Source organism: Pantherophis guttatus, chromosome 1 (genome assembly GCF_059756535.1).
Source record: "Pantherophis guttatus breed Tessera chromosome 1, ASM5975653v1, whole genome shotgun sequence".
Lineage (NCBI taxonomy): Eukaryota > Metazoa > Chordata > Lepidosauria > Squamata > Colubridae > Pantherophis > Pantherophis guttatus.
Genome location: NC_142063.1, coordinates 61,197,359 through 61,341,537, shown reverse-complemented (window position 1 = coordinate 61,341,537; position 144,179 = coordinate 61,197,359). Strand labels below are relative to the sequence as shown.

Genomic DNA, 144,179 nt, shown 5'->3' with positions numbered 1-144,179 from the left:
GGAAATGAAGCTCTTACCTTACAGAACATTTAGAGAAATTTAACTTTCTTCTACCAGTAGAAGCTTCTCTCACAGTATTATTTTGTGACGTTAATGTACCAGCAACCATCAGCACAGCAGTATGAAAGAGGCACTGGTGCTTGCTGTTTATGCCTTTATTTTTCTGATCCCCTTAATACTCTCTGCACTGCCAAACAGAGCCATTTGCTTTATGCCATTTCATTTGTTTTTGTTTGTGGCATATCTCCAAAAATCTCTTCTTGCAGATGCAGAAGATATGCATGTGCAACATGATATAGCATGAGGCACAAAATATGATTGCAACAGAATTAAAAGGGCAAGGAGATTAGAAGAACAAGGGGATGTACAGAACAAGAGTACGTATTAATGACACATGGTAAACTACTTCATAAAGATTCAGACCATTGTATTTTCTTTACACTGAATGGAATTTAGATATCCAGTAGGTTTCTTCCAAATCCTTGGAAATGAAGTTGGGATCTTCTCCAAAGAAAGTATCCACCATTAAGACCCATGTATTAATAAATGAATGGATGAAATATGTAAACATCCATTTCAGATTTCCTCCTCTTTATTAAACATTACCCTAACCGAAACTCTTATTCATTCTTTTAGTGTATTGACTCCTTTTATGTTTCCTGATTGTCCTCTGACAAAATACGTACTTCATGGGATAGCAAAAGTACTCTCAAGCTATTTATTTTGAACAGTTGCCATGGTAGGTTTGTTTTATTTGACATCCATGTATCTGATTATGGTGTACTGATTTATAAATTTCACTTAAAATATAAACAGCAATATTACTGGTAATGATATTTTCCCCGTTCATTTATTCAGAGACATTTGTATGGAATGTTCTCATTCTCGCTGCTCATTCTTTACTTTACGGAGACTTAGATAATGCAATTGCTGCATATTAAGAATTCCAGAATTTTGTTTCCATTTTTTAGGCTTCATTTCTAATTGAAATTAAAGCACTAATTGCTTTAATTAGGAATCCCGTTTACAATCCACAAGACCTTTCAAGAAAGAAATAAGCCTCTGAGGTAAGCCTTGCTCCAGATGTGATATCTATATTTCAGTCTCTTCTACTATGCAAACTATGCTACTATACTATGTATGCAGTGGAAAAGACCACTGCATACAAAGCTGAATACTCAGAGACCACCAAGCAATATGAGGAGCTCTGAGTCCATCAGGTTCTTCTCCCATGGAGCGGTGTGTGTCAGTTGTATGTAAAGATGCCTAGATGAACACATGTTTTGGAGAAGACTTGGCCTTACAGCTTCTGCTTCTCAGCTTGTATGTTCACCAAGCCATGGATCCATAACTTTCATTATTTTGAGATCTGTACCAGGCATTTTAAATCACATCAAAGGTCATCCTCCAAAAGCATACAAGGCCAGGCTTCCCCCCACCCTGTTCTTGGGAATAGAGGTGGGCATTTCAGGGCCCAGAAAGGTTGAACATTCTGAGCTTGCCCATCCAGAAAAGTGGTCTTGGAGATCAGCAAGGGGATGTTGTTAGGATGTAGTAGACTTTTAAGACACCAACTTTTTTCACCATTGTCATATATAAAATGTCTGCCTACGAGCATAGAGCTTGTATGGCTGGGAGGAAGCAATGTGCTATTCATTCATCTGAAGGAGGAGCATTCTAAGAAATCTTTATAAGGGTACTCATCTCCCTACAAAACCTTGACTTGTAATTTTAAAATAAAATTAGGTATTCTTTTCTTTGATGTTCTTGTTGTAAAATGCAGAACATGAAGGTGTTTGTAGATAAAAGAGAAGGGAGGGAGAGATTAAGAGGCATCCTTTACTCTTCCCAATAAAGCCAAGACAATCTGCTACTCTCTGTATGGAAGCATAGACTTGGGCAGTATCTTGAAGGACATGTAGTGCAACTGCTGCCTGGTGCATGAGTACTCAGACCATCCCAGAAAATAGTTGTCTACCCTCTTTGGAAACCCTCCAGTGGTGGAGCAGGCTGTTCCCCTGCTCAATAACTCTAATGGTCAGGAGAATCCTCTTTAGTTCAACTTTGCAACTTTCACAATAAAGTTTTCACCCATTAGTTCTTGTCTTACCCTTAGGTGCTATGCAGAAGGAATCCATACCAGTGGTGAAATCCAGCAGGATCTATCCAGCTCGCGTGAGCCAGTAGGGCCGGCGGTGGGAGGCTCCGCCCACCCACCAGGACATCATTATGTCCCATTTTTGACCCTCTGTGCATGCGCAGAGGGCTCTGCGCATATGCAGAAGTGGTGCGCACATTCACATTTCCGAACCGGTAGCGAAGGTAAATGCATTTCACCACTGATCCACACCTTCAGCCCTATGATTTCCTTTGGAAGATTGCTATTATGCTTTCCCTTAGCCATCTCTTTTTTTAAGCTAAACTCAACATCCCCCCCCCTGCTTTTTTTTTTTTTTTTTTTTTTTTGCATTGTGGTGATCAGAACTGGATACAATACTCTAGATTCAGTCTGACCTGGTGCAGCATAAAGGCAATATCATTTTCCATGATCTTGGCACTATAGGTCTGTTGAGGAAGCCCCCAACTATATTAGCCATTTTGGCAGCTGAAGCATAACTGATGGCTTATTTAATTCTGTGGTCTCCTCAAACTCTCTGATCCTTCTCACAAGTACTATTGCAAAGCCAGGAACCACCTAACTTGTATCAGTACATCTGTCTTTTCTCCCTAAATGCAGAAATGCACCACTCTCCATCTTTTAAACTTATCCTTTTTTGTTTCTCAATTGATTAGATAGATCTTGGTGCAATCACACCAGTCTCATCATGTTCCTAAAAGGCATCTTCCACCATTTCCTTGCTGCCATCAGCACCGTTGATCTCCTGATTACATACTTGCTCCTTCCAGTTTGATCCAACAGCATTCCTAAATCAGTGAAGGGAGCAGATGCATCAGATTGATATAAAGAAGGGACTTGAGTATGGTGGCATAAAAGCATTAAGTAGAATGAGGAGTGCTGCCACTTCCTCCTGAGGCTATAAAGAACTGTCCGAGTACAGCAGTGGAAGATCTTGCTAATGCGATGGGAATGGAATTGTACTTTGCCTGCTTAAAATATTTGGCTTCAACCTTCTCTTCTACTTCATTGTTCTAAAACCCAGCTTAAGGATGGGGCTAATTTAAGAAAACAATAACAAACACAGCTTCAATTTTGTTAGTGCAGTGATTAAGGGGGTAAAAAACAGTCAGGTGGAAAGTGTTGCCATACAAAGCTAAGTTTTGAGGGAGTCAGGCTAATTGAATGAAATGTCACTTATTTTCAATAAATACTACTAGGCTATTCCAGTAAGGCTGAATCCTAGCTTTAACAATATCACATACTTTCCCCTCTGTTGGAAGGATGGGAATTGCAAGAAGTTAATTAAGATAGCCATATGGATCCACAATTATAATTGCTGTTCCCCTGATAGTGGAAAAGCAATGCCTTCCCAGTAGTTATAGCCCTAGATATTGCCAGGCATATTCATATACATATGCGGTCTCACATGTGTGCCCATGTACAGATGGAAGCCAGAACAAAGGATCCTTTAGAGAGGTGCAGCGTGGACACCTCACAGTTATGCAGTACATTTAGTCCCTGGCAAAAAAAATGACTTCTAACTGGAGAATCACAGACTCAAGCAATCATCTGAAGTAATGAAAAGGGAAGGAAAAGAAGAAGAAGAGCTGGCTTGATTTTTACCATGCTAACATACCCAGTATTCTCATCTCCAAAGAGACAACTTTAAATCTACCCATCGGTTCATGGAACACTATACTACGATATCAAGAGAAAATGATGGGGGTTGGGAAGGTTAGTATTTTGCTAAGTAAGGAACGGTAGAAGGCCACACCAAATCCTCAAGAACGCAAAGTCAGTAAAATCAACTCTCTCCTCAGCCCATCTATCAATGTCTCAGGAATATGTGCCAGCTCAGCCCCTTGTCCACAATCAAGTCATGGAGGACTCTTGATTTATTATAGAATGACTTGGCATTTAAGCACAGCATCAGCAGACTGGAGGGCAGGCTGATAAGGCTAACCTACATTTTGAGTGAAGGGTAAATGTGAAAGCACTATCATTAGTAAAGCATATTGGAGCCTCTAACAGATTTCTGTACTAGCCATAAAAAAAAACACCACCCAGATATATATAATGAGTTGTCTTATGTTATGTGATTAGGTCTAGAGTAATTAAGTATAGAAAGAGCCCGAGATGCTGTAATAATTAATGTTGGACTAAGATTCCAATTTCCTTCAAACTTGCTGAGCAATCTTTGGCCGCTTGCTGTTTCTTAGCCTGACCTACAGAATTGCAGCGAGAGTGGAGTGATGTGGAAGAGCATCATCTAAGTCATCATCATTATTTAGCATCATCATTATTTAGCAGCCAGGCTGTCCCAAGATATCTGCTGCCTAAGACCAAGTATGCCTATTTCCAGAGAGAGAAGAAAAACTGGACTGGGGATTAAATGTTACCGTCAATCATTTTTGTCGTACACCACCCAGAGTCACTTGTTTGATGAGATAGGGCAGCTATATAAAATGTACAGATAAGTAAGTAAATAAATAAATAAATCATCCATCCTAGCATTAACCATTGCACCAGTTACCTTAAGGAAAACACCAGCTGCAAAAGCCAATGGTGTGATACGTGGGGGACCTGATGTTGGATTCCTCCTCCAAGAGTAGAACCTTCCTTCTGACCTCCAAGGGAAAAAATTGGTCAATCCCAAATTCTTGGGATGGCATCCCAGGAATCATTGCTCTGAATCCAAAGTTTTAAAGCAGTTACAAGAGAGTTTATTATTAAATCAAAGTCAGCATATATGGAAAAAATACAATCCATTTATCACATGTAAGGCACACTGTAGTATGAAGTCCCACAATTCATCAAGATGTCTCAGAGTGCAAGATTTAACCTTTGGATCTTTGATTTAGCTGACAGCTCTCTAAAAATTCATGCAGTGAGATAGTTCCCATTCTACAGAGCTGTTCAAAATTTATGCCAGAATTCACTGAGCTGAAGAACAGCAGCAGCTACTATGAGCTAAATTGCCTCAGTTTTTCCTACGGTCAATGGGATTTGTTTTTTAAGATCCAGTTTTAAATTCAGTTTTCTCTCTGTTGAACAAGTGTCTGGGATGGCCATATTTAAAGAGCAGTAGTTTCAGATGAAATATTTTCCTCCCCTCAAATTATTTGTCTGCATCTAGCTGTACCAATCTGCTCTTGTCAGTAGATAGTGTATGTTCAAAAAAGCAGTTGAAAAAGATCAGATGAGCCAGAGGCCATGCTGGCTGGGAATTTTGGACATGGTAGTCTCAATGTAACTAGACAGACACATGTTCAGAAAGATTAGCTCAGAATCTATTTAACATGTATGCAAAGCAGTGGTGAAATCCAATTTTTTTTTACTACCAATTCTGTGGGCGTGGCTTGGTGGGTGTGATGTGGCTTGGTGGGCGTGCCTTGGTGGGTGTGGTGGGGGAAGAATACTGCAAAATCTCCATTCCCACCCCACTCCTGGAGTCAGCTAGAGATGGTATTTGCCGGTTCTCTGAACTACTCAAAATTTCTGCTACCAGTTCTCTGAACTGCTCAAAATTTCCGCTACTGGTTCTCCAGAACCTGTCAGAACCTGCTGGATTTCATCCCTGATGCAAGGGTTGGCTTGTATATCATCAATCATAATTCTTTGTATACTTCCCAGAATCATTGCTATGAGGTAAGCAACTATATAGAATGTATAAACACAGCAACAAACAATAATTATGTCAATGCAAGATTAATTCATAACAAATTCACACTAAAGATTATCACAGTGACTTTTTGACAATCAGAACAATAAGGCTTTTCTCTCCTAAATATCATTGTTTGCAAACAAAAATGGCATCCTAAATTTTGAGATGCCGTTAAAAATGCATCTTCCCTATGAAATACATGCTTATATTTCTTGAAAATGCTGCTCCCTCTGAAGAAAAAAAATCAATGTCACTCAAGAATAATTTCAGTTAGCCATTTCACATCCAAAGCTTGTTCTGGCCATATTAATTTCAACTGGATTTAAAACTGTATTACCTTACCTCTAGCTGAAAGTCAGTTTCTGATGCAAAAAAAAAAAAAAAGGTAGAATAATTTCAGTGTTTGTTAAATTGATGCCGTTCGTAAGCATGTTATATATAATTATGGAGAATAAGTGTGATTAAGGGATGTTTTTCTTCCCCCAGAGCCCAAACTGATCTAGGTCTGAAAAATATATATATTGGCACTGACAAGACCATCAAAACAAGAAAGGTGAGAAGTTAAGAGCATGAATCAATGAATGAAACGCTATGCAGATGTGATGGAAACAAGGCTGCTTGTCAATAATTGAAAAATATGGAGAAATAGTGCATTGCATAGTTGTAACACAATTTTAACTGTTTCTCTTAATATGTTTTTAAAAGCTGTGAAAAGGCTCCTGCCCATCAGCTTTGACTGGTGCTTCCTATATGTTCCAACTCATCACCAGACTTCAAATGAGATACCATGATGATGTCCAGGCGGGTAGGCGGAGCCTCCCACCACCACCGCTACCGGTCACCTAAACCGGGTAGAACCGGTAGAATCCCACTACTAGTGTGAATCCGGGGTGGGTTCTACTTACCTCCGCTACCCTTCTCAACTCTGAACCTAAAGTTAAGTGCTGACCTAATTAGAATAATAACTATTTTTTGTTCCCTGTTAGCTGTAAATGTCTCTAGATCATACTCAAACAGGGGAACTGTTCTCTACATGATGTGACTCCTTAGCTCTAGTCTACTTTTCTCTTATCCAGTCCTCTCCTATGCTTGTTTTTTTTTTCTGTGTCTCAGGGCAGCATAAGTCATTAAGTGAAGGGATGCACACATGCCTATCTATCCATTCAGACACACTGCTTACACACCAGTGATGGGTTTCAAAATTTTTTACTACCGGTTCTGTGGATGTGGTTTAGTGGGTATGGCATGGCTTGGTGGGCGTGGCTTGGTGGGCATGGCAGGGGAAGGTTACTGTAAAATCTCCATTCCCTCCCCAAGCCACGGGAAGGTTACTGCAAAATCCCCATTTCCTCCCAATCAGCCGGGACTTGGGAGGCAGAGAATAGATGGGGGCGAGGCCAGTCAGAATTTTTACTACCGGTTCTCCGAACTACTCAAAAGTTCAACTACCGGTTCTCCAGAACTGGTCAGAATCTGCCGAAACCTACCTCTATCACACACTCAGAATCCTTGCTTCTTCCAAGCTACTGCAAGTCACTATTTCATAGTAATGAAAAATCCATGATCTTCCTTCAAGCCAGCTGGTCAACTACATGACTGGAACCAAATCATTTGATTTCCTTCCCTTGATGGAACAATAGTATCAAAAGAGATTGGACAGCTATTTGTCTGGAATGATATAAGCTCTCCTGCCCGAACAAGGGCTTGAACTAGAAGGACTCCAAGGTCCCTTCTGACCTTTTGGTTCTGTAACACCACAAAATTCACATTTCAGTTCTTTTTGGCTACCCTATCAGTGAACCATTGGATCCTTTTCACTATATTTTTTGAGTGAGCAACTACAACCAGGTGACCACTGATATTATGTTGCCCATTCATGTTATAAGGCTACATGTAATACACGACCTAGTAGATTGAAGGATTCTAGGCAGTCCAGTTGCCTAAAAGGGTTTAAAATGGGACAGGAAGCTCTGAAAAGACAAGAGACGTAGTGGCCGAGAAAGGAAAACTTTCAGGGACAGAAACTGTAGGAAAATGTCTCTGTTATCCCCTCACTTCTACAGGCAGTCTGGTTGTTTTTTATGTCCATAGCTTTATATTCTTTTCCTTGCGTTTGTAAAAGAGTGAATGCCATCTTTTTCGGGTGGCTATAAAGAAAGAGATGGGCTTGAAGTGTTTGCTGAGATGACAGATTTACAATAGAAAGAATTAATGTCGCTTCTTTCGTCCATCCGTCTGTCTGTTCATTTATTTGTTCTTTCATTCTTTTGTTTTAGATAATGGTGAGGGGGGGGGGGAAATCTGCATTTTTATTAGTCACAGTGAATGTCAAAAACATGAAAGGTTTTTTGGTTTTGGCAGTTTTGTTTTGCTTTCTTTGCTCAAGGAGAAAAGATGGGAAGAGAATATGCTAACTGATGAAATTAGTGTATTACAATTGGACTGTTTTATTGACTCGGTGGTTTATTTCTATACCGGGTGCATTTAAGATTTCAGTTGTGAGTTATGTGTACAGAGTTAATAAAGAAACATATCGCCATCTTGTGGCTGTTTAGAAGGTTACAAGATAGTCTGCAATCTGGTAGCACCTTTTTCAACAAACAAAATCGTATTAAGAGGCATAAACATAGGCTTCTGCTAGCAAGGATGTTTATCTTTCTGAGTTTATGGACATTGAAGCACGAAACCTTTGCAAATGATCTGATCTTGTTGCCTATGGTAGCTTCATTTTTTTTTTTTTAAAGCATTGTGATCCCCTGTTCCCCACACTTGTATGTGTATCAAATTTCTGGCTCCATTTGAACTCTGTGTCATTATCCACTGCAACAATTGTATGATAATTCTGTGAAGCAACCCAATATGTATCTGATTTTTCAGGGTGCCTGTTTTGATCGCGTACTCCTAGTTTGGCACAAAACCTGAACACAATGAGAGGCACAGCACAGTGAATCTTAACCCAAACCAATGCGCAAATCGAGGCTGATCTGCTTTAACTAAACTCCTTGGAGAAGCTAGTGGTGCATTTAATGAGCCACCTCCCTCAGGCACAGTTGCCCAAGCTGGCACAAGAGCTGCAACATGCCGGCAGGGATGAATCAAGCCCATAATGTATTTTCAAGCATCCTGTAATCTTACTTTGTGTTGCGATGAAGTGGAACCAGCTTGTTTTCTAAAGGAAATTATGCGAAACAGTCTGAGAACAAGAAGCAATATTGTGATGATCACTTATCTGAAGCAACAAAGCACAACCAATAGACTCCAGCTTCTGTGCAAGGTATCCAACCTGTTCATGACTCGCCCCAAAACTGCCATGGCGCTCTTGCTACTGCTTATTTGAGGGCAGTCACCGGGGAAAGTGCTGGCTGTCTCTGAGGATGTAGGAGAAAATAAGAGGCAAGAGAATTTGACCAGGCATTCAACACTTAGGATGCGAAATTAAATAAATTTGTTTGAAGGCTTCAAAACCTCAAACTTTGCAACTTTAAGATATGTGGACTCAGGGGTGGGCTTCAAAAATTTTAGCAATGAGTTCTCTGCCTGATTGCTGGGTGGGCGTGGCCATGGTGGGCATAGCCTACTTGGCCTCCTGCACTGCTGGGGGGTGTTTTTGCTTTCCTTGAGCCTCCGAGAGGGCAAAAACAGCCTCCCCAGGCTCCAGAGGCCCTCTGGAGGCTGGAAACTGGCCCGTTTCTGGCCTTCCCGAACTTCCAGTAGGCCCGTTTTTCGCCCACCCCAAGCCTCTGCCCGCACTCTGCACTTACCTACATCCAAAACGGGCTGCGTGGGGACTCCTGGGGGGGCGGGGCCAGCCAGGAGTGGGATTTGGGAGTTTTTCGAACTGCACAGAATCTTAGTTAGATGTTTTCCTGAACCCCTGCAAATCCCCAGCAGCCAACCCCTGTGTGGACTTGAACTCAAAGTCTATTCTATTCTTTTTTAAAAAAGAATAAAAAAATCTTTTGAAGTGGCATTCAAAATGTACTTTAGGTTCACAAATGACACTAAACCATGGTGTTTGAAACCATTTATATGGTTGAATTCTGAATTTGCACCTGTTGGTAAGCTATAAACCATGTTTTATCACATATTATGGCTGTTATAGCTAGGTCAAAATCCAACAAGCCACATTGTGGCAATGTGTGAACCCAGCCAAAATGCCTACACTTTTATTTAATGTGTATGTGTATGTGTGGGGGGGAAGAGAATAGAGGTTGAAGGAAGATATTCCTATCACTTACAAAAACATTGATTATAGCAATAGCAATAGCACTTAGACTTATATACAGCTTTAAAGTGCTTTACAGCCATCTCTAAGCAGTTTACAGAGTCAGCATATTGTCCCAACAATTTGGGTCCTCATTTTACCCATCTTGAAGGATGGAAGGCTGAGTCAACCTTGAGCCGGTGAGATTTGAACTGCTGAACTGCAGCTAGCAGTCAGCTAAAGTAGCCTGCAGTACTGCACTCTAACCACTTCGCCACCGTGGCTCATTATTGTTGTTGTTGTTGTTGTTGTTGTTGTTGTTGTTGTTGTTGTTATCTCTTTTATTCATTAAACATGAAACTCAGTCAACTGAACGTTTAAAAATGTATCACAAATATCATTGACAGGTGCTGATGGTTGATATGGGTTGCTGTCAGCATCCTAGGTATCAACCAAGTATCTTCTTAAAATATATGATGCTTCGAGTAGAGCATTTTTTTGCAGTTCCACTGGGTGTTAAAGGAAGAATGGAAGCTGCAATTTCTTGATGTATTTTCTAAAATTCTTGGACATGGTACCCAGTCCCCCGATGACAATGGGTATCACTGTTACATGTTTCATCCATAATCGTGTAGTTTTGATGGCCATTTTGCTTAGTTGAATTCCAAATTTAATGGGATTTTTGACTTTTCCACCAAGCACCAGGAGATTAGATGATTGCACATTAGAACTGAGTGGTACCAGGCTGTTTTTAATGCTTCAATAGGTTGACTTTTATAGTTTTAAAATGATTTTATATGTCTTTTCCTTTTTTGATTTTCCAGCTGCCCAGAGTTGGTTGAAAGATGAGCAACTGTATAAATACTTTAAATAAAATGAATGAATAAATGCAGTAGGGTTTATAGGAGCTATTGTCCCTTAATATGGTGGTAATACGGGACACGTGGAGAAAAAAAAGAAACATAACTGATGTTGGCGTCATTTATGTGTAGCTTTTACTGGATACATTTGTTAGAGTGGTGCAAAAGGTCTGGCCTGGAGCATGTGAAGCTTGCCTCTTAAGGTAGTTCATCAAGTCATTATTTTGCTTAATAACATTGCAGATAATGCCAGGAGCATCACTGTGACAGGAACAGGACTTTGTTCTTGGAATCTTATCTCATAAGGAAAGCCTGAAGTTTGTTCTTGCTATTTTCATAAACCAATAATGTTTATGGAACGCCGCAATATTTGGACAAAAAGGATTTACACTTCTGTTGTGCTGATTACAAAACAATTGCATTTGTATGAACATTACCCATCATGTTCAGATGACTCACACATCTGTCAGGTGTGCTGCATTAGTCCAAAGAAACCTCTAGCATATGCTAGGTCCTAGGAAGAATTATGTTGTCTCTGTGATGTCAATCACTTTGATGGATGGCCTTGAGGTGTTAATGAGGACGCTTCACAAATATTTGTATTCTGCCAAAATCTCTGTCTCTCACATCAAATAGGTGCAGAGATTTAAGCGAGGCATTTGGAAAGAAAAGAGTGTTCTAAAGGGGCAGTTCTGAGTAAAATAAGCTCATGGATACACTCTCTCTCACACACACACACACATCTACATACACAGAGCGATGGAAAGAAAGAGATTTTTTTTTTTGTTTTAAAGCCATTGACAGTGAATTGCTCCTTGCAAGCATTCAAGGTTCAATAAGTCTTCTGAATCTCTGTTTTTATTCTTTGAGTTGGTTTTTATATACTGATCGACATATTTTTATTAAGCTTATTTATTTAATCACCCAGAAAAATACGGCATCCTTCACTTAATCCTCCAGGGAAAAATTGAAGGCAAACAAGACCCAGGCAGAAGAAGAACATCATGGCTTCAAAACCTAAGGGACTGGTTTGGACAAAACTCAGCAGCACTTTTTCATACGGCTGTTGACAAAATAAGATTGCCAACATGATCGCCAACATCCGATGATGGACATGGCACAAGAAGATTTATTTAATCGTCTTTTTTAAATTACTCATATTCCCGTAGGAAATTCATTTTCTTCACAGGTATCATGATACTGTAAGGTTGGTTCTTTTACTTTTGTCCAGTTGTATCCAAGACTGCCTGGAGAAGTCCCTGCAGTTTTCTTGGCAAAGTTTAACAGAAGTGGTTTGCCATTGCATGTTTCCTAGGGCTGAGAGAAACCGATTGGCCCAAGATCACTCAGCTGGCTTCAGGTTCCTATTCGTTCCAATCACCCATCTCCTCCCACTTATGACTGTAACCTTGTTGCTGTTAGCCTTATGATTTATATTGACTGTTTCCTAATATGATTTGATTGCTTATTTGTTCCCTATGACTATCGTTAAGTGTTGTACCTTATGATTCTTGATGAATGTATCTTTTCTTTTATGTACACTGAGAGCGTATGCACCAAGACAAATTCCTGGTGTGTCCAATTACACTCGGCCAATAAAGAATTCTATTCTATTCTATTCTATGTTTAAGGTATGTCTGGAACTCATAATCTCCCGATTTTAGCCTGATGTATGAACTATTACACCAACCTGGCTATTTAAAGCTGATAGGATTTTGAATTTAGGTTTCTTTTATTTGAAGGTAACTCTAATGCCACTCTGTATCTTATGCTGCTTTATTTTGTACCTTCAAGTCAGTGTTGACTCCTGGCAACAAATTACATTACACTAAATTGATTACACCGTATCAAATTGGCTTATAGGTTTATTTTGGTTTATAAATACCCATATGTTGCAATAGGTCATAACACAGCACTGCCATGCCAGGAGTATTTACTTAAGAGTAAGCTCCATTAAATTCAAGTTCCATCGACCCAAGAAGTAAAATGTTATGAGATTGACTAGCAAATGCATGCCAAGACAATGCTTTCAATATGAGTTGGATGTTGTTATGAATTTCTTTTACTACTGTCTTACATAATTGTTTGCATGGTCACTTGATAAGGGGTTTTTTTCCCCTAATCTGCCCACAATTTCTGCTTCAGTTAATAGCAATAGCATTTTGACTTATATAGTGCTTTAGAGTGCTTTACAGCTCTCTCTAAATGGTTTACAGAGTCAGCATATTGCCCCCAACAATTTGGATCCTCATTTTACCAGCCTTGGAAGGATGGAAGGCTGAGTCAACCTTAAGCCTGGTGAGATTTGAACTGCCAAATTGCAGGCAGCCGGCAGTCAGCAGAAGTAGCTTGCAGTACTGCACTCTATCCACTGCGTCACCGTAGCTCATGGAATGGAAGATAGAAGAGATTAGAAAGCTTCCTTGCTGCTTTACTTTAGAATGATTTTTCATTCTACTTACTTGGAATCAACTTCTTGTACAAAACTGAATTAGAACTTAAATTAAATTAAGTCCATTCTGTCTCTTGATTACATGTCACAGATTGAACTTGACCTTTCTGGAATTCAGAAGCATATCACTTATTTCTGAAGCTCTGAACTTTCAAGAAAGCAAGAGCCTTCTTCTTAGATTTAGCTGATTTGGCTGCATGAAGCGTGAGAGAAAAAGAATAAGGTGTTCAAATCAAAGGTGCACAGCTGGATTTCCATCATTAGCATGGAAACCTCCTGGGTGAAAATGGATCGCTTGTGTGATCTGAGTCTTGGGCGAGTGATAATGAAGTGCAGGAGAGCAACCATAAGCAAAACAGCAAGTTACAGTGAAGCAACAACCTGAACCCTTGGAAGACATTTTGGAAGCTGATGTAAGATTTCGTGTACCATCCATTATTGATTTTCAGCCATGGGACTTTTTAAGAATGTCAGCTTTCTTCAAAATGCAGTTTTCCAGCTGCTAAATGAATGCCTTATCTTGAGCTATTTCTGTAATATGGGTGATGGCATTCTGGATTGCTTGGAATTAATCAGATGACTGCTTCTGGGTAATGCACCCTGTGATCTCTCATCTACTATTAATTAGAAGCAAGTTCCTGCTGATTTAAGGTCAAACATGCTTCTTGGAGGATAACAGAGTTGGTTCCTAGATTACTAATGATTCAAGCAACTGTAATGTAAACAACTAGCTGCAGGCTTTTCCATTATCAGTCAAGAGAGTTGTCTGCTCTCTGGTGCATGATAAAGAAATGAGGAAAAAAGTCAGAGGATCTCTATCCTAAAATACACCGCAATAGCTACCCGTATATTGGTTCTAAATTGAAGTGTTCCCTTGGTAGAATTCTTATACAGTACTGTTGCCCTTTGATCTTGCCAAAGAGTATTCTATGAGAATATGGCTTAAAAAAAATATTCACTTTTAGTTCAGGCACTTGTCCACAATCTGGGGAAAAAAGGCCATCTTCATGCAGTACACTTGACACAAGAGCTATATCTAAAAAGTCATAGAAACAGAATAGGAACTTTTCCAGCTCTTTTGTTTGTCATAAACCATGTCCTTTTGAAGATAATCTTTGGGCAGGGAAGGAGAAGCTGAGGCTAACTGATGAGAAGGCCAAAACAGATCCTGAATGGCGTGACCTTCCCTCTCTCATTTGATGGTGCTATCCAGGGGTGGGCTGCTGGGGTTTGGGAGAACCTCTAGCTAAGATTCTGTGCAGTTCGGAGAACCCCCAAATCCCACTCCTGGCTGGCCCCACCCACCCTGCCCCCTCCCCCTCCCAGGAGTCCCCACGCAGCCCATTTTAGATGCAGGTAAGTGTAGGGCACGCGCAGAAGCTTGGGGATGGCGAAAAACAGGCCTACCGGAAGTTCGTGAAGGGTCTCCGGAGCCTGAGGAGGCCATTTTCACCCTCCTGAAGGCTCAAGGAAAGCCTCTGGAGCTTGGTGCAGGAGGCCAACTAGGCCACGCTCATCATGGCCATGCCCACCCAGCAACTGGGCAGAGAACTCATTGCTAAAATTTTTGAAGCCCACTCCTGGTGCTATCATTGATCACTTTCTATCCTTCCTTCTTTCTTTCTTCTCCCTCAGCAGGTTGTTGTGGACGAACCTGATTCTTCTTGCCAAGGTCTGAAGCGATCACCTGCAAAGCACTTTTAAAATAAGCCGAGAACTCCTTATCTTTGCTCTAAGCGATCAGGTTGCTTATCCCTGGGCTAAGGCTAATTCCTAAACTTGCAATTCCTTCAGATTATATGAATATAATTAAATCTTGAGAGAGATGCAGCAATGTACGAAGCTTTCCTCCATTACTGAGCTCAGTAAAACAATAAAGAATTGTTATTATTGCCATTATGCTTACAGAAGCTAACTATGTATAACACTGAAATTACCTCTTTTTTTGCCATCCCTCACTGTACTGAAACTGTTATTTTCTTCTTGAACATTTCAGTGTATGTGACACTTGTTGAAAATTAATTAAATAAACACAACAGGTAAGATACTGACTCTGCCTAGAAACTATACAGAGAACAATGGTTTAGTGGAGAGAGAAAAAAGGAAAATTAATTATTATAATTTTAAATAGTTCCTCAGACCCAGTGCTTGTTCTTGACCACTGCTTTGTTTATCTTAAGAATCCCACTGGTCCTTATTGTTTGCAATGAAACACTGCCTACCATATACTGAAAGAACCTAAATGAGAGAAATGAAGATAAAACTTCTTTATTTTCACATCTCGAGCCAAAACATACTAATTCTCCAATGTGACTAAGTTCTGTTTATTTATGATCTGAAATAAATGAAGCTTACTCATGAAAAAAAAATCTCAAGTATCATAGGTTTTTTAAATATTTTTATTTATGCATAATGAAAAGTGCTTCCAAAACAAAGCAGAAAAAACATGAAAACATATTTTTAAAAAATCAGTTTATAAACCAGCATTTAATCCTAACTACATCAATTAATATTGACCAGTTTTTTAATTAAATTAGTAAAAAGCCAATTCATAAGCACAGCACAAACATATTTCAATCCAAGATTTTACATAAGGGTGGCATTGTCTTTTCATTGTGAAAGTATTAGTTTTTGCTATTGTAGAAAGTTAGGACCCACCCTTCTCCTAGAAGAATGAAATATTCTAGGAAATATCAAAAAGGCAGAATCTTATACCTCCCTGGATGAGAAAAGGAGAAACATGCTCTTGGAAAGCAGCCCCCACCTTTGTTAATAGCCCCAGAAAGACTGGTGCCAACCTATCTACAAGACAAAAGGCTGAGCCAGCTTATCTACAAAACAAAAAAACCTTCACCCTCAGGAAATAATAGGACTAGCCCTCTACCCATCTCACCACATGGCACCTGGGAAGATTCCATCACCCAGCAAGGTTCAACCAAGCTTGGGACTCAAGACAGCCTACAAAGTTACCCATGCATGGCCCCATGGGAGCCTGACAACCAATCAAAATACACGCTCTTGCCACAGGAACAGGAAGCAAGTTCAAAGCCCAAGAGAGGGTATAAATCTCTCTTACACCCATGTGCTCAATTGCCCAGGACCTCAAACCATGTGGTTCTGTCTACCATTAAACCATCTTTCCAAACAGCCTCCATGTCTCCAGTGTCTTTCTCCCCACTGGGAACTGAACCCAGATGGACATGTCTTCCAACATTATGACTCATGCTTAATAAATCCATAGTACATTCTACAGGAATGAATTTCAAAAAGTAGACATATTATTCAAAATCATATTCGTGTCTTTAAATGCTATTATTATTCCTCAAATCATATTGATAAACTCATGGGTATTAAAACAGTATGAAAATGATATAATCGCATAGCTTATGTGTAAACACCCTCACCATAATTTTACATTTCCAGCATAATGAATTGATAGCCAATTTTTAACATTCTCTGAAGTATCCAGTAAATATGAAAAAACTGTTTTTGTTGAATTTTTATCTAAAGAAATGTTCTTAAATTTCTTTACATTTTGTTTATATGCTAATACGGGGTATTCCCAATCATAATCATCATAATCATAGGTTTATTTGTCAGGCATATATAAGATAACAGATAAAAGTATAAGCATAATTTGAATACATGAAAAGAGTAAGAATAAAAAAAGAATATTAGGACAGGGACGGTAGGCACACTGGTGCGCTTATGCACGTCCCTTACAGACTGCTTAGGAATGGGGTGAGGTCAATAGTAGACAGTTCAAGGTTAAAGTTTTGGGGGTTTGGGGAAGAAACTACAGAGTCAGGTAGTGCATTCTAGGCATTGACCACTCTGTTACTGAACTCATATTTTCTGCAATCAAGTTTGGAGCTGTTTACCTTGAGTTTGTATCTATTATTTGCTCATGTATTGTTGTGGTTGAAGCTGAAGTAGTCATTGACAGGAAGGACACTGCGGAAGATAATTTTATGTACTATGCTTAGGTCAGACTGAAGTCAGCATAGTCTAAGTTGTCTAAGCCCAAATTTTGGAGTCTGGTGACATAAGGTATTTTATTGCGGTTAGAGGAATGGAGGACTCTTTTCATAAAATATCTCTGGACTCTTTCGATTGTATTTCTGTCCGATATGCAGTGTGGGTTCCGGACAGATGAGCTGTATTCAAGAATTGTCTAGCAAATGTTTTGTATGCTGTAGTTAGTAGTACAATATTACCAGAGAAGAAGCTACGTAAAATTAGGTTAACAACTCTTAAAACCTTTTTGGCAATGTTGTTACAGTGGGCTCTGGCACTTAGATCTTTAGAAATGAGTACCCCAAGGTCCTTGATAGAGTGAGGGTCATCTACAAGGTCATGTCCATCTAATTTGTATTTTATGTTTTGATTTTTGATTTTTTTTTTTTTTTTTTGCTAATGTGCAAGACAGAGCATTTGTTGTTTGAGATTTGAAGTTGCCACTTGTTAGACCAATCTGACACATAGTCAAGGTCTTTTTGAAAGATAGTTGCATTGTCGGTGGTGTTGAATGGTTTAACATCATCAGCGAAGAGAACAAAATAACTGAACTGAATAAAATAAAATAAATAAATATTTATTTATTTATTTTAAATAAATAAAAGAAAAGAAAAGAACTGAATAAAGTTCTTGCAAATAACGTATACCCACCATAGCAATACTCTTTTATTCTTGATTTACCAACTCTGCAGATTTGGAATTTGCTGTTTGAGTGTAGCCCATCCCCACCTCTCTTTGCTTCAGGGGAAATGTCTAAGTATATATATATGCTTTGATCAGTGATGTAAAGCCAAGGAGTACGGAAAGTATTCCTAGAACAGGCAAGTGGTTCTTATAGCAATATTTCTGCCCTGACAGCTGAAAAAGCTTGGTAAATGCTCTGTAATATCATAAACTATATAGGTAAGCATATGTAAGATTCGCCTCACCATGTTTGGACTACCCCTACAGCAATGGAAGTCTATGCTTATCTATATAAATTCTTTTTCCTTTTATTTCATACTTGGGCACAGCTTTTCACAACAGCAATGATAATCTTCTGATGGCTGTTTCAGCTATAGTAATACTGCATTCACTATAATGAGTTTGAATATTGCCTATTATGATCTTATTACTGCCAGCACAGCACAATGACTTCTGAACTCATGCTGGAGTCACATGAAGAGTAGCTTTTTTTTCTTTTAAAAAGAAAGAGAGAGGGGGGGAGAGAGAGAGAGAGAGAGAGAAGGAGAGAGAGAAAGAAGGAGAGAGTGAGAGAAGGAGAGAGAGAGAAGGAGAGAAGGAGAAAGAGAGAGAAGGAGAGAGAAGGAGAAAGAGAGAAGGAGAGAGAGAGAAGGAGAGAGAGAGAAGGAGAGAAAGAGGTAGAGAAAGAGAGAGAGAGAGAAGGAGAGAGAGAGAGAAGAAGAAGAAGAAGAAGAGAGAGAGAGAAGGGGAGAAAGAGAGAGAGAATATGAGAATTTGGCTGAGATATAATATTGTATTTGATTACATTTCATTGACCTGAATTTCTTCCATTAGCAAAAATGTACAGGAAGGCAGCATTTTTATTAAGCCATCTCAGAATCATAAAATACTATGTAAAACATCCCTACCAAGGAACACCAAGATGGTCTCTTTTTCTGAATGAAGCTGATCCTGACATTCCAGGTATTGTCTGATAGTTCTATTCAGCATTACTATACTGTGTCCAGGTATGATCAGCTTTCCATACAATTACTTTTCAGTTTTTCAAAACTCTTTATAAGGCAAGATAATAAGCAAAAAAAAAAAAAAAAGTGAGGAGCATGACTGATGCTCAAATCACAAATTTGTATCTAGTTATAGGCTATTGCAAGAACTAGCCTGCACCTAACCAGAATTAAACTATAGCAGAAACATAGATTTATAGTAAATCCCAATTTCAGTGCTCATATGCACCCATGGTTCTAAATCTTCATAATGGTTCTGTAAAGTGTGCTATTACAGTTTTGTCCTTCAACAGCTCCAAGGCAAATAGATCCCAATCAAACATTAGTAGAGAGTAATTATAGTTCAGCCATGTTCTAGACCCAGTCCAGGAGTTAGGAGAAATAATTTAGTATTATAATTTATCAAGATTCAAAGAGCTGAGCAGCAAGACATTGTCAGTTCAGAGTTTCCAGAAAGTTAAAATTAAGGTACAAGGTCAGACAGAAGATAGAAGATATCTACAATTTAACTGTTATTTCATTATAAAAGACTCCAATTCCAGAATATAAGAAGTTCTATGAAAATGTTTACATCACAGCCCAATGTTTCTTATTTTAAAAAGTCATCGCTAAAGAATGCACTGCAGTATTAAATTCAGGTAAGCAGTACACTTATTGAAAATATTTAAACAGAAGCTGGATAGCCATTTGTTAGGAATACTATTGTGGTGGATTTTTGTATTGGGCAGGGGTTTAGCTGGATCCCTATGGTACCTTCCTGCCTTACATTCTGTGATTAATTCAGATAACCCCCTGCAGTAAACCCTTGCCATCATTATAATGCAGATAATCCTAAAGGACATAAATGGCCAGGTGGAAAACACACTTACAGAGCCATTACATTTGCTTCCAGATTTGATAATAGAAGCTTCAGTTACCTAAATAGAAATTATTGAAAAAGAGAGATACTCCAAAGCAACAACTTACTTCAGAGTCAATTGTTACTCCCAAGATATTCTTCCAAACAATTCCATACTCCATTTTCCAGCCTTTTGGCTCACAGTTGGCATCACAGATGTCTTTTTAGGATGGTCCCAAGATCAAAGTCCAGAGCTGGAGAATTGGGGGACATGGGAAAGGTTCCAAAACATCTGATGGCATAATCACCACACTCTATACTCAGCCCCTTACAGAACATCCTTGAATTAAAATCTTCATAAGGCTGGATTCCCAATCAGGAGATCTTTATAAGTATCAATCAACTGCAGGAAGCCCCCCTCCCCTGATTAAAATGTTCTCTATCCTTAATATTAAAAAGAGGCAGGATAGAATATTTCCCCGAAGGAGAAATGGAGAAAAAACTTAACACAGGCAGAAAGCAACCCTACTCTTTCTGGCTTAGGAAAACAGCTTCAAACTAAGAAACTTGAAGAGGCTGACCGTTAGGAATGCATATGTTGTAACCATTCAAGAAAACAGGGCCAATTTATTCATAAACAGAAGACTGGATCTGATGAGATTAAGAAATTGCATTCCTCCACCCAAATTCTAAGGACAGGACATGACCTTTAGGACATAATAGGATCAACCCACCACCATTGAAATAGTAAAAGGCACAAGACTCACTACATTGCACAACCTCCTGGAGCATTTCAATCACCCTATAAAAATCCAGCCACTCACTCAGCCATTTTGTCAGCCACCCCAGAAACCTGCTGCTGCCACTGATATTTCTAGAAACCAAATAAACAGAGAACTTCTTTCCTTGTAGCCAGCTTCCATTAATTTTTTTTTCCACGCCTGGCTTGGAACCGGACTGGATTTTTCTTCCAACACAACCAACATATTACCAGATCTCTTTGCAGATCTTCATATTGACCATCCAAAACTCTTGGTAACAATTAATTGTATAAGAACTTTAGTATGCAGCAATTATATAGATCCGCATTCCAGTTTTATTTCTATAGATGTGATTGCTTGCGAAAGCTTGCAGTCATACTGAAATATGAGAATTGGTTGCAGACAAATTAAGCTCGCTCTGGAACTGAGATGGGCTCTACTTGCACCTAGGACTGTCCTAAGGGCTGCTTGGAAGAAGAAATAAATAATGGTTCCTTTTCCACTTATGAAAGTGGAAAATACAATGGTTACTTGTACTGCTCTTTCCCTGGAGAGAAAACATGCATTCCATGGTAGAAGAAAAACAGAAACAGATATAAACTAGAGAGTTATAATATTGATAAAACTGGAGATTATTTCAGGTAGTGTTCCAGCAAGAAAAATCTCGACTTGCCCAACTAAATATATTGCCCTACTATGGATTTTTTGCATTTTTCTTATGTCCAGTAAAACCACTTTAGTGTTTCCAGTTTAGTTTGTCTCATACATTTATTTGGGAAAAGGAAGAATATGTTTACTCTTGGGTTAAGGAAATTCACTCCGCAAGAATTGCAGGTTAGTTCATTTACTGTCCATCTAGGTTCTTCTTCCTAAGATTGAATTTTCAAGTTTAACATTGCATTACCTTATTTAGAGACATGAATTGGGTAATATTCAGAATCAGTGGACCTTGTAATCTGATTAAAAGAGCTTATCAGATCAGTCTGCTATGCAAGGCAATCAGAAGAAGCAAAGGGAAAGCTATTTCAAATAAGCTTTCCAGAGATTTATGATCCTCAGATGAAAATATTCAGTTCTATTCAAAAAAAAAAAAAATAGAAAAAGAAGCTGTGAGAATTATCTAACTGACTGTGTCTGAAAACAAATATTAAATGGCCTATCTGATGAGTATGAAGAAATGTTCATTGTGGAAAAGCATATTGAGTAGACTTAAAATGAGAGCTTTACTCAACAAAATGGCCTATCCAGCTGCTCGAGTACAGGAGCTCTGATGCACTCGGTGATTTAATTTCAAAGTAGAGAAAGCTGCATAGACACAATTGGCTTCAGAAGATTTGTCTTCAGTGTTGAAATGATTGGGATGATTAGAACTTTCAACCTGAGCAATTCTACACAACTTCTTCTTTCTCACCCACTGAAGGGAGAAAATAAACAGTACTGGGGATATAAGTTGTCTTTCTGTCAAGTATCCACCGTCCCACAATGCAAATTGTTTTGGAATTAAAAATAAATAAATAAGTGAGGACCAGATTTTTGTTTTCACTTGCCTCAAATCTTCCAGCATTTTTCACCATTTCTCTATCATTTTTCATTAAACTTCTACTACTACTGTATTTCCTTTCACTGTATGCAAATTAGAATAGTCCTGCCTGTTGTCACAGGGCATATGGTGTTTTATATTTCGCTGTTCTTCTAAATGTACCCAAAGAAACCATACAGTGTAATCATAAACTGCACAATGTAATCATAAAACTAAACCCCAACTAATAATCAGTTTCCAAAAGATATAATGAAGAACATATATAACCAAGAGTTTAAATAGTACAAGGTTAAAATACATTAAAGTTCGTGTAATAAAACAAAGTGCTTTGCATTTAAATTCCTTCAATTTTCATTTTCAAATGAAATGTCTTCAGTTTCTTGCAAAACAAAAACCCAAACCAGAATGAGAGTCTATTGGATTTTGATTGGAAAAATCACACAATTGTCACAGAAAAGGATCTGAGTTTTTTTTTTTCCTTCTTTTTCTCTTATCCTGAAATCAATATTTTCATCCTATGAATATATATAAGCATATCGCAGGGGTGAAATTTACTTCCCTTCCCTTCCGGTTTGCCAATGTGCACGCACCATCGTCTGCGCATGCATTGTGACTTAAAATGTCACAAAAAAGTGATGTCATGACGTCCGCGTGAGTGGGCGGAGCCTCCCACAGCCACTGCTACCGGTTCGCCCAAGCCAGATAGAACTGGCTGGATTTCACCCCTGGGTATATGGATATTGCACAAAGTGGATGTATGGGGAAAGGGAACCTACCATTGCCTTTTAACCCAAATATGTTTCTAGAACAATTTATTTCTGAAATGGTAGCACAGCTGTGAGAATAGTAAAATGGAAGGCACCCTCCACGTGTTTATCTATTTTGTTCTTAAAAGTAGTACACTGGATATCAGAGCTTAACTAAAATACTTTAAGCACAATTAAAAAGGCAGGGGTGGCATTTTAAGGCCATTTTTGGTGAGGATTCAGTTAGGCTTTAAGGCTTAAAGCATCCGTTTCTTTTCATTAAAAAGGGAAAACCTAGACAATTGAACCAATAGTTTCGTAAAGATGACCCAACGACAAATTTTGGAAAGGCAAAATATGTTTATTTATTTTCTGTTTGTTCATTCAGTTTCACACTGCTTGACTTGCAAGTGAGTAGTTTGCAATATAACAATGCAATGCCGCCAAAAAAAAAAGTGTCTTAATGTTTTACAAGGCCTAAAATATATGTTGCAGTCTTTTATACTTTCTTAAAACCCTCCCCAAACAAAAGAACATAGAAAAATATCTCTGCCCATGCCAATGATATCATAAACTGCCAGAATAGAGCTGGAAGGGACCCCGGAGGTCCTTTAGTCCAACCTCCTGCTCAAGCAGGAGATCCTATACCCATGATGGCAAACCTATGGCACGAGCCATATCTGTGGGCACACGAGCGTTGTCATAGCTCAGCACCAGTGAGCATGTGCACTCCTGCCAGCTGATTTTTGGGCCTTCCAAGCCAAACGGAAATCAGGAAATGCGCCATTTCTGACCTCCGGAGGACCTCCTTGGGGGTGGGGAAGGCCGTTTTTGCCCTCCCCAGGCTCCAAGAAAGCCTCTGGAGCCTGGGGAGGGCGAAAAATGGGCCTACCAGGCCCACCGTGCCATCGCATGCCAAAAGCGGGGGTTGCATGGGGGGTTCGCATACGTGGGGGGCAGGGGGCATTGAATTATGAGTGTGGGCAAGCACACACACAACCCCCCTGCACTCTCCCCACTTTTGGCATGCGACGGCAAAAAGGTTAGCCATCACTGCCCTATACCATTTTAGACAAATGGCTGTCCAGTCTCTTCTTCAAAACATCCAGTGATGAAGCACCCACAACTTCTGAAGGCAAGCTGTTTCACTGGTTAAATGTTCTCACTGTTAGGAACCTGAATAGGCACAATTATTCGTCCTCCTCCTCTTCCTCTTCCTCCTTGTTCTGTAAAGGTGTCAGCTAACTACGAAATTTTGCTCCTTCTTTATGCTTCTGAATAATTGAATCTAAATTGATTAGAATCAGAATAGAGCTGGAAGGGACCTTGGAGATCTTCTAGTCCAGCTCCTGCTGAAGCAGAAGATCCTATCCATTTCAGACAAATGACTGTCCAGTCGCTTCTTAAAACCCTCCAGTGATGAAGCACTCACAGCGTCTGAAGGCAAGCTGGTTAATTGTCCTCACTGTTAGGAAGTCTCTCCTTAATTCCAGGTTGCTTCTCTCCTTGATAAGTTTCCAACCACTGTTTTCTTGTCTTGCCCTCTGGTGCTTTGGAAAATAAGTTGAACCCCTCCTCTTTGTGGCAACCTCTCAAATACTGGAATACTGCTAACATGTGCCTCTAGTCCTTCTTTTATTTAGACTAACCAAACCCAAATCCTGCAACTGTTCTTATGTTTTAGTTTCAAGGCCTTTAATTATCTAAGTTGCCCTTCTTTGCACTTTTTCCAAAGTCTCAACATCTTTTTTGTAATGTGGTGACCAAAACTGGATGCAGGATCCCAGGTGTAGTCTTACTAAGGCTTTATAAAGCAGTAATAATACATCATGTGATTTTGATTCTATGCCTCTGTTTATAGAATCTTTTTTATAAAATCTTAAAGAATCTGTTTATAGAAACTTTGGAGGTCTTTTAGTCCAAGCCCTTGCTCAGGCAGGAAGCCCTATACTATTTCAGGCAAATGGTTGCCCAATCTCTTCTTAAAAACTTAAAAACTGCAGCTTTGGAAAATAAGTTGACCCTCTCTTCTTTATGGCAACCCCTCAAATATTGGAACACTGCTATCATGTCACCCATAGTCCTTCTTTTCATTAAAGTAGGCATACCCAATCCCAACAACGGTTCTCTTTGGATCTATCAACATTTACTAAAAAAGTGATTCTAGCCAAGCCCTCCAAAAAACAAGGAAAATTGTTTTTTAAGTGAAAAGAGAAGGAACAATCTCTTCCCTTCTTCCTTTTCCATCCAATCAGCTGGCACAATATTGGAGGCACTACTATTGCTTTCCATTGGTTCTTGCAGATATGAAAAACTGAGCAAAATACATTTTGGAATCTATGGACAGTTAATCTCCATTTCCCCTTTGTTTGTTTGTTTTTTCCTCCAATGTTGTTTGATTTCCTTCCACTCTTTCTGTTCTTTTCCGTCTTTTCTCCTTATAAGCTACCATTTTTCTTTTCTTATTTTAAAATAACTTGGCTGCTTTTTAAAGTAAAACTCACATTATGTATAGGACTTCTGTTGTTGTTTGGGGTTTCCCCCCCCAAAAAAAAAGACCTTAGGAAAGAGGGAAAGGACCCAGAAAAATTTCGCTTCCCCAGGAAAAAATACATATATCAATATATATATATAATGCATATTTAGCAGTATTGTTGGGGATTCCTCTGGGCTGAAGAGTCCATAACTGCACTCATAGGTCAGGCTAACAGTACCATAATTGATCAACTTTAGACACCAAAGGATGAGGATATCCCTGCAATGGGTAGCAGCTGTTGGTGAGGAAAGTAGAGGGAAGAGAATGAGAAGATAATACAGCAGAGACTAAAACAGCCAAAAAAGAAGTGAGAATTGATGTCCCAATTTAGCATGAATCTTGAGATCCATGCAGTGGTGGGTTGCTACCGGTTCACCCCGGTTCAGGCAAACTGGTAGTGGCAGGAGGCTCCGCCCACCCACCCAGACGTCATCAAATACGCTCTGTGCATGCACAGAAGTAATGCATGCACGAGCAAAGCGAACAAGTGCGTGCGCGTGAGCGAACCAGCAACAAAGGTAAATGAAACCCACCACTGGATCCATGGCACAGAGAACAGGTTCTAATACTTGCGGGATCTGGAAATCTGAACTTCTTTTCTTGTGAAAACAAAGCCATTTCCTGATTAGAATTCAAAACATGTAATACGGTAGCTTCCTTGGCACATCATATTACTACTATTTCAGAGTATGTTAAGCTGCTATGTATCAAATATAGCTATTCAATTAGAAATAAAATTACCAGTGCAGGGAATGGCTTTCCAGCTTCATTATCATAAAGTTATTATCTTCCCTACAAGAAAGGTCATTCTGTACAGCTGGTTTGGAAGAACCATGGTGATAAGCTGTATTTTTCAAGAAGTGCCTCCAAGACCTTTCCCTCCCCTCTAACAAGAGGGGATCTTTTCAGACTTTTATTGCATCAAACCTTCCACTAAGTGCCAATGAATGGGCTTCGGGGCCAGGCAAAGGTTTTTCAACAGCCAGGTAATGACATTATATAGGCAGTTGTCAGTGAACAAGTTCTATAAGCAGGGACGATCTAAGAGAAAAGCTATCCTGAATAGCAACCACAGTCCCCATGCAACCACACCACACCATTTTGAAGTGCTCATCATCAGTCAGTTGCCTTGTGATTTGTCTGAGTCATTATAGTAATGCCTGTCAATGCAGTACCAGCATGAATAATAATGGCCATCATTTCTGACTATGCTCTGCAATTTGATATCTACATCAGGGGGAAATGTGAACTTGGAGCATTTAATAAAAAAAAATGAATCCTCTCTTTAACACTCGGAGTAGAGAGGAAAAGAAAGCTTTTGGAAGTTAGCTTGCAAGATGTAATGCAAGGGGGAACAGTCTTCTAATGACTAAGGGCCACATTCAACATTTCAGCGGGGACTGAAGTGAGAGCATAAATAATGGGAAATGGGTGAAGTTAAGATTTTCAGAAATAAAATGATGGGGAAAGCATGAGGATTTTATTTATTTATTTATTGACAATTACATAAAGCCTATCCTGGGACTTACATGATGGTTTATGAATGGTGGGGAACCTTGTCACCAATTTTCAGGAAGTATGATCAGTGGTAGTTCCAAAGTCTGCAGAAAAGAGGGGTTCGGGGGGCTGCACACTATGATGCCTATGCTTGCTGCAAAGCAACATCTCAGAAGCAATAAAAAAAGAGATGTATTTCTTGTATTGGAGTTGGAACCTAAGCCTCCAATTCTGTCACACTATTACAGTAACTAAGATAATTAAATTTTACAGGATCCAATCAGAGGGGGTATTCAACCGGTTCAGGTGAACCTGTAGCAGAAATCATGAGTGGGCCCACCCATCCGCCCCAGCTGTATGCCATCCTATTTAGGCACTTTTTGAGGCTAGGCACATGTGCAGAAGGCATGCATGTGAGCAAAGCATGTGTGAAAGGCCGGGTGCATGCAGGGAAGGCAGGTGCACATAGTGAACCGGTAGTAACAAAATGTGAAACCCACAGTTGGATCCAATCTGGGTTGGTCACCAGGGCCAGCTTGATGAGCACTTATCAGATTCTATATCATCATGTTAAGTAAAATTAATACTAAATGGAGGTACATGTTAGTTGAATTAATTGGGCTTAGTTCAGAATTTAAATAAGTAGGCACTGACTACTGCAAGGCAAGTTGACGGAAAAGTAATTCACCTACAACCATTGATGAAACCCAACAGTGTGGGTATTGCTCAGTAATTAGATATTTGTCTCTTCTCTATCCACTTTTAAGAAGTTCCAAGAAATGCATTTGGTGTTGGCAATTTGCTTGTTATAATGCTCATTCAACATGGGAAATGTTTAGACACTCTTGCAAAATGATTTGCATGGTGGGAAGCCCATCAGACTGCCAACTGATAATTCCACCTCTTTATAGTATTCCCTCTTCCAGTATACTTTGGCCTTTTCTCAGCCGTGAAATCCCCTTGGTTCTATCCGGCTCACCGAACTGGTAGCGCCGGTGGCAGGAGGCTCTGCCCACCCAACGGGATGTTATTACATCCCAGTTTTTTTACTATCTGCACATGCACAGAAGGTTCTGCGCATGTGCAGAAGAGGCGTATGCATGTGAATAGCACATGCGCCGTCCCGCGCGCTCCCATTCCCGAACCAGTAGCAAAGATAAGTGGATTTCACCGCTGCTTTTTCTGATAAGATGGCATAACTTCCACAATGAGTAACTATGGTTTTGAGATCTAGTTATCTGTCCATGGAGATTCTGAGTCATCCAAGTCATGATTGTCCCAAAGGTGCTTTTTCAAAAGGCAACTCGACTTTCTTTGTTTTTGCTTGAAGACATTTTGTTTCTCATCCAAGAAGCTTATTCAGTTCTGAAGCTTCTTGGATGAGAAGTAAAACTTGTTCAAGCAGAAACAAAGAAAGTCCTGTTGTCTTTTGAAAAAGCACCTTTGGGGATCTAGCTATCCACTTCTTTCATTTCCTAAGCATGCCTGTGCTAGACATTTGTGGGGTAAGGTAAAGGTAAAGGTTCCCCTCGCACATATGTGCTAGTCGTTCCCGACTCTAGGGGTCGGTGCTCATCTCCGTTTCAAAGCCAAAGAGCCAGCACTGTCCGAAGACGTCTTTGTTGTCATGTGGCCGGCATGACTAAATGTCAAAGGTGCATGGAATGCTGTTACCTTCCTACCAAAGGTGGTTCCTATTTTTCTACTTGCATTTTTTATGTGCTTTCAAACTGCTACATTGACAGAAGCTGGAACAAGTAACGGGAGCCCACCGCTGAACTGCCAACCTTTTGATCAACAAGCTCAATGTCTTAGCCGTTGAGCCACCGTGTCCCTTATATGTGGGGTAGAGACATTTTTTTAAACAAAAGCTGATCCTAAAACCAGGCAAGGTGCTTAAGGGAGAGTTGGTTGACTATCCCTGGCATATCATTTGGAGGTTATTTTTTTTACTTCAAGTATAATTCAAGTATAATTTTCCCCATTCCTTCTCACATATGTACATGTGTCAGTAGGCGCACAAGTTTGTATAGCTATTTTGATAATAATGTTACTATTCAGTTGTATTGGAAAGAGAGATAACCCCTAGTACATCTTTGTATCAAAGCTGCTGAGATACCTGAAATATCTGAGAACCAACTTTTCTCTATTTTACATTGGCTTCTTTTCTGACTAACTGAATAGCTGCAATGCAGTCATATGGCATTATATTAAAAGTTTAGAAATATAAACAGTTTCCAATTCCCAAATCATGAATAACAACACAGCAGCTTGTTTAATAAGTGTCAGGGTATGAGAGCAGCAGCCAGGAAAAGACTCCCAAGCTATAAATACATTAATATTTGAAATTGAAAAATGTAGGAAACCATTCAATGTTTGGGGAATGAATTTCAGCCAAAGCTACATTAAAGATAAAACCCATGTATTTCAATACACTGAAGAATGCTAAGCTTTGTCTTGAATTGTGTCCTAAGTGTTTACAATGCAACTATCTTCAGTAAAACAAAGATCAGATTTTATATCTTAAAGATAAAGACACTATCTAAGCAAAATAAAAATAAACCAAATCAAAACATTGTAATCGGAGCTCCATCAGCAATTAACTCTCTGAGTCACATTGAGGATCTATATAGCCCAACAGAACTGGCATGAATTATATCTTAAGCTACCTCTATTTTCCTTCTCGGTGGTCTAAAGTGAGTGTCTCACATTCGATTTCTCATCATACTTTAAATGGATGATTGTTGAGAAAACAGACAACTATAGGATACCTATGTGAAATTGGATTATCTAGACCACGGCTGTCAAACTCCCGGCCCATAGGCCAGATGCGTCACATGTTGGCCATGCCCATGCCCAGTTTAGTGAAAGGGAAAAAGTCCTGATACATCATGTGATGCCGCTGTGATGACATGAGTTTGACACCCCTGATCTAGACCATGTTAAGTCAGGGTTCAACCCTGGACATGGGACAGAATTGTGCTGGTTGTATAAGCAGATGACCCTTTGTTAGGACCCAAATTGGAAGTGCACTTCTTATGGTCTTATTAGGCCTATTGGTGGGCTTTGAAACCATTAATCACAATATCTATCTGGAACCACCCACAGGGTTTGGAAACACTATGCTTCAGTAGCTCCACTCTTTTCTCAGTGGATGGGTTCAGTCAGCGGTTTTATTTATTTACCTAACCAAATTCCAATAGAAGAGAATCCGTTTCATTAATGAAATTCATTATGAGAATCCAATCCAGAAAACTCTGGGTGGTTTACAGAATTAAATAAACAATTGCAAACCATTTAAAAACACATGAAACAAACATGACAGCCCAAACCAGAAACAAAAATGAAAATAAAATCACAATAGAAAATATGATAGGAGCTTCACACAAACTTTACTCTCAGATCTGGGAACAGAGAAGAAAATATTGGGTCGGTGACCTCTGATGTTGTTCCTCTCCCCATTCCTTTTCAGCATCTACATAAAATCTTTGGGTGCAGACCCTCCTGTTGTCTTCAAGAATGCAATATCATCAATATGCTGATGAAACACAATTATATATCATCTGGTTGCACAATACAAAGCAGTCAAAGATATGGATTAGAAGAAATAGGCCAAAGTTAAACTCAAGCAAGATAGAGTTCCTATTTGTACATCAAGGTTCTCTGGTGGCTCTTGGGTGACCTCTTGGAGGTAATGCTTCGCCTGAGACAGCAACTCTGTGACTTGAGATCACTGGAAAAAAAAGTGAACAAAACAATAACAAAGATGGTGAGGGACTTAGAACCCAAATCCTATGAAGAACATTTAGAAGAACTACGTATGCTTAACTTAAAGAAGACAGGGTTACAAGCAAACCTAATAACAGTTCTGTCAGAATATTCATGAACCAGAATGGAGACATGGTAACAAGGTCAGCCAATGAATAGGCATAGCAAGTGAGTCAGCCAATAGGAGCTGAGACAGGAAGGAGCCTGGGCATGGCTCTGTAGTTCCGAGTGCTGAGCTGAGAATTGAAACTGAAACTTGACTGCTGAACTGAAACTGCTTCTCTCCTCTGCCTGTGTTTGCCTGTTAGTCTCTACCACGTTGGAAGAATCTGCTGTTGATATTGTATGTGTTATTATGTATATAAAGAGAAGTTAATGAATCCTGCTGAATCAGTTATCTGTGTGTGCTTTCTGGATGTGATTTCTGCAATAAAGTCTGATAAATTCCAATACCTGAAAGATTATCGCAGAGAAGAGGAATTCCATGTATTCTCTCTGGGGTTTGGGGTATAACAAAAATCAATGTGCGGCAAAATTACAGAGAGAAATCCAAATTTGAAATAAAGAGAAATTATTTTACAATTAAAATTTATATTTTAATTATTATGAGAACTATTCGGCAGTAGAACAGTCTGCCTCCTAGAACGTTGGAGCTGCATCACTGGAGGGTTACAAACAAAGATTAGATAGCCATTTATCTGGGATGGGCTGAAGACTTCTGATCTGGCTGAGAATGATCACCAGGTTCCTTGCAATCCTATCAAACAGCATTCCTCCTGGAAGGGCAAGTAGAAATTGTGGTCAGGAGGACCACAGCTATGCACCAGATATGGTCCCACCTGTTGTGGTCCACCAGCAGCCTGCGGACCTGGCAACGGAGTCAGACATTGAGGAGGCTAGGGAGGATAATGGGCCAGGAATAAGGAAGAAGATTGAGCAATAATAATTCCCATAAACACCTAGTTAGATTACTTCACAATATTCTGTAGGGCACTGCCTTTAAAAATCTGCAACAGTAAAAAAAAAATGGAGCATTTGTGGTTAGAATAGAATAGAATAGAATAGAATAGAATAGAATAGAATAGAATAGAATAGAATAGAATAGAATAGAATAGAATAGAATAGAATAGAATAGAATAGAATAGAATAGAATTTTTTTATTGGCCAAGTGTGATTGGACACACAAGGAATTTGTCTTGGTGCATATGCTCTCAGTGTACATAACATAAAAGATACGTTCATCAAGAATCATAAGGTACAACACTTAATGATAGTCATAGGGTACAAATAAGCAATCAGAAAACAATATCAATATAAATCATAAGGATACCAGCAACAAGGTTATAGTCATACAGTCATAAGTGGGAAGAGATGGGTGATGGGAACAATGAGAAGATGAGAAGATCAATAGTAGTGCAGGTTAATAGCAAAAGACACCATGATCGTATTGCACCTGTGCTGTGTACCTTGGCATGCCTGTATTGGATGAAATTTAAAGTGCTCGTTTTAACCTATAAAACTCTATGTGACTTGACCACTGAACATTAGGAGAACTTCTTCATTAAATCCGAATTAATCTATCCAATATGAGTGATTCAAGAAAAATAGTTGAAATTTCCCCACTATCAGGAAATCAGGGTGGTCAAGGAAAAAGAAGTTTCTCCATTATGACCCTATTGTGGTACTTTCAGCACCAGCGAATTGTCATGTTGGCTTTTTTAATTAGCCAAGAGAATGCCATAAAAAGTAAAGGTAAAGATTCCCCTCGTGCATATGTTAAATAAATTATTTATCCAGTTTTAAAGTAATTTAATACTATAATTGTCCCATGATTGTATGATTCTATTATGTTTTTCTTTGTAGGCCATTGGAATTCACATGATTATGCTGGTTTTAGGGGGGAAAATTGAAGGAAGAAATTAAAAAAAATAAATCATCCATTGCTACTTCAGCCAAATATCACTTTAGGAACATTTTTTAATATAATACCGATGGTCCTCAACTTATGACCACAACGGAGGCCAAAATTTATGTTGCTAAGTGAGACAGTTGTTAAATGAGTGTTGCCCCATTTTACTACCTTTCTTGCCACAGTTGTTAAGTGAATCACTGCAGTGGTTAAGTTAGTAACACGGTTGTTAAGTGAGTCTGGCTTCCCCATTGATTTGGCTTGTCAGAAAGTCGCATAAGGTGATCACATGACCCTGGGACACTGCAACAGTGATAAATATAAACCAGTTGCCAAGTGTTTGAATTTTGATCACGTGATCATGGGGATGTTGCAATGGTTGTCAGTGTGAAAAATGGCTATAAGTCACTTTTTTCAGTGCCATTGCAACTTCAAATGGTCACTAAACAAATGGTTGTAAATCGAGGACTACATGTAGTAGAGAATTGTTCTTTCCCAGACACTGACTGCCCAGGAGCCTGTAATGAAGAACTATTCCCTTGTGAATATCCATTTCAAAACTATAATTTCTTATCACTCCCTTTTTGGTGAAACAGAAAAGTTCATAACACAATCAAAGTTAACGTTACATACCATTCCTAGCATTAGATAACAGTGTCTTAACTGCAAATGTTTGAACTATTTCCTTGCTTTTTTTTACTTCTGTTTTGAGGAAACTGATTGAATGGTGAAGAACCAGTTGGAATTAAGGCAAGGAGGTGAACCTTTGGCCCTCAAGTCATTGTTAAACTACAATCCCTAGCATTACTTATGATAACCATTACAGTTAGGTGTACTACGAGTTATAATACAGCATTATCTGGCAGATACAGATTCCGTATACCTGGATTAAGACAATTTATCATCTCCTTATGAGCTGAATTTGAAATTAGAAGTGTTTGGATTGTAATTCAAGTGCAGTTTTCCAGGCAGAGTGTATAATGTTTGTAACTTTCTAAATTCCACATCTGGCTTGTGTTAGATTTCTCTAACACCAATAACATGACTAAAGGTGTTTTATCTTTTTCTCTAGCATTAGGTCAGAGAAGGGAGGGAGGGAGGGAGGGAGGGAGGGAGGGAGGGAGGGAGGGAAGAAAGGAAGGAATTACAGGTTTATTTTATTTTATTTATTTATTTTATTTATACATGAAATGGATACAAATAAATGGGGACAGTAGGACAGGGACAGTAGGCATGTTGGTGCACTTATGCACGCACCTTACAGACCTCTTAGGAATGGGGTGAGGTCGACAGTAGACAGTCTAAGGTTAAAGTTTTGAGGGTTTGGGGAGGAAACCACAGAGTCAGGTAGTGCATTCCAGGCATTAACAACTCTGTTACTGAAGTCATATTTTCTACAATCAAATTTGGCGCGGTTTACCATAAGTTTATATCTATTATGTGCTTGTGTATTGTTGTGGTTAAAGCTGAAGTATTCATTGACAGGTAGGACATTGCAGCAGATAATTTTATGTACTACACTTAGGTCAGAACGAAGACTGCCAAGTTCCAAGTTGTTTAAGCCCAAAATTTCAAGTCTGGTGGCATAAAGTATTCTGTTGCGAGCAGCAGAGTGGAGGACTCTTCTTGTGAAATAGCTCTGGACTCATTCGATTGTATTAATGTCCAATATGCAGTGCGGGTTCCAGACAGTTGAGCTGTATTCAAGAATTGGTCTAGCAAAAATTTTGTATACCCTAGTTTGCAGTTCCAATGTTACCAGAGAAGAAGCTATGCAAGATTAGGTTAACAACTTTTAATGCTTTTTTGGCAATGCTGTTACAGTGAGCTCTGACACTTAGATTGTTTGAGATGAGTAATGATCGTTTGAGGTTAAAGAATTTAGATTACATGGACATTGAATCAGTGGTGGGTTGCCCCTGGTTCGGACCGGTTCACAAGAACTGGTAGTAAAACTGGCAGGAGGCTCCACCCACTGACCCAGACATCATCATAGGTGATCTCCACATGTGAACCGATAGTAAAGGTAAATAGAACCCACCCCTGCACTGAATGGAGTGCATGTATTCCAGAATTGCAAGGAGTCCTGGTTCAAACTATGAACTGGAATCAAAAAGTAATCATAGAGATTACAATATATAACTTTGTTCTTCATTCCATGAAATCTCTTGAAGTTTGGTTACACAAAGCCACATACAATATTTATGCCATAGAGACCATGTATAACATAACAGCCTTCCAATAAAATGTACAGCAGGAGGAGATGCATATTTTTACCACTCATTGTTCCCATGAAAATTTGTTGCTCTAAATTGTTTCCACTCCTAATACAGTTAAATAAAGGAATACATGAGTAGACATACTCAGAATAGGGGGAACTCTTTCTAGAAGCATAGGAACTAATTGTAAAAAATAAGTTAAATATATACGCTGTATTTTCTATGATCTAAATCATCTCTCTCAGAAGCCTTCTTTCAAATGCCCTTTCGTGAGCTCATGAAACTGAGTGCACATACATATAAGGGGATACATTGAAAAATTCACTAAAGTATCTTGAACAATGCCCTATTTGCTAGAGCAGTATGATTGTAATCCTACTTTTAAAATTGACATCATTTAATTCAGTGATATTTATACCTCTACCTCGATACGTTCAACTTGTAAAACACTTTGAGCCTTAACAAAAGATCTTTAGCCAGCTGAAATGCTACCTTTACCGTTTAATGAAAAAAAGAAATAAAACTTGCAAAGAAGAATTATCATTTAAATTGCATGAGTCAGGTAGGAAAGAAAAGGAATGAAATATTTACTGCATTTAATTATCTTCTTCGTTTTTCTGCTTTCCAGTATGTTATACTCTCAGAATCACTGCTAAAACATGGAAATTCACTGAAGGTTTTGTGCACTACCAATGGAAAGGGATCCCATCCTTTATCCAGCCAGTCTGACATGTAGTAGGCCTGGAGACAAAAACATACGAAGAACGGTTGCAGGAATTGGGTATGACCAGTCTAGAGAAAAGAAGGACCAGGGGTGACATGATAGTAGTATTCCAGTATTTGAGGGGCTGCCACAAAGAAGTGGGGGTCAATTTATTTTCGGAAGCACAAGAGGGCAAGACAAGAAACAATGGATGGAAATTAATCAAGGAGAGAAGCAACCTGGAATTAAGGAGAAACTTTCTAACAGTGAGCACAATTAACCAGTGGAACAGCTTGCCTTCAGAAGTTGTAGGGATTTCATCACTGGAGGCTTTTAAGAAAAGATTGTCTGAAATGGTATAGGGCAGTGGTGGGTTGCTCCTGGTTCGCACCGGTTCCCGCAGTGATGATATGATGTCACCGAACCAGTTCTCCCCCCCACCCACCACCCCACCCCTCCCGCATTATTCTTACCTTTTATTTGGCTCCACCCCCAATCTTTTGCTGCCTCCTGAGTCCCAGCTGATGGCTAGAGGGGAAAAAAAACTGTTTAAACTCTTGCCACGGGGCTTCAAAGGGCCGCCCTACAGCTGATCAGTGTTAAAAGAAAACAAATGAGTAGATCGGTGTCTGCAAAAATAAATGGGTAGAGCCAGTGGTGGGATTTTACTTCAGTAGAACCAGTTGTTAAGTAGTCAAGCCAGTGGTTCCCAAAGTGGGTGGTACTATGCCTTAGGGGGGCGCTAGAGGCAAAAGGGGGCGACAGTGGGATGCTAAATGGCAAGGAGGGTGGCCCCCACCCTTTGGCCTGTGCCTCACAGCAGTTACCTCCTTGCAAGCAAACAGCAAGAAAAAACAACTCCTTTCAGCTTCAGCATAGGCTAATTAGCCCGTTGATTAGATCTGCCTCCCGATTCTCAGCTGATTTACTCTCAGCTGTTTTGCCTGGGTTCTGCTGCTAGTTAAAAAGAGTGCTGGAGCAGATTTTTTTTCCCCTAGCTATGCTAGGGAAAAAATGAAACTGAAAGTAAAGCAGGCTCTGCTGCAACGTGATAAAATGAGGCAGGGAGAGATTTCTTTTTCTTTTTGCTCACCAAAAAAGGTAGGTGCAAACAATGGGAAATTTAGGGCAAAAGAGGATAGTTTAAGATTTTAAAACACAAAAGAAAAAAAGCTCTATTTAACTAGGGAATTGTAATAATTGAGATACTATTAACTGTATATTGTGTTGAAAGCAGAAATGGTTAAGTTGTGGTTTGGAGGAATATATGGGGGAAATTATTTGGTTTATTATTATTGGTAAATATAATTAATTGATTTGTAAGAAATTGGATGGCATGGAAATAATTGGAATATTCATGTTCATATTGATTAATGTACAAAAAAGATAGTCATATAACTAATTGATTTATATTAAAATGTTGAATTTGTATTAAACAACTAATATTACATAATTAACCAATGTGAAGATGGATATAAAAATAGATGACAATGGGAAGGGGTATGATATAGAATAGAAGGGAAAATTGAATTTGATTAAGATTAGAGATGAGGATGAAGGGTAATATTGGTTTTTTACTAAAATAGATAAGGAATAAATATGGCAAAAAGGAAATATAGAAATTGTAAATTTAATTGAAATGACTAAACACTGTTTAAATTTGTGAATCAGCCAAATACTCTGTTCAAAGAAAATACATTGTATGTTTGTATGTGTGTTTCTAATTATTGCTATTTATTCATATTTGTTCTCTTTTATTTTTAAAAATTTAACAATTCATTCTTTATCTTAATATCTTTATATTTGTTTGGGGTTGCCTTTCTTCCCTTTCATCTTTTTTATTGTACAGCAATCTTTCTCCTCAAACCTACCACCTCTCTCTTTGCTTTCCTTCTTACTTTCTCTTTCCCCCCTCTTCTTCTCCTCCCTACTTCCTCTTCCTTTCTCCTTCTCCTCCTCTCTTCCTCCCTCTCTTACCCTCACTCCTACTCTAATTTCCCTTCCCTTCCTTCCTCCCTTCTCTTCCTTCCCTCTCTTCTCCTTCCTTCATCCCTCTCTATTGCAGTATCTTTTTGTGCATATGGATTACTCAGAGGGCTGAAAAAGTTATTTTTGACTGGTCCTCACACTTTTGACCAGTCCTCAAACTTACGACTGTCCTCACATTTTACATTTTTCGCCCTATCTTGTCACCATGGTGAAGAGAAGCAGTTGTGAAATGAATGACATGGTTGTTACGAATGCTACAATGGGCATAAATGATGACCAGTCATAAGTGCGAGGATCGGTCAAAAGTGCGAAGACCTGTCAGAAATCACTTTTTTCACCCCTCTGGGTAGTCCTTTTGTGCATATGGACTACTCAGAGGGCTGAAAATATTATTTCTGACTGGTCCTTGCACTTTTGACCAGTCCTCGAACTTACAACTGTCCTCACATTTTACATTTTTTGCCCTATCTTGTCACCATGGTGAAGAGAAGCAGTTGTGAAATGAGTGACATGGTTGTTAAGAATGCTGCATGGGCATAAATGTGAGGATGGTCATAAGTGTGAGGACCAATCAAAAGTGCGAGGACCTGACAGAAATGACTTTTTTCAGCCCTCTGTGTAGTCCCTATACACATAGCCATAGCCACCCGGTCACATGACCACTAAGCCACGCCTATCCAGTCACATGACCACCAAGCCACGCCCACAAAATAAGCCACGCCCACAGAACCGGTAGTAAAACAAATTAGAACTCACCCCTGGTATAGGGTCTCCTGTTTGAGCAGGGGGTTGGACTAGAAGACCTCCAAAGTCCCTTCCAGCTCTATTCTGATTGAAGTATCACTTCTGTTGGCCTGTGGAGAAAAAAAAAGATTCAGAGTTGAACCATGTCCTATTTTCCTGTATTACATCACTGCAATTACAGTATACAGATAGTCCTCAACTTATGGCCACAACTGAGCCCCAAATTTTTGTTGCTAAGTGAGACGTTTGTTAAGTGAATTTTGTCCCATTTTATGACCTTATGATCTGGGAAAGCCAGATTGACTTAACGACCAGGTGATTCACTTAACTATTACAGTGATTCACTTAATGACTGTGGCAAAAAGGTCATAAAATTGAACAACTCCACTTAACCTTGTTTAGCAACAGAAATTCTGGTCCGAACTGGAATTGTAAGTTGAGGATACCTTTACTTGTGATCTCTTTTACGAAAATCATCTAGGCTACCCATCATTACGAGTTATACAATAATCTGAAGACTCTTTCTTAATGTGAACATCTGTTCAGTCATAGTATCAGCTGGGGGACAAATTAGAAATTTGCTGTCTCTCACCTACTTTAGCTATTTAATTTTCCCCTTCTAAAATAAGAAACTTCTTTCGTGTAACTGAATCAATTATCTACTACAATGTAAGCAAAAATGCACTGAACATTCCAGGAGTGATGAATATTCACATAAATTTGTGTTCTTTTAAAATCTTTTTTTATATATACAAGTATTTAAAAAAAAAAAAAGCAACACAATGAGCTTTAAAAGTGGCTTGAATGTATATTTACCATGAAATGTATCTTAATAACTGAAGGTTTTCCTGAATGTTTGGCCCAGGTGAATTTATTGAACAAAAAAAAAGATAGCTCAGACCCGAATTAGTCAAGCCTATCACCTCCTTCTCAGCAAAACACAGGCCTTCAGTTGCTGAAGCAGGACCTGCGTTCAGCAATCAAGCTGATGCAATCACCTCCTTTCAGTGATGGGGAGACTGAATTTAGTGCCCTCTAAATAGAACTGGTAATTAAATCTGACTGGTAATTATCTGATTTTTTTTTTTTTTTTTTTAGTGCAGTCCACAAATGTGTAAAGCCAGAGATTTACAAGCACGGGCTGTTCATTATAACATCCTTTCTTTCTTATTTTATTGAATCGTTTATGATCTGTGAGTGGGCAGGCATGTACAAGTTTATAGATGCTGATCTTATATCATTTACTTGTAGAGTATATTTTCCTTTTTCTATAAAAGAATGCTCTCGTTCCACAGTAAATGAGTTTAGCAGCAGGATGGGTAAAAGGAAACTGTTCTGTTTCTGTAGCGTTGAGCCTGCTATGATTTAACTGAGTTTAAAATGCAAACCCACACCTGGTCAGAATATATATTTTTTCCCCTTTTTCATTCAATCAGACTGGACAAGCATTTTTTTTTTTTTTGATTATCCTGATTATTAGTGATCATATCACTAATGTTGAAGAAATTGTATAGCTGGGAAATTTGAGAAGAGAAATGTGAATGAACTGCTTGCTTCACAATTTAAACAGCACAACACAGCCATCTAATGGGGGATGTGAAAGTATTAAATCCACAGAGGTTTTAAAGTGCCAAGCCACACCGTTATAGAAAAGGTGGCTTTGATTCTCTGTTTATTAATATAATTCTGTTGCTCAAAATTTTAAATTCTCTTCCATTAATGATAGCACATACTTCGTGTATAATTACACCTAAGGTAAAATGAGCAACTGTACTGCTATACACACTAATAACAAATATGTTTATAACTTATTCTTTTCTTAGAAAAAGTATAAATAGATTTTCCACGTTGTCAACCCAAAACTCACTCTTGTAAAAAAAAAAAAATGATATTTTCATATTATTGTCTTTTCATATGATTGTACATGCAAATTACTAGGCCTGCCTGAAACACTAATCATGTCTGCAACAGAAATGTTAACCATGGTGTTTGCATAGTGAACACCCCTCCCTTCCCCTTTGGACTATAGATAAGATTATAGGAAGCAGGGAGTCCAATCCAGCAAGTCTTCAGGATAACAGTCAGCTGTGCGTTTCACATTATGTTACTACCGGCTCACCGTGCGCATGTGTGCCTTCCACACATGCGCCCTGCCTTCCGTGCATGTGCTTTGATCACATGCGCGTGTCTTCCTAGCAGTGGTGGGATTCTGCTGGTTCTAGGCGGTTCGGCCGAACTGTTTGTTAAATTGCTGGCTCGCCCCGCCCCTTACCCCGCCCCTCCGCACCACTATTTATTGCCAATAAATAGTGGTGGGCGAGGGGCGGGTGAGCAATTAATTAATTAATTAATTAATTAATTAATTAATTAATTAAATTTTTATACCGCCCCCTCTCCCGAAGGACTCGGGGCGGTGAACAGCCAAAATTAAAAACACACAATACAAACATTAAAATACTATAAAACAAAATTAAATTAATTTAACAAATGGTTCGGTGTTTTTTTGTAATTTTATTGGGTTGTGGACCTTCAACATAGGCTAATTAGCCCGTTGATTAGATCGGCTTCCCGACTCTCAGCTGATTTGCTCTCAGCTGTTTTGCTCAGGGCTCTGCTGCTTGCTTGCAAAGAGTGCTGGAACAGATTTTTTTTCCCCAGCTATGCTGAAAAATGAAACTGAAAGTAGAGCAGGCTGTTGGCTTTTCTGTTTGCTGAAACGTTGGAAAATTAGGCAAGAAGATTTCTTTTCTTTTTCCTCACCAAAAAAGGTAGGTGCAAACAATGGGAAATTTAGGGGAAGATTTTAAAACACAAGATTTTAAAACACAAGATTTTAAAACACAAAAGAAAGGACCATAAGGGTGAGGACCGGTCAAAAGTGCAAAGACGTGTCAGAAATCACTTTTTTCAGCCCTCTGGGTAGTCCTTTTTTGCATATGGACTACTCAGAGGGCTGAAAAAGTTATTTTTGACTGGTCCTCGCACTTTTGACCAGTCCTCGAACTTACAACCATCCTCACATTTTACGTTTTGTGCCCTATCTTGTCACCATGGTGAAGACAAGTAGTGGTGAAATGACTGACACAGTTGTTAAGAATGCCGCAACGGGCATAAATGTGAGGAAGGTCATAAGTGCGAGGACCAGTCAAAAATGTGACGACCAGTCAGAAATGACTTTTTTCAGCCCTCTGAATAGTCCCTATGTGCATATGGACTAGTCAGAAGGCTGAAAAAGTTATTTTTGACCAGTCCTCGCACTTTTGACCAGTCCTTGAATTTACGACTGTCCTCACATTTTACGTTTTGCGCCCTATCTTGTCACTGTGATGAAGGGAAGTAGTGGTGAAATGACTGACATGGTTGTTAAGAATGCTGCATGGGCATAAATGTGAGGATGGTCATAAGTGCGAGGACCAGTCAGAAATGACATTTTTCAGCCCTCTGAGTAGACCCTATGCACATAGCCATGCCCACCCGGTCACATGACCAGCTAGCCAGCCCACCCAGTCACATGACCACCAAGCCACACCCCCAACTAAGCCACGCCCATAGAACCGGTTGTTAAAAAAATTGAATCCCACCACTGCTTCCTAGCATGTACACAGCCTCAAAAGCATGCCTAAATAGGATGGCATAGAGCCCCCTGCGCTTTCCACTACCAGTTCAGGTGAACTTGTCTGAACCGACTGAATACCACCTCTGATAACAGTATAGGGCAGTGATGGCTAACCTTTTTGCCATCGCATGCCAAAAGTGGGTGGACCATGGGGGGGTCGTGCGTGTGCATGCCCACACCCATAATTCAATGTGCCCCCGCCCTGCGCATGCGCACGTGACCCCCCCGTGCTCCCCCCACTTTTGGCACGTGATGGCACAGTGGGCCTAGTAGGCCCGTTTTTTGGCCTCACCAGGCTCCAGATGCTTTCTAGGAGCCTGGGGAGGGCAAAAACGGCCTTCCCCACCCACCCGGAGGCCCTCCAGAGGCCGGAAACAGCCCATTTCCCAACATCCGGCAGCCCGGAAGGCCCAAAAATCAGCTGGGCGGTGCACGCATGTGCGCTGGAGCTGAGCTAGGGAAACGCTTGCATGCCCACAGATATGGCTCGGTGTGCCACCTGTGGCATGCGTGCCATAGGTTCGCCATCATGGGTATAGGGAAAGCAGGAATTAGGTGAGGTAATGCATATGGATATCTCTTCCCCTATGATTCCTACAAAATGAGGCACACATAACTTTTAGATTGTCTCCTTCAGCAGCTTAATTACAAGAGTATATACAGGTTCTCACATATACAACTTTTACTGTCCCTTTTAAAGCAACACATATAAAAGGATCCATGTTAACATAAAGTATGGTCCAAATGACGTGTGTCATACATTGAGGTAACTTGACACCTGCGCAAAAACAACTCTGTGAATGAACCAACATATGCGCTTTCTACTTGCAGAGTGTTCCTGGAGAATCTCCTTTGTATGGAGGAGCTCCTCATCCATATGTAGTGTTCATTTTTCACCCATGCTAAGAATATTGAATTGAATAGCAGCCACCACAACCTATTCCACTTTCTTTAGACTTGTGAATCAAGTTTCTGAAACCCCTGATTTAATCAATTGCTGTATTAAATATCAAACATATTATTATGTGTTGAATGTATATAGTTGTGTTAAACCCTACTAAATTGAAACTAACCTTTAGATGACCCTCTCTGTTAGCTCCAACTGTTTTGGAGGGAAACTTTGAACATTAATATTTGGGTGGGTTTTTCAATTATTATGATTGGTTAAGACCCTGTGGACCCAGAGTATAAATTACAGGCATTTGCCTGCTGTTCCTCAGTTCCAGTTTTGAGTCAATAAATGATGTTGTAACTATGCTGGTCTGGTTCTTGCCTACTGAAGCCCACTACACAATACATATAATGATAAAAGCCCTGCATGTGTGAACCAACACTGAGACTCATTCCTTTCTGGACACTTCAGAGTTAGCCTTTTTCTTCCTTTTAAAATCTTTGTTATCCCTTATTAATGAGCTGTGTAGGACATAAGAAGATCTAAGGTCCAATATCTTTGTACACTTCTATTTGTACACTCCTGTTTAAAAATACTACGGATTTTTTTAATCTATTGTCTTCTGCACATCATTTCTGATTTGCAGCTCCTTTCTTAAAAACCTGTCTGATAGGCCTGCCTGAATAAATCTTTACTGATTCTTTCTTTGTCTCCTTCTTGCATACTGTGCCATCTCCCCAAATCTTCCATGCACAAATTTTGTTCCAGAACTTAACACAATGATGTTTTACTAAGAATGCCCTTTGTACTAAACAATTTATTGGAGTCAATTACATCATATAATGCATATAATACATAATTACAGCATATAATAAAACCTTAACATTTTAAAATTATTTGGCACATGAGTAGGATGCTATTTGTTATTGAATAACAATGGGAAGACTATGTTAACTGGCACACTTCAAGTTGAAGTCATCAGGACAAGTGAGCACTGTGTCCATCAGCAATCGGCATTTATATTGCTGCAAAATTCAAGATTAGTAACTTTACTGGTATCTGAGAATTCTATCCCTGGTTGCTCTGTGTGTACGGAAGAAGTACAGGAAGAAAGAACTATTTAATACAACCACAGATATTCTTCAGTCATGTTAATTTAGCTGTTCCGCCTCTTATAAAATGCTCGAAAGAATATTCATTTATCTGACCCACAACTCTGAGCTGTTATATTTCATTCCCTGAATGAACCATATAGGTGATTTTTAGAAGAAAGGATTGTGGCAGATGCAACAATTAATTGAGCAGAATTTGAATTGGATCTGGGTCTGGGTGGAAAATAATCTCCAGTTTAATTGAAGAACTACTAATTTGGAATGATGTGTAGGGAGTGTAAAGTAATTGAATTTATTTGAGGTGATGTGGATGGGAAATTTAATTGGTTTGCTTTCTGTGAAATATAAATAAATTCTGGTAATTATTTTAAATTTGCATTTATACATATAAATAGCTTATTAGCATTTTTCAGCCTTGAAAATATTAATACATAATTATTATTGGGGGGGACTATAAACCTATGTCCCAATTGATAGACTATTTCTTCCTTTCTTGTTGATGTTTCCAGCTTTATTTTCCCACATCTTTACATCTCTCCTTTTCCAAAATGGGATAAAACTTCTGTACCACATTCTATTGCTCAATGTTTACAAACCTGGTAGATACAAAAGCATGCAGGTCATGTTAGCTTATAAGAAAACCTTGTTTCCCCAGGAAGACTAGAACTATGTTGAAACAAGGCAAAATTTTGGAAGTCTGCCTATGTTTTCCTTTCCCTCCCTCTTATGTCTTAGACAGAGCAGCGTGTCTCAATCTTGGCAACTTAAGATCTCTGGACTTTAACTCCTAGGATTCCACAGCTAGCATGCTGGCTGGGGAATTCTGGGAGTTGATGTCCACATGTCTTAAAGTTTTCAAGATTGAGAAACATTTCCCTATAGAGTCAAAGGGGAGCTTGCCTGAACCTTTTTCTAAACTTTCCTGGCCTCCCTGGGTTCAACACATGCTTCTACAACTACTATTGCCTTAACAGCTTCTGGATATCGCCATGGCTCTCTACACACAGGTGCTGTCTGAGAGTCAGTGTAGTTTTAACCTCATTTGCATAATTCCAATCAGGCTCCAGTTTCGTCCTTTTGAATTTATTTTACTTATTTATTTTTAGTATTTGTCAAACAGGTACAAGGTAGCAAGTATAAGTGTGAACATAAACATGAACAAAGGAAGTAAATACAGATAAATGGGGACAGTAAGACAGGGACAACAGGCACCTGGTGCGCTTATGCACTCCCCCCTTTACGGACCTCTTAGGAATGGGGTGAGGTCCACGGTAAACAGTTTAAGCTTGAAGCTGTGAGGGTTTGAGGCTGTAACAATGAAGCATTCCAGGTGTTGACAACTCTGTTGCTAATTGTCAATAGAGGAACAGGATTTGGACCATAATATATGAGAACACCATTGCAATACTTTCCTACAATTCTCAATCCTGATTCCTTACCCAAACCTTATTTGTTTGCTTCAAAAGGATTACTTACTTGCAAGTATGCAATTATTGATCCTGAAGGGGACTTCCAAAAACAATATCTTTCACATGAAAGTGAGAGATTTCCCTCATCCATTCTCCCAAGATTAAGGCCTGAAAATGTTTGATTCCTGTAGAGGAGATGTTTAAATAAAGTATGGGCGGCTTTTTCTCAAAGATGCTGTAGTAGCAATTTCTGCACAGGGCAGACATTAGACTGGATGATCTTCAAGATTTCTTTCAATTCTGGTGTTACATTCTGGGATTCATTTTCATCTCTCTCTCTCTCTCTCTCTCTCTTTCATCTCTGACTTACAGAAGTACTTGAGGGTTGTTGTTGTTTTTACTTTTTTATTGATGTCATTTTTCTAGAGTTGACACTTTTTCATAGTATTTCTTATTCAGCTCTGCTACTTGCTTTTAAATTCACTAGCCTAACATAATACAAGTTTCTGTCTCTGCCACTCACTTTGCCCTGTGACTTTTTCTGGAGCCCTTACTTTTCTCTGAGCTCTGTCTGTGTTCTCTTCAAAGATTTACATAACCTACCATAAATGCTGTTTTTTTAACCTACCATAAATGCTGTTTTTTATATTAAATTCTGGAGAGAAGGAGAAGGAGGAGAACGAGATTTTCTCTTGTATTTTAATAAGTCTTTAGCTTGCTTTCCGAAGCCATTCCCAGCCACATTCACACTCACTAGAGAGTAATAAAGCTATTTTAAATTTAGATTATTATCTGAGACTGTAAAAAGTAAGGAAGATGACTTTGATAGAAATATCCAAGAACTGTAACTTAGAGGAAAAGGCTGAAATATCTTTCAAGTTCACAGCAATGAGATTATTCAGAAGCAACTCAGACCTAATTCACCTCCCTAATTCACAGAACTATGAGAAGGAGGAGGTGATTCTGCACAATCAGTCTTGCAAGATTCTGTTATTACAGCCAGTCTCAATAATAGTAGTTTTAGCTTTCCTGTGATGTTGATTTCCTGGTCTGGTCTACTTAGTGGGATTGACACAAAGGTATGCTCAGAACATAGACATTACAATAACTGGATATTAGTTACCTAGCTGAATTTGACCTCAGAAGAACTGATTCCACATTTCTCACAAGAGCTGTAAGAATCCTGTAAGCAACCATCATCCACTAAACTATAGACCTGATCAGACAAGTGAAAGACCAGATGGAATGGTCCCTCTCCTGAGACAGATGGAACCAAGTGGTTTGCTAATGGTCTTAGACAGGGGTGAAATCCAGCAGGTTCTGACGGGTTCAGGAGAACTGGTAGCAGAAATTTTGAGCAGTCCAGAGAATTGGTAGCAGAAATTTTGAGCAGTTCGGAGAACTGGTAGTGGAAATTTTGAATAGTTTGAAGAACCGGCAAATGCCACCTCTGGCTGGCCCCAGAGTGGGGTGGGTATGGAGATTTTGCAATTTCCTTCCCCCAGGAGTGGGGAAGGAATGGGATTTTGGAGTATCCTTTCCCTGGAATTGGGAGGGAATGGAGATTTTGCAGTATCCTTCCTCTGCCACGCCCACCAAGCCACACCATGCCCACCAAGCCATGCCCACAGAACCCGTAGTAAAAAAACTTGGATTCCACCACTGGTCTTAGGATTGTTTTCTGTGGAGAAATGTAATTTATTAAAGTTCAGATCAATTTACTCTATGCCCAAATTGCCCAGACAAAAAAAAATCTCCCTACCATGTGAATTGGGTTGAATAACACCCCAGAGTAAAATTGTGAAAAGAGGTAACTCAAAATGAACACTGTGTTGAATCCATATTAAAGTCTAATCCATGATATAAATGGAGAAAATACTATTTCTTCTCTAGCACCACTGTCTTCCCATAAGGCACTCAGATCCAGGTACAATGTACAGTGTCCAGCTACAGTGTACCTGGATCTGAGTGTTGTATCTACAGCATTCACCTGAATTATTAAACTATAAGAGAAGAAAATATGGATAGTCTGCTGTATAATTTGTTGCCTCTTCTTTATTGTATTTTCCCTATGCAAGCACTCACAAAAATGCTACTTGATAATCTGTTTAAAGATCTTGCCAAGCACAGATATCAAGCTCATAGGTGTTTAATTTTTTAGTACATTCTCCTTTCCTTTTTTTCAAATGAGGGTTCATTTTTATTCTCTTCCAATCTAGTAGGTTTTTGCAATCCTCCTACAAGCACATCTTCCCTGCCCTGGCATAGTAATGGTAGACTAAATAATTAGCAATTTGCTGGTCTTTCATGGTAGATTAAATCATCTGCCAGTCTTCATGACTTAGATTGAATTTTCAGATCCATTATGATTTAATTATTGCAGATTCAATTTTATAGTTTCAGTAGCTGCTTGACTAGTTATTATGAGTCTTTTCTACTTGCAGAGCCTCCACAAGTAAAGACTTAGCATAAGTATGCTTCATTATTTCTTGTGTCTCATACTATATATAACAGTTGTTAGAAAAGAATCATTTGTTGGATTAGTGTGGTGCACGGGTGTCAAACTTGCGGCATCACGTTGCAGTCATGTGATGTATCGTGACGTTTTTCCCTTCATGGAGCTGAGATGGGCATGGCCTGCGCGTGACACATCTGGCCTATGGGCCGCCAGTTTGACACCACTGGTGTAGTGAGTCTGTTTCAGTCCTATCAGGTAGACTAGACCAAGAAACAAACACCATGCTGATCTAAAGCTGTTTTTAGAACAGCTATAGTCGCAGAAACCTGCAAGTCTGATTATAGTATGTTTACTCCCTCTTTTCTCTTTGTAAGATTTGCAAGGTGGGGGTGTGGGGAGAAGCTATTTGAGGTGTCTTTGTAAAGCACTTGATCTGGTTGCTTTGCTAATGGACCTTTTATCTGTCCTTCAAGGTCATTTTCATTATGTATTACAGTTTAAAAGAAGTTCTCAGACTGGGCTTTGCTTTAAAAATAAACATCAGCCTACTTAAATATGTCCAACATGTCTCCAGTATTCCATTCTTAAGAAGATACATCAACATGCGGTGATATCTCAAATTTGGGGGTGATAGTTAACTAAGTAAAATTCTTTCTTGTGATTGCTGCTATGGTAAGACTGATTTAATTGAGTCCTGCAGATCATTTATCCCAAATGATGCTACTGTTTATTCTTGGCCATAAAAAGAAAAAGATGACAGATGTCAATGATATCATTTTCAGCACTTATTCCACTGAACTCGATTTAGAGCCAGGTAGACCCCTTCTGTTCTGCAGAAGAACCATTACAGTGCATCAGGATTCACACTCAAGCTTGGCAGGTCTCCAGACATTAACTTTAATTCATCCCTGAAGTCATAATTTGGCTGGATTAGAATCTTTATTGCCAACAAGAAGGAAGCCTCAAACACTGTAACTGATTGCCCATAACAATGCAGAGAGTTTAGACAATGGAGCCCAAATGTTCTGTTTCTAAGTGAGGCATTTGTTAAGTAAGTTTTGCCCCACTTTACGACATTTCTTGCCACAGTTGTTTGTTGTTGTTTTTTTAATTTGATTTATATGCCGCCCTTCTCCAGAGACTCAGGGCGGCTTACAATGCGTTAAGCAATAGCCTTCATACTTTTGTATATTTATACAAAGTCAGCTTATTGCCCCCACAAACTGGGTCCTCAATTTACCTACCTTAGAAAGGATGGAAGGCTGAGTCAACCTTGAGCCTGGGTAGATTTGAGTTGTTAAATGAGTCACTGCAGTGATTAAGTTAGTAACTGATTGTTAACTGAATCCAGCTTTCCCATTGATCTGCTTGTCAGAAGGGTGCAAAATGTGATCACATGACCTTGGGACACTGCAACCGTCATAAATATGAGTCAGTTGTCAAGCATCTGAATTTTGATCACATGATCAGGGGGGTGCTGCAATGGTCGTAAGTGTGAAAAACGATTAAAAGTCACTTTTTTCAGTGTTATTGTAACAGTTCACTAAATGAACTGTTGTAAGTCGAGGACTTGCTACCCAGCTAGTTTAAAGTTCTAAGACTCTTCCTCCCACCTTTCCAAAAAACATTTGCTTAATGAATTACTGTATTTGATGTCCTTAGGAAGTTGTTAACATGTCTTTATATAATGTCCTTCTCTAGCTGAGCCACTCTGTCTCACCAGCCATAGCCTCTACTTTACTCCCTTCCCCGTTTTCTCATTCCCTTCCTCCTCTTGAGTCTCTCCATTCCTTTTCCAAAACAGTCACTTTGAGGTCAAGAAGTCAAATAGGACAAACTTTGCACAAAAGAATTAATGGACATAAATCTGACATTAGGATTCAAACATGGACCAAGTATGAGAATATTTAAACTTCCCAAGATGCTCCAGGGCAGACCTCAAAGTAACTATTTTGGAACAACGGACCTTAAACTTCACCACAGAATAAGAGGTTACTGAACTAGTATAAATCAAAAGGTTTCAGGCAATCTTGGAAGGTCTCAATATGCAAATAGCTTTTTAACAGAGTATAGCACTTAATTGAGAAGGTACTGGTAATCTGTCTCATATGTCATCTGCTCCTGCATAACCAATCTGTCTTCCCCTCCCTTTCCCCTCCCTCCACCTCAGTTCAAATCCCACATCACTTTAGCCACTTTATACATCTGATGAAGTAAATTGCAGTTGCAAAGCCAAATATCTTTTAAACAAAATTGTTTTTTTTTTGTTTTTTTTAAAGGATGCATTTGGGCCTTCAGGCCTGCCACATTTTCTTCTGTGGGAAAATGGGAGGGAGGATTGCATAAACTATGGGTGATATGTAGTCAAAATAACATTCCTTTCTCAGAGAGTCAGGGATGCCTTGCCCTGGTACCTGGAGTCGGATGCCTGGGAGGTGTCTTCAGTTTGGATGATTGGACCATGATTGGACATGTGGGTGCTGAGCAGGGACTTGACCTTTCACTTGGGTGGAGAAAACCTGGAAACTTTCAGATTTAGGTTTTCTCAGATGGGCCAATATGATGTCTTCAATAAAAAGGAACTTTGAGGAAACTCAAGCCTCGGAGTCTTCTTTAGTTGGGGGTGTTACTTGGAACCCTGACACAATGTTCCTTTGAAGAGCTATGAGAAATATACCATTCCTGTCCAGCTTCTTCAGCTGAGCCCATTGCTGTCCTTTATAACTATAACTCAAAAAAGCAGGTAGAATGGAATGACCTTATTTTGCTTTTTATGATTTCATTTATGCTATGATTATTCCACTTATAATATTACAGACTCAGAATGGGGGGTTATGGTAAAATTGCCGAGTCCTTGTATTTCTCTATTTTGAAAAATAGCATCTTTCTTGGTAGGTATTTTCACATTCCACTAATATATTTTAATCCAAATCACTTGAAAAATCTATCTACGCTACAGTTAATGGGTTTAATTGCAAAAAATACAGTTCTGACCTTTTTCCAATCTAGATTTAGACATTGTGCACCATGGTAAATGCCTTTTTAAAATTCATCAACGATATGTCATTATTAGTAGACAAAAGAACATTGATGATATCAAAAGACCTGTCTAAAGCTTTTGATTTAATCATCATGTTCCCTTGATTAAAGAAATTGCTATTCTTTGGACAATTTATTCCTGTTATTATCTGGCGCAGATTTTCTTGGACAGTCACACAAATGTTAGAGGGATACATTCAAATTAAAATGAGTACAGTTGTGAGATATTTTGAAATGTTGATTGACCCTTGTTTGTGATGGAAAAACAAACTGTAAAGTATAAATAATTGCTCTTAGATTACAACTAAATTCTGAGGATCAGATTTTCGTCTTTCAAAATGCTTTCTTTAGTGAAAAACAGGATGCAAATGAATGCTATCCTCAGGCTGGGTTTAAGAGCCCCAACCCATAGAAATAAGGAAGTGAGGCTACATCTCAAAGTTCAATAGCTCAAAGTTTAGGGATCATCATAAATAGGTAACACTTGTTAGCTTTTTGTTTATGGTTCATCATGAGTCACGATGCCTAACAATAAAGATATTAATTTATATAGCAAAGTTGGTTCTCAGCATTTCTTCCCATTGTGTGTCAGTATTCTGCCGTAGGCAGGACAGAAATAGCAAAAACAAAAGAACCACTTCATGCCCCTCTATGCTTCCCAGAGACTTTTATTCTGTTCTTCAAGAGTGGGGGAGGGGGAGATTATGATCAGGAATAAGAGGAGAAAAGCAAGAATGTGCAAAGTGCTCTTCCTTGAGAGCCACAGATGAAACCTATGAAATATCCTAAGAGCTGCACATGTTTGGGACAAGGGTGTGTAGGAAGTGGATTGTAGGAAGTTAGCACCCACCCCTTTCTTGAAAGAATGAAATATTTTAGGAAATATTAAAAAGGCAGAATATTATGTTTCCCTGCATGAGAAATGGAGAAGCATGTTTTAAAGACAAAGCAGCTCCCACCTTCCTGCCTCCCCACTTTTGTCAATGGGCCAGAGGCAGAAACTCAATCTTTGTCAATGGACCATCATCTGTAACACAATAGCAACAGAAACTAACACAATGGGACCCATCTAGGACAGAAACTCACCACATGGCATCTGGGAAGATTACATCAGCCAGCAAGGCTAGCTAAAACCCCCATCCCCTGGGAGTCTGACAATCAATCCGGATACTCCTTCAGGGCCCCAGGAAGTTCAAAGTCAGAGAGAGCATAAAACCAGGGGACTCGCTGTATCTCGCCCCTTTTCTGTTCAGGAACTCAAACCATGTGATCCTGTCCACCATTAAACCATCTTTCCAAGCAGTCTCCATGTTTCCAGTGTCTTTTTCCCCACTTGGAGCTGAACCCAGAAGGATATTTCTTCTAACAGGTGAAAATCAGTGGTGGGTTGCTACTGGTTCGCCCCGGTTTGGGCGAAGAGGTAGTGGCAGCAGTGGACGGCTCCACCCACCCACCCAGACATCATCACAGATGCTCTGCTCATGTGCAGAAGGTTCTGCACATGTGCAGAAGTGCCACACGTGCTCACAGTTCCAAACCAGTAGTGAAGGTAAGTGGAACCCACTACTGGTAGAAATGGAGATGGCCAAAAGAGGGTGTAGGTGTGGCAAAGCTAAAAGATAAGAATAGAGATTTCTCATTCCGTTTTAATAAAGGCTCCTCTTCAACTTTTTTTCTCTCTTTTTATTCAGCCTCAGAACTGACCCATCTTGCCAGATTCTTCAGGTTCACTACAGCTCACTTTTGCTATTGCTCAAGAGCAAACATCCATAATCCATTCTCTGATTGTCCCGGATCCACTGGAAAGTCAACTTTCTCCTATCTTTTCCTGTTGGATATCAAAAGTCCTGTTTTCTGGCTTCTGTCAGAACAAGCACCTGTAGCTCTATTTCATTATAGCCATTCATCCAAATGGCTCAGGGGTGGGTTCTAATTTTTTTACTACCGGTTCTGTGGGTGTGGCTTATTTTGTGGGTGTGGCTTGGAGGTCATGTGACTAGGTGGGCGTGGCTAGCTGGTCAGAGTCATTTCTGGAAGGTCCTCGCACTTACGACCAGTCCTCACACTTACGACCCGACTCATTTGTTTGCTTTTAACACTGATCAGCTGTAGGACGGCCCTTTGAAGCCCCGCAGCAAGAGTTTAAACAGTTTTTTTTCCCTCTCGTCATCAGCTGGGACTCAGGAGGCAGCAATAGATTGGGGGTGGGACCAAATAAAAGATAAGAATAATGTGGGGGGGTGGGGGGAGGGCGGGGGGGAGAACCGGTTCGGTTGTCACCGCTACCGGCTCTGCCGAACCAGACCGAACCAGGAGGAACCCACCACTGAAATGGCTGGAATGCACTGTTTGGCCTCTCAGCTTTAGTAACTCGGAACTGCCCTCCACAGCTATTTTGTTCAGCAGGACTCTGCCTCAACCATTGAAGCTTTAAAAAAAAAACACCTTCAGTGGTGGAATCATGGACTTCTTTCTATCACCGACGAAGTTGAGAAGACATCTGCCAGTTGTTTCTTCTAGTTCAAGAGACCGAGAGATAATAAAATTGTCTAGTCTTGACTTTTCACTGATCTACTTGGGGATGAATCCCAAAGGAAGTTGTCAGGTACAAAGTGACCAACAGCGAGGGAGTTACATAAGTTGAAATATACATGTTCTTAAAGGCCTGCCAATGCAAAAGAAAACAATTGGTGCAGGGGCATCCACACTTAAAAAAAAACAGGCAGTGCTTCAATTGCACCATCCTGGCCAGTGGTGGGTTGCTACCGGTTCATCCCAGTTCAGGCAAACTGGTAGTAGCAGCGGCGGGAGGTTCCGCCCACCCTCCTGGATGTCATCAAATACGCTCTGCGCATGCACAGAAGCGGCATGCGCGTGAGCAAAGTTAGCGTACACGTGCGAGCAAACCAGTAGCAAAGGTAAGTGAAACCCACCACTGATCCTGGCTGCCATCTTAACCCTTTATTTTGACCCTGTGTATTTCCTATAGACGTCCCTGAATTGGTGCTGGCTTTCCTGGCCTGGAAATCCTGTGAACTCATCATCAAGGATCATATTAAGCATATCTGAGATAGAACACTGGGCCATTCCCCTGATCAAATCAGAAATCTGAAAATGGACTTCTCAAGCTGGCTTCATTACAGCAGGTGTAAACATAGGTGTCTGGTAGCTTAAGGAGGCAGCGAGGAAAAGCCCTTAAAAATGCTACCTTTGACTGACCTTGAAACAAAACAATTGCAGCTTCATTGCCAAATAAGATAGATTCAAGTGCTATTTTAATAGTTTGTTTCTCCTGTCCAAGTAATCCACTGCCATTGAATTGCAGAGCTGAAAAACTAAGGATATGGTTGAGGATTACATTGTGAAAGGCCTGGGACAAAGCTGCTATGTACCCTGTTTCTCCCAAAACAAGTCATCCCCTGATAATAAGCCCAGTCGGGCTTTTGAGTGCATGGCAATAAGGCCAAGCGCTTATTTCAGGGTTCAAAAAAATATAAGACAGGGTCTTATTTTCAGGAAAACGAGGTACATGGACATGGAACACAGCAATATCTTTCAGGAGTATGTTTCTTTGCTAAAGTTTTGAATGAAGCCCTCCATTAAAGCAATAGAAAAGCCTTTTAAACACAGAAGCCAAGCTTTGTGTGTAGAACATGTTGTATATGCATTCTGCACATGCTTTGTTAAAAAAAAAAAAGGATGAAACTCCCATCAATCGGACTGACCTTGCCACAATGCTTCAGGAAACAGAAAGGTGGAGAAATTGGACTGTACCATCCAAACCAAAGCCCTGAGAAAGACAACAAAATTTCTATCATGAAAAGTGTGGAAACAGAATATAGCCATTTCCTGTATCTTAATCCCAACCTGTTTCATGAGAGATGATACAGATACAAATATAGACCGATGTATACAGAAACCTAGATATTAAAGGATATAGCTTTCCTTTATCCTATAGGACATCCAGGAGTAATGAAGAAAAATAATTTGAAAATAATTTGATCAACACTAAGCTAGATCTATATTTAGTTATGGCCAGAGTAGTCCACTGAAATCAATGAGATATAAGTTCATCTTGACTACGTATATGATGGATTTCCCTTGTTCTGCCTAAGCATCACTGGAATCCATTTGCATTTGATTAAGCTATTCTTTCTCCCATTATTATCAGTTCATCTGCATGATTAGTTTATGAAATTAGTGTTCCAGTTTTCTAAAAAAAAAAAAAAAAGAAGAGTATAATGCATGGAAATAAAGCTTTGGAATGCCAGTATTATTATTAAACAGAGTTTCACGACTGGCATCTCTCTTGTTATTGCCAATTTCTAATTGTTATAATCCCAGAACATACATACATATATAAACACACACACATACACACATACACACACACACACACACACCTGGAATCCCCCAGGTTATCCATCCTATTTCATTCAATTCCATGATCTTCACTCCATATCAAACATTTTGGCACTGCACAGGTAAATATCCCATAATAACCCATGACCTATTCTGTGATCAATTGGCATAGCATTTTGGTGACAAAGTCACTAAGATATGCTGAAGCCTTGATTCCTCAAGGGCAGAGCCTTTGGTAGTCACTAAGTATTAGCTTGCCCATATTATCTAGAATCTCCTTGCAGTTTCTAATACTTCTCTTCTGAGATTCTGGTAGGAGCTGCTCTATTTGTAGGAGTCCAGCACCATCTTGCTTTTTGTCCAGTGCATTATATTCTTTTACATTTACTTTTAAGAGAAAATTATGACCATGGTCTAGCTAACAATTTCCCAAGATAAAAAAAATATTTTTTTATGGAACAATATGAGTTTAAAAAAAAAAAAACAACCCAAAACTTCAAGACTAACCCTCACCAGCATGTTGGCTAAAGGCCAATAAGATGTTAAGAAGCCTGGCTATAAAGACAGGAAGCCAATCTGTCCCTGCTTGCTAGTGGTCAGCAGAACAGACCCCTTTATCTTTTGAAGATGTCAGCTACAGTTATTGAAATATCATAACATTTCTCCTATAGATCATTGTCACTAAACCCTAAAGCCCAGCAGTGGCCTACTTCATCCTCTGGGCAGCTCCAATTTTATTTTCTCCAATACTTGATGTTTGTATTTTAATATTTAATTTTTTTTTTTAAAGGAGGGGGAGACATTCCATCTTTTTTTTTTAAAGTAAAATGTATTTTTTTTAAATCTTTCTCTTTTTTTTTTTAATTAGATTTATATGCCGCTCTTCTCCAGAGACTCAGGGTGGCTTACAATGTGTTAAGCAATAGCCTTCATACTTTTGTATATTTTATACAAAGTCAGCTTATTGCCCCCACAACTGGGTCCTCAATTTACCTACCTTAGAAAGGATGGAAGGCTGAGTCAACCTTGAGCCTGGGGAGATTCGAACATGCAATAATTGCAGACAGCTGAATGTTAATAACAGGCTTTTAGTCTGTTGAGCTATCTAGGCTCCTGATAGCTAAACTCCTCTTAACTCCTCTTTTGAGTTTATATTCTAAAGAAGGAAAAGTTGAATCCTCCCTGCTATGTAGACAGGAAGAGGCACTATTTTAAATTATTTCCATTACTTTTTGCATATTTTTATCACCAGAAAGGCAATAAAGGTTCCCCTCGTACATTTGTGCTAGTCGTTCCCGACTCTAGGGAGTGATGCTCATCTCCGTTTCAAAGCCGAAGACCTAGTGCTGTCCAAAGACGTCTCCGTGGTCATGTGGCCTTCATGAGTAAATGCCAAAGGCGCACGGAACGCTGTTACCTTCCCACCAAAGGTGGTCCCTATTTTTCTACTTGCATTTTTTACATGCTTTCGAACTGCTAGGTTGGCAGAAGCTAGGACAAGTAAGTTACGTGGCACTAGGGATTCGAACTGCTGAACTGCCAACCTTTCGTTCGACAAGCTCAGCATCTTAGTCACTGAGCCACCGCGTCCCTTTTAGAAAGGCAATACAGATTATCAAGGTCCTACTTCTCCTACATACAGGTGAAGTACTCCTGGAAGACAGGTCATGGCAGTAAGAACTAGCAAGAAACACCCCCCCCCCAAAAAAAAAAACCCAGGGGATGGGCTTAGTGTATAATGGGCCAGAAGTCTTCTAATAGAGACCTTCAGCCTTCTAACCTAGGGACTCAGACATTTACTATTGGGCCAATCTCTTTCTCTCTCATCCTGACCCCAACAACCTGAGGGTTGTTTCTTGTAGAGAAAACAGGAAGAGAAAGGAATATTATCAGTGGTGAAATCCAAATTTTTTTATTACCGGTTCTGTGGGCATAGCTTGGTGGGCGTGGTGTGGCTTGGTGGGCATGGCGTGGTGGGCGTGGCAGGGGAAGGATACTGCAAAATCTCCATTCCCACCCCACTCCAGGGGAAGGATACTGCAAAATCTCCATTCCCTCCCTACTCCTGGGGGAAGGATATTGCAAAATCTCCATTTCCACCCCACTCTGGGGGCAGCCAGAGGTGGTATTTGCCGGTTCTCTGAACTACTCAAAATTTCCGCTACCATTTCTCCAGGACCTGCTGGATTTCACCCCTGAATATTATGTATGTTTTCTGTCTTTTGAGCTACTTATAAAGTAATAAAGATGGGATAAAAATCTAATAAATAAAGAAGAAAATACAATGATTGGATCCATTATTATGTGAATGTAAGCTCTCTTGATGTTAATCGATTGGACTTGCAAAGTATGATCCCCGTATAAAACTTAAAGCTGGAATGGTGAAGTAGTTGATGTTGAACTAGCATGTGGAAAACCCAGGTTCTAGCCCATTCTCAGCCATAGAACTCATTGTTGAGGCTCCTTTCTCTCAGTCCAACCTCCCTCCCAGGTTTATTATAAGGCTGAAATGAAAGAAGCTGACCAGGCAAGCTGGCAAAATGGATTTAAATCTTGCAGTTGTCATTTGGTAGGTAGAAGGAAGCCAGTGAGGCTTTTGTCTAGGTCTCAAGTAGAGAGAAGTAAAGGCCTAGGAAAGCATGCTTAAGAAAGAGCTGGAAATGTTTTAAAGATGAAACAGGATGAGGAGCTGTAGCATCCAACCATAAGAATAGCCTTGCTGGCTTAAAGTCCAATGTTCTGTGGACAGGAATGACCGGCCAGCTGCTGTTGAAAATTAGCAAGCTTGGCATGAAGTCAATCGGCCTGCCACATTGTTTGCCTCCAGCAAGAGGGATACTGACTCCAAACATATGGCCAATGAGACAGTAAAGAATAAATCAGTCCAAGGAGCCACGTAGTCCAATTCAGGAAGCCAGATGCTTCTGATACGTTTATAAAGAATGGGCAAAACAGCAACTGCCCTCCAAGGTTGTTCAGTCCTAGAAAATGGTATTCAAAGAATATTTATTTTTTTAAAAAAATAATTTGGTCCATTTTGGCATATGAGGCCACTGGGGACGCCTTCACCATAATCATTTTCTGACTTCTGTTTTTTAAAGAGGAAAAAACAAAACGGTGATGTGATTTAAAGCAATGAAAGAAGTTCAACAACCATGAAAACAAGACAGCAAATCACTGTTATTAAGGTATTAGCCATCAAATGTTGTTGCAGACACAGTTGTTGGTCGCATCTCTCATTCAAGACTGTGATCAGTTTCCATCTCCGACTCTTTTGGATTTCAGTTTCAATTCCTGGCTCTTTTGGAATTGACATCAAAGTTTAGAACTAACTAGCACAAAGAAAAGAACGTGGGGCGGTGAAGGACCTCAAACTCCCTGGACCGGGTGCTTGTTGGAATCAGGTGCCCAGGAGCAGACTGTCAGAAAACTTCTTTGCCCTTCTAGATGAGAGACTTGGGCCAAGGGAAATAGAGGAACCAATGTCAGCTCTGATTGGAAATTGATAAGCCTTGAAGCAATATCCCATGCAAGACTCATAAAAACTGTGTAGTCTGGTTCAGTAGTGGTTTTCAATTTAGTTTGCTTCTGGTTTGCTCATGCATGTGCACACTTGCGCGCATGACACTTCTGCGTATGCGCAGAAGCATCCAGGCAGGTGGGTGGAACCTTTCACCGCAACCGCTACCAGTTTGCCCTCGAGCCACAAATTTGCCACAAAGTCACTTGCTTGTTCAGGTCCCACTTTGAGGACAAGAAATGGCATACAAACTCCCTGGAATTGATTTGTTCAGGATCTCAGCCGACCACAGCTTTTCAATTCGGCTTCCACATCATATTTGTAATAATCAGGGGTGGGGCCAATGCTTTGTTTACTTCTTCATTCTCCACCCACCCACCCCCCAGCCTAAAGACAATGGAACTGTAGCTTGAGGTCATTATAAGACCTTACTAGAGCCCTTTTGGAAAATATCATCTCAGTTGAGCCTCATGCAGTCCAATTGCAAGATCTCCTGGCATCCATACAAGCCCTTCTTCTCTTGCCCCTCCCATTGGTTAGTTTGCTTTATCTTCTTCTCTGACGGTAAACAAAGATGGAGAACTTGAAAGCATGCACAGGTTTTTGGATTACCTTTTTAGTTGGCTTCATAACTCACTTGGTAAGGGATGTTGATTTAACCCTTCCTGCCCCCTTCCTTCTTTCCTTCCTTTAGAAGCAAGGGGTTCTTTTGGTTTCTTTAGCTGGACTATTATAACTTCATCTTCCCACTTTCATGGAAATACTTTGGCCAAAACAGCCTAAAGAAGTTTTCTTCAACCTTGCAACTTTTAAGATGTGTGGGCTTCAATTCCCAGATTTCCCCAGCCATCATGAGTAAGCTGAGGAAGCATGAAACATGGCTAGCTGGGGAATTCTGGGAGTTGAAGGTCACAGGTCTTAAAGTTGCTAAAATGCAGGAAACACTGACCTAAAGGCACAGTTTTTCAAGTCTTTTAAGGTCATGTTTATCTTAACCACAGCACAAACATATTGTGATAACATTTTTTTTCTGCCATGGCCTCATAATTCGGCCTTTATCAGTCTCCTGTCTATAAGTGATGGTGCAGGCTTAAATCATCCTTAATTGCACTGGTGTTAAAATAGAAGTTTGTCTCTTAAGCTTCTGACTAGGAGGGCTTCTGACTGGAAGGTCCCTTTCAACTCTGTTATTCTGTTACTCTACATCACCCAATAGGAGCTAAACTGTTCAATTTGTTATCTTGAAGACTGAGAACAAAAGCTATATAGAGGCAGGACAGGGGTCAGCAATGAAGACTCCCAAATACATTTTGCTTTAGGTTTCTGCTGACTTAGCTGATGAGGACAGAACCCTGAAATTTAACAGGGGAAAGGCCCTCTCTGACATGGCAATTCCCGGGCCAGGGAATTGATCCTATACTAATGGAAATGACGCTCTGCTTTGGATTTAGAATTGAGGTGGAGACAGCTAATCCAGAAGAAGATTGTGTAGCACTCAGATTCCTAGAATCATGGAATCCAGCAAAAGTTTTTTTCAAGGGCTACAGAGAAGGCTAGATTCTTGCTTTTATTAAGCTCTTGCATTTCTTTTTGCCTCCCAGTCTGAATTCCTGTACTATGGATTTATAATTACTCAGGTAACTGTTCAGCGTTACTGTCCAAGTGAAAAGGAAAAAAAATTCTGAACTACTCCAAACATCTTCTTTATAGAAGAGAAGAGAAGAGAAGAGAAGAGAAGAGAAGAGAAGAGAAGAGAAGAGAAGAGAAGAGAAGAGAAGAGAAGAGAAGAGAAAGAACATTCTTTGTTGTGCTTTTTTGATGATGTTTTTGATATTGGGTGTCCATTTTAGGTCGTGAGATATGGTAGAACCTAGAAATTTGAAGGTCTCTACTGTTGATACTGTGTTGTCTAGTATTGTAAGAGGTGGTAGTATAGGAGGGTTTCTCCTAAAGTCCATCACAATTTCTACGGTTTTGAGTGTGTTCAGTTCCAGATTGTTCTGGTCGCACCATAAGGCTAGTTGTTCCACCTCCCGTCTGTATACAGATTCATCATTGTCTCGAATGAGACCAATCACTATTGTGTCATCTGCAATGTTCAGTAGTTTAACAGATGGATCGTTTGAGATGCAGTCATTGGTATAGAGAGAGAAAAGAAGTGGAGAGAGCACACAGTCTTGTGGGGCCCCTGTGCTAATTGTACAGGTATCTGATGTGATTCTGCTTAGCTTTACCTGCTGCTTCCTGTCTGTTAGGAAGCTTATGATCCATTTACAAGTGTGTTCAGCTACCATTAGCTGGTTTAGCTTAGTTAGAAAAATATCTGGAATGATGGTGTTGAATGCTGAACTAAAGTCTATAAAGAGGACCCTTGCATAGATCATTGGAGATTCAAGATGTTGTAGGATGTAGTGCAGAGCCATATTAACAGCATCATCTGTTGATCTATTTGCTCAGTAGGCAAATTGCAAGTGGTCTAACAGTGGACCCGTGATGGTTTTCAGGTGAGACAGCACTAGCCTTTCAAAGGTTTTCATAACGACAGATGTTAGAACAACTGTCTGTAGTCATTCAGTTTCTTGATGGTGGGCTTCTTCGGCACTGGGATGATAGTAGAGCGTTTGAAGCAAGAAGGAACATAGCACATCTCTAGCGATTTATTGAAGATACGGGTGAAGATGGGGGCCAATTGGTCAGCACAGACTTTTAAGCAAGAAGGAGTTGTCTGGGCCTGGAGTTTTTCCTGGCTTTTGTCTGTGAAATAGGTCTTGCACTTCCTTTTCTGTGATCGCTAGGGGTTGTGAAACTAATGGGATGGGGACAGTTGTAGGAGGTTTGGCTGTTGTTGGTGTGTCTGAGATGGGGGTTGTGGAGATAGGTGGCTGTAGTTTCCTTTCAAACCTGCAGTAAAACATGTTCAGGTCATCTGCCAGTTGTTGATTTCCTTCAGCCTGAACAGGAGGTTTGCCATAACCGGTGATATTTTTAAGAGTTTTCCAACATGTTTGCTGGTTCATTTCTTGAGAACTGATTCATTAGCTTTTCAGAGTAGCTTCTTTTTGCTGCTCTGATCTCCGTTGTTAATAAGTTTCTGACCTGATTGTACAACATTCTATCACCTTTTCTGTAGGCTGCCTCTTTGTAGCTGCTTAAGTTTAGCTGTGAACCAAGGTTTATTGTTACTGTATATTCGCAAGTTCCTGGTGGTTACACATAGGTCTTCACAGAAACTGACATATGATGTTACAGTATCTGTGAGTTCATCTTAAGTCTGCAGAGGTACTTTCGAAAACATTCCAATCAGTGAAATTTTGAACATTTTGAGCAAACAGCTTTTTGTTACAAAATGTACTTTGGAAGTTGTTCTTTTTTTTTCCTTTTGTGTATATAGGTCTGCATAACTTCATACATAGAGATATCTGTATAACAAATAATTGTCCCTTGAATCTGTAAGGATTGCGAGATTATTTCTGAATATTACCAACAAAAACGTGTACCTTGGAACACAAACACATCAAACTTTCCAACAGTGAAGAGGAAAGAGAGGAAGATAATCAGCTTCAGAAAATATGAAACCTAAAGCACACTTATCTAAAAATGCCCCCAATCTTCTTAAACATGCACCAACTGCAGCTACACAGTACAGTACAAGGTTTGGCTAGCGATGTCCCTTGTGTATGCATGCACCACACATACCAACAATTTCCTTTGCTTGTTGGAGTTAGGCCAATAATTAAATCCACTTTAATTGCCTTTACCGCTTTCACTTTGGTGAGCTAAAAATGAACCAGCTGAGATGCTGGGCCACACAAAGATCCAGCCCTGGTTCCTTTGGAACAAGGAGGTTGCTTGGAAATACACAAACTAGCACCCAACATCAACGAGTTTTTTTTCTTTCTGCCTTTAAAGGAAAGAAAAACAAGAAAGCTCAGAGGACGGGACACGGGTTGCTCTCGAGGGCGACCCAGAGCCTTGGGTCTCTGACTCTGTTCAAGCAGAAACGACCTCCCGAGCGACAAAGCAGGGGGAAGCGAGAGCCCCCCCCCGCCCCCCTCGACTCCCCGAGCTTGGAAAAGAGCCTCCTTGGCTGCAAACAGCGCGGAGCAGAGTTGGGGTGGGGGGAGCTGTTTTCGCAGCCCTGCTGACTAGCGGTCCCTTCAGCTGGCAGGGATCCAGTGGAGCTGGAGGTCATTCGGTGCATCTGTGCGTGTTAGCGGGAGGGGTCCAGGCAGGAAGAAAGAGCGCATCTCTGGGTGCTCAGGAGGACCCCCCCCCCAAAAAAAATCCCGTCTTCACGTTCTGTTTCCTAACTCGTGTCGGGAACTTCGCCCAAGTGCGTTCCGGAGTCTCAGCCCCCTCCCCGTTACATTCGGCGTATGCCAAACCCTCCAGCCACCATCCTATTCTCACAGCCAGCGTCCCTCTCTCGGGGCTCAGCCGGGTTGGGTGGCAGCCAAACCTTTTCTCCCCCCCCCCACCCCTTTCCTTCCTCCCTCCGGGTCTTCCTCGAGGCGAGCCCCCCCCCCCCTCTCCTTTCCCTCTCTGATCGCTAACTCTCCTCAGCGCTGAAATAGAGGCACCGGCCAGCCAGCCAGCCCAACGAGACACCAGCACGTCTTTGCTAGAGCTGGGGCCAGCTCAAATACAGCTGCGTGGGCTTTGTTTGGGGTGGGCTGGCGGGCGCGTTTGCCTCACACACACACACACACACACGCATTCTCTTTCTTCTCCTTCTCCTTCTCCTCCTCCTCCTCCTCCTTCTCCTCCACCCGCCCCGGCTGCGAGTGAGCCCAGCATGATAACGAGCTCCGTCAATTGGAGACCAAGCTCGGAGTCCTGGTTGGTGGGAGTGGGGATAGGGGTAGGTGTAAAGGTGGGGGTGGGAGTGGGTAGCTCGCCAGCATTTTCCCCCCTTCCTTCGTCCACTCCTCCCCGTCCCAAAACACTTCGCGCAAAGCAAGAGAAGAGAAAGGGGAGGGGGACAGAGAGATTCCTCCCACACGTCCCTAATTGCAGGTTCTCTTGGGAGCCAAATGTACGCGTGGGGGAGAGTTGCGCTCGCAGAAAGCTAGAAGCTGCTTGGGGGAGAGGGAGAGGGGGGGGCAAAGCACGGTCCGGGTTGTCGGGGTTCCGCCCAACAGAACCTTTCAAAGCCAACCGAGTCGGCCTGCCGGTGGAGGAGAGGACTGGGTCTGGGTTTGTTGTAGGACTTCTGGGTGGACTTTGGAAGCGGAAGGGGTCAGGAGTTTAAAAACTCCGCACCAAACGAAGCTTAAAAAGTCAGCAGCATTTCCCGTGCTGATTTCCACCGCGGCTAGGAAATGGGATAAATGGCAGATTCCCACCCACCCACTTCCCGCCCGAGGCTCACTTTTCTTAAGCCTCCCTCATGTCAGTTGGAAGCAGGTAGGCAGACGATCAGTGAGAGCCCGCTTCTGTTTGACCTGTCCCACCCCCACCCCCACCCCCAAAAAGAAGACCCACCTTTGAAAGGTGAATGCCAGGGAACTCCTTGCGGGGGGTTTCTGCCCTTCCTGTAAAACCTGCTGTCCTACTTGGTATATGAGAATGCAAGGAAAGGAGTGGGGAGAAAGATCAGGAAAGGGGAAAGAGGTTATTGTCAAAAAAAGGAGGGAGGGGAGGAGAGAAGAGGAGAGAAGAGGAGGGGAGAGGAGAGGAGAGAGCTGGCTTTGAATAGTTTTATGAATCGTTTGAGTTTTATGAACAGTTTTCCTTGCTAAAATTTCTTTAAAACTAGAGGACTAAATAATATGCTGCCTTTGAACATATGCAGAGAGTCACTTCCCTTTCATTCCTTGCATTCTGAGAGCCTCCTTCAACAATTTGGCATCTGTTTAGAAAGGAAAATTAGTTAATTGGAGTAGAGGTTGAAGAATTCTCCTTTTAAACATGTTCAGACTCCAGGTGCAGGCAGGGAAAAATTCCCTTGTTAAAAAATAAAGACCATTTGCATTTAAAACAAAAGCTAAGTTTCTAGATCTCATGACTTGGAGAAAAAGACTGCAGTCATTTTTTCTATCAAAAGGCATTCATCCCTATCATGGTTTGGGACCAGAGTTTATTCTTTTCCAACGGGTTCAAAAAAGCTGGAAACAAATCGGATTTCCTAAAAGTGACAGGGCTAAATTTTGGTTGATGCTCTCCGTGCGTTCCAGTCTGCCTTTTGTCAAAAAAAGAGATCTAGTCCACGTATTCCTACATTCCATTCTTGGTGTCTCATTTGTCTAGCACACACCTTCACAAAGCACTTTGCAATACTGCAAGTGCAATACTGCAAGTGCAGCTGAGAAATCCTTTAAAACTTGGGTTGATCTCAACGTCAGTGATGTCTTAGTATAAATACAACAGGAACAAGCTACAGTTTGTTAGTGCAGACACCCTTCATTCAGTTATTTAGCTCATTCAAATTAAAAATGGAATTTCAAAGTCGCTTGAACAAGGTATCACTGAGTGTATCCCCAAAATCCAAGGTAGAATGAATTAGAAAAGAGATTGGCGCCCTTTGAAAAGTTAACCAATAACCACAAATATTTTTTAAGGAGAACCTGGGGGGGGGGCATAAGATCCATCAAAAAGCTCTTGCCTCTGCCATGCTATTTGATCTTGACAGCAACTCTAAAAGCAAGCACCAAAGGCTGTTCTGAAGGGATGGACATTTTAAAAAAAAAAAAAAAATGAAGGTAGGTACTTCTTCCAACAACTATTCAGGTCACACCAGCCTGTCTCACTCACTGAATCAATGGCTGATTTTGAAAAAGCTAAGCAAGATAAGACTTAACCAGGACATCATCAGGAAATTTCACAGCTGTATGCAAGTCTGGAAACCTGAAATCTTGTCCAGGAAGAAGAAGGCGGTAAGAAACCTACACAGGTCTATGGATAGATCAACTACCTTCTGGAGAAAACGGGGGAAGCAGATTAGGTTTGTGTACATCAGTGTTTCTCAACCTTGGTAGCTTGAAGATGGGTGGACTTCAACTCCCAGAATCCCCCAGCCAGCGCTGCTGGCTGGGGGATTCTGGGAGTTGAAGTCCACCCATCTTCAAGCTACCAAGGTTGAGAAACACTGGTGTAGAACAACACAACACTTCATGTGCGGCCCTGAACTTCCAAATTCCACACTTTTCGAAAGAAAGGAGGAGCCCTGATACAATGTCTTTCTGAACCAGCTGTGGTTCTCTTTTGAGGCAAAGCACTAAAAGATGCTCTGGACTCCATTCACAGTTTTCCTAGTTTGGAGACTAGCTGAAGCTATTGCTTAGATCTGGGAGGTTTAATGCAGAAGATGATTTAAAAAAGAAAAAGAAAAGAAATGTATTATTCTTTATGTCTAAATTTTGAGACAACTGTGACCTGGATGACTGAGAATCTCCATAGACATTTATCTATGCATTTGGGATAATTATTTTTTTGTTATAATTTTAACAATGTAACCACTCTGTTAGAGAGCAAGTGAGATATAAACATGGAAGGTTGTTTTGTTTTGTTTTGTTTTGTTTTTAAGGGCAATATATCCCATGTAAATATGTCCACAGCTAGGGAGGAAGGATTTTTTTAAAAAGTCAAAATGGCAGCCACAACTGCATAATCCAAGTGACATCCTCTTGTTGGCGTGCACAGGGCATGTGATGCTCATAAAATGGGTGGACTTTCAGTCCCAAGGCCACAGCTAGCAACTTTGTTCATTTCAGGACTGCTTTTGATTCACTCTCATGAAAACCCTGTGGAGAAATGTTAAGGTCTGGTCAATAGACGGGCAGTTGATTTTGCTCATACACGAATTATACGACCACACAAATGTGAAGATTTTATGTAGTGCACAAAGCCATTTGTAATGCAGTTCTAATACTGCATTATTAGTATTGGTATAGATTTTTTTAAAAAAATAAAATAAATAAAAAAACAAAGAGCCTATTTGATGTAGTGATTAAGGAATCATCCTAGAAACCATGAGTCTAATCCTGCCTAAAACAGGAAGCCAGCTGGTGACTTTGGACCAGTTACTTTCTCTCAGCCCTAGGATGGAAGAAATTGCAAATCTCTTCTGAAAAACCTTGCCAGAGAGGTCGGGATAGATCCAGGATCAAGTCCACTTTTAGTGGTAGAAATCCATTTGGCAATGTTGGGCCAGACACACTCTCTCTCTCCCTCTCTCCCTCTCTCTTTCTCTCTCTCTCTCCCTCCCCTCCCCCTCTCCCTCTCCCTCTCCCTCTCCCTCTCCCTCTCCCTCCCTCTCCCACAAATCTCAGAACTTCACAAGGTTCTTCTTGGGCAAATAAAATGATTTCTCTGTAAGTTGCTTTTTGTTCCTGGAGAAATGGTAAGATGTCAAATTAACAGATCAGCAAATTATGTTAGTTAAAGGATTTAAAGACTTGGGACTTCATCCTCCTATCTAGGGAAGAAATGCCTGGCTCTCTTATAGGTTGGTAACTTTGAGATCCTACCAAAGTCTTCTATAGGAGTCAGAAGGGTTCCTAATCAACACTGGGCTGCTGTTGCTATTCACCTTTTAGCCAATTTCTAGAACAGACCAATATTCTTTGCTAAAGAATATTGATGGGGAGTTCATTATGACGGTATTGCTCAAGCTAAATGTTTCATGCCTTTAAGGAAGCAAGCAAAAAGGCTGAAGGCAAGACTCCCCGGCTCAAAGGAACGTGGTAGTTCAGAACAATGGTGATTTGTACCAGCAACTATAAAGAAGTTCCTTTTGGAAAAAAAGAAAGAATCCAACTTTTTATGGAGCACAATTCCATATCTTTTCTCCACCCTGTGAGTGCATAGTCTAAGTTCTGGGAATCTTGAGTTCTGACTATGGCAAGCCGCTAGTAGCATGGAAACTGGATTGCAGGGAATTAAAGGCAGAGACAGCAGAGCATTCGTGCTTACTTACTGTTTAAGGTTAAAGTTTCTCCTCTCTCATGTGGACTGGCTCCTTTGACATATACTGATACTTTTCAGTCAAGCTGGATGAAAACCACTGCAGGGGAAGTACTGTTCAGAAGGACTCCGACTCTGTGATCCATGACAGGGCTACAAGGCAGCATCTTTTAGGTTGTGGGGATGCGGCAATTATGATTTAGGTGGAGAATCTGACCTTTCAAATCCTGATGACCGAATTCTAGATAACAACCAGCCCTCTGTCTTTCTCCTTTTTTTGGTCCCAATGACCAGAAACCATTTTACTGCCCTACTATCTGCTTTGCTTAGGTGGTAGATTTAATCGTTCTCTTTTTTTAATGAAAACATTTTGCTTTTTTGGTTCTGGAACTGTTGAAATGACTCCCTGCCCTCTATTCTTTCATTTGTAAAGATATGCAATGAACTGATTTTACTTTTTTTATTAACTCTTCTATTCAGATGAGTGTTATGTTTCATACTTTTTTAATCAAATAAACAACTTGCTGTTGCTTAGCGGTAGTGCTAGCTAAGAAAGACTGTTAAAAGAGTATTTGCAGATCTGCCTATTATCCACAAGTACACTCCCTATGTGATACTGTCCTTCATATGCATATTGATGTTTGTGTTGCTGGTTTCAGAGTGTAATAAATGTACTTATTTACTTTATCTTATATTTCTCTTTCAGCATAAGCATCAGGGGAGTTTCCCTGCAGGTTTTTGATTATCTAGTCAGAAATTACCCCCATGGATTTTAATAAGACAAAAAGATAAGCGGATGTAGAACTGTAGAAGCCAAGGGATTAAATTGGCTCGTCATAAGGGATAGCTCATGCCCTAGGCTAAGAGGAGGAGGATACACATATAGGAATTTGTGGTGCTGGTATTATGGCCAGAATGCTTTGTTGGTGGCTTCTGATCTGTGAGCACACCATATTTGTTCTCCTGATGGGCATCTGGGTAATCTTCCACCCTCATGGATAAGGTAATTACTACTGGTGATTAAACTATAAGGGTCTTTAACCTTTGGTGGGTTTTTTAAAATTTATTTTTTTTAAAAAAATTAATTTAACTTTGAACGCACTGCATTCAGACAGTAGACACAGATTTGCACTGGATGTCTGAATGATCCAGAAGAAGGTGACTTGATCCCTTGTAGGTATGTTAAGTTCAATTTCTATAAATGCTCCCAAGGGAATGCTACCAACAGTATGAGATTCTGGTTCAGTCATTGAAAGCAAAACTTTTTGCTGGGCACATGCTGGCTGATCCCTTCAGTGAATAATAGTCATTTGTACTCAGTTGCATGCCCTCCTTTCTCCACCACTGATATATTGCTGTCTGTCCATCCTTGATTTGGCAGAAAGATGTGCTGGTATGAAACTTGTTCTCCTGGTTGATGATCCCCATTCTGCCTCTATTGTCTTTGTTCCCCTTTCACAGTCAAGAGATCTGATTTATCTTGCAAGGAGAATGGATGACAAAGCCATATTTACTTTATACACCTAGTGGTCCCTGCTGGCTGCGATTGAAAACTGTCAGTTTAAGGGAAAAATACTACTTTTAACCAAGGTGCAACTAAGAAGAAGTAAAGCTTTTGAGCTGAGGACACAGCAGGGGAAAAAAAAAAAAAAGAACTATAGTTGGGTGTAGAATGGGTACAGCCCTTAGGACCCAGAGACTGAGTTGCTTTAACTAGCAGTAAAAATAATTCACCTGCAACAACCCTGTTATATTAGGAGAATTAAAAGCAGTGGTGAAATCCATTTTTTTTTACTAATGGATCTGTGGGCGTGGCTTGGTGGGTGTGGTATAGCTTGGTGGGTGTGGCAGGGGAAGGATACTGCAAAATCCCCATTCCCTCTCCACTCCTGGGGGAAGGATATTGCAAAATATCCATTCCCACCCCACTCTGGGGCCAGCCAGAGGTGATATTTGCCAGTTCTCCGAGCTACTCAAAATTTTTGCTACCGGTTCTCCAGAACCTGTCAGAACCTGCTGGATTTCATCCCGGATTAAAAGTAAAGGTGTCTCAAGTTAGCTCCCTCTGAATGTATCAGGCAAATCTATAAAGCCCTCTGCCTTAGAGTCATTGGACTTCTTGCCTAATATATCTTGAACTTTTCTGCTGATCCTAGTGGATAGAGAGATTGTAGATTTTTACCAAGCTGTATTTCTGAAATACATTTCAAAATACATGTATTTTGAAAACCCTCTTGGAGGGAGAGATAGAAACTCCCCAGCTACATTCGAAGATCTGTAAGATCTCATGGAAAAGTTCGCTCCAGATAAGGCAAGACTAACCGCGCATTTTTATTCCGATTTATTCTGAAATTCAGTGGGTGAGCTGAGCTCCCAAGGAAGCGCTTGCGGGCTATTTATGGCGGTCGTTTTCTTGCCTCGCCGTTTCGAATCACAAAGCTTGGCACAGATCACTTTTCCGCCACTAGATGGCGCTGGTGCAATTTAAATAACTTCTTTTTCTCCCGGCGCAATCCAAGCCACTTTTGTGGGGAAACTTTCTTTCCCCAAAAAAAACCTTTGCAGAGCATAAACATTTGATTTGTAATAGATCGCCTTATCATCCTCCTGGAAAAGGGGGGGGGAACCTTTCCGTAATGTAAAAAGGAGGAAGCGGTGGCTTTTCGAGAGTAAGGAAAGTACAGAGTCGGTTTCTTGAGGCTTTTATTTTCTTGGGCCCTTTGCTTTATGGCTGCAAGCTTTTGTTCTCCTCTCAGCCAAATTCAGCCCCGTCGAGTGCCCCGAAACGCAGCCCCATCCCGAGAAAGGAGGTAGGAGTACGGTGACCACCGGGAAAGAAAACATTCCCATAATCTCCTAAAATGCTTCGTGGCCGCCCAAAAAAAAAAAAAAAACTCAAAAGGACAGATCCAGAAAACTTCTCGCCTGAAGACCAAGGCTTAGTTCAACGAGGTCGATGGCGAACGACCTTCACCGTGTTTTTCTGACTGGGAAGGTAAATTCCTGCCCAAGTTTCTTGTGAGCTGATGCTGGCATCCTCCTCAGGAGACGAACTGGGGGGTACGGGCAGTGGTGTATTAACCATTAAGGAGATTAAGTATGTGCTTAAGGCACCAGGCCCAAAGGGGGCACCACAAAGTTGAGAAAGAAAAAAAATGAAGATTTGTTTTTTAAAAAATTGTTAAAAATTGAATCTTGGGGAACCAAGATTTGTCAGTGTTTAGGCTTAATCCGTCACTGGCTACGGGCGCTTGAAAAATGCCCGAATTCGAATGGGAGATTTCAGAATTCGCCCGTCCATTTCTTCTGTCTCACCAATGTCCTGCCCCCCTCCGCCCCCCGCCCCCCGCCCCCCGCCGGTGGTTTTTAATTGTGTCCTGGGTCTGGAAGGTACCTGTCGAGTGCAGGTCATAAAGCGGACTCTTTGTGGGCCTGACTGCCTCGCTTTGGTCAGTACGGCAGCCAAAGTGGATGCAGCCAAAGCTCCAGCAGTTTTTGATGTGCAGGGGAAGGGGGCGGGAGGAGAGTTTTGAACCCACCGTCCTGGACGCCATCTTGACTTTTTTGACCATATCCTGTGGACCACCCGGGTTAAGCAGCCGGGATAGTGTAACAAAGGATGAACACCTGCCATTAAATAAAATTCTAATGAAGAAATTCTAGACCCTCTCATTAGAATGGCCCGATCCTTTAAACTAAAGTATAAAATAGGGCAGGCTGCTGGGAAGTACGCTTTTTTTTTTATTTATTTATTTTTGTATCCTAGGAAGAAATGTTTTTAGGAGAGTTTCAGAAATACAGCCCATTTGTTCTTTCCGGGTTGTTCCTTAAGTTTCTTTTCAGAGGTATAGCCACTTAGGATAAACAGGACACAGCGAGAGACGGTTGTGATTTTTAAATTATCTCCTTTCTCTGGTCAAATGTGACTTTAATATTTCCTTTCCTGGGTGGGATTTTTTTTTTTAAAAAAATCATAAATCCAACATCAAAATCACAATGCTGCTATCTTCGCACGGTGTTCCCAAGTAACTTCCAAAGGAGCAGAACCACTACTCTATTTATAGTAACCTGGAAAATAATAAGCAGAAGCGTTTAAAAAGAAAAAAAAAACTATTTTTTTTAAAAATGGTATAGCTTATATCCCATAATTGTTCTGGTAAAAATCGCTGTGAAGCAAGTCGGCTTCTTCTTTTCTCTTGTTCCTGTTTTATAATTCTTATGAATTTAGACTTTTCCCCTCCACATGTCGATAGATTTTCCCTTCCACCACCACCACCTTAAAATGTTAATTCAGGTAGGATGCTATTTTTGCTTATGGTTAAAATATGTTTTATCTTCTTTCCTGAGCGGAAATAAATCTGTGCATTAGTCTTAGAATGCAGTCTCCTAATAAATTGATATTTGTATATTTAATGTATTAGACATGCTGTTGTTATTATCACTCTTGTTACCTAATATTATTGCTTGAGTTTTTATTATTAGAAGTATGAGACTTCAATCATTTTTATTTATTTTTTTGGCTGAACGGCCAACGGTTTGGGGTGGGGGGAGATCGTGGAAAGTTTCGTTCTGCTAAATACTGAAAAAGAAATGCTAGTCCTGACTCCTGTCCCTTTGCCGAAAGTTCCCCAGCTTCGCATATTCCTCGAATAAAAGCTATGACAGTTTTGAAGACACTCTATGTTTAGATTCCTACCGGAGCTAAAAAATCATTGTCAGCCTGCGCCTGGCTGAATTGAAGGACATGTTCCAATTAAATTCAAAGGAAGGAAGGGAAGGAGGGAGGGAGGAAAAGGGAAGGAAGGAAAAGGGAGGGAGGGAGGGAGGGAAAGAAGGGAGGGAGGGAAAGAAGGGAGGGAGGGAGGAAGGGAGGGAGAGAGGGAAGGAGGGAGGGAGGAAGGAAGAAAAAAGGGCGGGAGGGAAGAAAGGAAGGAAGGAAGGAGGAAAGGAAGGAAGGAAGAGGAAGGAAGGAAGGAAAAAGGGAGGGAGGGAAGAAAGGAAGGAAGGAAGGAAGGAAGGAAGGAAGGAAGGAAGGAAGGATTTATAAGGCCTTCCCGCTGTTCACGTTCAGTGCCTGTGTGCTGAGAATATCGACCTACGAGAAATCTTTCTTTCCCGCCCTATAGTTTTACCGATCGTCAGAAGGGGCTTGAACGCAACACAAAGACGTTCTGGTTTGCGTCTGGTGCGTGTGTGGGTCTCCTCAGTCTACCAGCAGCCTTGTTGCGCTGCCTCCCTTGTTGCTAAACTCCGCAGCTCAGCGCCACCGAAACGGGAGGAGCTTCTTCTGAGACCCCTCCGTTGATTGCGCCGGGTGTTAACAAATCGAGGCAATTCCAAAGCAAATATTGTGATGGTGGGGGGGGGGGGGGAGCGCAGTGTAACGAGGAATAGCAACACGGGTACCGTCTTCTCTTCCGTGATTGGCTGCGGGAGGGGGGGAGCGGATAGCAACCTTTCCCTGTAGGTGGCATCCTTTGGGAAGCCCCCCCCCCGCCTTAAACAATAGGGATCGGGTCGCAGTTCAAGTGTCAGCGCCCCAGGCGCGCCCCACGAACTCCACCCCAGGTATTCTGTTCTGGGTCCCGTTGGGGGCGCAAAAAAAAAAAAATCTGGGTGAAGGTAGTGAATGTGCCTTCCGGAACAAAAATGAGGTTCTCCTCCTCACGTGGTGACAAATATTTAAAAAAAAAAAAAACCGCTTGAATAAATAAGTGCACCCCCCACTTTTTTTTTCTTCTTCTTTTTTTTTTCTTTCCTCCTGAAGATTTTATTGTCAAAGTGTTAAACGTCCCCGTCATTTTTATTCAAACACTAACATGATTACGGCCAATTATATATTCACTAGTTTTCTTTTAGTTTGGTGTAATTGTACTTGTCACTAATAAAACAGACATAATGGATCGCTCCTGCTCTGGATTTTTAAAGCAATTTTCTATAATTTGATTGAATTATACTTCGTCGCTTTTTTCTTTTCTTTTCTTTTTTTAATCTATATTTTCGAATCGCATTCGCTGGGAAATTGCCGCTCCGTTTCTATTTTGTTGGGTGGGAAGTAATTTACACTTCCCTAACATTTATAAATAGAATTCGGTTCTTTTGGCAACGGTGGTGCTGGGGATTGGGTGGGTTCGGGCGGGAGGGTGGGGGTTTTAAAAAAAAGCCCACCTCCTTACAGCCAAAGGTTTTCGAAATGCGAAAGAAAGATTGGGGGTGGGGGAGGGGGGGGAAGCCGGGGAGTCATTTGTTTTCAAGGGTAAAAGGCGCAAACAGAAAATATTACACGCCTAATCAGATGGGGTGACTATTGTAATAGGTTTGTTGTTCCTCTCCCATTCTTCAAAACATAAGAACATGTCGAGACAGGCAGGGGAGGACTTCGTTTTAAATATATATTTATCAAGGGAGAAGAGGTATACACACACACTGCTACAGGAAAAATATAACGCCAATTACATTCCTCTAAGCAATTAGACTAACTATCTACATACTGTTCCTATGTGCTTTTTTGGACTCAATTACACAAACAAAGCCATCGGTGGCTTACAGGGCGATCCTATACGGCCGAGGCAAATCCCTTTCAATGCAATAGGGTTTACTTCCAGGGAAGCCAGAGGAGGCTCACCTCCTAAGACCCTAAATGGCTAGGAAGCACTATCCAGGGATTCCGGCCCGGCCCTTCGTAATAGCCGGCCTCGTTTGCCGGGAAAGTCTGCGACTTCTGGGTTGGTGACTGGGAAACAAGCCGGTCGGACCCCAGGACGGTTAAGGTCCGGCTTCCGGATTTAACACACGTTACCGGGGGAGGGTTAATCAATGTTTGTGTGTGGAACGAAGAAGACATTGAACCCGAGCCTCCCCAATGGGCTTATTTATCCCCATTTTCTCCATAAATAAGCCTCCTTCGTCAGCCCCTTGGCTAATAAAGGTGCTTGGTACTGTGAGTGGGATCTCTCCTAGATGGGTGACCGAAGCGGATAGTTTTCTTCCTATCTTTGCAGGTTGGGGGCACCTCTCTCCCCCCTCTCTCCCTCCCTCTCTCTCCCTCGCTCCCACCCTCTCTTTCTCTACACACACACACACACACACACACACGTCTAACAGGTTGAAAAGTAAAAGTCAAAATTCTGCTGGTTTTGGCTGATATTAAATCACAAAGCAGCCAGAGTTCTCCCAAGAAACAGCATATTAGGGAGGAGGATTACATACTTAAAGTACACTGCTTCTGACTGTGGAAGTTCCGTTTAGACCTACTCTTTGTGGGCTCTTTAGACAATACTTTGTTTAATGTAGCTTTTTTCAAAAATTGGAAGAATTATTTCTAGGCAGCAAGCAGGAAGTGTTTTATTTTAAAAGAAAGAAGGAAGGAAGGAAGGAAGGAAGGAAGGAAGGAAGGAAAGAAAGAAAGAAAAAGAAAGAAAGAAAGAAAAAGAAGGAAGGAAGAAAGGAAGAAAGGAAGAAAGAAAGAAAGAAAGAAAGAAAGAAAGAAAGAAAGAAAGAAAGAAAGAAAGAAAGAAAGAAAGAAAGAAAGAAAGAAAGACCGGGGTGGTCCTAGTCTTCCTGAGAGCTTTCTAAGCTAGCGGGAAGATATTTGAAAAGTAGAACCAACGGTCTTTGCAAACCGTGTGTCTCCAACTTTTTCAGGGGCTTTAAATCCCCCCCCTCGGTTTGTTGTAACTGGAACCCACTGGCAAGTGAAAGCATTCTGGTTGCAGGCGGGATGCGGGGCGGGGCGGGCACACCCAGCGACCCTCTTGTAAAAAAACAGATCGATAAAAAGTCTGAGCTGCCGGTCAGGTAAGAGAAGCTACAGCTAACCCCCCCCCAAAAAATTCTGCTTGAGAAGCAGATGCCAGCCTTCGGGATCGGGTTCCCGCCCTTAGAAACGTTTGGCCCATATCAAAGGGTTGACAGCTCTGCCTGTTGTGACTCCAGCTCTCAAAACAGGAGGACCAAAAATGCGTCCGAGTGAAAAGATTTTGTTTGCAAACCATTTATTTCGGCAGGAGAAGTCAGATATTTATAGAGAAGGCTTAGATATCGCGCCCGTTGAGCAAAGCGCTTCTAACTTCAGCAAGCTTTCCAAGAGGACCGTGGACTGTGATTTGTGGGGTGGCTCAAACATTGTACGGGAGGATAAAAGCTACCAAAACGTCCTTAATCCCCCCCCCAAAAAAAAAAATCCGCAGGAAACCCCTCTGAAGGAAAAGTTGAAGACCGAGATGGACGAGGGGGAGCCGAAGTGCGAACGATCCCGGCGATTTCTCAACACAAGACGCGCGCACCCTGGGCACAAACAAGAGAGGGAGGGAGGGAGAGAAAGAGAGAGAGAGAAAGAAAGAGAGAGACAAAGGCCCCCGGGAGGACACTTTGATTTGCTTAGTGTTTCTCGGGTTACAAAATAATGCAATGGCTCAGTTCGCTGTTTGTACCGTGATTTCAAAAATAGTAATCAAAAAAACATGATGGAGGAGTTTTCTCCTCCTCCACCCCCCCCTCCCACCCCCAGCCCCCGTTTGTGTTTACAGAGGAGCAAATCTGTTACTATAATTGCCGTGCTAAAGAAATCCAAATACACAAAGGGCTCTGGAAAACTCTCGAGCTAACATTAGCCTTGGTTGCCCGGAAGAGCGACCCATAACGACTTTATCCATCGCTGGGTAGCAGGTGGGATAAGAGAAAAGGAAGGCGGGAGGGATTTGGGGGGGGGGGGGTTGAGGCCTGCAAAAAAGTTTAGACACCCCTTCTCACCAGCGGGAGGGCTAAACAAGAAGGGAACCCTGGAGTGGGGCAGAGCGGTCTTTTCTTTGGCTCGCTTGCCCCCCTCTTCCCTCTTTACCAATTTTTGTTGTTGTTGTTGTTTACGGTTCTAAAAGGCAACCAACGCAGATTTCTCCATTGAAGTCAATGGGAACTGAGAGGTCCAAGGATGTCCAAGGAGGACGGTTAAGGCCAGGCAAACCCCAACCCTCCCAGGAGGTCTTCCAGGCTCTGAAGAGCCATTCCAACTCTTTGAACTCCTTGGCGTCTGTAACTCCCCAGAATCTTTTTTTCCCACCCCGACGGAGACTCAAACAAGTGAAAGCCAGAGTCACGCAACCAGGCCCAGAGAGAGAGAAACCGCCCGTTTATAGGGTTGAACCTCCTTCCTCCTCAGTCTCCGCGATTCCAACTTGGTCTTTTGAACTAAATTCACACGCTGCCCTAGAATTAAAGGCAGAACTGAAGGAAAGCAGACTAAGGCGGGTTGTTGTTCGCCTTCACTTCGCCTTTTGGTGGTGGGGAGGTGGGGTGGGGGGCAGAATTCGGTGGCTTCAAAACTTCGTCTTCACGTCCCACAAAAGGGGATTCGGTTTCTCTTTGGCAAAGCAAAGTAACAACCTTGGTGAGATTAGAGAAGAGAGCTGGGAAGTCCAAACCAGGAGCGTTCACGCGTTTGAGAGCCTTACTTTTTGGTCTGCTTGGAAACAAGGGAAGTCCTGGGAGAAAGCGCTTCTGCAGTGACCGAGTTTTGCAAATGTTCTGTAGGAGAGAGGGGGGGGGAGAGAGAGAGAGACAGAGGGAGGGAGAGAAACGGGGCTCTTGGAATTCCTTGAATGAAATCCGGACGGATTTTAGGCAAGCAGTGAAGCCCTCTGCGCTGTTCGATTTGGATGCTCGAATGCTCGAATCGGGAGAATTTATGCCTCTCCATCAAACCCAGCCATAAAAATTAATTATAGCCCCAATGATTGAGAAAAAGTGAGGTATTTCCCCCTTAATCCAGGCTGAGACCTGGGTTAATTTGCTCTATCTTCTATGAAGAAGAGATGGGAAACCCAAAAGTGCTTTTTTTTTTCAAGAGGCAACTGGACTTCCCTGTTTTTCTTGGAAGACGTTTTGCTTCTCATCCTAGGTCTTCAACTTCTTGGATGAGAAGCGAAAGGTCTTCAAGAAAAAGAAGAAAGTCCAGCTGCCTCTTGAAAAGGCACCTTTGGGACAACCATGACCTGGATGACTAAGAACCTCCATAGACAAGAGATAAGAAAGGTGAAGAAAAACGCGTACTATTATTTGTCCTAAAAGTCTATGTTCAGGGCTGGGCTCAGTTAAAGTGTTGCGGAGCCTAAAGAAATGCATCTATGTTGGTTGTCTAAATTTTATTAAGAGAAAAATAATCAAGATTAACTGTCTACTATTTCAACCATTATAAGCATCCACGAGTTAACCAGAAAGTTTAATAACTTTCCCTTGAGCAGAAATAACTATTTAGACACGATTTACCAAGTTTTGTATAGTCTACTACGGAGAAATAAATCCACTCTACTGGTCACTTTATGCAGAAAGAAGCAAGTCGTTTCAGTGGAATTTACTTCCAAGTTACTCCACTTTTCCCTCCCTTCCAGTCCAGGGTGATTTCTATTTCCAAAAGTTCCCTCTTTTCATCCACTGCAATAGTTAACTTTGGCCACGGCGCTGCCATTCCGTGGCACACGGATCAATTGTGTGGAGGATAATTCAATCTAGCACATCTGCGGGCAAACGTTTGCATCCTTTTTGGGCAGCCTTTGATAATCGGTGCCGGTAACAGTTCTGAAAGTCTCTCGAGGAGAGAGGCAGCCTGGGCTGGCACCTTATTTCCTGACTTAATCCGAGCACCTGCCTTAAAACCCGTCAAACAAACCAAAGCAGTTCCCAGTGATGCCTAAGCAAGAAGGTAGTAGGGAAAAGTTCATTTTTGGTTCTGTTGAAATATGGGGTGGGGTGGGGGAAATTCATGCAGGGTTTCTCTTTCTTATGTTAAACACACGCACACACACCACTCTTAAAGGCACTTTCTCTCCCCTTCCGTCCCAACCTCATTTCATCTAGAAGGTTGTTTTCCAACAAGGCTACAGTGCTGGGCGTTTGTTTCTAAACTGGTAGCTGCGGCTTTCCGATTTCAACAACCACCGAATCCCCTGGACGCGCGAACTTCCCTCCCTCCCTTTCACGGCAAAACGCTGCGACTTCGCAGCGCAGCCCTGGAGGCGAAAGTAGTAACACTGTGACGCTGCCCGTTATTTTTAGAGCGCTAAAACTTTTAACTCGCAGCTCTTCGAGGGTAGTTAATAGTCGAAAGAGTTTATGGGATGCGTCCCTCTTAGGTTCCTGGCTGGAAGCAAGTTGTCTGCGGCCGTCTGTCTCCTTTTTCTCCCCACCACCACCACCGCTGTATCCCCTTCCTCTAATTCTCCCAAAGGCAAGAAAGAAACGCGCTTTCAGATTTTCCACTTTTCTTTTTCGATTAGCAGCCCCCACCCACCCACCCCACCCAACCGCCAATAATTCATGATTCACTTTTGAATCATGAATTATTAACCCTTTTGAGTTCAGTGCCTTCAAAGCTTCAGGGCGAACCCAGGGCTGTTGGTCAGTCTCTCTTCAACGCATCCCACTTGCGCTTCTTTTCTCTCTTTCTCTCTCTCGGAAAAGAGACTTGTGTGAGTGGAAAGCTTGCAACCTGTTTTGAGAGGCCAACCCCGGCGAGTTCGGCCAAAGGCAGAACGCGGCTGTTCCTTGGCGGTAAGCCAAGTTGGGATTCCCTTCCAAGCTCACAGCATACAGGACGGGCCTCCGAAACAAGACCCTACCCCCTTGAGATAACTCTGCCCAACTTCTCCAAAGATTCCCAAGCGGGCCTTAGAGAATTGCGCCTCCTCTACGGCAAACCCGCGAGTTTTTCGGCGGAATTCAGCATTTAACTCTTGGGCTGGGGTGGGGGGCGTGATATGGACTGCATAACCCAGAAAACACGGAACGCTGATCTAGCCTTGACTTGTTTGAAGGTTTGCACCCCAAAAGAGTGTTGATCGCAAGAGTCCGGACGCTTCCAACGTCGCCTCCTCCTCCTCCTCCTTAGTCTTGCCAACAAACATTAGTCACGGGGAACGGAGTGTCCCAGACAGTTACAGCTTTAGGGGGGAGTTCTCCGACACCTGCTGGAGGGAAATTGGGCTCGGTAGGTTGTTCTATCCTCTACCCTAAGTGGTTCAATTCAAGACGTACTAAGCCCCCACTCCCCAGTCTCTTCTCCATGCCCACCTACCTGCTCGAAGAGAAGTCCGTGATGCCTCCAGGGGTTTCCAAGAAGTCCCCTGGAGACCCCGGGTATTTGCCAGCATCTCTTCTTCCTCTTCAGCAGAAGGCAATCCGGAGCCAGCAATTCGCTCAAATGGAAAGCCCTCCCCACCCCCCAGGCCCCCGCTTCCATCGATTTTTTTTTTCCAAGGGTTTCAAGCAAATTTCCCTGTGCCACAATGTTATGATGGAAAGATGCTGAAATGACAGGCCCCGTAGACGCTTGTCTTTTAATCATGTGCTCCTTCGTTTAGTTTCAGTTTGTGTGTGTGGACGCGCGCACCCGTGTGCGCGCCAAGAGGAGAAGCCGCTGACAACCTGCGGCTTCCTAATGAGTGACGAGGCAGGGCTGCTGCGGCAAAGTCACACTTCCCTGGTGTGAAGACCTCTTACTGGGAAGTTTAGTTCACTACTGTTCTCGCCAACCTAATGGTAGAACCTGTAACCAAAACCCAGAGAAGAAAGCTATAACACGCTAAAGAGAGAAACTTCTAATCGCTAAATGTTATCGCCGTTCCCAGCTGCTCAGGATGACACCGGGGTTGGCTAGAGTTGGCAGGAGACCCCTTTGAAAATTGGGGGCGAGGGAGATCTGCCTTCTCTCCCCCTCCCTACTTTTATTGGCCCTCAGCCTTTCTTTGCAAATTAGAAACATCTCCTGTGGCCTTTGCCCACTTGGTGCCATCCAGTTGTGTTGAAGAACAGTTCGTACCAACTCCAGCCAATATGGGCCCACTGGTTGAGATTGATGGGACTTGTAGCCCTATGGACAGCATTATGTTAGGTTAAAAAAAGTTACATTAGCCATTTTCTCTCTTCGTCTTCTCCACTTTTTAAATTTGATCTGCCAGGGCCAATACTCGTGGCCAGATTATTTCCTCTACGCAGCTGGCCACTATCTGGAAGGGAGGCAAGGGAGAACTGTCAAAACCAAGATCTTCCAAATGGATGTGCTTCCACGGAGCAACCCAGTCCCTGCAAAAATGATTCTGCTAACCCAGAGTCAGCCAAGACTATCGGCTGCTGCGGTAGACAAAGGCGCCCTCTCTTCACACAAGTTACAAAGCCCAGGAGGTGGCCTTCTCCTCAGTTCCGGAGTCTTCATCAGCCTTGTGGCCCGCCTGCCCCTCACCTTGAGCACCGGAAGAGCAGGAGCTTGGCCTGCACTAAGCAGTTCCGTTTGTGGAAAGATGGCTATTGAAGGCTAATTTCAGGTTGGGCTCCCAGGCCTCTCTGGGCATCTTGGGAGTCACTCGGAAGAAGGAGTTGAGATCATGGCGTGATATTCTCAAGCACCCCCGGCTTCTGAATGGGAAAATAGGCTTCTCTTCCCACCTTCACAAGCCTAAAATGGGAGCAACACATTGTTTTCCGGGCCACATATTAGTCAGAACGAATGTGGACAATTGGTGAATTGAAGCCTCCCAAGAATTCAAACAAAAGGGCATTTCCTCTTTCTTGTCTCTTTTGCCTGCTAGATTCATCTCCTCCAGGTTATTCGCCTCTTGAGTTACTCCAAAATCTTTCGGAAGCGATTCTTAGGTTGGTGGGAAACTACTTTTTTAAATCAACCCCAAATCAAGTGCTCATTCTAATTAGCCTAAGACTCACCCCAGTTCTCTCTTTTGAAATGATTGGGATGCGGGATAGTGGCGGTATACACTGTCCAAAAGTTTCAGACAAGTATTTATACTTGCTCATCTTTGCTTAGGACCAAAAAGAAAGAAAAAAGTCTACGTGGGATAGGCTTCTAAAACTTCCAGGTCTTCTTAGTTTTTGTGTTCTCTGGCATAGGAAGGAAATTGACAAAATCACCCCAGACGTCCCTTGATCTTAATAAGAAAGATTGTAGGAGAAATTAATGCTCGCAGGAAAACTAAGGTGACTGAAAGTGTTCAAGTTTGATTTTGCCCAAGTGTCCCCCACCCCCTCCCACTGGCCCGCAGCATCCTAATACCGTGGTAATTACTCCTGGTTTTAACCATTCTGTCCTCCAAACTGGTCTGAATTGGTTGAAGAAGAGAGGCTGGGGCCACTTGGGTTCATGAAAATGAATGAAATTTGGGGGGTGGGGAGGAAGGCGTGCAAATCAGGACTCTAAATGTGGGTGATTAACAGTGCACCTGTGACCAGAACTTTCCCATCGGGTTTGTTTTGTTATTTTTAAGTGAGCCTTTAGGCACAAAAAAAAAAAAAAAGACATTCTTGAGTGACCAGACGCTACCCTTGAAAAAATAAACAGTCTGGAAATGGCAATCTCAGCCTTCATGGGAGGTGGGCAAGGGGTAGCAGAGAGACAACGATCTTCTGAACTGCTTCTAATGCAAATTTCTTTCCAAGTCTGTATTCTTCCTGTATGTAGATGAACTTTCCATTGAGTTTGGTGCTGGATCTAGAGTGCCATTCTGCGATCCTGTCTCAATGGTTGAGATCGGCAACATTTTAGTCTTTGTTTCACACTGGACTGAGACTCAGGCAATTTCAAATGTGCGATATATCAATTTAATATCTATGTTTAGAAGGAAGGAAGTATACCTTTCCCAGCTTTGATCACAGGATTAGGTAAAATCCTGGGAATAGAATATTAATTTACTTATTCCTATTATTTGTTACCAGTCTATCCTTTTTTCATTTTTATGCCAGATCCCAAAACAATGTAAAAGAACAACACTTCAGAACATTTTCATTTTCAACAAAGGATATCAATGATAATAGTAAATGCAAATCTTCTTCAGTTTTGTTGCAGAATAAAACATTTTTAGAGGGAGGTCAATTCCTTGTTAACATACTACACTCATATTGGACATTGTGTATATTAAATAGATTTTTTAAAAAAAACACCGTGAGATGGGTTACAATGGACCCAATTGTCAAGACCTGATTGAGTTAATATCATATCAGCAAATGTGGCAGCCAAAGGAATCGGTTGCTTCTCTTTGTGTTTCACAACCAGAGCAGATTACAAATTTTAATGATCCGAAAATGTTTGGTATACAAAATCATGCTTATTTCAGTATTAGCAAAAACACAAGAATTTTTGCAACACAAACACCCAGCTGTGTCTATTTTAAAAGCAGTTCAATGACAGCTTGCACTTATGAGCATGCAATCAGCTAATTTCGCTTTTTCCCCCTTCTGTGTTAATCAACACTTTCCTTCCTGCATATCATATAGTATGGTTGCTCCACATCAGTAAATGTTTACCTAAGCTATCTTCTTACCCCAGAATTTTGAGGAGGAAAAAGAGATTTAGGGGAAGTTTTCTAAAAAAAAAAAAAAATCTCATATGTCCTAACTAGCAAGTAATAACAATAACAAAAATAACAATGACAAAATGCTGTTTATCTTTCACACCTCCCAACTTTACATCATTTTAATCCAGGCAAGCAGCAAGCCCTTGAAGAATGATGAAATCTCAGGTTCTGGGGGCGGGGGGGGGGGAGGAGAAGAGACATAATAGTTGTTCGTGGATTAAATCACTTTAAACCATCCTTTTTAAATGCAGTTTCTTACTGCTTGCTTTAGGGAAGGGAATGATTGTTGTTACACATCCTTCTTTTTTTAGTTCATCCCTTCCTCCTGCACAGATTATCTCACAAGGTTCAGGTTATTCCCCGATAGTTTTTCTTTTTTGCTTTGGCGTTAATAAATAATAGAACAGCTCTCTGCTCTGTCCTCCCGCCGTTCCTGAAACCGGCATCGTTCTGCAGCCCAAACTCAACGTTTTCTACGCTCCGATCGCATTGACGTGCTGATGTGGATAAACTGATGACAGCTTCGCTTTAACTTTGATCCGGATATTCCCCTGCCCTCCCCACCCAGCAATACACACCCACCCACGCCCACCCCGGGGGACACTTTGCTCTCTGGATTTGGGCTTCCTTTCTCTAGCAAAAGGCTGCGCCTCCCGTTCAGGTGGAAGGGAGAGGATTTGATCCGGATGATTAATTCCCTTCTCAAGGAAACCCTCACCGCGGCAAGCCCGCGTCTTTCCCATCCGTATTCACTTAAAGCAAAACAAAAAACACGGCGAGGGACGGGGCGACAAAAGCAGTTGGTTCTTTTTAATCCAACCGACCTTTTACCGTCCTCTCACAGGGAGAATAAAACCCTAAAAGCAAAAAGCAAACCAGCCAATTCCGAGCGTAAACGATGCAAAAAGACAGGCTCTCAGGACGTGTGTAAAAACCTATGGCGTTATGTTTACGAACGAGATTGCAATAAATAAAAAGGGTCGGTTGTCCTAACGGGGGGAAAAAAAAGGGAAGCCGCCCTGTCTTTCGGTATTTAGAATAAAACGAACGTCACGAAGCCTCCTAGCAGCTTATTCCGCCTGTTTTTCTCTCGGGAAGAGAGTCCCGCTTCCCCGTCGACGGGCAGCCTCCGCCTCAGCCGAAAGCCTTTTCCAGCAGGGAGGGAAAAGTCCAAGCGAGCCTTTGCAAAGGGAAGTCACGCAGGGGCTCCCCCCCCCGTTTCGTCCGGATGGCGCCTCGCCGGCCTTTCCTTCGGAGTCAAGCGGGCTCGCCCGGCGTCGCCTCACCACGAGGGACCAGATTACAGAGCTGAGGGAAAGCGGGCGAAGAAAGATTTACCTGCGGATCGTTTATTATTTTATTTAAGGCCTTCGCGCCCCTCTCCACAGCCCCCCCTCACTCCTCCCCCCCCCACCAAAGGGCCGAGCCCGATCCTCCAGCCCGCACTCGAAAGAAGCGCCCGGCAGCTCTCGGGCCTTGCCGTTAAACTCCGTCGTCAAAAGCCCGCCAGCCCCGAGTCCACGCCCGCCGACCCAGGACAGACACCCTCCCTCTTCCGGCAGGTGAGGCGCGTCGCAAGCAGAAGGGAGGCTGGTCGGTTTCTCCCCCCCCCCCCTCGGCCGCTTTTCTTTCAAGAAGCCAGCCAACGAGCGGCCGCGGGAGCCGAGGCGGGAGAGGCCGCGGAAGTTGGGCCTCGGCGAGACGGCGCGGCTGGTTCTGCAAAGTAGTGCCTTTCTTTCTTTTCTTTCTTTTTTTTTTTTTCTCCTACTCCTCAGCCTCCATTTCCTCTACCCTCCTCTCGGCCACCGCCTCCCCGCCCCACCCCCACCCCCCCCGCCCGGCAGCAAAAAAAAAAAAAACGGGGTTTACACCCACAAGTAGAAACAGGAGACGTGTATATGGGCGTTTCAAGACATACATCCGTGCCTCCAGCCATACCCTATATACATATATAGATATAGATATATGGTTTTCACTGGAGAGTGGCATGATGGGGGGGGGGTGTTGAGGGGAGTCGCCAGGAAAGAGAAAAGAAGGAAGAGGCGGGTATAAGGTAACCTGCCGCGGTGATGCGCCTCTCCCATTGGTATCCTTACGCCCTCCGGTAGGGCTGTCGAAAGGAAGGAGGTCGACGAAAAAGCGAAGGGGAAGAGGCGGAGAAAAGCCGGCGCTGATTGGGCGTCCGGAAGAGAGACGTCCCTGCACGCCGGGCTCTTTGATTGGACGGCTGGTGAGAAAGGTTAAACCAAAATTTTTTTTACAGCCCTAGTGTGTGTCTGTAGCTCGGAAATTAATTGTAGCTAAAGCCGTCTCTGCTGCTCTCAGCCTCAGCCCGGCAGCTGATTTTTCTCCCCCCCTCCCTTGCTCGGGTGGAATAGGGGGGTTCCAGGCACCATGAAGTAGTTTGGACAGAAGGACTTGGGGCGCCTTTTTTTTTTTTTGGAAGGGGGGGCGCAGTCATATTTTCGTGCCCTTTGGGGGAAAAAAAACCCTTTTTGAACCATTTGGCAACCCCCCCTTTCCTCAGCCCCCCCCTCCCGTGGCTTTGGCTCCGGCTCCCTTGCTAGGAGCCAGTTGGTCTTTTCCATCCCCTGCACGGGCGCTCCCGGTCCTTGCTACATGCCTTGCAAAGCTCTGGAGCTGGTGGGTGTGCAAGTGCCCAGCCGCTCCCGCCGCCTCACTGCCGCCCGGCGCTTCGCCCTCCAGGACGGACCTCGCCGCGCCCGTTGCCTCGCCTTCCTCCCGGCTCTGCGACTTTCCCCTCCTGCCTAGAGTGTGATGTTGGACATGGGCGATAGGAAAGAAGTGAAAATGCTGCCCAAGTCGTCCTTCAGCATCAATAGCCTGGTGCCCGAAGCCGTCCAGAGCGACAACAACCACAGCCACCAGCAGCACCATCCTCACCACCACAATAACCATCACCCGCACCACCACCACCACCACCACCACCATCACCACCACCACCCAACCCAGACGCCGCAGCCTCAGAGAGCCACCCCAGCGGAGGACGACGAGGAGGAAGAAAAGAGCCAGCTTCTGCTGCAGCCCCCCGGGGTGGGGGCGGCCGCGGCCGCCGGGGCGCCGGCCCCCTCGGGCCCCCTGGAGGTAGTAGCCAAAGGGGACCTCTTGGCCGGCAAAGGGGAAGCCGGCTCAGCCGCCGAGCTGGACGACAAGGAGAAAGGGCCGTCCGAGGAGAAGAAAGGGGTGCCGGAAGGGGCCAAGGAAGGGGCCGATGGCGGCGGCGGCAAGGAGGGCGAGAAGAAGAACGGCAAGTACGAGAAGCCGCCCTTCAGCTACAACGCGCTGATCATGATGGCCATCCGTCAGAGCCCCGAGAAGCGCCTCACCCTCAACGGCATCTACGAGTTCATCATGAAAAACTTTCCCTACTACCGGGAGAACAAGCAGGGCTGGCAGAACTCCATCCGCCACAACCTGTCGCTCAATAAGTGCTTCGTCAAAGTGCCGCGGCACTACGACGACCCGGGCAAAGGCAACTACTGGATGTTGGACCCGTCCAGCGACGACGTCTTCATCGGGGGCACCACCGGCAAGCTCCGGCGACGCTCCACCACCTCCCGGGCCAAGCTGGCCTTCAAGCGGGGCGCCCGCCTGACCTCCACCGGCCTGACCTTCATGGACCGGGCGGGCTCCTTGTACTGGCCCATGTCTCCCTTCCTGTCCCTGCATCATCCGCGGGCCAGCAGTACGCTGAGCTACAACGGGAGCACGTCGGCTTACCCCAGCCACCCCATGCCCTACAGCTCAGTCCTGACCCAGAACTCCTTGGGGAACAACCACTCCTTCTCCGCCTCCAACGGCCTGAGCGTGGACAGGCTGGTCAACGGCGAGCTGCCCTACGCCACTCACCATCTCACGGCGGCGGCCCTGGCCGCCTCGGTGCCCTGCGGCTTGTCGGTGCCGTGCTCGGGCACCTACTCCCTCAACCCCTGCTCGGTCAACCTCCTGGCGGCCGGCCAGACCAGTTACTTTTTCCCCCACGTCCCTCACCCTTCCATGACTTCGCAGAGCAGCTCTTCCATGACGGGCCGGGCCGCCTCTTCCTCCACTTCGCCTCAGGCGCCCTCCACGCTCCCGTGCGAGTCCTTAAGACCCTCCTTGCCGAGTTTCACCACAGGATTGTCGGGGGGACTTTCTGATTATTTCACACATCAAAATCAGGGGTCTTCCTCCAACCCGTTAATACATTAACCTCCAGGGGAGCCAAGACTGTAAGTGAACATTTTACACACCTTTGCGTTGTAAATGATAGTGAAAGGAGAGCGAGAGAGAGAGAGAGAGAGCGCGCGAGCGAGCGAGAAAGAGCACGAGAGCGAGACTATAAAAAGAACAAAACAGAAAGGAAAACAAAACAAAAAACAAAAACTCACCCAGGAAAAAAAAAGAGTCCAGGTATTTTTTATTAAGTTTTCCCCTCTTCCCCCATTTTCTGTACGTTTGTTCATTTTTTAAAAGGGTTGTTTATGATTCCAGACCAGGGAGGCGAGTCAGCAAGATGGGAAGAATACCTCGTATAGACAATGCATTTGGGAAAAAGGAAGGGAGTATTAATATTAAAATCTCATAAGGATGTATATCTGAAATGCTTTTGGCCATTTTGATTCCGGTAAGAAATGCCGGGCTGCTAGATTTTCCATGTTTGCAGTATTATAAGTTACCATGAATATGTTGCTGGGTGCAGATCGTGGGAATAAAAATACAAAATGGATAAATCCCATGATGCAAATGGTCATTTGTATAAGATGCAAAGCAATTTGGCAGAGAAGTTCAAGAATTACGTTTTAACCATGGATTCTTTTGTCCTCCACTTTTTTTTTTAAAAAAAGAGCTATTTCCCCTCTTTATTTTTTTTCCTCCTTTTTGTTTACTTTTAGACCAAAGATTGGGTTTTTAGAAAATGCACTCAGTATGCGAAATGTTTTCTTTTCTTTAAAATATGGAATATCATACATCAGAATGATATAATTTCAGTTTTGCAGCACTGCCCATTTCAGTGAATCCGAGGGGACAGAAAATCATGAATTGCCTTCAGTTTGTGTTGTGTATATTTAGATGTATGTGGTCACTAACAGGTCACCTTTATTTTTTTTAAATGTAGTGAAATGTTAATACCTATTGTACTTATAGGTAAACCTTGCAAATATGTAACTTGTGTTGCGCAAATGCCGCATAAATTTGAGTGATTGTTAATGTCGTCTTAAAAAAAAAAACTTGATTGTGATACTGTGGTCATATGCCCGTGTTTGTCACTTACAAAAAAAATGTTTACTATGAACACACAGAAATAAAAAAATAGGCTAAATTCATATATATTCCATAATGCTTTTGTCTCTTTTATCCAGGCGTTTTAATACCCAAAAGGCTTTTAAAACTGTAAAAAAAAAACAAAAAAAAACTAAAGCTGAAACCTTAGGGCCGAATTTCTCTCCAGCCCCTGCTGCTTTTGCAGTATTGGCCAAAGAACCAATGGCTCCAGGCAGAATTTCCAGGCAGGAAAGAAATACAGCATGCCTCGTCTTTTTCTGCTTGCAAGTTATAAATCAGTAAAATGCTGCTAAGTTTTCAATGAAAAACAGTTTGCAGGCGCAGCCACAAAACCGCGGCGTTTTGTGCTATCGTGAGGTTGGCGTTTTCGTTGGGCTGCCTGGCAAAGCTCCTGGCTTTAACTACAAGCAGTTTTCCTTGCAAGGGCTAGCCGTGTGGAGGTGACATTAAGGACCATTTGAACGCCAGCCGAGCTGCTGTCGTTCAAAGCCTCCAGCATTTGAGCCGCGCTTACTGCGGAGGTAAACCTCGTTGACTTTAACGAGACCTTGCAATCCTAGCCTTGCCCATAAATAAAGCCATCTGAACTCGGCAGGGCCTAGCTGCTTAGGTCTGGGCTCTCTCTTGAGCTTTTGGATGCGAAGCAAACCTCCTGGCCCTTTGTGAGTGTAAAGGTGTGAACTGGATGAATGTTGTGTCTGTACAGTTATAGACATAAGCAGTTCTTGTTATTCCGTTTCTAAATTCTAAAAGACATGTATATTTGGTGCCATTTTTAAAAAGTCTTCTAGATGTATGCTTTTTTGGAGGGGATATTTTCTTTCTTTCTTTCTTTCTTTCTTTCTTTCTTTCTTTCTTTCTTTCCTTCCTTCCTTCCTTCCTTCCTTCCTTCATCTTTTCCTTCTTTTTCTTTCTCTCTCTCTCTCCCACCCTCCCTCTCTTTCTTTAGAGAACGATGTACAAAGATTTGTTAGAAAAAAAGGGGGAGGGGAGGAAAGCTATGTTGAAATGATGTCACAGACTCTGCAGAACTGAACGTTTAAGTCCTTACGAATGACATCAATTTCTGCGATGAAAGGGGCAGACTTCAGCTTCTTCAGAGCTCTTAAACCCAAACGCAATTGCTGGTTGGAAAAGACTGGGGGAAATGCTGCTTTTGAGAGTTTGTTTTGTGGCCACACGAGCAAAGAGGGGTAAATAAACATCCGGTTTTAGGGACAATTTCGGGAAGGAGGGCAATCGTTCTTGCAAATCACTGCAGAATTTGTGCAAGGGCTTCTTCCCCCCACCCCCCACCCCCGGCTAATTGGATCCCGCAGAGAGTCCGCGGAGAACAAGTTCTTCATTTGTTGCAATTGTGTAGTCCGCAAAATGTCCCGGGTTAAAGCAATAAACGGGCTCCCTTCTCACCACGGGGGAAGAAAAATAATCTCTTTCCTGGAGATGCTATCGCCAAATGCTTTAAAAAGGAGACTTCCACCCGCCCAGGAAAAAAAAGGAGGGAGAGAGAAAGGCCCGCCACAAAAGGAACAGAAGTTCGGCTAGGCTGAGTGATAAGAGCAAATGCAGGAAGATTGATATCATCATTAAGAAGCGAAAAGGTGGCGTTGAGGGACCTTGAGAATTCGAAGTTCTTATCATAATAAATCGGGAAGAAAAGAGAGATGGAGGCAGCTGAGAAGATCCGAAGTTTTCTTAACTTTGTCAAGAAGATGAGCCGACTTACACAATAGCAACCATTGTAAAAGTCAATATCCAGTTCTCTTGCAACCGCTGTTAGAACTAGGTTAGGTTAGTTTTGCAAAGCTAGAAAATCTAATGAGCATCTTGATTTTTTTTTTTTAAGGAAAGAAAGAATCGATCAAACAAACAAAACAAAACTAAAAATATAAAGTGCTTCTGGTATTTTTTTTTCCCCTATAGACTTCATAGTCTACAGATTTTATATCTAACATCTGTAGAACTATCTGGGTCTATATCTGAACCTATATTCCAAGATAGAGTCCTCGCCTGACATCACTTTTGCTGAAGCCAAACGAATCAGCAAGAAGGGTCTGGTGGGGTCCAGTTGACAAAGTACCTGGTGTGTTGTTATCTAACTCTTGTGGGAAACCCAACAGCAAGGATTAATCCTGCTATTTCATAGTGCTTTTTTTGGGGGTGGGGGTAGAGATATAATGGGTGTGCTCCAAATCGTATGTGTGAATATGTGAGTACAGACATAGGTCTGGAAAGGGTGGGGGGACGTGGTATGTAGAAGCCAGATTGGTTCAATAATTGCAAGCCTAATCAAAGACATAGGAGGGGGGAATCCCCCCGTTGGTTAATAAGCATTAATTAGGTAAACTTGGTGGATAATCATGGCTGAGAAAAAGGTGGGGCGATGGTGGGTTTCTCCGCACGCATTTCATCTTGAAGGTGTAAACAGGCGCTTGTTGTTCAAATGCCGCTTTCTGAAACGGGTTGATGTGGATTAAATCATTCGGGTGTCATTTCTTTTTCTTCTTCCTTTTTTAAAAAAACATTCTCGTAGGATGCGGGGCGGGTATCCCGGCCGAGGAGAAGGAGTCCTAACTGTTGCATCGACCTATCTCATTATTATTTCTATTGTAGTTGCAAAGTACTTTTTCAAATGCCGTCGAGGGAGGGAGAGAAGGAAGGAAGGAAGGAAGGAAGGAAGGAAGGAAGGAAGGAAGGAAGGAAGGAAGGAAGGAAGGAAGGAAGGAAGGAAGGAAGGAAGGAGCTAGATAACTAGGCTGTGTCTTTTCTGTATTGGTTGTGAAAACAATCAGCTTCCTCTCCCCAAACTCTTTTCACAAACTTTCTCTTATATCATCTATCTACCTTCAACTCTCAACCAAACTACTAAACCTTTTCTTTTTCTCTAGAGATGACTCACGCGCTCTTTATATAATAAAAGATTCAGATTCTGGATTTTCTGAATAAATGCTACCAATATATCCCTTAAATATCTCCCCGTGTAATTACATCCACTATAATTTGTTACTACTATGGCCATGGCATGCAGATAACCTATTAGATGTACCTTTTTAAAGTGGTCTCCTTGTTCTCTCCCCCGCCATTCGAATATTTAAATTGTTTGGGTTAAATTTAAAACTGTTTGGAAGTTACTAGTCAGTAACTAGTCAGCCTGTCACAAGAAATGGTACATTTGTAGCTTCTCTCCATCATAAATGATGTGGCGATATTTTGAAAGAGTGGGTCATTAAGAAGTTGATTTTTAAAGTATGATTAGAGTATAAGTCAACATGATTCTTAGAGTAAGGCCATTAGATTTAGCAGAGTTTACTCTCTAGTAAACGAGTATAGAGCTAAGGGCAGGAGAAATCGTGCTTTCAGGAAAAAAAGGGAATTGTTTTTTAGAGGGTGGGGTGCTGTTAAACTCAACTGGTAGAAAGGCTGGGTGGTTTGGCCTTTCCAGTCTTAAAAAGCGGGGTGCTTGTCTGGGACTTGATCTTTTGGTATCCTTTGAAATAATAAGGGTGCTTAGTTAAATCTGGGAACCTTAAGCTGTCAAACAATTTAACCCCTCCAAAGACCCCTCCCCCCAAAGCTTTATTTTAAAATGAGAACTGGGTGCTTTTGTTCAATCCCCAGGGCACTGTTTTAGGCTGCCTAAGTTTTCTTTCTTTCTTTCTTCTTCTTTTTTTCTTCCCGTGATTTTTATTGCTAGGTCTGGATAAATTGAACCCATTTCTCCATCCTGTGGGACTTACCTGGCCTTGTCCTCTAAATCCTGAAGAAGTTTTTGGGCCTTCAGTTCTACCTCCAGCCTCATCAGTTTTATTATTTGAACCAGACCAGAACACCTAGCATTCTCTCTCCCACCTCACCTCACCCCCCCTCCCCGTTTTATTTTTGTGGGTTTTTTTTTTTTTGATGAACTTCTCATCTTCATAGACTTATTTGCATATGAATGCATGCTCTTTCTTTCTCCCCCCCCCACCCCGCATACTTTTGCAAATAGATGGTCCTGGGCAAATCTCTCTTCCGTCCTTGAAGCCAGATCAGCCTTGGGGAAGGTGACTTGGAGGAAAGAAAAGGAGCGAGGCGGAGAAATGACAAAGCTGATCCCACCAGCTAGGCTCCCGCAAGGAGGCCCACTCAGTTCAGTGGTCCTTGGTGGCAGTGGGGAGGTGGAGGTGTGTGGGGGGGAGAGAGGGTTAGCTCAGGACTTGCGCAGGATGACTTGGCGCTCGCTTTGTGTTCTGGATCTCTGCTTCGGAAAGTGGGGGAGCTCTGGGTTAGCGAAAGGTGAAGGTGAAGATCAGGAGACGTTCATAGGTCCGCCTGACTGCGCCTTACGGCTCTTTTGGACGGCTTGGGGGTGACCCTGCCCGGAGGGCGGTGGCGTTCCTGCGATTTTCTATCTCAACGGAAGGGGGAAAAAACCCCCAAACCTGCCGGCAAAGAGAAGGGGGACCCTCCAGGAAGGCGAAACCAAATCCTGCTGGAAGATCGCAGCAAGGTGGCTGGGTAGGTGAACTTTAAATTACTACCCGTCTTCTCCCCAGGGCGACGGGGAAAATGATCAGTGGGTGGCTTCCGTCTTACAGGTCCTATCGCCCCCTCCCTCCCCCCCCAAACGCTCACACAGACTCCCAAATCAACTCTCGCTGCGCCCTCCTCCCCTGCCAGCGAAAGGTTAAAACCTGCCTTCGATCCGCAAGCTTGATGGGGACCTGCCCTTGAAGCGTTTGCAATTCTCCATCCTCTCCTCCCCCTCCTCTTATTATTATTGTTATTATTATTATCCGCCCCCATCTCCCCCCCTCCTCTTTTAATCGTTCTTTTCTCTTCCTTGCTTAAGGATCGGGCTAATGCTTACAACTGTTTCTCCCCTTGACCTAGATCTATCCCAACTCCCAAGGAAACGGAAGACTCGAAAGAATTTCAGCATGCCAAATAGGCAAGAGAGCCAAGGGGGACCCAAAAGCCGAGACATCTTTTGTTTGCCTTGTGAAGCGGCTGGGAAGAATGACCTGTGGCGCAAAGAAACAGCCGGGACCAGAAGACACCAGCCGGCTTCAAGCGTTTCGGTCTTTTCACCTCTTTCCAAGCGGGTGAGTGTCGATCGTGGGTTTGTTTTTGTTGTTGTTGGTTTTTTTTTAGTCCTGCTTTCCAGAATTTTACACAGTGCTAATTTATTGGTTCTTCCGTTGGTAGTAAATCTCTTCTTTCCTCTTCTCTTGCTTGATGCATAGGGGGAAAAAAAAATGCAGGACTGAAGACAACATTTTTCTAAAATCTGTTTTGTTTTTAAAGGAAAAGGGACTTTCAACTTCTATTCTGTCAAATTTGTTTAGATAAATGCATTGAAGAAATCTGAATTTGAGCAAAATAAGCACTTTCAGGCCAGTTTAAGGCATTGGCCAAGAAGTTGTAGTAACAAATTGAAAGGGGGGAGGGGGAGGAGGGATTCTATATGGCGAATCCTCCCTGTAATAAGGGTTACACATCTACATTTCTCCTTTTGTTATTTTAACGAATTTTGCACTACTCAAAATACTTTAGAACCTCCCTTTCTGTCTTCAGAAGTGTTAGAATGCAAAATGAAAAGGAAATCCTATTTTCAGATATTATGTACATGTTTTGAGGGCTGAAGAATTGTTTTAAAAATCCTTTGAAATACCTCTGATTTCCGAGCGGAGTGCATTTACTTAAGAAAATCTAAGCAAATTCAGGAAAGGTGGAGAAAGGTAGAATCTTATTTCAAGAATAAGAAAACTAGCCAGTAATTTAACAGAATTTTGATTTTTTTTAAAGATTGGTGTATGTTTTAACCAGTAAAAAGTCAGTTGAAATTTCAATCTTATTCCTGCTTACCTGAATATGTATACTTAATGAGGGAACAAAAGCGGCCCATTGATTAGATAGCAACCTGTATTTTCTTGAGAAAAATCCCTTGGTTTTAGTAGAAAACATTTCATAGTAAAGGCACCAAATTATTGACTGGAAAGTTCCAGGGGCTGATATGCTACTTGTTCTAATATACCCTGAACTCCGTTGCTTGGATTTGACTTTTGAATAGTGAATGCATTAGTAGTTCTTCCGCATGTAGATGCATCTATGCTTAAGGGTGAGTTCTCTGAAATTTATTATTTCTACTTGGGACTGGGGCTTAGACTGCAACCCTGCATATTTTTTCAGGGAATGAAGATTATTCTATTTGTGATACAATATTGAGGATTATATTAAAAGAGATACAAGTCATGGTATAATAAAGGAAGGACTATACTTGCATTGTGGGTTGTGAAGTATTATCCATCTACATTTACAATCATGTCTGGCTATTTAAAAAAAAATCAAAATACCAAATAATGATTATATATTATACACACATATATATGTGGTTTATTTTTTGTTTTATTAATCACTGCTATCCTCCTTCCCCAGTTAGTCAGTACGGGGAATAAGGAAGCTAGCTGTACTCCGCTCCGCAAATTGTGTGTTGTTTTTTAAAATTCCCTTGCTCTTGCAAATTTGAAATCTCAGGAAAATAATTAATTGTTAATATCCCAATTTGAGTTACTCAAACGCAGTAAAAGGTAACACGTTTGCTGAATGCAATCTGAGCCAGCGGTAATGAGGTGCTGAGAGATTCATCGGGCCTTGCAGGGAATAGATAGAGGCTGAACCTTTAGCGTGGAAAAAAAAAATCTCTAGAAAGGGTGGAAGAAATAAATACTCAGGGTGTTGTTTTTTTCCCCCCTTCGCTCCTTTCTTCTCTCTCCGCGTCTAAGATAACTGTTATTCCCTCCATTTTACAATAATAACAACTGCCCGCACTGCTTCTTAGAATGAACGGCAGCCTGCCGTGATTCGCAGGTTTCTCTCTTCAAGCCAGCCGCGATCCTCCGTGCATTTGCCTGGAGACAGACGTGGTTGAACTCAATGGGTCTGCTTTCTAAGGAGCGCTGTGTGTGCCGCCACGCCGTGCGCGCGCGTGTGATCCCGCCGACGAGCGGCGCGGTGCTGCCGTTTTCTAAATCGCAAGACGAGGGCGCTCTTGTCAAGCGCAAGAGACCACGGCGCCATTTTTTTCCCCTTGGGGGTGGGGGGTGGGGGGGGAGGAATACCTAATATCCAAGCAGTAAAGCTCAATTTTTGAGGTGCAGACAATTTGAGTACTATAAAGACATGGGTATATAAAATTCCTTTCTCCCTCATTTTTTTTTTTTACCTTTACGCATTGTGCGTTATAGGTTTACTACCAGCGCTTCCTTTTCCAGGCCGAAAAAATCTAGTCACAGGTATTCCCCCCTCCCCTCCCTAAAATGCTTCCCACAAGAAAATTCAGTGGGTTGCCCCAGAAGTAATCTTTCTAAGAAGAAACCCATTGGCAGGAATGGCACAAGTTAGACAGGCGTCATTGTCAGGGGCTTATCTTTAAGCAGGACGTCGCCTGGATCCAACCTCTGTTCTCAGGAGTCAGACCCATAGAAAGCCTGGTCTCCCCGGAGATCCCTCCGTAAGACGGTGCCGACTTCCGCGCCCTCCCACAAGCAAAGGCGACCTTAAAAAGCGTGGTGGGAGGTTTGTGTTGCGTTGCCATGGCAGCAAAAGGGAGAACAGGTTGCATAAACCAAGGCAACCGCTACTGCCCAGCTTCCGGCAGGCCGAAACAGGGACAATAATGGAAGGCAGGCCCGAGGGAGCAGGGCACAAGCTCCGAGAAGGGCAGAGAAACGGAAAGAAGGAAAGAAATTAATAATAAAACCGAGTGGTTAGCCTATAAGGCAGGGACCCAAAGGAGGCAGCCAAGTCATGTCAACCCTCTTCCTGTCACCCTAACGCCCTTTTGCTAACTCAGCAGGAGTTTGGAAAGCTTTTTGAAATTCCACCTCTTCCTCTCTTTGTAAATTTGGCTGACAAATACATTTTCAGCTCAGTTATTAGGATGTTTCACTTGATCCGAGGGATCTCAGCATTTGAGAGTTATCACCTGATAGGTAGCAATCTCTCACTTCCACCCGAATTCCATCAATCAAATAGTCGAGCAAACAATAGTCGTTCGAATGTTTTGGCGGGATGATGCCCGTTGTTCGGAAAGGTAACAGGAAGGCTTAGTTTAGGGAACCAACGCAAAGTGCTCTCTCTCCCTCTCTCCTTCCTTCCTTCCTTCCTTCCTTCCTTCCTTCCTTCCTTCCTTCCTTCCTTCCTTCCTTCCTTCCTTCCTTCCTTCCTCCCTCCCTCCCTCCCTCCCTCCCTCCCTTCCTTCTTTCCTTCTTCAATGTTAAACTAAATTATTATGCTTAATTTAAAGATGTTGGCATAATTCTCTCTCTTTCTCTCTTTCTCTCTCCCTCTTTCTCTCCTTCCTTCCTTCCTTCCTTCCTTCCTTCCTTCCTTCCTTCCTTCCCTCTTTCCTTCCTTCCTTCCTTCCCTCTTTCCTTCCTTTCCTCCTCCTTCAATGTTAAACTAAGTTATTATTTAATTTAAAGATGTTGGCATAACTCTCTCACTCTCACTCTCTGTTTCTCGTTCAGTAGATCAATTAATCCAGTATTTTTCTGCCAAATGAAATTGATTGTTTGAATCTAGTGAGAATTTGGCGGGTTTAAATAAATAGGGACTTGGATGATGGGAAGAAAAAATTTTTTTTGCCTCGCTTTGTTTGGCCTCTTCCCTTTTTTCCGATCAGATCAAAGAAAAAAGCCTTCAGTGATTCTCTCAACTTTTTCAGGAATTCGCTGTTTTTGCGGAATTCGGGATAAGGTGTAAGCAAAAAGGATCCCAAGGTGCCATTTGAGTGATCATTCAAGTCAGTTTCCAGCGTGAAATTTGTACGAAAAACAATGCTGGGAAGAGGAGATAATTAGCAATGTTTTGGAGGATGAAATAAAAAAAAGTGGACTTTTGGAAAAGTAGGAAATTATGTTCCCCTTTCTCTCTTTTTCAGCATTACGGCATTGGTTGTTTCAGAACAACCTCTCTTTAAAGTTAGCTGTACTTACTTTATTTAAAAGTAGATCGAACGGGTAGGGTTGCACGTGGGGGAGGAAATGAGAATTGAAACGGGGAAAGGGAATTGAATAAAATCTGTTTGGCTTTAAATGGGAATGATTAGGGCTGCTTAAAGTAGCGTCCTCGATGGTTTTGTATTAATACTGCAAGGAAGGGGATGTGGAAACCAGTTTCCACCAAAAATCAGTATGTCTTTCCCATCGCATAATTTAAGGTTTGGGGACGGAAGAAGAAGAGAAAGAAATAAACCTTATTATAAACGGCCGCATCTCTTTTCCAAGATGCATTTCTTGCAAAAGGGTTTCAAAAAAATCTTTTCGATTTATCCCACGTTGTTTCTTTTGGTGCGATAGAAATTCGCCTTCCTGTCGTGGGGACGGAAGGGAAATTTCTCTGTGTTTGCGTCTTGCGTTTGTCAGTAAACCAGGCAGGTGAAAAGAAAAAGCACCTCGCCTTTCTCTCTCTCTTCTCCGCCCACCCCCACCCGTCCCGCTCCCGTGGCTGCCCCCATCCTAATAATTACAGATCAGTCATCCCGGTAGGTTGAACTGGGGAGACAAAAAAATCGATCGCCCGCCACAGAATAAGAACTGGCTACCCTCCTGATCGATCCGGAGAGTTCACGTGCGGGATTTATGCACTTCATTTCAATGGCTGCAACGAACCTGGGATGAGCCCGCGCCTGGAAAAAATAGGCCCGGCCCAGCTGTTCTTCGCAGCTCAGCGGATGATGGGCCTTACTTACAAGCAGCCCTTGCTGACTGCGGACTTCCAGCATTTCATCTGAATGGGGGAGGGGGGAGAGAACCCCGTTCCTCACGGCACTTTTGCATTTGTTTATGTTTTCCTTCTAATTTAAGAAAGATAACCTTAATTGCTGAGAACTTTAAACAAAGAAACAAACAACAAAAAAAGCCCCCACCTCACCCCACCTTCCCAATCCGAGCAGATAAATTCAAGGGGCGCTATAAGAGTTCCTGGCTCTATTATTTCTCTGTATCAACCCGCATTCGAGATATTAGAAGACCAAGCTTCAAGCTTGCAGCGCAGCGACGAAGCCGGTTCCTCTCCTTCCTTATCGTTGTTGTGGGGAAGTGATAAAGCCTGCTTTTATGGCTGGATAACGTTATAATCCAGGAGGGAGAAAAAAAATAAGGCAGAAAACCATATATATATTGTACTTGCTCGCTCGCTCGTTCTGTTTTCAGACGTGCGCGAGTCTCCAGCAACACAACCCTGGAGTCGAAGCCTTTCGTTTTACACAGCAATCAGCTTCCCTTCAGAAAAAGGGGAAGGAAAGCGTCGGGATCACAAACTTTCTTGAATGGTGCAGTTGTTGTTTGCCCCCCCCTCCCCAGGGCAATTTTTCTGTACTTCTTTCCCAGTTAGAACAGGCGTTCAGAGAGAGAGAGAGAGAGGGAGGGAGGGAGGGAGGGAGGGAGGGAGAGAGAGAGAGCGAGAGAGAGCGAGAGAGAGCGAGAGAGAGAAAATCCCAGGTTTGCCGGCTTCTAACAGTCCTTTTGTTCCTAGGGTTGGAGGGTTTTTTTTTTGGTGGAAGAAAGGCGAGGAGTAGAGGCTGGAAAAAGCACCGCCAAGCCTCAATGCACGGAGCCGGTCGATCTTACACAGGCTTTCTCTGCATAAATCCCTCCGGCTTCGAATCGGGCTTGTGGCGGTGGGAAGCGGTATACCCTACGGACTTGCAGAGTTTCCCGTGCCTTCGAGTCTCTTTGGGGTTCCTTTGCAACTACCGTAGCAAAGATTTGCATTGAGGGAAAAAAAAAAATTGGCCCGACAACACAGCTGTTTCGCATGTGGATTCTCGGAACCCTCCGTATGGAGGAGCTGAGATTGGACGGGGTGGGGGGTGGGGGGGTGAGGGAACGACAGGTAATCCTCACCCCTCCTCTTGTGCTCTTGTGTAATAGTTTAAACCGGTGGATCTATGGATAGGTTTATTAGTTGGGTAAGTTCCTCAATGTTCTTGTATGAGCCCAAGGTTGCAGAAGTTGGAAAAAGGAAAGTTTGTTTGGGGTCCAGCCAAGAAGTGTCAAAAACTGTTTCTGAAAAGTCTTGCAATCCCTAAGTCATTTCTATTGGAAATCCCTGGTAGGATTCTCCCAGGGGAAATGGAAAATCATTTTGGGACACAGATGTTTGGAAAGAACTTCCCTAGAAGTTCTGGAGGGTTTCCATAGGAGTAAACCTGAAAATGTTTTCTCCTAGCCCTGAATGCAACTTCTAAAGTTTTAAGGATCTGAGTTAGAGAAATTAAAAACAAAACAAAGTATTGGGAAATAGAGCCAGATGATGATCCCAACTTCATAACGCTATTCAATACGAGTTAATAATTTATTTTAAAATCGTAAAAAAAAAAAAAAAAAAAAAGATGGTAGCACATCACGGGAAGAGTAGAGGGCGGCGTCTGCTTGGATCCTATCTGGCTCTCTTTTCTGTGAATGAACTCGAAAACATTCGACAGGTCGTGAATAATCGTTTTAATGAGTGTGTAAAGCATGCGACGGGGTGCACGGAGCTGTCGGGTTAAACAAACAACTTGTATCCTGACGAAATCCGATTGTTAAAGTGCAAAGTGGTGTCAGTCCAATTTGCATCCTATCCCTAAAAACCACAGATCTAACTCACAGGAGTCCAATTTTCTCCATTATAGAAAATAACAATATTTTCCGAACGTTAAGTGTGATCTTCTTTAATGTTGATGAACACACAGAAACCAAACCAAACCAAACTAAAAAGCCTTGGAAAGGGCGTAGGTTTCTCTGCGTTACTTATTGGCGCGTTTTCCTAACTGTATGTATGTGTTTAAACCCGGTCCCAAAACGTGCCTCGTAGGAAGGGAGGTTTGTATTAATATTATGGACACGAGCTCCAAACTGAAGGTTTATATGGACCCTTACTTGGAAATTATTTGCCATATTGAGCGCAGTGGGTTTTATTTTCAAGTTAACAGGTAGCTGGTCCTACCGAAAATGTGCCTTACCGCCTGAAGGAGGTATATACTTTAAAAAAAAAATTAATAACGTTGTGAGTATTTTGTATATGGGAAGACATAGTCATTTGACTTTGCAGCGAGTTTGTGCACAGTTTGGGGGATTGGATGTATTTGACAGTTTTAAGCTAGAATTCTAAACACCCCTAAACATTGTCAGCCAGGGAGCAAGAGGTTCCTTACTTAGGTAGGGGTATACTTGAAGCCACCATAGGTATGCTGAATGTGAGGAGAAAGGCAATGCGCTGATTATTATCAACTAAAGGTTTAGAAAATCGTTGCAGACTTTGAGAGTCTCAGAACTTTTCATCAGCGAAGAGAATTTAAAATGGGGAGAGGGAGAGAGAGAGACAGATGGGAGGGGGAAGGAAAAATGTGGCTAGTGTTTAGCGCAGGTCTTTATCAAGTTGCAGTCTTAGATGGATGTTTAAAAGATCTGCCGACAAACAGTTCAGCCTTATCAAGGGCAGAAGTGATGTCAGGTTGCAGCCTCCCCTCAAGCTCCCCCTCCCCTTTCTGTAAAGAAGAAAGAAGCAACCAGTAAGTGTTCTCCTGTTTTCGTAACTCTCAGGTTCAGCAGTTAAAAATCAAAATTGTTTCCATCTGTTGCCAGAAATATAAATCTGTTAGTTAGGGCAAACAAAATATCACCCAGCTAAGTTTTGTATATGAGGAAAACTGGGAGATAATTTAAGACGCTGCCATGAAAGGAGTGGATCTCACAGCCGAATTGAATTGGGCTGTTATTTTGGAAGCGTTTATTTCATGTTCTACTTTCCAGCAGAGAATATTCTTTGCATTTTCCCCAGATTTCTTGTTTTTGGAAAGGAGATTAAATAGTAGAGGTAAAGTTGAACTTGCAGTGTTTGTGCTACTCCTTGATCCTCTCCCTCCAACCACCCACCCCAATCTAAATCAATAATTGAACTGGCTGGCATTTTTTTTTAAAAAATCGTGAAGATGAAAATATAAAGTAAAAAAAGAAAACATTTAAAAGTCCTTTAAAAGAGGACTCCCCCCACCACCCAAGGAAATGCATTTAAAACGGAAGTGTTCTTAAATGTTTCAGTAAGAAAAAGGCTGATGGGAAAATAGCCTTGAGATCCCACAGCATTCCTAGCATCTCTTCAAGTTTTATCTGTTGCTTTTGAATAGCCCAGAATGTGGCATTTCACTTTATTCACTAGTTAAGAAGCTTTGCGAGAATTTGCAGTTGGTAAAAGAGGAGAAGAATGGTTTCTCAGGTCTACTGATATGTAAAAGATGTGGGGTGGAAAAGAAATATTCTTTGCTCCCATTTTCTATCATCATCATCATCATCATCATCATCATCATCATCATCATCATCATCATCATCACCATCATCATCTCAGCGCCATCATCAACGACGATTTACAGGAAAGGTAGAAAATAAGACAGAACTAAATTCCAAATCCCAAATGAAATCCTCAATCCAGAACACGCAACATACACCTTGGGTTCGTGGACATAACCAGGACCTCTTCCCCAATGTGTGCATTATAAGATGACCTGTCAGGGAGATTCTGAAAGGGAAGCCCTTCTTACTCTGGAGCGAATGGTGGGTGAATCAGGATCATTCATCATATTTCAGCCCTTACTGGACAAAATGCGGAAGAAAAAGTACCATGCACTGAACCCAACCTTTTCTGGTAGATGGAGATGAAACAAATATAAAGAGACGGTGAAGGTAAGAGTGAGGATGATGATGGTAACTTTGCCTATGATGGGCTGCTTATTAGTCCCTGATACCAGGATCCAAAGAGCCCTTTTCATGCTAGAGATCTAGCCGCATGTATATCGAGTGTGACTTCCTGGCTACAATATCAACTCAACAGTGTCTGGAAAACTGTACCAAACAAGACAACTTCCAGGTTTGGGGGGGGGGGAAGGCAGGGCACCCCGAACTTAAAATTGTATTTGTCGCCCCCCCCAAAAAAATCTTTTTATTTTATCCACACTTAATAATGGGTTAGACAGTTCTCCCTTCCCTACATGTGGGCTGAATGGCACATTGTGTCAGGATTCTCTTTAACATCACGGGTGGGTAGTGTCTTTTTTGTTGTTGTCGTCGTTATGGGCCAAAGATGGTAGATATCGCTAATTGGCTCCGAAGCACAAAATGTTCTTGGCCATCACGCCCGAAGTCTTGATTTCAGAAGATGGTTAAAAAAAAAGAAAAGGAGGAAAACTTTGAAAAGGAAGGGTTGTCCCGTGCCAGCCCTTCCTCATTTCCCCCCAAAGGTGTAAAAATGTGCAGCTTTCGAGGAGAACTGGAAAGGGGGGTGGGTGGGAAAGAAAGGAAAGCTTGGGCTGTCGGAAAGAGGTCGCCTTTTTAGGTCTCCATCCTTGTTGGCAGAGCCGTCTCCTTACCGCCCAACACTTCATCCTCAAGCCCGTGGGATAAAATAAGGCCGCGAGGCCATCAACAGCAGTATACCAGGCCTCCAACCGTTCCCGAGTTCCTTGCCAGCTCTCAAGAGGGCATTCATTTTAGTTGACTGCCAATGTATTTTAGCTGAGGTCGTGTTAGGGGGGAAAGCAGGGCGTTTGGTGCGCTGCAAAACAAAACGGCGAGTCCAGACTGTTGTACCCTATCAAAGGACGCAACACAACCAAACAAACCAGCCTTTTCTCGGGTTTACTTTTCCTCTGCCCTCCCACCCCCCCCAGCTCAGCCGCACTTCTGGGGTGCTTCCGGGGATTGCCAGACAATTTCGCTGGCCGGGGGGGAAGGGGGAGGGCACCCCGACCTCTATTCGAATGGTGGATTACTACCACTACTCCAGGTTGTATTTCTCCTCCACCGCAACCCCGTTCCTTTTACCCAAGGCATAATAGGAAAGAGCAGTCCTCCTTCCTTAACATGTGGCGCCTTGCAAAAGAATCCCCCTTTACGTTGGGTAGGTGCGGGCCATTTTTTACTTCTTTGGGCTGGTTGACAAGCAAGCTTAGTGGACATCTATGGGTCTAGTTTCCAAAATTTAGTCAATCTGGTGGAAGTAAGTCGTACTTACTTGTAAATCGTGGTACATATTTTAAGGAACCAAATCCCTCCCATCTCCATCCGGTGCGCCAAATCTATCCCTGAGCGGGGTGCCTAAATCGCGATAGATACGGCTGGGTTTTTTTTTTTTCCTTTGGAAAAATACAGGCTTCAAACTTTATTCCTTCCAAAGAGAATTTGTATTTAGTTAAAAAGCATTTCCCAGATTCCTTCCGTGCTATTCAGTGCGATTCCTACTCATTCTAAGCCTATTACCTACGAAGGGTTCGCAGACACTTCTGAAATAGGATTGAAAACCCTCGAAAGGAAGAAAAAAAAAAAACACGGATGAGAAGGAAAGTAGAATTTCGGCATTTAAAGACAAGAATATTTTCAAGTGTCTCTCCCCCCCCCCAGAGGGAAAAAACAAACACCTATGGCTTGTCCCCGGCCCCCACTTGTCCACCAGTGACCCTGTCCCAAAATCTTAGAGCCACCGCCTTTCCTAGGGTTTGGCCATGTCCAGCGAGTGGAGCCAGCAGCCGACGGCCCATTCCCAAACTCTGGTCAGTAACCGATAAATCTGTCCCTCTCCTCCCATTCCATAAACTTTCCCTTCATGGATTGAAAATATTTCGTGCCACGATTGATGATTTAGCAGGGTTTACACATTGAACGAGGGAGCGCTGGATTAATTTAGTCTGTCGGTATGTGCGCCCGCACTCTCTCTGTGTGTGTGTGTGTGTGTGTGTGTGTGTGTGTGTGTGAGAGAGAGAGAGAGAGAGAGAGAGAGAGAGAGAGAGAGAGAGAGAGAGAGAGAGAGACGGCGCGCGCCCCGTTTGCAAACTGCCTTGCAAGGCAAGGTAATGCGATCTCGGCACCGCTAGCAGAGGCAAGGCTGCTGAGCGCGCTCTGCTTTTTGGAACAGAACGAGGCACAGCCGGGAGGGGGGACCTTCTGCCTAATCGATCTCTATTGAAACAGAACACAAATCTCAGCTAAAATTCCGCGGGCGGGCGCGTTTCGGTCCAGAGCGCTGTGTGGATGGATGAGTGTATTGGAAATCCGAACCCAATATTTACTGGTCAAAACTAAGACTGCTCTCCTCTGCCCAATTCAATGGAATATTTATGTGTGTGTGTGCGCGCGCGCACGCGTGTGTGAGGAGGGTTTTGGACACAGTCTTGATTTATTTATTTGGGGGGGGGGGAAAGTGGGCTTCATAAACTGGTCCAGGTTGTTTTGTTTTGTTTTGTTTTGTTTTGTTTTGGCAAGATTGTAGAGGCGGTTCACTCTTTCCCTCTTCCAGTCTAAGGCAGAGAGAGAGGGAGAATGGCTGCTACCCCAAAGGCGATAACTATTCAGATTTTATCCCAAAGGTGCTTTTCCAAGAGGCAACTGGACTTTTTGCCCCATGCAAAAGCACCTTTGTGACAACCATGACCTGGATGGCTGAGAATCTCTGTAGATATTCAGGTTTTACTTTTGGGTGGCTATGAATGAAATGGAGCTTTTTATAATGGGGGAAAAAAAAACATGGTAAATTTTTCTGATGTTTTCTGGAGCAGTAGTAGGTAATACTGTGGTCCTAATTGTACCTTTGAGAAATCACTCATTTGAAAAAACTTTTAATAAAATTTTATGAGAGAGAGAGAGTGGGGGAAAACAGAGAGGGAGAGAGATTGCTGGTTTGGATCTACATTTTATCAATAGCTGAGTATCTGAGCAGTATGTAAAGGATATATGTAACAGAAGTACTTCAAATAAATAGGGTACCACATATTTGCAAATTCTGTATTCCCAGAGCAAAGGTTCCATTGGCCAAAAGTTACTTCTATTTAAAAAGTAATGCTTAAAAAAGTTTGATCAGGGGACGTTTTAATAATCTTCAAACCCCGTTGAAGATCAATCTAAAAAAAAACAACACTATTTCTTGAACAGGTGGTGAAAAATCATCTGTGTTTAGCACCACAATGCGAGGACCAGGAGGCAATTCTCCCAGCACAACTATCTAGAGGCTCCTTTCCCCAGAAGTGCCACATTGCGCTTACTTTGGCTGGGTAAGTATAGGATTTCAGTTTCTGCAATGCTTCAACAGCAATAACCAAGTATTTTGCTGGCTGAGACTTAAACCACCTTCAGTTTGAACTGGCTAGAAATTAAAAAAAAAAAAAGTGATTTCTCACAAAGACCAACAGGGCGCAAGACTATTAAAAGTAGCTTCATTAACACTGTTCACAGGACCATAAAAAATAGGAGTGGAGGAAGGCAGATTGAATGCTATGCCGGCCACTTTTTAAAAGCACTCCAGGAATTTGTAGGTGCACTTGGAAAGATGTTTTTAAGGTCCTGTCCAAACGGCTCACTTTGTCTTGGGAAAAATTGAGACTTTCTGAGGAAGAAAGAAAAACCAACATTCATCCTTAGACCTACCGTAATAGTTCTATAACTGACAAAGACAAAAATTATGCAAGCTTGTGAGTTAAGGAAGAATATTTGTTTAGCAATTTGTCCTCCCTTTCATTTAAAAATTCAAGGCAAGCACAAAGAGTACTTCCTCCTCCAATTTCTCCCAACAGCAACTATCCTGGGAACCTGATTGGACTGAGAGAGAAAGATTGGCCCAGAGATAACCAGGGGGCTTCCTTAGTTGTTGGTGGACTAGAATATAAGGTGTGTGGACAGAGGTTTCCCCTAAAAACTCACCTGGGTATCACCTTTTGGACTATTCTTCAGTGATTCCAATAAAAGCATTGCCAGCTATGGATTTTGGATTCAAACCCAGCAGTTGGCTCATTTATTGGTTTCCTCCCACTGCTATTCAGATTCCGCACAAGATGTTCTGAGCATGTATGAGTTGAAATCTGCTTTGATCTCCTCGCTTGTGGGCTCCCAGCTAAGTATGTGCAATCTACCCTCGCCTTTCCTGAACAGGAAAAATGAAGTCCTCAGTGGTGGCCCGAAAACCTTTAAATAAGTGAAGTCAAGACATCTGAGGGAGAAGAACATAATACGGAAGACTGGGGGTGCGAATTTGCTGACAGATCCCTGGGTGGTGTCTCTTTTCCTTGAGATTTTTTCTTTATCTGTTGCTATTGCTGCTGCTGTTTTTATGATGGTTACACATCATGTTTTCATTTGTGGGGCCAAGCAGGTCCCCTTCCCCCTCCCCTGCATGTGCACACACACTTACTTGTTCTTCCAAAGCAGATGCAGAGGAAAGTCATATACATAGATTACCAACCTCTCCTTTTTGCTTCTTTCAGATAATTCGAAGGATGGAGCACCAGTGCTGCAGGGCAGAGACCCACAACCTGAAGTGTCCGCACGGGGCCTCCTCAGTGGAGGGAAAAAAAAAGTGGCTTGAAAAGGGTGGGAGATTGAGATAAGAGCCACACACACAAGGGAAAACTGTTGGCTTCGGGGATAGGGTGGAAGAAACTGAAACAGTGTAAATGAAATAATATTCTGGCCTTTGGATGGTGTGTCATGACTTTTTCTGTGCACATTGTTAAGGTTACAGAGGAACAGTAGCTAAAGAATGTTGAGTACATTTTGTGACTGAACAGACCAAGGAGTCAGAGGAGATGTGGGCCAAAAATGGACTAAGTTATTTGTCTGTTACTCAGGAACTATCCTTGAGACCCTCTGCCTAGAACAGCCTACAGGAGATCTATGACCACTGCTTTATTCATTCAAATTTCTTATTTTCCACAGAGCCTCAGCATCTACTCTTACAAGAGCCAACCATTCTTGACTGCCTTTTTCCAGTTCACACTGGAGGTCACTTCAGACAAGCTTCTGGAATGTCTTCTTGCTTCATTCATCCAGGCAGAACTTCGGGTCAGAATCCCAAGGTTCCAGTCATCAGAAGAAGCAGGAGGACATGGCAGAGCTCATGTCCCATAGGTGGAAGTCAGGGTAGTCAGATATCTTGTAATCTGAAAGGATGTGTGTGTGTGTGTGTTCCCTCAGTCCATTGTTCTCATGTCTACAATGACACTCAAGTCCCCTATTGATCTGACAGCTTGCAAGACCACAAAAGCTACCAGATTAGGACTTCAGGACAAGAATCTAGATCTGTCCACAGGAAAGGGAGATTAACGAGATAATATTTTACATTACTTAGCTGTGCCATTTTCCCTTGATAGTATCAACTCCGCACACTTTGTGGACTAAGTGCTTTTTTTTTTTTGAACGAAGGCCTTGGGTAGGAAGTTCAGACTGATGGATCCACAATTTAAGCAACTTTGGATTTGCTTCCAGCATCATACTTGCACTTACCTGTTCAAGCACAAGTGATAGGATAAGATATGAAAAGAAAAGATGGGAGTGGATTCCCAAGTAGGGGAATAGGTTTCAGGTAGAAAAGAAAAGAAAATTTTCATTCAGGTGTTATTTCGTGCTCCTATTCATCCTGGAAGCAGAAGGTGAGAATAAGCTAAAACTCCTTTGACTATTTGATCTGAACACAACTTTCTTTTTATAGTATGTTAACATGCCATTTAACCATTGTGGTGATGATAAAATAAATCTTCTCTTTATTGGTGTTAAATTAGCACAGCAGTGGTTAGATCAAAAATCTTCAACAGTCAAACTCCTTCCTCCATCTGTAGCACCAAGTGTCACAAACTATTCTTGCACTCCAGAAATATATTATCTCATTTTGCTGTAAGAAAAATCTCCAAACCAGCCCAGTTACCTTCTTGATCTCTTGGGAGAGCCATTTTAGAATCAGAAGAGACAATAAATCCAACTAGAAGCTGCATCTCTAGATCAAGCTTCCAGTTACTGATTCCGTATGTTTCATTCATTTATTTTATTTTTTTTTAAAAAAAGCTTTGGGATGTTACAGGAAATACCTCTCTGCGGTTCCTTCCATCCCCATCTTTGGTCATTCTTGCTTGATGATGGATTTGATTTATGCAACACATTTCTGTCTCTGATTCTAAAGTTGCAAATTCTAGTCACATTTTCCTGGGAATATATCTTCTCCAAGGTTCATTAGGACTCACAACTTCATCTTTCATACAAAAAATGCTCCAATCCCTTAAAGAAACTGCTCCAAAATGATTGTCCCAAAATGATTGTCCCAAATGATTCCAATAGAAAACCAGTACAATAATTTAAGAACATTTACGGTACTTATCTATTTAGGCCATTTCCTTGCATTTTACCCAGTCACCCAGTCAGTGGTAGAGTAATATAAAGCCTCTATGCATTGCTAACATGCCTTCACAGAAGTGGCTGGCTGATGCTGCAAAATGTTGCACTGGTCTTCATCTTCCTCAAATATATATATGGTATAGCCTCATGCTACTGCTTTCACCTCACCTGCAACTGACAGCTGAGGTAACTTTTCTGGGTTCCAAATCTAAGTTCCAATCAGTGTTTTTGCTGTTCTCCCTGTATGATTTTTGCCATGGGCACAATCTGACATGATTCATTGGTTATATATGGTTACTAATCAGGGATAAAGCACTTGAGATCCTATGGGCCACATGAGGAATCCTTGGTTGTTGGAAATGGTCTTTCCTTATCAGTTTTGCCTCTTCTGCAGGAGAACCGAGATAACAGGGAGAGGAAGAGGGAGAGGGAAAGGGAGGGAGGGAGGGAGGGAGAGAGGGGGGGGGGAGAGAGAGAGCATGTAAAGTTGAAGTACTTCTCATAACATTTGCAAATTTCTATAAACAAAGGTTTAGTGATTATTAAAAAATGTGCTATGCTTGTGCTGGTTGATTGAAACCAGGAAACAGGGCTGGTGTTTTTTGATTCTGTCACCTTCAAATACCTTACAGATTTTCTGCTTCTGTCAACAAAGGGTTTCACATAGCCATAATGTTTACTGTTTTTATTACAGGAAGAGGCGGAGGAGGCAGTATCATTTTGCCTACTTCAGTCTGATTCCATGGCCGTCTATGGGCTATTTATTTCTGGTTGCTGCCATTTGCAAAGACAGATCTGGACTTGTTGCCAGCACTGTCATTCCTTTGTAATGCTAGCTGAGGTCTGAGCTTACTTGTTCTTGACTGCTCTTTCCCTTCTGTGTCTGTTCAGCTGGGCTATCTTTGGACAGTCCTTAGTGCACTTTCAGAAAAGCTAGATCTGTGTTCAGAAATAGCTCAGCTTATAGCTACAGGCATGGAACACTTCTGAGCCTGAAACCTGTTATCTGAGCAATGGAGGAGGTAGCTGAATTTGCAAGTGCCCACCCAAACACCCACCCCATGTTAGGAAAACATTTTGCCTTCCAATAGGCAGGGGAAATAATTGGTGGTTTTGTCCTGAAGTACCCAGTAAGAGTAGCATCAGTTGTTGGTTGCATTATCCACTTCCCAGGACTGAGAGAGGTAGACTAGAAATGGCTAGTTGGGGCAGGAAATTTTAGGTTGGCTTAAGAGCAATGGAAAATGTCTGAAAATGGCTACCTGTAACAGTATACCATATTTCCCTGAAAATAAGACCCTGTCTTATATATTTTTTAAAATCCCCAAATAAGCGCTTGGCCTTATTTTCGGGGAACACTTGTTATTTTGGAGCACATGGAGCAAGATGGGGATCCTCTTGCCATCTTAACTGATTTCCAGCTCTGTCTCCCTAACCCTAACCAGAGGAAATGGCGGGGACCGGCTGTGCATGTGGTTAAATATTTCCAGGGAGGGTTTATTTTCGGGGGAGGGCTTATTTTTAGGGGGAGGACTTATTATCCAGGGAGGTCTTATTTTTGGGGAAACACAGTAGTTTAGCACTGGTCACTGATTAGGATAAAAAAAAAAACAAAGTTCTTTGGTTCTTGCAGGACTAATATAATGATTTGCAGTGATAGTAATAAGAGCCAGTTTGGTGTAGTGGTTAAGGTACCCCACCAGAAATGAAGCTCTACTCCTACCTTAGTCACAAAGCCAACTGGGTAACCTTCAGCCAGTCATTCTCTCTCAGCCCTGAGAAGCATGGAATGGCAAGCCACTTCTTAAATCTTGTCAAGAAAAACTGCAGAGACTTGTCCAGGGTTGCCATAAATCGCCAAGAATCAAGATTGAGTTGAAGGTGCACACATATATGCACACATGTGTACATGCACTTGCATGCGCGCACATATGCTGGTAATAATAGGGTGTCCTGTCTTTTCTTTACATTTGGGATAGGGAGAAGAATGTACGGTCTCCTTTGATGGTGATCATAGGAAAAGATACAACCAACGATGTGTGTTTGCCAGTTCACATAATAAGATACAGGGCACCTGGGTTTCTATCAACAATGGATAAAGGCAGGATTTGTCATATGAATGTAACTCCCCCCTAAAGAAGAGTGAAAATGAAGCAAAGTTTACTTACTCTGGCCTTTCAGGGAGGAAAAAAAGTCTTTATTTTCCAGCAGTTGATCAGTTTAAGTCTTTTAAAAGTGTGGGCCCGGAACAAGACAAGGCCAGCATTGTGAATCAAGGCTAAATGATAGGATCGCTTGAGCGTTCTGATGTGAATGTAAAAAGCAAGTAAGGAAATGGCCTAAATCAAAATAAAGCAACTTGTTCTCAAACCAGGCTAAAATGTGCAGAGAGGATGCTGGCATTGTGAAAGGAACACTTTCTACAAGGCCCACAGGATATTAGAACTCTGGACATTTAAAAGAAAAGAATTGGACCTTATGCAAGCTGAAAAGCAACCACAGTCCCATTCTTTTATTCATTAAAATGGCTTCTCTTTTTCAGTTTTCCCATGAGCCTGGAAAAACACACACAAAATAAAATAGTGCTACTCTTTTAAGAAGTGTGTTGACTTTAATGAGTTGACTTTTTAAAGCAGTGGCACATTTTTCCAGGCCTATTTGAAAAAATGACTGTTTTAAGGAAGAGAGGAAAGGAGATACTGTTGTGCAACTGATATCCAAAGCGTCATAACACATAGACAAATATTAGACAATAGATAGAGATAGATAGATAGATAGATAGATAGATAGATAGATAGATAATAGATAGAATTCTTTTATTATTAGTCATATTTCTATGCCACCCACTCTCCGAGGACTCTAGGCGGCTTACACCAAAGACAGTATACTAAATAGCATATTGCCCCCAACAATCTGGGTCTTCATTTTACCCACCTCGGAAGGATGGAAGGCTGAGTCAACCTTGAGCCGGTGAGATTTGATCCGCTGATCTAACAGTCAGCTGAAGTAGCTGCAGTACTGCACTCTAACCACTGCGCCACCTCAGCTCTTTATTGGCCAAGTGTGATTGGACACACAAGGAGTTTGACTTTGGTGGATATGCTCTCAGTGTACATAAAAGAAAAGATACATTTGTCAAGAATCATAAGGTACAGCACTTAATGATAATCACAGGGTACAAATAAGCAATCGAATCATATTAGGAAACAATCAATATAAATCGTAAGGATACCAGCAACAAGTTACAGTCATACAGTCATAAGTGGGAGAGATGGGTGATAGGAACGATGAAAAGATTAATAGTAATGCAGACTTAGTGAATAGTTTGACAGATAGAGATGATCAGTTGTTGCAAACAGAATATGAGGCAAGCCAATAATTGAGGACAACTACTAAAAAGCTCAGTTAGATTCATGCAGCTCATACAAATACAAATTTAGCATCTCTAGGTTGACTTAATTTCCTAATAAATTGTTGGGTTTGATTTTCAAAGGCTTCATGAAGCACCCAAAAAGGGGTGGGCTTAGGATCTTGCAATTGTGCCCACTGTCTTGACTTTTTTGAACTTTTTTAAATATGTGCCCCTCCTTCCAGCTAGTCCACAACAAAGCTTTTGTGCTCTTCTTTCTGACTATTCTGCCACAGAACATGGGAGTCCCATAAAACTGTTTCCTTAATAGTCATGGATAGACTCATCTTCTCTGAAATGAGAAGTAATTTACTTCTACTTAAATTGAAGGGCTGTAGCTTAATGGGTTTTGAAATATGGAAATTGGAGAATATATACATTAACTGAACTTCTCCCTTAACACTTCAGTAGTGACAGTTTTTTTTTTTTTTTTACTTGCAATAGATTTAATGTTGCATTCTTAGCATAGAGATGGATTTGGGGGAAAGCATTTCCCTGCGTTGCTGTGTTGTGGGCGGTCCCATTGCACATCTTCCTGACTATAGTGGACTAAACTTCTTAGCTAAGAGACACAAAACAGTCAGCAAGAGAAAGGTTTTCTTTGCAAAGCACTTCCGACTTTTGTTTTATCTTTTCTTCCCCACTGACTTTAATAGGCTTTTATTCTTAGTAAACAGGTGCACCATGCTAGAGACTGACCCTGTATATCTGGGAGAATTGCTGGAAGAAATGACATGAATTTTAAGCCATCCTACAGCCCATCTTAAAAACGGCAAATGCAAATAATAATGATAAATTTATTTGCCTTCATTTTTTTTTATTCTCAGTGAATTTATGATGGCCCTCCCATCTTAAAAGTGCATTGTTTGGGGTGAGGGACCCTTACTGTTTATTTCAGATATATACAGTAGTGGTGCAGGGGTGGGTTCTAATTTTTTTTACTACCAGTTCTGTGGGTGTGGCTTATTTTGTGGGTGTAGCTTGGAGGTCATGTGACTAGGTGGGCGTGGCTAGCTGGTCAGAATCATTTCTGGAAGGTCCTCGCACTTACGACCAGTCCTCACACTTACAACCCGACTCATTTGTTTGCTTTTAACACTGATCAGCTGTAGGACGGCCCTTTGAAGCCCCGCGGCAAGAGTTTAAACAGTTTTTTTCCCTCTAGTCATCAGCTGGGACCCAGGAGGCAGCAATAGATTGGGGGTGGGACCAAATAAAAGGTAAGAATAACAAGGGGGGGTGGGGGGTGGGAGGATGGGGGGGAGAACCGGTTCGGTGACATCATATCGTCACCGCTACTGGCTCGGCCGAACCGGACTGAACCGGGAGGAACCCACCACTGAGTGGTGTAAGTAACTATGTTATATTTGTTTGTTTGAACAGATTAATTCAATTTCCACTGACTGGACTACCTTTAAGAAGATTTTATTTGTTATGCAAGAATATACATAAAAATACATAAAGAAATAAATGCCCTAAGTACCATCTAGAGTCACTTATTTCTCTCCACACAATAGGGATAGAAGGGACTACAAAATGACACAAGACATCCCTTCCACTGCTGGGTAGTCTGATGAAAGCAGCATCCCAGTGTCATAAGGCAAGATAGATAGATAGATAGATAGATAGATAGATAGATAGATAGGGATAGACAGACGGATGGACAGACAGATTGATTGATTGATTGATTGATTTCTCCAGGGAGTTTTCATGGTTGTCTATGGACAAAAACCTGAGCATCCCCATCACCAATCTAACTCTTCAGCTGCTATACCATTCTGAAGTTAATGTGCATAGGAATAATGCTTCAGTTACAATGCTGGTAGTCCCTCTCCATATTTATTTGGGAGTGACTTCCAGGAAATATAGGGAACTGCTTTAAACATACATGCCACTGAAATTGCACTAGCTGTTGCTACTTAGTGTGGTTGGAAGAAAGAGGAGTAAGTCAGACTCTTCCTCACTGAAGGTTTCAAATTTAGGTTGGAACTCTTGTTTTGAATTATGATGGTGAGAAGGGATTGGAGTTGACTTTAGATTAATTCACCATGATACAGAAGAGTTGAGTAGCCTATGCCAGTATTCCTCAACTTAAAGTCCTCCAGTCATGAATAGCTTCAGCACCTCTAATTTGCATCAAATAGTTGTTTTGGCTTTTGATTTGAAGGAAGATCTAAATTTAATCTATCTTGGAAGATGGAAGGCTATGGAAAGGTGTTTTAGCCATTTGTTCCTCCTTCCTTGTAGCCTTAGATAGTTCAAAGGGTCATTTAGGATCTAGTTCCCACACTTTGGCAAACCATGTTCCAAGCCTAAAAGGAATACTTTCTGAGCAGCCTAAAGAACTGGAATAGAGACAGACCATTTATTTGGGTCCCTATCAAAGGGTGGAAGGTTAGTAGGGGAAAGAGGACCAGGCCTCTTGTTTGGACTTCAGAAGAGACCCCCCTTTCCCTTGACTTCTTCTGGGCATGGAGAAACAACCTAAGTCACATTGAGATCTTTTGCTGATAATTACCATTTTGCAAGCTTCATCTAAATAAACAAGAATCATCTTATTAATTAAAGGAACATGAACCCAAGACAGACTACCTTGTTTGCCTGGCAATGTGGAATTAATCAAGGAGGCAAGTGTTGAATGAAACTCAAAAAAAAAGTCCAACAAAGAGATACATATCTTTTTGTTTGCACCAATAGTGAAGGTGGTTTCACCATAGACTACAAACAGCAACATGAAATAAGATGAGTAAGGAGATTGAGGTGGGGGGAGAGAGAGAGGGGAAAAAAACCTTCTGATTCTTCTTGGTTTCTCATTATGGAATGTGGGCTTCACCCAGTATTCTTGGACCTTTCTTTACAATTGAATTAAAATGCTAACTAACCTTTTAGATAGAAAATAACAGCAGCATAATTTTTGCTGTCTTCATTGCCAATCTGCAATGTGCCTCTATTGTGTCTGCTCAATGGTATTGTCCTGATTTTTGTGTTTGTCAACTGTGATAGGCAAAGCAGTTGGTTTGCTCCTCAGCTTTGCTGTCATCTCTCTTCAGCATGTCACCAGCTAGCAGGGCTTCTCCTCCCACTCTCTTTCCTATTTTATATTTGGACAGCTAGTGTTGCTAAGAGTACTGTTTGATTCAAACTTGCCCAGTGTGTGCCAACTCCTGCATTCTCTCTACTCTTGTTAATGTCTGCTTTTTCCACATACACATATGCACAAAGTCTCTCTCTTTCCTCTTGTAAGTGTGACGTAAGTGGCAGAGGAGAATGGAAAGATATGTGCTCACACTGCATCTCCAACTGGTCCAGTACATGGATGAGGCCGGAGTGCACTATCCTATATACATATGTACAGAACTAAAATAGACCGATGTGCAGAATATTATCTTTTTCTGAAAGGGAATTGCAAATGGAATTTGCCAATATAGAGATAGTGGAAACATCAATATTTCTCTATGTTGAAGCTGGACATGGAGCTAGTTCCATAATTTCAGTGTTGCATTATTTCAGTCTTCTATAAAAATGTCATTGTACAAATACTGCTCCAGAACTGCTCTGACACACAGTAGTGAAGCTCTCCTATGGTCAGGTCAAAGAGATGATGATGATGGTGACGATGATGACGATGATGGCAGGCATAATAGGTAAATAACAAGGACAAACACCACCACCAACAACAACAGCAACAGAGAAGACAGGAGCTCCATTGACACATTAACTCCAGGCCTGGGAACAAAGCCAGATCTTAAGAACCTTTCAGAACATTAAAACAGTGGGCACCATACATATTTCTTGGGGGATGCTATTCCAGATGGCAGAGACTGTAACAGAGAACGTGTACTTCCTCGAATCCACAAAATGACATTTAACTGAGGAGATCAGGAGCACATCCACTTTGTCTGAATGTACTAGGTGACAAAAACTATTGCATTCATGCAGATAACCAGGACATATGCCATGAAGGTGATGTCTAGCACCTTGAATTGTACCTGAAAGCCAACTGGTAGCCAATGCTAGGCTGATTGCATTGCTATATGTTAAACCAGATGTAGCTTCTGGATGGCAACCAAAAGTGCATTGCAATTGTCAGTGCCAAGGTGAGGGTGCAAGTAATACTTTGAAGGAAGTAATACTTTGAAGGAAGCTGAGGAAAGGTTGTAACTGTTTCACAAGATGAACCTATGCAAAGTCTCTTCTGGTCACAGCTGCTTTCTGCTCATTAGTAGTTATGAATCCAGAAAGTCCCTCCCTCAAGTTGGGTCCCAGCCTCAAAAGTGAAAATATAACAATTTTTAATAACAGTGAAAATATAACAATTATAGTATAATATAGTATAGTATAACCTTTATTGTCATTGTACATCATATATACAACAAAATTGGTTTAGCCTCTCTGGTACAATCCGTAACAGAAAATACAAAACAACATAAATAGTATAGAGATTCATCCCTAAATATCTTCCTTACTCTGCTGAAACAGCGAGACCTGGCGATGTCATCTAGTGGTGTTAGAGGGCAACCGATGGTTTCTTGTGCTGAATTGATCACTCTCTGTAGTGCCTTCCTGTCTGCAGTTGTTAGACCAGCATACCATACTGTTATACAGTATGTGAGGACACTTTCTATCGTAGACTGATAGAAAGAAATCATCAGCCATTGTTCCACCTGATTTTTCCGCAGGACTCTAAGGAAATGAAGTCTCTGTTGAGCCTTACTAACCACCAGGGACGTGTTGTTTTTCCAGGTGAAATCTTGACTAATGAGCAATCCCAAGAATTTAAAAGAGGAAACCCTCTCCACGCAGCCCCCCTTGATCTACAGTGGGGCAGGTTCCTCTCTGCAGGTTCCGGAAATCTAGCACCGTCTCCTTTGTCTTGCTAGTATTTAGATGTAAGTTGTTTTTTGAACACCACAAGGATGCCTTCTGGATGTCTTCCCTGTATACTGATTCATCCCCCTCCAGTTATAAGCCCCAACCCCATTGTGTCATCTGCAAACTTTATTATGGTGTTAGATGGATTCGAGGATTTGCAGTCATATGTATACAGCGAGTACAGGATATGTACAGTATACAGGAAGGGGCTGAGCATGCAGACCTGAGGGGCACCTGTGCTGAGCTTCAGGGTGGAAGATGTCAGAGACCCAACCTTTACTGTTTGTGGATGGTCCATCAGGAAGTCTTTGACCCAGACAAATGAGGGGTGGGAAATTCAGGTCAGTCAGCTTTTCAATGAGACTGCCTGGTAAATTGGTATTAAAGGCCGAGTTATAGTCTATAAAAAGCATTCTGACATAGTGCCCAGATTTCTCGAGGTGTCTCAATGCAGTATGTAAAGCAGTGGCGATGGCATCTTCTGTTGATCTGTTGCTTCTATAACCAAACTGATGTTGATCGAAATTTAGTGAAAGACAGGATCTGAGGTGGTATAGAACCAGTCTCTCAAAGTACTTCATCACTATAGATGTCAGTGAATGGGTCTATAGTGATTCAGGCTGTTTGTGGCTGCTTTCTTTGGAACTGGAATGATTGTGGCTGCTTTTAAGCAAAATGGAACTCTAGCCAATTGCAGGGAAATGGTAAAAATCCTTGTCAGGACCCCTGTTAATTGGTCAGTGCAGGTTTTTTACCAAGGAGGTTTTAAAACATCCTTGACCTGATCCCAGCCATTCAATTTTGTCAAGATTGGACTGAAATCTGTTCTTCCCCATTTACACCCAAATGGCCTCCAGAAAATAATACATTGGCAGCTTCACCTTCAGGTAATCCTCAACTTATGACTGATCATTTAATCACCATTCAAGGTTATGACAGCTGTTTTATACCTCATAAAGTATTCTGGCCATTGTAACATATAATAACCACCCCCCCATGGTCATGTGACCACATTTCTAGCATTTGGCAACTGGCATGCATTTATCGCAGTTGCTAAGCACCCCATGATCATTTGATCACTATTTGCAATCTCTGCCAGCTTCCCCAGAAAGTCAGTTGGGAAGTTGGCAGGGAGGATAACAAGCAGTGGGGTTGGAGGGGAGCTGAAATCCTTGGTGGGGCTGCAGAAAATAGAACTCTGTTCTCTTAGCCCCACAAAGGATTTCCTCTCCACTTGGAGAGGGAGAGTAAACCATTTAGCAATCTGTAGTAACAGAATTAAAATCCTGAACATTTCAGCTCCATTCCTGCAGCTCCACAAAGTTTTTCAGCTCCCCTCTGTCCTTCCACTTGTAACCTTCCTTGCTGCCTTCCTCACTGACTTTCTGGGAAACCTGGCAGACAAGTCAGCAAAAAATAGGGTGGGTGGGAAATCCTGAACTTTTTAGTTCCATTCTAAGGATTTCCTCCCAGCAGGCAACTCTTTGAGAGTAAAAGCGTTGTCTGCCTAATCCTATCAGACCCAAATTGACCCTTCCTGACCCCAGATAAAGCTCCCCTGAAAGCCCATCCAGATCAAAGAATGGAAGCCTCCCCACCAGCTAACCATTCCTCTGTAAGTACAGTCCTTACAGGGAAATTGCAACATAGAGAAACTCTAGTGTTCTATTTGCCATCAGATTATGCCCTCAACATTCCATCATTTTTACCTCCAACATTTCCTAGCCTGCTGTCCTCCTGAAAGGACTACTTTGATTAACAATAAACATAATCCCAAGTACAGATACAAGGATCTACTGAGCTTCCCCAACTGGCCAGCAAATCAGATCCATAGCAATTTTTTTTGCCCTCCAGACCTCACCTTCTATAAAATATTTGCTTTTCTATTGTTTGGCTTCTCTTTTTCTTGTGAAGCAGACATCCAACAATTGTTTCAATAAAGCTTGATTTTTCTCCTCAGTGTTGTGTTCTTTACTTCAGCCATTTCCATAACACCTGTACAGCCAGGATTAGGATATACAATTGAATCTCGTCCATGGACTGATGATATCAAGTGTGCAGTGGTTAGAATGCAGTATTGCAAACTAATTCTGCCAACTGCCAGCAGTTTGATCCTGACCGGCTCAGGATTGATTCAGCCTTCCATCCTTCTGAGGTCAGTAAAATGAGGTCCCAAATTGTTGGGAGCAATGTGCTGACTCTATAAATTGCTTAGAAAGAGTTGTAAAACACTATGAAGTGGTATATAAGTTTAAGCCGTATCGCTAAGTGCTATTGCTATCAAACCCATAACTGATGCATCCAAACCTCACTCCATGGTATGCAGATATTAAACAGAAGAGGTATATGTGAGCATTGAATCCCAAAGGAACCACTGTGAGGGGCCACAGGTGCTATTTCTCCGATCTGATAGCTCTGACAGGAATCTACCTCTGAGAAAGCAGGTGAACCATTGCAAAACCCACATTACTAACCCCTGTAGCAGGTCCAAAAGGATACCATGGTTAACAGTTTCAAAAGCCACTAAGAAATCAAGGAGCACAAGGATACCACCATATGCCAAAGATCATTGTGTAAACAGTGCTGTCTCCATACTGTACCCTGGTCAGAAGCCTGGCTGAAACAGGTCTAAACAATCAATTTCCCTTGTTCCTGCTCCAAGATCCTCTGCAGCTGTTATCCAACCACCTCTCTATGAACTTTCCCAGGGAAGATTTGAAGATAGTTGATAATTGTTCAGGGTGGAAAGATCCAACAATTGCTTTTCAAGAGGGGAACATTTTCATATGGCCTTCCTTCCTTAAGGCCAAAGGGACAATTGCCTCCTCAAAAAGGATGATACCATTGCATGAACCCACACTGGGATGACTTCCCTGGCCACCTTGATATTTCTGTTCCCAATGATTGCCTTTGCTTGCACTCTTTGTGGCTAGATTGACGCCTCCCAGAAAGGTCATGTGAAACAGAGCCAACTTCACTATCAGCCCATAGTTCCCAAGGTTGAGTTTTCCTTTCCATGCTCTGTAATTTAGCTGAAGAAATGACTAAACTGCAGAACCCACATCTCTTTCAAATTCAACCCTGATGAGATCTTCCTTAGCATGTTTACCAATTCTTCTTAAATCTATCCATCACATTTTCTATGAACTGTGTGTCACTGCACATTGTGCAACAGCATGATAATTGAGTCAATTAATTGCTGCTGCTCATTGTAAGTATTTCAGTATTCTGGATGTATAAATATAGAATTTCATACTCCACAAGGTACTTGTCCATTGGTGCAAATTTGTTGCTGTTTATTGTTTGCTGATTGTGTGCCACCTGGAATTGCAATCATTTGAGTTGCTGAGCCATATAAATTTCCTACACAAAGAGGTAGCATGGTATAAAAGATGGGAGAGGAGAATTCCGTCAGGAGACATGAATAATGAATGGGGTTGGGATGAGAGAATATGAAAAAAAAATGTTTGGGCTGTTTGGAACAACAGAAGTAGGTATGGTGAGTGGGGAATATCTGCTTGGAAAGAGGCATATTATAAATATGTGACTTAAACATAAGCATATTCATACATTCATACATGAGAAAAGAATCAATATAATATATATTTTGTGTTTTTACTGTTTTATCATTTTAATTGCTTTATAATTATGCAACTGTAAGCCACCCAGAGTCACTTGATTGTGTTGGGCAGCTATAGAAATTGAAAAATGACTACATAACTAACTAACTAAATAAATATCAAAAACCATAATTGATTTAATTAATTATGATGAAAAAATCGAGATACAGTAATTAGTGAAGGATCCAAGAGTAATGAAAAGTTCTGGATGTGGAACATTCCTTTTTTTAAAAGTGTCAAGAGTGGTAAAATGGAGAAAAAAATGCACATGGAAGAAAATGGACATAGAAGAAAAACAAAGCAGCATAGGGAATGAGAAGTGGGTAGACTGCAGGAAGAGAAAGCACCACAAAATGAAAAAGTTCTTGAAGACAAATTAACCCCCCAACAGAAGGAATAGAAAATGGGTATAAAGAAAGAGGACTAGAAAGCTATTTGGAACAGAATGAAAAGAGTATCACAAGCATGTAGAGTTAAATTAATGGGAAGCATGAAAAATGATGCTTCTTGGAGTAGCAAAGTGAAAGAAAGTGTATATAGAGAAAAATATACTTGCAAAGCATGTAGTCAAAGAAAGCACAGCATGGTTATGACCAAGAGCAAGTATCAGGGGATGTGCAGAATGATTTTGATAGAAATAAAGAAAAATGTTTCAGAAATAGATGAAGAGGGATAAAGAAGCACCTTTAGCATTGTGAATGGAATTAAAACTAGAAATGATGAATTTATTTTGGATGAAACTGAATTGAGAGAATGCTGTCAGGAGGATTAAAAAAAATTGCATGGGGATGAGGGATATACTTGAAAAGTGGAACAGAAAAACACATTTTAAAATATGTGCCCAAGGGGGAAAAAATGAAAATGAACGCATACATGTTAAAATAATGTTGAAAAATGATAGAGCTGTGAGTATAGACAGTTCAGATGTAGAACTATTAAAATAGTTTGCTTATGGAATAGTTATGCAACTTATTTGACATGTGAGTAAAGACTTTGTTTGTACTACACAATCATAAGAATGCTATGATTGTTCTCATACACAAAGCAAAAGGTAACAAGAGTGTACATCTCTAGAGAGGGATTATTTTGCTAAATGTGCCTGGGATAGTCTTTGCCAAAATCCTAAATGAAAGAGTACAAGAGTTGACAATAAAGACTATCTGGTAAAGTCTACTGTGGTTTTATGCATGGGTAGAGAGGTGGGATCAGATTTTTTTGCTCTTCATCAGGTCACAGAGAAATAAATGGATCTGAGAAAAAGAAATTATTGTATGTTTGCAGATCTAGAAAAAGCTTCTGATAAAGCAAATAGCTGAACAATGGAACATTTTGAGTGACTATAGTGTTGAAAATTGGTTAAATGTGGTATTGGAAGGAAATAAGGAATGCATGAGAATAAATAGAATGCTTAGCTGATAGCTCAATGTGGATTAGGACATAAGACATGGATGTGTGATGTCCTTTTAGTTTTCTAATTTATTTATGGTGAAATATAAAAGGAATGCCTGTAATCATGTTAGAGGTTTGCTGGTTGGGGATGTCAATATGTAATTTTAGAAAAAGGTGAAGCTCTGTTATTGACTGAATATTCATATAATTTGCAGTGAATTCAAGATTAATTCTGAAAATTAGTTTATGGTTTTTTAAAAAGCATATTGAATTGTTGTTAGCCAAAGTCATGAATTTGAAATGGGCAGCTATATAATTTGAAAAACACACTTATATGCATGCGTACATACATACTTATGTACATACATAGAAGACTATCCAGTAAAACATTCTCCCTTTCCCTTCTATTTGTTTTCTCAATTGTCAACAGCCTATTTTACATTAAATAATAGGATTATTGTTAGTTATCCATTTAAATGTTTTCGTCTATCATTTTACATAGGTTTCACAACTTTCTTCTAAAAACCAGTTCCAAATGTTTACATTTGCCCTGCTATGTATTGCATTCACTTAATATGGTAAATTAGATGGAGAATACTAGTAGCAAGTTTATAGAAATCATGTGGTCTGTTGCAAGGAATGAATGCAAGAAGAACTTTTCAACAAGCAGATCCAGAGAAATTTTGGAAGAGCGCTCAGACCCAGAAACCAAACTCCGACCATGTGAAAAGTGGCTAAAGCTTCCATCCCTACCCCCGTAAAAAATTACCAACTTTCCTTAAGAGATTGGGCCACCATATTTTAGGGACTATGATTGATGGTGATTTTCCTGCCTGGCAGTGACCCTAGATGTGCAACAGAGAGGAAACAGCCAAGGGAATCCACAATTGCTGCTTTTGAATTTTCCCATATTTAAATTGTAGGGACTGCATCTTGACACAAAGGTAGAACAAGATCTGCTATCTAGGTAGTGCAGTTTATATCAATATATTTTTGTACCAGATTGCAAGGATTATAGGAATGCTCATGTGAGTGTAATTAAGAGCTCCTAGTGCCTACTTTAGCTATATTTCTTTTTCCTTTTCTAATATATCTTTAATTAATTGTCTATTACTTCTGATTCCCTTTCTCTCCTCTGCATAATGTTGCTTGTTCTGAAAAGGAATAACATGCATGTGTGCTTAATAATGGAAATATGTTTTATTTCCATTATTAAGCACACGTGCATTTCTTGTTCTGTTGTCATCAACAGGGCAGATATGTCTGTGGTTAGGGAAATGGACATGGGCACTTAGCAGATCACTAGAGGGAGGCAGAAGCACTCCAGGCTTAACAGCAAGGACTTGATTACCAAGGGCAGCATGGTCTAATGATTTTGAGTTTCACAAACAAACACAGCTCCAGCTGAATATAAACAGACTAGTGATAAACCACTTATAATTACTTTTGTAATTGCTTCTTAAGGAAGAAATCACATTCCTATATTCTATTCAGTGTCAAACTGAAAGTCAAATGTTCTAATGAGCAGTCCAAATAAGAAGGTCATGGGCAAGAAGGAAGATTGTAGCCATTCTCAGGCTAAGCCTGAGGATCAGGAACATAAGAAACAGACAAGCATAATGTAACAATTCTATCCAAAATTTTTCTCTCCTTGGTCTCAAGGGAACCTTCACATTTATTGTAGATGTCGATTTATTGTAGACCCATGATGTTATGACTTGTCAGAGCCCTGGTAATCATGAGGTGATGGGGCATCACATTTTGAGATGTTCTCATGTTCCTTTACCACAACCTGAAAAGCACAAAAGCACAACTGTAAATTTCTTCCTTGTGGCCCATTGTATTAACGAGTCCGCATCGTATTTGTAAAGTTTGATTGGCTTTCCAAAAACAAACACACTGGTATATTTGGCGTCATATAGATAGGATTTTTAAATAAGAACAACAACAATAATTAAAATAATTTGAATGTTTATCTACTGACTTTGATGACAATGAACCCCTCAATCCTCCTCCTCAGTCATATGTACCGGTAATGTCTTATTTAACTCTTCTAGGCTTGACTGAAGATTGAAGGCAAACAAGGTCCAGGCAGAAGAAGACCATCATGGCTTCAAAACCTAAGGGACTGGTTTGGACAAAACTCAGCAGCATTTTTTCATGTGGCTGTTGACAAAAATAGGATTGCCCAGGGCCGGATTTAGATGAAAAGAGGCCCTAGGCTATTCCACTTATGAGGCCCTTTCACCTATAGTGAAAGTGTAATTTTAATTTTGCTAACAATTTGAATGTAGGGAATGTAGGCCCCTCTTGATCTTGAGGCCCTAGGCTGAAGCCTAGTTAGCCTATAGGAAAATCCAGCCTTGGGATTGCCAACATGATCACCAACATCCAATGATGGATATGGCACAAGAAGAAGAAGAAGGCTTGACTAGGCTGCCAAGAAAATGAAACTTGGAATAGTAGAATGTGATCTAGAACTTTGGCAGGCAGCTAAGAATGCATCAAGGATTTTGGCATACAGGACTCTTAAAATGTAAAATGCTCTGTGCATTTTCAACTAGCTCAAAATACACATGGAGAAACCAGCCTAGATGAGGAAAATCCTTTCTTCTTTGATATGCTCACTCTCTTTCCCAAAATATTCCAAGGCAATGATCACAAGCTTCCTTTACTTTCAAGTAGGTGGCCTCATCTGCAGAAGAGTTTCAACCACAAGTTAAAGTTTTATGTGCTTTATCTCCATGTGATCTAGTAAATGCAGCTCAAAGAATTTTACCTGAATGAGATGCACCGATACCATGAGAATACAGATAGGAAGCCTGGCACATAAGAACACTCTAGGAAGTGTTCCATAAGTACCATAAAAGCTCTTCCTAATGGGCTAGGAAGTACATTAAAAAAGAAAAGAAAAAAAAACCATGTAACATGGAATACAGAAGTCCTCTACCTATGACTAGCCATATAATAACCATTCAAAGTTACAACAGACTTTAAAAATCCACTTATTCTCGAAGTTATGACTGGCACACACACACCTGCCCCCCAGTCACATTATCACATTTCAGGTATTTGAGAAACAGTTTGGCATTTATGACTGGTTGCAGTTTCTCACAGTGATGTGACCATGATTTGTGAGATTTTTTGTTTGCCATTCTCCTGCAGAAAGTAGACATTTGGAAGAATGGATTTGCTTAATCATTGCAGTGATTTGCTTTACAACCATTTTAAAAGGGGTTATAACCAGGGGTGAAATCTAAAAATTTTCGCTACCGATTCTGTGGGTGTGGCTTAATTAGTGGGCGTGGCTTGGTGGTCAGGGGACTAGGTGGGCATGGCTTGTTGGTTAGGTGGCCAAGGGGTGTGGCCAAGTCAGTGTCACTTCTTTGCCCCTTTTTAACCTACAAAACACAACACAACACAACTGGCTCACCCACAATGTAAAAGCAGCTGTGCTAGACCCAAGATGCTAGACCCAAAATGAGGTTCCTGCAACAAGCAGGAACCTTACACAGCCACAAAAAGCCCAAAAAAACAACTTTCACACTTTTCACACACACAACACAACACAACACAACACAACACAACACAACTGGCTCACCCACAATGTAAAAGCAGCTGTGCTAGACCCAAGATGCTAGACCCAAAATGAGGTTCCTGCAACAAGCAGGAACCTTACACAGCCACAAAAAGCCCAAAAAACCAACTTTCACACTTTACACACACACAACACAACACAACACAACACAACTGGTTCACCCACAATGTAAAAGCAGGGGCAAAATGGCCCGTGCAACAAGCAGAAACCTCACACAGCCACAAAAAGTCCAAAAAACCAACTTTCACACTTTACACACACAAAATCCCACATACAGCTTTGTGAGATTTTGTGTGTTTGTGTAGTTAGAGTGAAACACTACAGAAACACACAAAATCTCAGAAAGCTGCACAAATATTATTTTATTTTATTTTATTTTTATATAAAAGCAGCTAAATTTAAAACTTCCTAAACTTTAAATGGCTAGGTCTAAAAAAAGAACGACTAAAAAACCCCCCAATTAACTATTTTTTTAAAGCTCCCAAAGGGGAAAACAACTTACAGGCAGGCAGGCAGGCAGGCAGGCAGGCAGGCAGGCAGGCAGGCAGAAAGAAAGAGCTGCTCACCGATGAGCTTGATTGCAGGTAGGGAGATTCAGTTGCTTGCTGATGCAATGGATTGCAGGGATACAGCAAGCGAAGCAAGGCAGGTGTGCGAAGGTAAGAAAGCTGGAGGCGGGGGGGTGGGGTGGAGGAACGGGATTTTTACTACCGGTTCTCCGAACTGCCCGCCGCCATCGCTACCTACTCGCCCGAGCTGGTCCGAACCGGGAGCATTTCACCCCTGGTTATAACATCAATTTTGGTCATGTGGTGTCTTGACCACCGTGATTTACACTTCTGGTTCCAATTGTGGTTGTAAGTCGAGGACTACTTGCAATCCTTGCCTGTGGAGGGAGAAAAAAAAAAAAAGACCCAGTTCATCATAAATTTGGGAGGTAAATAAATGTTATTGGAAAGTCCTCTGCTGGATAAATTAATCATCTGCGCTCTTAATTTTTCACAGAAAGATTCTTTCAGATCTTTTCAAACATTCATTCCTAACAATGAAATGAAATATTGTTTGCCTTAATGTCATCTTGACTGCCCTGAAGAACAAGAAAGATATAAATACATTGTCCCATCTAAAGTAGGCCTCTTGGCTTTAAGATGGACACATACTGAATTATATAAGAGGCTTCCCACAGAATTCAGTAGAACATACTTCTAGAATCCTGGGCATAAATCAAACACCAACTAAGTGGGAGGAAATGGGAGTATACCATTGTTCAGTCATAAAGTCATGTCCAACTCTTTGTGATCCTATGGACCAGTGATGGGTTTCAAAATTTTTTACTACCGATTCTATTGGTGTGGCTTGGTGGGTGTGGCATGGCTTGGTGGGCGTGGCTTGGTGGGCGTGGTGTGGCAGGGGAAGGATATTGTAAAATCCCCATTTCCTCCCGATCAGCTGGGACTTGGAAGGCAGAGAATAGACGAGGGCAGGGCCAGTCAGAGGTGGTATTTACCGGTTCTCCAAACTACTCAAAATTTCCGCTACCGGTTCTCCAGAACTGGTCAGAATCTGCTGAAACCCACCTCTGCTATGGACAGAATGGAAGTATGACCCCACAATCTTAGCATTTGTGGAATATCATCTGCCTATTATCTCAATTTACTTTGGGTTGTAATTGTAGAATGGTGGATATTGGAATTCAGTTAGATAAAATGCTTAGGGCAGTCTGTCTATCCATCAGCAAGATAGCTCTCCAAAAACCAAATAGATCTGATGTGTGGTGAAAACTTAATAAAGGATGATTTGGTTGGAAATTGGGATAAATCAGGCCAGGGACCATGGTGAAAAATATTTTTTTTCTTTTTTTAAAAAAACAGGCTTCCTTATGAAACTGCTTTTTAAAATCTCTTTCTAGCTTCTACGCTGGTCTTACAGATAAACTAGAGAAGATCATACTCTGCTTACTCTGATGGTCCATCTTGGTAAAAGGGATTGGAAAGAATTTCAGAAGTCGCACTTTGCATGCTTTCCCTATCTTGTTTAGTGTTGTCGTATAAATGTTACATAATTTAATTAAAATATTTTTGACTAAAAATGTGTCCCAATTTAGTTTTTTTCAATAATGTTTTTATTTTCAATACTTGAACTTACAAAACTTGCAGATGGCAAGAATCAATTTTGGCAAGCACCAAATTTGCATAATCATAGATAAACCAAACAAGAGTTTTCAGAAATATATGATAGCTATTACTTTAGTTATCTGCAGTTATTGACAGCCAGAATAATATATGTATATGTACATGTTCATGTACATGTACGTGTATGTGTATATATATGTGTGTATATATACCTGTATGTATACAGGTATGTAAGTAGGGTGTGTGTGTGTGTGTGTGTATGTGTGTGTGTGTGTGTATGTATGTATGTATGTATGTATGTATGTATGTATGTATGTATGTATGTATTTCTCTTTAGCCAGGTTCTTCCTACGTAAACCAAGATTTTTATGCAGCCCTAGTTCAGTGAAATCACAATCCACTAGTTTCTAGGCTTTTTTTTTTTTTGGAAGCCAGCAAATACTCTGCTGCCCATTGGGAGACTAAGGAGACTAAGATAGATCTATTTTGGACTTATAAGTCCTTATCAGTTAGCCACACCCTCATCCTATGTATCCAAAGACATACATACATACATACATACATACATACATACATACATACATACACACATACATACATACATAAGTTTTGGTGTATTCGGGTCTTCTCCCATGTAAGATTGTAAGATTGCCAAAGTGCTCTTAATCTTACACGGGAGAAGACCCGAATACACCAAGACTTGCATATATATACAGGTTTCTCCTACGTAACCAAGATTTTTCTTTCTACAGCCCTAGCTCAGTGGAGTCTGGGCTTTATTTCTTTTCTTCTGGCAGCCAGCAGTCCCTATGCTGCCCTAGTCTCTCTCTCTCTCTCTCACACACATATATATGGTCTTTGGTTAAGTATCTTGGCGACGAAGTCTCATTCGTCATCTTCAGGCTGGTGTTTTCAGCTTCGTGTTTCTGGGAGCAATGTGTGATCGCAGCTGTTTCTTCCTTTTAACTGCCAGTGGGGGTGTGAACTGATTGGGTGGGAGTTTGGCTGTGTTCTGATTGGGTGGAGGTTTGTTCTGATTGGTTGGGGGTTTGGCTGTGCTCTGATTGGCTGGGAGTGTGTTCTGTTTAGGTGGGGGCTTGGTTTTGCTCGGGTTAGTCTGAGTTGCAGGGGGATTTGAGCTGGTGACCTGCATTGCTGTTGTTTGGCTTCACGTTCGTGGTCATGCCACATCTTCATGGTGGGTGACAGTTTGCTTCATGTATGGATTGGAGGGGTTTAAAGTGGCTAATGATGTGGTTGTAGTCTGGCTTCTGGTTTGTGGTCGTGCCTCATCGGTGTGGGTTTGCTTTTTGCATGGATGTGTGGTGGTGACATCCTGTGTGGTTTTCGTGAGTGTGGGTCTGGTGTCATTCTTTGTGTTAGGGACTCGTTTGTCAATAAGGGTGGGTTTCCAAATGGCAGGTAGGCGGGAGGTATCATCTTGTTTATTCATGCTGTGTGGGCGTTTCTAGGAGCACAAGGCTGAAGACACCAGCCTGAAGATGACAAATGAGACTTCGTCAAAACATCGCCAAGGTACTTCCAATTTTACATGGGACAAAACCTGAATAACCAAAGACCTACATACAAATACCCACAAAAACCTCAGAAAACATGTTTATATACCAGAAGCCAGACCAAAGTTGCATCATTAACCACTTTAAACCCCTCCAATCCATACATGAAGCAAACTGACACACTCCATGATGATATGGCACGACCACGAACACGGAGCCAAACAACAGCAATGCAGGCCACGAGTTCAAATCCCCCTGCAACTCAGACCAACCTGAGCACAGCCAAGCCCCCACCCTATCAGAACACACCCCCAGCCAATCAGAGCACAGCCAACCCCCCACCCAATCAGAGCACACCTCCACCCAATCAGAACACAGCCATGCTCCCACCCAATCAGTTCATACCCCCACTGGCAGTTAAAAAGAAGAAACAACCATGATCACACATTGCTCCTAGAAGCACAAGGCCAAAGACACCAGCCTGAAGATGACAAATGAGACTTCATCGAAACGTCGCCAAGGTACTTCCAATTTTACGTGGGAGAAAACCTGAATAACCAAAGACCTACATATATATATATACTAGTGGATTGGGATTTCACTGAACTAGGGCTGTATAAAAATCTTGGTTTACATAGGAAGAACCTGGCTAAAGAGAAATGTATATGTGTGTATGTGTGTGTGTTGGTTCTTTAGAACCGGTAGTAAAAGTGCCTGGAGGCTCTGCCCACCGGCCCGCACGTCATAACTGACGATCTGCGCATGCACAGAAGTGCACGCTCCTGTTGCAAACCGGTAGTAAAGGTATGTAGAATCCACCCTGGATCAGACTGTCACTGAACAGTACTTGACTGAAAACAGTGGACGTTTACTTTAAAGAGATGTTGTTTAAATCCACTCTTTTCAAACAACAAACAACCTATTAAAACGCTAACCAATCTTTAAAGGATTTAGCTGAAAGTACAGGGTAGAACTTCCACCAATTACAACTTTGAATACTTACTATACATGTATGAAGTTTAAATTCATGGCTTTCATTTTTCTCAGAGCTGGCTTACAGCCAAATCAACCAGAAACACTTCTACAGTGATAGATTTCTTCTCTAAATTTTCTGTCTACAGTTCTGTTTTTCCAAAGAGTTTTCCACTGCATCACCTTCCATTTATGTACCTCTATGCATATCAGCTGAAGGGAAGCGCAGAGGTCACACCAAAGTTTCTTTGACCATACTTGAAGGGAAAAAAGCCCAGTGTTGTGTTTATTTAAAAGTTGGTTTCATGAATGAAAAATGAGAAGTAAAAGTTTCCAAGTCTTTTCCAAACAATTCATAAGGATGTATTGAGGAGGAGAGGTGAAGTGGAAAACAGGAGATGATCATTTAACTGCTTCTTATTCCAACCCCAAACTTTTATTATGCCAGATAATCTCATTTTTCCAGGAGCGGGAGTGATGTTGAAGAAATACAAAGGGGGGAAAAAGGAAACTAGAGATCCTAGAAAAAAAATATTTTAAAAAAATCTACTAAGTAAAAAGATAATAACTGCTTTTGTAATATTTACTTTTAATGTGATTACTATCTATCTATCTATCTATCTATCTATCTATCTATCTATCTATCTATCTATCTATCTATCTATCTATCTTACCTACCTACCTACTTACCTACCTACCTACCTACCACCTATTATCTATCTATCTATCTATCTATCTATCTATCTATCTATCTATCTATCTATCTATCTATCATCTATCTATCTATCTATCATCTATCTCCCTCCCTCCCTCCCTCACTACCACCTACCACCTATCATCCATCTACCTATCTATCTATCTATCTATCTATCTATCTATCTATCTATCTATCTATCTATCTATCTTCTATCTATCTATCTATCTATCTATCTATCTATCTATCTCTATCATCAACTATCTAATCTGTTTTTTATATGTGGTTTTACTTGTTTGTTGTGTGCTACCCAGAGGCCCCTTCGGTGAAATGGGTAGCTATATAAATTTGATTAATGAATAGAATAAATAATAAAGAAAATATAAGTATCTTAGTATGAATACAGATAGCTCTAAAATGGCAGATAGCTAGAAATGTTGTTAGAGAACGTTTCTCTGTCCGCTAGAGATTATGATGATTTTGCAAATGTGGGACTGCTCAATTTTTTTTTTTAATTTACAAAGGAGGCCTATTTTAAAAGTGCTTTTTCGCCTTACGTGTTGCATTTATTTTCAGAGAACTCTTTCTGAGTATCATTATTGGTTGAAAAAACTCTTATTTAAACCCTATTCATTAATTTTCTTGCAAAAATTGGTTATCGATTTTATGTCATTTCAAAATCACATACCTTCATATTTACTGCCCTTCAGCTTTGCTTGGAAGATAAAAGGCTGGGGATTCTTGGGGCTATGCTTTTTTTGTTTCCTTTTAGATTCAATTCCCCAAAAGATGCTTCAGATTGCATAGGGATGCAACTGTAGCATCTTCAATTTTATAAAATAACTATATCTTTTCTTGGGAATCACATGACTGTTCTCTGCAGCTCTGGATAAAAGGATACAATTGTTTGTTTTAAAGAGTTGCAGATTGGTGCTTCTTTTGTGGCCTTATGCAGCCCAAATACCTTTTTAGAACTGTATCCAAGACATTGAGCAGCTCTACTCTTGCTCCAACCTATCACAGACAGCACAAAGTTGAAGGAGTGACTGCAATTTATGCTTTGTTTTGTTTTTTAAACTAAGAAAAAGTACACCTTTGCTGGATGATGATAATGATGATGATGATGATGATGATGAGCCTAGGTGGCACAGTGGTTAGAGTGCAGCACTGCAGGCTACTTCAGCTGACTTCTAGCTGCAGTTCAGCAGTTCAAATCTTACCGGCTCAAGGTTGACTCACCCTTCCATCCTTCTGAGGTTGGTAAAATGAGGACCCAGATTGTTGTGTGTGTGTGGGGGGGGGGGACTCTGTAAACCGCTTAGAGAGGGCTGTAAAAGCACTATGAAGCAGTATATAAGTCTAAGTGCTATTGCTATGATTTTCAGTTCCAACCAACTTCTGATTTCTCTTTTTGCTAAATTATCTCCATCTGCAGGTGATTCCATCAGCTTGTTGCAGAAGGAGATTGGAGTTCACATGCTACCATACATAGATGAAGCCAGAGCAAAAATAATATTCGTATCTGGAATCCCAGAGACTTACTCTGCCAGCCCATATAGCCAACTCTAAATTGTAGGGATCAACAGTGTAATTTGGAATGCCCCCCCCATCTAATGTTACATTTGAATGTTTTCTCTAAGAGTTTGTTAATTTAGGGTTTTTTTTTCTTGCTTTCCTGAACCTTTTTTCTTGGTAAACCACAGTGTTAACTTATGCTGGAATGAATATACAGTATATAAAAGGTAAAGATTCCCCTCGCACATATGTGCTAGTCGTTCCCGACTCTAGGGGGGCGGTGCTCATCTCTGTTTCAAAGCCAAAGAGCCAGCGCTGTCCGAAGACGTCTCCGTGGTCATGTGGCCAGCATGACTAAATGCCAAAGGGGCATGGAACACTGTTACCTTCCCACCAAAGGTGGTCCCTATTTTTCTACTTGCATTTTTTATGTGCTTTCGAACTGCTAGGTTGGCAGAAGCTGGGACAAGTAATGGGAGCTCACCCCGTTATGCAGCACTAGGGATTCGAACCGCTGAACTGCCGACCTTTTGATCAACAAGCTCAGCGTCTTAGCCACTGAACCACCACATCCTTTATACAGTATATATTCATATACATATATTCACACAGTACATATACTGTACACATTTATACACGAAATGAATAATAAGAATAATAAACCTCGTCGTTCCCATGGAATTTAATAGCAAACCTCTCCAATCCAAGTAATTTGGGTCATCAAATTTTCAGAAGAAAAATTTCCAAAAGATTGATTTTTCAGAATATTCTCTTACAGGAAGGCTACCATTTAAGGGTAACAATGCGAAAGGAGCATAAACATATCCACATAAAGCAAAGAAACGAAGAAAGTGGGACAAAGTGTAATATTTTTAAAAAGATCTATGGACATCTTCTAAATAACCGCTCGAGTTTACCTCCCCGTGGAAAGTGCTGGCCCAGCTCATTTCTCAGACAAGCAGTAATCAAGAAGGAGATGAAAAGGGCTGCTTTTCTATCCTTGTCTTAAAGGGGAGAGGGTGGCTATGAGCATTCTCTTCTACCCACAACACATTTGGTTTACAAAATCAAGCTCAGTGAGAATCACAGAAATGAACCAGTAGGTTCTCTGTGTTTCACAACTTAAAGAACATATTTTATTTGTTTGTTTGTTTATAACAACAGTGCTTATAAACCGTGCCAATCTACACGACTGCAAAAGTAATGTTAGATTGTCATAGAAGGTGAGACTAACCTCTAAGTAAGCATACTTAGCAAACACTGTGCACTAATCCTCCTTCACTGCACTCCAAGTTCCAACATTCTGGCTCCTTTTCTTGGCACTGTTCAGCTAGAATTGCAGTTATACAATGATGGGAACATAAGAGACTCACTGGACCAAATCCAAGTTCCATCTAGTTTGGCATTTTGTTGCCACAGGGACCAGCCACATGCCCATCACAAGCTAATATGCAAAGAGTGTTGCAGTTAATAGTACATGTTAGGGCAATTTTGGAAGCATATACCCATTATTGTATCAATGATAAAAACTTAGCAAACTGATCTGCCTCCTGCAGAAACAACCCAAATATAGGACTTATTGTTAATTCTCTTACCTGCTTTACTGAATTCTTCACTACTGCTTTACTAGTTCAGTGTTGGCTACCTCATCACTGAAGCCTTTCTGATTCAGCAAAGACATAAAGAAATATCCCAGATTGGTTGGCTATGGCCTCTACTCTAATATAGACTATATTTAACATGAAGACAATAATAATAAAATAGTCTATATATACTATATAAAATATAGTCATAACAACAAGTACATGGTCAATTTTGAAAAAGGTCAAGGGGGAAATGAATAAAGATAAAACCTGACAATGGCTTACAATTGGAACATTAAATGAAAACAAAACTGAAGGCTTGATTTTGGTTGCTCAGTGCAATCAAGCCAGAATTGAATAATGCCATTGTCTTCATTCTAAGATTCAGAGTAGCTGGCCCAAAGTTACCCAGCTGATTTCATGCCTAAACCAGGAGTAGAATTCATGGTCTCCTAGTTTCTAGCCTGGCACCCTAATTAGTAGTACAAACTGGCTTTCCTTTTAATATTTTACAAATATTTTTTCCCAAAGATTTTTCAAAATTTATGTATACCATAATATCATCCACTTCCCCAAAACTTAGAGTAAATTTTCGCTTATATGACTTAAACCTATGAAAAAATTAGAAATATTTTCTATCTTTACTTTCATCCTGCCAGTTTGGCAGTTCAAGTCTCCCCGACCCATCCTTGGAAGGATGGAAGGTTGACTCAGCCTTCCATCCTTCCAAGGAGGACCCAGATTGTTGGGGGCAATATTCTGACTCTGTAAACCACTTAGAGAGGGCTGTAAAGCACTGTGAAGTGGTATATAAGTCTAAGTGCTAGTGCTAGAGTATTATGCCTACCACCAACCACCATTGGCCATTGTTTTGTGTGTTTGGATGATGGTATACCCCAACTTTTTAGCTTTTTGTATTGAGCAAGTAGTGGGATTATACTGCAGTTCAGGGTTTTGTGACCCCAGAAAAATGCATGATTAAATTAAGCATACCATAGACTTAAAGAGTTTTCTGTTTTCCTTCAAGTCCCATGACACTATCTCATCATCAAAAATATTTACCTTCCCCTTTAAGTGTCTTATTGTTATCAGGTACATTTTAGCCTTCCTGCCCACCATGTTATGAATAAAATCTCACTTAAATGCCATGTGGTTATTACAGTATGGAATAGGCAAAAGTGAAGGACAGGAAGGAAGGAAATCTGACATTTTGGGGAAAATGTTTAATGTATGTTTGATACAATCAGAAAATGTAATGTAGCTGTTTCAAGATTGGTGAAGTGGGTATCAACAAAAATGGAAAGATCAAGGGGAGGGTGGAGAAACAGATGCTGGCCTAGATAACCTCCTAACACCAGCATGGAGAAACTTATCATGTGCAATGTTACCATGTCATTTACATACTAATTTCTCTCTGGGCAAACATTAACTGCTTCCCCATGGATTGCTCCACACCAGGGGGTGGTAGTTTGGGGAATAGGGAACACAGGTGTTAACCATATAATTGATTGTAATAAAATAAATCCACTGTTGTTCATCAAAGCTACTTCAAGTTAACCTCAATATTTAAAGTCAAGATTTACATTCAGAACAGATTATTTGAAAAGTTGAAGCTCTAACATTAAGATTAATTGTACAACTGAGATTTTTCTGAAGTTTTGCAGCAGTGCCATTTGTAGCTTATTGTCAAACGTTTACATCAAGTCTTTTGTGTGTGTCTACGCCCATGAATGTGCATGTGTGCATACACATATATTATGTTTGTACTCCAATATGAGCTTTTAGAAGTTGCTTAATTTAAAGCTTTTTTTAAAAAAAAACCCTCTTATATATTTGTTGATGAGAGCGTATTTTGAAATTATTACCTTGGAAAAACAACTCCTTGCATTTTAATAAAGAATTAAAATTTACTAAGCAACTTAAAGGAGGTTTGCTTTAAAGAGGCAAAATTGTTTGTTTAAATTCCAGGTACATTGCATATTATTAGCTTCATTACATAAATCAACAAAGAACTCTACATTGGCAATGGAACAGGACATATCTGCACTTGCCCTTTTCGTGCTTTGCAATTAAAATCACTTCAATTGTGTGTTGAAGTTTCAGCAAATATTCAATAAACATTATTTATCTGGAAAAATTCTGTAGATTATTAAGTACATAAAAGCACCAGAGGGGAGAAATAATTATGCAGGTTTGTCATATAGTATGTGTTTATTTTAACCTTTCTTTAAAAAAAAATCTTATCTACTAAGTACTTTTACAAGACACTAATTATATTCTTTCTGAAAAGAATTTTCCAACACCCTTCAGTGCTTACACCCTTTAATCATATCTCATTACATCTACCTAATCCATCTTTTTTCACATTGCCAGTGCTCATTAACAGTTTTAAAAGCCAGTCTTGGACATCATCATCCTCGCTTCCCGAATTACAAACAGCACTGTTAATATTGTATGCTTTAAAAGATGAGGCTTGCATGATGATCATTCTGTGTATCCAAGTGTCCGTTGCACAAGATATTACGATTTTAAACAATGAGGGTAAGCGATAATATAAAAATGTGTAGTGTTCTTTTCCTTAAGAAGTTAATTTTATAAGCTGCTTTGATTTTAAATCAATAAGCTCTTTGAAGGCAAATGATCCTTGACTAACATTTAGCAGATATTGTGTTCCACAGATGTTTGATTGGCAATACATGTGACATCTAGTAAACAGCAGAGTTAATCCATTGGCTCTGTATTTGTGCAAAAATAAAAAATGGCTAGAAAATGACCCCTTTCATTCTCATACTGAGGGTCTTATATCACTGAGTTGCACATAGAAAATATCTTCAATATGATATTAACCATTCCTGAATGAATAATTCATAGCAAATATTGGATATAATTTATTTTCCCTTGCACCATAAAATTATGTTTTTGTATACACATGGGTTCAGACACATACCGAGGAGTGGGATTCAGAGGTGGGTTTCAGCAGGTTCTGACCAGTTCTGGAGAACCAGTAGAAGAAAGTTTGAGTAGTTCGGAGAACTGGTAGTAAAAATTCTGACTGGCTCCGCCCCCATCTATTCTCTGCCTCCCAAGTTCCAGCTGATTGGGAGGAAATGGGGATTTTGCAGTAACCTTCCCCTGGATTGGGGACAGAATGGAGATTTTACAGTATCCTTCCCCTGGAGTGGGGTCGGAATGGAGATTTTACAGTATCCTTCCTCTGCCACGCCCACCAAGCCACACCCATCAAGACATGCCACGCCCACCAAGCCACACCCACAGAACTGGTAGTAAAAAAAATTGAAACCCACCACTGGTGGGATTCTGCCGGTTTGGACTGGTTCGGGTGTACCAGTAACTCCGACAATCAGCTGAGAGCAAACTGGTTCACTCCGACGATCAGCTGGGTCTGCCCGCCCGCCCCTGCACTATAACTACCTTTATTTCCTTTGTTTGAAGCCTAGCTGATTGGCGCAGCAGTGAAGATTGCTGTTTTATTCACTGCAGCTGCAGTAGAAGGTGCTGATTTCAAATGTACTGCGCACGCGTGGATCTCCCGTTCAGTGCATGTGCGAAGTGAACCGGTTGTTACACTGATTGAATCCCACCACTGCACATACCTTCCAGATTTTTCACCCCAAATACATCAGCAGTGCAGATATACACTATTTCGTCAATTTCACCCCTGACCTCCCCTCCCCCCATCTTGGAGATGCCTGAATAGACACACCAATGGCTGATGGAGTCACTCTTACCCTCAACTGTAATTGTTTCCTTACTGTGTTTGTTACAGATAACTGGGGGACTCTAGAACAGGTTTACAAGAAACATGGGATCTAGAGGAAAGGGAGTGAAAACACTTCTTTTTATGTTTTATAATAATGTAACAGATTAAATATCATTAGATGTATATTAAAAGCATTTAGTTTATTCTCTATTTTTTCAAACTTTTGAATTCATCCAGTTATCTAATTTTATTTTTTCCTTCCGACCATGAAAAGTAAGTATACTTAGTTTTCATGATCTTAATGTATTTCCCCTTCTGTAGCTTCAGAAGGCAAGTTAATTTCAAGCCCAATTTCTTCCCATGCTATACCTTTAATTCACTTCCATCCCTGAGCTGCTTCCCTTTCCCCATGGGACTGTACTCCACTTTATCCTAGATTTCTATTTGCTCTGGATCTCCTGGATCTATACATATTTAATATCTGTTTCAAAGGACCTTCCAGTATTCTGGGGATGATTGGAGAATATGTAGGAGAAATTATAGGTATAGGAAGATTTCATTTATGGAGGAAAGATTTGGACACCATGCAGTCTCAAAATGATAAATCACAATGTATGAAACAACTCTGACACATTTAAAAGAGTATATTTTTTTAAAAAAAACCACACTGCTAGTGTTTGAGCCACAAAAATTGAATGTATATATCTATCTATCAACTATCATGTATTTATGATGGTTGTAGCATTCCAGGTTGTGTGATCACAATTTGTGACTTCCCAGAGAGCTTCCAATAAGCAAAGTCAATGTGGGGAGCTGGATTCTTTTAAAAATTGCATGATTCCCTTAATGATTGCTTAACTTAACAACCACAACAAAAGAAACCTCATAAAATCAGCCACAACCCATTTAATGACTAAATCACTTAGACCAGGGAAATTCTAGTCGTACGTTGAGAACTAACTGTATAGAATTTTGAAAATATCTAACTTTTAAATATAATTGATGACTGTTGGTGGTCCATATTTTTTATATTCAATAAATACAATATATTAAGCATAAATAATTAAATTATTTAAAATAATGTCAAGATATATGTTCATGTTTGTGCAGTGGTGAAATCTAAAATTTGTTACTACCGGTTCTGTGGCCGTGGTTTGGTGGGGAGGGGTAATGTGACTGGGTGGGCGTGGCCAATTTTTTTTTACTTTTAAAACCATTTTTTCTACAACCTCTTTGGCGAGGTTGTAAAAAAAATGCTTTCAAAAGGCTCTGACGATCCCAGCTGAGTTGCCTGATCGTCAGAGGCTTTTTAAAAAAGCCTCTGCCGATCAGGTAACTCATCTGGGATCGTCAGAGGCATTTAAAAGAAAAAAAGGGTTTTTTTCTTTTAAAAGCCTTTGACGATCCCAGCTGAGCCACGTGATCATCAGAGGCTCTTTTTTTTTACTTTTAAAAGCATTTTTTGCCTGAAGAGGTTGTAGAAAAAATGCTTTTAAAAGTAAAAAAAAAGCCTCTGATGATTGTGCGGCTCAGCTGGGCATGGGGGGGGGCAGGGATTTTTGCTACTGGTTCTTCAAACCACCCGCCTCCATTGCTACCGGATCGGACGATCTGGTCTGAACCAGGAGAATTTCACCCCTGTGTTTGTGGGTGTGTGATATATTTATTTCATTACTGATAAAATTTCTGTTTGGGGAAATCTATCTGTCTGTCTGTCTAGCTATCATCTATCTATCTATTGTTACACATATATTCAGGTTTATAACATCCTATACACAAACATTATCTACTAACTCAATGAAAATAAAAGCAAATGTTGCAATCAGATTTTTATATGTTTTTCATAATAGGTTATTTTGATCATCTAAAATTTGATCTCCTAAAATTTTAAAATTGTATTTAAAATTTTAAATACAATTAAATGTAGGCTGCCATGTAATTCTTTGGTATAGTGGGACATCCTGAACTGTACTTTGAGTCCTTCATTTTTGTATATTGTTTGTTTTCTTCTACAATGTATTGAAAGGAAGAAATATGTTTACATGCATAATATGTCTTAGAGTAGCTTCATTTACTTTTTTTTTTAATCAGCAGGGACCAAACTTTGTGGTAGACATCTTTTTTTTTTTATGATGAAGTATTTGGATTTATGGCACTGCACTAAATTGTTTTCAATCTCCAGATTTTGCATCCTGTATCAGTAAGATAATGGTCAGTCAAAAATGGCTTCAGAGTGCTTTCCATAGAATTGGAATCACAGGAAGCGGGTGCAAAGAATTGAGGGTAGAACTAAATGAGAAGAAAGAGGAGACAGCTGAGTTAATAACTAATATCAGCTATGGACTGTGAAGTTGTACATTCACTTAACTTTATTTTGTTACTATGATCTTGAGTTCTGAATAGAGAGATTGACAAGGATGCAATTTAAGCAATTTCACATTATAGCGAAGCAGGCAAATTCTTTAGATATGGCTGTGGTTCAGTATGAGTTAAAAACATGTAAATCTATTGATCTGACTGATTATTAAATTAATCCTTAGTCAATATACCAAGAGATAAATATTTGACTACCATAAGTGAGTTCTGAACATAAAGGAGTAAGAACATGTATTATGAAAACATTGAGATGGAAGGTATTTTCACCCTCTGAAAAGATACCAGTTAATTTGCTGAAATATAGCAACAGGTTTTCAACATATCTGTTCAATTTGTACAAGGAATACATTACACATGCCACTAGTCTGGAAGAACTGAACGTTGGTGTCAAAATCAATGGAAGGAATTTCAGTAACCCTCGATATCTGAATGATATTACCTTGGTTGTAGAAACTGAAAAAGATTTATGAGAATGATCATTGAAACAGAAGAACGGAAAGGTTGGGCTTTCTTACAGAGAAAACAAAAATAATGTCTTGGAAAACTAGAGGAGTGTAAGATAAATTATGTAGTGATAGAAGTGATTGACAGTGTCAATCTTCTAAGATCAGAATGTTTGGTCCCAGACACTGGATGCACAAAGAAGATTCAGTGTACATAGAGAGGGGAAAAAAGTCATTGGGAGCCTAGATAAAATTTTGTGACATTGCAATTAAGAAAAAAATCAGAATAGTCCACTTACTGATCTTCTCTGTTACGATGTACAGATTTGAGGGATGGACTCTGCATGAGAGTAAGAAGAAAAAGATTGAACTATGGTGCTGAAGGAAGTTGTCTCACTTTTCTTGGATAGCCAAGAAGATCAGCCATTCACTTTTGAAAGTGTTCAAGGCTGAATCAGCAGTGATATCCGGCTGGTTCTATCCAGCTCGCATGAACTGGTAGCGTCAGCAGCGGGAGGCTCCACCCACCCACCAGGACATCATTATGTCCCATTATTATCCTCTGCACATGTGCAAAATGCTCTGCACATGCACAGAAGAGGCACACATGTGCATAGTGCACCCACTCTCCCGTGTGCTCCCATTCCCGAACTGGTAGTGAAAGTAAGTGGATTTCACTGCTGGGCTGAATGCTTATTGATAACAATGATAATGAAATAAAAAAAATTATTGTAGTTTGGATATATAATACAAATGATGTATCTATAGGGAAACTGATAAACCTTGTCAAGATGGATAGATCAGGCCAATAGCACAGAAAATGCCTAAATGGAGTGCTACAAGCTTCAGGAATGTACCTGAAAGAATTGAATAATAAGGTGAGAGACAGAACAGCTCGGAGGTTGCTTATCCATGAGATCACTAGAAATTGGCTACAACCCAGCAGAACACAACAACAATACAGTTTATATTCTGAAAGCATAGACCTGTTCCAAGCTTCCATTGGATTCTTCCCAATTTCAACTGAAGAAGTGTAGAAAGAAGAACATTTTGTTATGCGTGCAGTCTGTCTTACTTTCAGATATCCCTACTGCTCTAAACAGATGCGAGGTTTTGAGTACATGTTGCTGTTATGAAATATTCACAGAGGTCTAAATATACCTATTTCATATATTTCTGTTAATTAGGACATCTTAGAATATCCATGTGACACATTCTGCTTTTAAGGCACAATATAGTGTCCTCATGCTTTTGAAAAGGAAAAGGATACAAGTTGGCCAATGTCTAAACTTCATGCATATATTGATAAAGTACAAGCAGGTAGTAATGCACCAGAAAAGGTTTCTTGGGATGTTGTAGAGAATCATCTGGATCAGTATGTGATTGCTATGAAAAACAGTGGCAATCATTAAGGCATCAATTGAAAATACCATATAGAACTTAGGTTTGGCAGACCACTTATCTACATGATCAGCACATTTTAAAGAGAAAATTATGGAAAATGTGCAGAAAACAACCAAAATGGTAAAGGGGTCAGAGAAATCACCTTGCAACCTTTGTCCTCTTTGAGAACTTTGGAATTTATAGGAGAAAAGAGGGAATGAAAGGAGTGATAAAGGTATATACAGTTAGATATAGTATGGAGATTCAGTACTATATGACACAGGGATCTGGTGTCATCCAACAAAGTGAAAAGTGGGAGATTCAGGAAAAATAAAAGGGAGAGCTTTTATTATAGGATCCCTAAATAAATATGAAATTTTATAGTAGAAAATGTACCAGTTTAGAATAGCTTTAAAAGGGAATTAGGGAGGTTTGTGGTGGGAAAAGGCTACTGGTGGTTATTTAACTTCACATTTGATTCAGTATGTGTTTGACAATCACTCTGTGGAAAACATAAATGAGAGGGTGCTATTGAACTATAATTCTGCTTTTCAGACTTCTTAAAATCAATTGGTTGGCCACTTTTTTAGAGCAGATTGTTGGAGTACACAGCTTTTGGTTTAATCAAATATGCATTTTTTGTTGTTCATGCGAATAGATGCTACTATCTTTATAATCTAAATAAGCAGGTTTTCAAGAAATTGCTGTTTTTGTGGTATAAGACAACACATTGTCACAATATCTGAGATCATATTTAATATTGACTATTGTATATAATTCCCCTAGCTCAACTATTAATTTCTAAAAGAAGGAATGTTTAAAGGCCAGACACATAGATAGAATGTCATTCAATCAAATGTTGGACTAAGATCTAAGAGAAAATTGGATTCAAATCTCCTCTCAGCCATGAAATTGTTCAGTCATTGGGTGACTTAAGTATAAGTCAGTTCCTATTTTTCTTCTTAAGACATTTGTGGTGGGAATAACATTCTAAAATGTGTCATGAGCGCCTTAGAGAAAAGATCTCTTCAGAGATTTATTAGAATTTATTTCTGCATGTGTATACACATGTACTTGCACAATAGAAGTTGAGAGAGAAAATGGGGGCACATTTTAGATATGATAAGCAGTCATTTTAATTTGCATAAAGGCAATGAAAAATAATGAAAGGTGTCTCTGTCTTCTGTGGACAGCAAAAACACACCCAGATAGATCAATACGATTGTCTTGCAGTTTGTAATTCTGCCAGTATAAAATGGCTGACTCAACAGAAATCAGAAGATATCATTTTCAAGTAAATTGATTTAGGACTGAAAAATAAAATCTGTATGGTACATATTATATAGACTGCTAATCAATGCACTTATTATTTATTCTGCCATTAAATATTATACTTTGAAGTTGTCATAGTTCCACTTTAATTTTATCTATCTATCTATCTATCTATCTATCTATCTATCTATCTATCTATCATCTACCTACCTACCTACATACATACCTACCTACATACATACCTACCTACCTACCTATCTGATTTCTATAGCCGTCCATTTCAGCAAATTAGTCTTTTTAATTTTTTTCCACTAGTAAATCCTTTAAGATTACCATATAGTTAAAGAAATTTCCGTTCTAAAACATTTGTGACAATTTTCCATCCTATAGATGCAGAGAGGACTCAGTGCTTTGTATCTGATGTGTTTTCTCCAGAGAAAAATATGAATATACTCAGGGGACTGTGATAAAAGCAACAACAGCAACAATCTAGTAGCTCTGCCGAGATAATGACAATAGTGTCGTTGTCACATCTGGATCCAAAATGCTTCATCTGTTCAGTTAAAGAAACAAAAATAAACAGAATGGGTACCAAAACGCAGCCTTTTACATTTCATTCATTACAGGATTGGGGTAAGAACATCTTCATTCTTGTCGTTGCCTTACTTAGCAAGAGGCAGAGAACAGAACAAGGATGGGAAGATAGATACTTGTCTTATAGATTAGTGAATAATTAACCTCTTATTTCCAAATGTGGGCATGTTTCCCATTATTTCAATGCAAAATAAAATGCAACACATTACATATGTGCTATCAAGCAAGGGAGAATAAATAAATATGGGTGAGACTTTGATTAGATGGTAGGTGGACTTTAATTAGGTACCTTGATGTTTTGAATGATTCTTCTCTCAGTATCAGAGTAGATGTCCTTGATGCTGATCTTCTTAAAATTAAAATTTGAATTCTTGTTGATTGAAAATCAAAGAGTGAGAAAAATCCAACCCTTTTCTTCCTACCTATTCAAAGAATAGAATATATATATAATAAATAAATAATAAATATCAGTAGATTTCAGAGCTACTTTTATTTGAATGTGCTAGTTGGAACAATATATTAAAAGTGTATCAGTTTTTTTAAGATAAATATTTCAGTTAATGACCAATTAAAGATTAGAAATAAACATTAAATGAGAAAGTTACAGTTTATCAATCTTACCATCAATGTATACCTGGCATTATATGTGGACCTCTGTTTTGAACAATCACAAAGATATGGAATAGATATGAGGTAGTTGGTTTAAATTCTGTCAC

At 41.2% G+C, this 144,179-nt stretch overlaps 1 protein-coding gene and 1 long non-coding RNA gene across 6 annotated transcripts; one reads left to right on the top strand and one right to left on the bottom strand.

Annotated features, from left to right (window-relative positions):
• Positions 1-30,295: 30,295 nt before the first annotated feature.
• Positions 30,296-79,934, bottom strand: LOC117665736 (uncharacterized). 3 transcript variants are annotated; one of them, XR_009621401.2, is made up of 6 exons: positions 79,634-79,934; positions 54,506-54,570; positions 38,267-38,364; positions 35,995-36,049; positions 35,410-35,559; positions 30,296-30,655 (listed from the first exon to the last, which is right to left on the bottom strand). It is a non-coding gene; the product is annotated as an uncharacterized LOC117665736 (long non-coding RNA). The 3 variants fall into 3 exon arrangements; XR_009621402.1 differs by lacking the exon at positions 35,995-36,049; XR_004591450.3 differs by lacking the exon at positions 54,506-54,570.
• Positions 79,935-84,464: 4,530 nt separating this feature from the next.
• Positions 84,465-106,685, top strand: FOXG1 (forkhead box G1). 3 transcript variants are annotated; one of them, XR_015729220.1, is made up of 4 exons: positions 84,465-84,481; positions 93,078-93,289; positions 105,149-105,267; positions 106,474-106,685. XR_015729220.1 is itself a non-coding variant. In XM_060687449.2 (4 exons), exon 1 carries the CDS (start codon positions 85,698-85,700, stop codon positions 87,129-87,131), a length of 1,434 nt encoding a protein of 477 aa, XP_060543432.1. In that variant the 5' UTR covers positions 84,557-85,697; the 3' UTR covers positions 87,132-92,702; positions 93,078-93,289; positions 105,149-105,267; positions 106,474-106,685. The 3 variants fall into 3 exon arrangements, 1 of the variants encoding a protein (XP_060543432.1); XM_060687449.2 differs by lacking the exon at positions 84,465-84,481 and adding an exon at positions 84,557-92,702; XR_015729219.1 differs by lacking the exon at positions 84,465-84,481 and adding an exon at positions 92,724-92,870.
• The last annotated feature ends 37,494 nt before the right edge of the window (positions 106,686-144,179 follow it).

Coding starts and splice junctions, on each gene's coding strand:
- FOXG1 (XM_060687449.2), top strand. CDS start 85,698: ATGTTGGACATGGGCGATAGGAAAGAAGTGAAAATGCTGCCCAAGTCG.